Consider the following 144,179-nt stretch of genomic DNA (forward strand, 5'->3'; position numbering starts at 1 on the left):
GAGATGGATCGATGTGGGCGTCAGAAGCATCCGATTGGTGTTAAGATTATGACCAATTTGAACGCGCTTTCTTGCACAAATACTGGAATAAAGGTGTACAAGAAAGACTACGTAAGGAAGTTTTTGACCCACAACCTTTTTCTTTCAAAAATGGATCTTTAAGAAAGTATTTCGAGAAGTATATAAATAAAAGTAAATACTGGAATGAACCAATCCCGACGCAGGATATCATTCGAATATTAAAGGGCAAACTTCCACTTGAAGTTAAGGAAAAACTTTTACATGTGCCTGAACAACATGTGGAAGATTTTCTAGCCACATTGGATTCAATAGACATTCTGTTCGAAGAATCTCGTGTGCGCTATAACCAACCAAGTTACCAACCTAACAAATACAATAGTAACAACAAACAGTATGGAAACAAACCTTTTGCACACAATTCACCAAACCCACAGGTGAATTATTTCCAGAAAAACGTGAAATTTGGTAACGAAAATCCCGACCAGTGTAATCATGACCAACAATGTGAACAAACATATAAACGGAAATGGAGGAAGAATAATAAGAAGAGGAAAGGATACTATCAAGAAGGGAATTATCAGCAAAAACGCCGATATCAGCAACCAACCCATGAATATCACAACCAACCACAAACTTCAGGTTGGGTACCAAATGATAATGCAAATGAATGGAGAAATCAACCACCAATAATAACCGACGTAACGGAGCAGACATCTGCTAATAATGGACAATCGTCAAACTAAACTCGACTGTCAGAAGCCCCGACGGTGCAGTCAAGGAAGTTTTCAGGGGCGAAAATTCAAGCGTCAATTTCTTTCGGTACAATGGTGGCAAATTATTAATAGAAGAACTTCAGCAGGATATGATGCCTTGTCAAGAGGAACATATCACTGTACCTGTTGCGAAAATTCAGGCGGCGACTGAAGGCATTACTGTGCAAGTTACTTTAGATACAGGAGCAGCAGTAAATGTCATTTCTGAGAAGTTATTTCAAAGAATACTTCAGAAAGCAGATCCACCGATTTTTCCTGTTCAGTGTTGTAGAATTGTGGGTCCTACTGGTCATAAGTCTTCTCAGGTTAAAGTGCAGACTCAACTCCAGTTAGATATAGGAAATGTAGCTATAAATTGCACGTTCCTTGTAATAAAAAAATTGGTTGAGGACTGTATCCTGGGTATAGATGAATTTAGAGAGAGAAATTGGCATATCGATTTTTCTCTAGGCCGTGCCAGTTTTACAACAATGGATCAGAAACATCAAGTGAATCTTCTCAGGGAATATAGTACCCATGGAAAGTATTGTCATGGACAAAAGCTGCAAATAAAGTGGATACATAGCAAACCTGTAAGGTATTACAAAATTAATTACTTGCAACCAGTTTTAAACCCCGAAGATATGGTATATGAAAAGGTACAAGAACCTGAATATTTGCAACAACATCAAAGAAAGCAATTATATGATCTTCTACAGGAATATCATGAAGTCTTTCAAGAAAGACCTGGTGTAATCAAGGGATACACATGCCATTTAGATGTGATACCACACCAAGTTTTCTGCCGTATTTTTTATCCAGTACCGTGGCACCAACGAAAGGCAGTTGATGCGGAAATCCACCAGATGCTTGAATGGGATCTGATCGAACCTTCGACGAGTCCATACTGTAGTCCGCTTCATGTTGTCTCGAAAAAGGGAGGAAAAGTTCGTCTCGTGCTAGACGCATGGCAGATAAATAAGATTATCATGCCCGTGCGAACTCACCCGGAAAACATCGATGAGCTAATTCAAAGGTTCGAGGGGATGAAATACTTAACAAATATTGATTTGAGAAGTTCATTTTGGCAGGTGGCTCTAGACGAACCATCAAAAAAGTACACCGCATTTGTACATGCAGGTAGAAGCTATCAATTTAAGGTTTTACCTTTTGGGCTAAACGTGAGCTCAGGAGTTTTTATAAATGCTCTAGATCATGCATTGGGACCTGCACTTCGAAGCAATTTAACTTTATTTGTGGACGACATGCTCATAGCTACGAGCACATGGGAGGAGCACGTTGATTTATTGAGAAGAGTGTTAGAACGTTTCAAGGAAGCAGGCATAACCGCAAATATGCAAAAGTCCCATTTTGCTCGAGATAAAATCAAATTTTTGGGTCATCTTATAAATGAAAAAGGCATCTTACCGGACTCCGAGAAACTAAAGGCAATCAAAAACTTTGCAGTTCCAACAACAAAAAGACAGTTAAAGGGCTTCCTCGGAGTTGTCTCTTTTTTCAGGCGTTTCATTCACGACCACTCTATTAATGCTGAACCGTTGTACAGCTTGTTGCGCAAAAATACTCCGTGGGTGTGGACGCAACAATGTCAGAATGCATTTGAAGCAATAAAACATGCCTTAGTCAATTCACAAATATTATATCATCCGGATATGAGCCAAGAATTCGGTTTAATGGCAGATGCTTCGGAAATTGGAATAGGTTCATGCCTCTTCCAAGTAAAGATGATAGATAGGAAATCAACTTTCTGTCCAATAGCTTTTGCTAGCCGACTCTTAACTGCTTGTGAAAGAACATATACGACTACCGAAAGGGAAGCATTGGCCGTAGTCTGGTCATTTAAGAAATTTTACTATTACTTATATGGAGCGAAGACAACAGTATACTGTGACCACAAAGCGTTAAGTTTTTTGCAAACATGTAAATTATTACATCCAAGATTAGCAAGATGGACGCTCTCACTCCAAGAGTTTCAATTTGAAATGAAATACCTAAGCGGACAGGATAATTTCATCGCTGATGCACTGTCTAGAATGCCAGATGGAGATTTGTCAACTATCAACATCACCGGCAATCCGTCCGAATTTAATGTTCTTATAATGACTGATAGAATATATAGGAAACATTTTCTTGACATGTGTAAGAACATGGAAAAACTACAGAATGAAGATCCTCGTTGGCATTCAATAAAGGAAACTTTAGCAAAGCCTGAAAACGATGATCTGAAGAGACTGTACAAAGTTGAGGACGATGTCTTATTTTTCAAAGGGCATCTTGATTCAGATAATTGGAAGGTGTGTATTCCCGAGAAGAATGAGAATGACTTAATTTTGCACACGCACATCACTTGGGGACATTTTGGAGTATTAAGTGTGCTCGGAAGATTCAAGCATATTGCTACTTCCCAAACATTCACGGGAAAGTGCACAGACAGTTAAGGAAATGTAAAATTTGTCAGCTAGCCAAACCAGGAAATTTTTGTGTGAAAGATTTCCTACATCCTATTATACCCACTAAACCGCTGTCAATCATTTCGGTCGACGTCTGTGGTCCTCTACCATCATCAAGGGGAGGATGCAAATATATTGTAGCTTTTCTTGATATATTCACTAAGTATGTCAAACTTTATCCATTAAAATCAGCTACTGCTGCATCCATAGCCAAGAAGCTGGTCAAAGATTATATAGTCAAAGTAGGCAAACCAGAGGCTATTCTTTCTGACAATGGGTCAATGTTCACTGGATTTCGTTGGAGGCAAACATTAGCCAGTTGTGGTATAAAACAAATTCTAACATCAGTGTACCACCCTTCAGCGAATCCCGTGGAACGAATTTTTCGTGAATTAAACCGGTTCATGAGAACATATTGCCACAACCAGCAACCCAAATGGATCGATTATCTTCACGATTTTCAGGAAATTGTAAACAATATGCCACATACTACGACAGAATACACCCCATACAAACTGATGTTTGGAAAACAGGAACAGAATGACTGGATTCGACCAATTCCTAAAGTAGCTATTAACAAAATAGACCTACAAAATAAAGTACGACAATCCTTACTCAATATAATGGACAAGGCAAGAAAAAGGAAAATATATTTTGACAATCGACTTGGAAAAATAAAAACATATAAAGTGAAAGACCAAGTTTTAGTAAAAATTCATCCTAAGGCTTCACTTATACAGAGGAAGAACACAAAATGGCAATTATTGTATCAAGGACCATTTGTGATTACCAAAATACCCCATCCAGGAACTTATGTTTTGAAGGATGTGAAGAATGGAAAGGTGAAAGGAATGTATCCTCATCACTTGTTAAAGCAATTTCATGATGACTGAAGATTCTGAATATTGAAAATACTATTCTTATCAAATAATATTGATTAGAGAATTTTCATTAAACCTATGAATCATACTTAGGATAGTTTCTTTTTTTTTGCAATTTAGTAGTTAGTTTTCTTTTCAGGCATATTGTACGAGAGATATGCAGACATTATGTATAGGTTTTCCACTGTAAGGATAAGTTTTCTTTTCAGTATGCAGAGAATTTAGCTATAGTATGAATGATTTCTTTTAAAAAAATTTTTGTTTAGTAGATAGTAATTTCAATCAGGTTTCACAATGTATAATGACCATGGGTTAGTGACTCAAATGAATCTGGTGTATGGCAAGATATTTTTTCTTATGTCAATTTAACAATGTCAGTGTATGTTTGTATTTGCTTTTTTTTATTTGCTGAGCTGAAGTCATGCTGTTCGGAAGGGGTAACCCGTTCTCAGTTTTAAAAGGACGCCTATTACTTTGTTTCAATCTTTTGTGATGAACATTGTCTTTAGAATTGTACTATTGTTGTAACATACCTGTGTATGTAAATTATGTTATATCAATTGTTGCTCGCGAAGTTACCAACTGAGCGAATGCCTTTCAGTTATAAACCCATCAACAAGTGTTAAAGTCCATCTGAAAGATGACGAGCATAAGTTGACACGGCAGCTCCAGTTGGATTTGTGTATAGTGCATTCTAGGGTTGTTGATAGAAATGAAGAACACCTTACGACTTCCGAATATTTCGAATTCAGGACAGACAATTAGAAAGAACTTTAGATTAGATTCTATTTCAGCTCAGCATAGATCAAATACCTTTTCCACGGAACTTACACTGACTCTTATTTTCATGTTAACCATATGCGGAAAACCATAATACCCACGAGGAGACGGTGAAATGGGAATAGAATTCCATCAGTTACCAGGAGATGACAGATAGAAGGGAATCGTAGATGGACGTAAACCAACGCGTCGACGGTTCACCTCAAGACACAGAAGATTAACAGTGTTGTGTTTCTTTTGTGAACAGTGTTCAAATTCATTTTAAAAATATCCATATTGTAAATATTTTTTTTTATTTTCCATTGTAATTCAATTAATTTTCTTTGCAAATGAGAAATACGAGGATGGTAAATCTACCCCAAGGTTTTCCTTGGTTTTCCTTTGTGGGGCTTGGCCGAATGGCTAGATTATCCGTTTGAGACATCCCAAGGCGAGTGACAGAAGCTTTGAATGATGATAAAAAAGGTTTCTGATCACATCTCATGCCATCCTCGACAAATGAATAAAAGCAAGCATGTAAGCTATGCATATATGCTGCATCAGGAATTCAGCACAGCCTTTGTCAGCAGTATATGCACCCAAATCTATAATTTACATTTAGATAGTCATTCACTAATACCAAAATATCATAAGAAATACAGTGGACATTAATACTCTAGTGGACTTTAATACAGCGTCATAAACAATCACCGATATAGTGTTGTGTGAACGCTCGTGTTTGTTTTTGCCCAAAAACGTTCGTCCACAAGAGGGGCATATATGATGTATCATGCAGCGTAACTTGCTGTGACAGTGCGAGAGAGAGACAAAGATATTGTTTATTACTCTGTGGCGGTCAGCGCTCACATAATTATTCTTAGGATATAGTTTTTGTTTGTTCTGGTTAAGAGTAATTTTTTTAGGGGAAGAGAGCCATTCTGGTGATGTAAAAAATCGACGCCATTGCGAGTTTTTGATTCACATTGTAAAATATAAGTGCATATGGAAGGAAATCAGTTAATAGAACAACTGGTGTTTATTAGTAAATCACAATAGCAGTACATCGCTGGGTGTATAATAAGACGTACCTTCTTGAAATGAACAATATTTTATTGTTCTATTAACTGATTTCCTTCCATATGCACTTATATTTTACAATGTGAATCAAAAACTCGCAATGGCGTCAATTTTTTACATCACCAGAATGGCTCTCTTCCCCTAAAAAAATTACTCTTAACCAGAACAAACAAAAACTATATCCTAAGAATAATTATGTGAGCGCTGACCGCCACAGAGTAATAAACAATATCTTTGTCCCTCTCTCGCACTGTCACAGCAAGTTACGCTGCATGATACATCATAACGTATGTAAAGGCTACATCTAGTTACTCATGGGCAAGACAGGAACTAAAACTGAGAGTAGCGAAGCAAAAGAATATATGCTTAACTCTGTTTTCAAATGCTCCTTTACAAAGGAAAAACCAGGAGCATTCAACCAATTTAATTTGTGTACCACTGAAAACATGAGCCAAATAGGTATTATTGTCAGTAGTGTTGAGAAACAACTGAAATCATTAAAACTGAAGAAAGCCCTAGGGCCTGTATCAATCCCTATCAGATTCTACACAAGTTTTCAGCAGAGTTAGCCCCTCTGTTAACTACTGTTCATCAAATATACCTCAGATGAAAAATAGTGCCCAGTAGCTGAAAGAAACCACAGGTCACACCTGTCTGCACAAATGGCAGCTGAAGGGATCCACAAAACTATAATCCAGTATGCCTGACATCCATTTGCTGTAGAATCTTAGAACATATTCTGAGCTGAAACATAATGAGGTATCACAAACAGAATGACTTCCTTCATGCAGACCAGCACAGATTTCGAAAACATACACTCCTGGAAATGGAAAAAAGAACACATTGACACCGGTGTGTCAGACCCATCATACTTGCTCCGGACACTGCGAGAGGGTTGTACAAGCAATGATCACACGCACGGCACAGCGGACACACCAGGAACCGCGGTGTTGGCCGTCGAATGGCGCTAGCTGCGCAGCATTTGTGCACCGCCGCCGTCAGTGTCAGCCAGTTTGCCGTGGCATACGGAGCTTCATCGCAGTCTTTAACACTGGTAGCATGCCGCGACAGCGTGGACGTGAACCGTATGTGCAGTTGACGGAGTTTGAGCGAGGGCGTATAGTGGGCATGTGGGAGGCCGGGTGGACGTACCGCCGAATTGCTCAACACGTCGGGCTTGAGGTCTCCACAGTACATCGATGTTGTCGCCAGTGGTCGGCGGAAGGTGCACGTGCCCGTCGACCTGGGACCGGACCGCAGCGACGCACGGATGCACGCCAAGACCGTAGGATCCTACGCAGTGCCGTAGGGGACCGCACCGCCACTTCCCAGCAAATTAGGGACACTGTTGCTCCTGGGGTATCGGCGAGGACCATTCGCAACCGTCTCCATGAAGCTGGGCTACGGTCCCGCACACCATTAGGCCGTCTTCCGCTCACGCCCCAACATCGTGCAGCCCGCCTCCAGTGGTGTCGCGACAGGCGTGAATGGAGGGACGAATGGAGACGTGTCGTCTTCAGCGATGAGAGTCGCTTCTGCCTTGGTGCCAATGATGGTCGTATGCGTGTTTGGCGCCGTGCAGGTGAGCGCCACAATCAGGACTGCATACGACCGAGGCACACAGGGCCAACACCCGGCATCATGGTGTGGGGAGCGATCTCCTACACTGGCCGTACACCACTGGTGATCGTCGAGGGGACACTGAATAGTGCACGGTACATCCAAACCGTCATCGAACCCATCGTTCTACCATTCCTAGACCGGCAAGGGAACTTGCTGTTCCAACAGGACAATGCGCGTCCGCATGTATCCCGTGCCACCCAACGTGCTCTAGAAGGTGTAAGTCAACTACCCTGGCCAGCAAGATCTCCGGATCTGTCCCCCATTGAGCATGTTTGGAACTGGATGAAGCGTCGTCTCACGCAGTCTGCACGTCCAGCACGAACGCTGGTCCAACTGAGGCGCCAGGTGGAAATGGCATGGCAAGCCGTTCCACAGGACTACATCCAGCATCTCTACGATCGTCTCCATGGGAGAATAGCAGCCTGCATTGCTGCGAAAGGTGGATATACACTGTACTAGTGTTGACATTGTGCATGCTCTGTTGCCTGTGTCTATGTGCCTGTGGTTCTGTCAGTGTGATCATGTGATGTATCTGACCCCAGGAATGTGTCAATAAAGTTTCCCCTTCCTGGGACAATGAATTCACGGTGTTCTTATTTCAATTTCCAGGAGTGTATATCATGTGAAAACCAAGTCACACATGTAGATGCAGATGTTATCAGTTTCTGAAAATTATTTGCCCCACTACCACATTTTTGCTTATTATGAAAAGTACAATCATATGCGGTATCAGACAAAATTTGTGACTGGATTGTGGATTTCTTGACAGGTAGGACGCAGCATGTTATCTTGAATGGCGAGTTGTCGACAGATGTAGAAGTAACTTCTGGTCTACCAGTACTCTAACGTTCTGACAACTTAAAGTGTGAGTGTGGATCTGGGTTATATCGGCTCACTCCCCCAAACCACCTTCCAATTCTTTACGAGGTGACTTACTTGGAATTTGCAGCACTCTTCTTTACTGAATAGCCAGCTGCTGGAAACCCTCTTGACTTCTTCTCCATTGAATAATGCTAGGTACAGGAATTTTTTGACTCTTTCTACTTATGAAATAAGCAGACATACAAACTTCACTTTTCGTTAACTAATGACGTATTTGACCTCCGTACACAATAAAAATTTCACTTTCCACATGAATATGTAACTTCCTGCAAGTTTCTCATACAGTCAGATGTTAGAAACAAAATGAGTTACAGTTAAAAGAAAGTTGACTTGGATACCATGACCTTTCTTAACATGAATCATAAAAACGAGTCTTGCCTCTAACAAGGTTGCGTCAAGAGTCTACAAGAGTACTTTTTTCAACTGTTCTTATTTTAATAACAATAGTCAATGACACAATAAGCACAGAGCTGCATATAAACTCCATGGTTCTTCCTTACACATTCACTAAAACATCTATGGATTGCCCAACAGGTACTTGTTGGTGCCGTCCAACTGCCACGTCTACTTTCTTCCCGTGGCTGATTTTAAACCACCACACACAAACATGTGATGCACAGTAGGTAGGATTCTACCATCCCACAATCATATCCAGAGTATCATGTGTTCGAGATGATAGAAGGCTGAGTGGTTCTAGAATTTACACAGAAATTCTTGAATCACTACAGTACCCCAGGGAAGTGTGTTGGATCCCATGCTGTTCATGTTATATATTAACGATTTTGTGGACAATATTAAAAGTAACCTAAGACTTCCCACAGATAATGCAGTCTGAATGCAGCTACAGAAATATTCGGCCAGTGCTTGATAAGATTTCAAATTGGTGCAAAAGTTGGCAGCTTGCTTTAAATGTCCATAAATGTAAAATTGTGCACTTCAAAAAACGAAAAAACACAGTTTCCTCTGAATATATAAATGTGTATTGAGATGCAATGGTTCAAAAATTTTTATGTGAAAACTCTTCAAGCTTAAAACACACTTTATCAACATTCTACATCCTTATTCTCCATGTTTACACATTTATTTCTCAACCTAGACACACTGGCAGTGAACACACTTCTCCCAGCAAGAAACCAGTTTGTTGATACCATCACTGTAGGCTGTTTGACTTTGTTGATGGAGCCACAGCCTCTCCTCTGCTTGCAATGCTTCATCCCTATCAAAGTGAAATCCTCGGAGGTGTTCCTTAGGTTTTCGAAACAGATGAAAATTGGATGGGGCCAAGGAGGGTGGGGTGGGGCAGAGGGGTGGGAGGGGGGGCTGTATAGAAGAAGATGGCTGAAGACAGTGAACCCAAGGCGTCATGCAAATGTTGCAACGCTCATGTGTGGTCTGACATTGCCATGCTGAAGGAAAGGGTGCTCCATCTGTGAACAAAGTTTTCCATGGTTAAAAATGATTACAGCACACCATTACTCATGCAGCAACATAGTTATGTTACACACTGGCGTATTACCTGCACCAATACAAAACTTCAGGGACCACAAGACAAAGAAAGAAAAAGAGATCAGAATCAAAAGTAAATGACATTTTTGTTGTCTTTTATAAATCACCACAAGAAATAATCACATACAGTCAGGTCTGGTTGTGATGTTCTCCTGCTTTATTTCTTCATTGATAGTCCTCGGTGTTGACGTACTGCATTGTTGTACTGGCTGAAAACGGGGAGGGGGAGAGGAAGTTCAACACTGACTACTGTAAATGATGTAGTCAACAGTTGCACAGATGCATTTCACAATTCTTTACTTTCACTGTTCACAACCCCACAATATTACACAGTTATATGGCCAGTTCCCTATTTGTAAATTTTGATAAGCCTCATTAATAGGTTGCAGGCAAACATCAGCACACTGCTACAATAGTTTGCTGTTGAACATCTATGAGCAGTAAATACCTAACCACACAGTTCACAGTTCTTGCCCAATAATAAGGTACATGTGACACTATTTCTCAAATAAATTGAACAAACACTGTCATTGTTTTAATCCATGGCCTATTTGTGTTACACTAATTCCACTGTTAAGTTGATGCATTTTTGCTACTTGAAGCAGTACATAATCCCCCCTCTGAAAATTCACCGTGGACTGTCTGTCTTGGGACCAAAAATCAGGCCTTTATATATCCTCACAATAATAGGCACTGCAACTATACATCATTCATTGTTTAATGTACAAAAATTAAAATTAAAACATAACTCATTTAATTAACTGAAAACATCAAAAAATTCCCTCTTTTTAACAGTTTCTTCTACCTCAAAGGTTGGGTCAAATTATTTGTTTAAATAATAAAATTAACAGATATAGTTGCACAAACAATACTTTTGACAAACCTGGTGATTATATTGGAATTAATTAAGGGCTGGCTTTGCTAATATGTTTTAAAATAGAGCCAAATAAATACTTTAAGAATCCTTGCAGTTCTTCTTCCAAATGTTTATAATTATTACAGAATTTATGTTTGTTTATAAGTCAACAATAGCATTTAAGTCACGAAACAATTACTGATTTCACCCTATAACAAAAGATATTTACTAGGAATGGTCAAAATAAATTAAGAAATTGACTACATAAACAAAACTAAGCACATAATTAGATCTGGTGCCATATTTCTTAAGACTGAGGTGCCAACCTTTCTCTTTTATGAAAATCCAGATTATACACATGGATGTTAATGGAAATTAGGCAAAAATGAAAATAAAATTAATTTAAGGAGGTGGATGGCAAAACAAGAAAGGAAGTAAAGAGATCCCAACTTGCTTTGTCACACAGTGACCTTGGAGGCCAGTAATGTAAGGATGAACCATTTGGTCCAGTGTGACTGATCCATTGTTCAGTAATCCTTTAATTTAAAAATTTCCACACTTCCAGATGTACGGTTTCATGTGTAAACTTTGATGCAACACACACCAGATGGACTCTGGGGGAGCATGTTGAGATGTCAAGCTGCACAGTGAATGGATTTCTGCGGACTCCTTGTGAAACTGGCAGTTGCACTTGGGGATGGCCCGGCAATTTGCCTTTACACAAACAACCTGTTTCTTGGAATTGTTGATGCCATCATCTAATGCTCTGTGGTGCAGAAGGATCCACACCATACCTAGTACAAAAGTCACTCTGAATAGTTATTACCAACCTGCACTGCGCAAAATGCAGAACACAAAACACTTTCTGTTGTGTGGACACCTTTTTTACTAGAACTGAAATGGGCACACAGTGCTGCTACCTAGCAGGAACCATGGAAAACTCAAGAGTTTGCTCTTTCCAACAGTACATTGTTCGTGCACATATCTCAAATAACATAATAGTTATGATTTTTTAAAATCAGATGATTCTTTTTTATACACCCTGTATATCAGAAAGTATAATGGCAAGATTATAGAGGGAACAATTGAGAACATATGAAGCATGAAAAGAATGAAATATACAGTTATGCAGGGTGGACATCATACCACATCAGTCAGGGTGTCACATGCCACTGTTATGATGAACCCAGGAGACCGCACTAAGGGTATTCTCAGAGGTTTTCAAAATTCTACATAGCACACACAAGAAAATGTCCACTCAGAATGATTTTAGTGAGAATGAATGCATTTCTTCAGGAAAGAGAGACAGAGAGAGAGAGAGAGAGAGAGAGAGAGAGAGAGAGAGAGAGAGACAGGAGTTTCAGTCATACCAATTACATACTAGATTTGTAAAGAAATCCTTAGTAAGCATATATAAAATCTTTACACCTTAACCAAGAAGCAGAACAAACTGGCCTTGTAAGTTGTTATAGTGTCACAAACTATCTCCAGGTTGTCGTTTAAGTTACAGAAAGCAACAAAAGAATATCAGTTACCAATATGTAGGGGGTTTATGCACTACCATACAAAAATCTGTGACAGCAGTACTTCAGAGCCAAAGAATATAATCTACCTACAAGATTTTGTTAAAGAATATATACAATGCGGCTGCAGCTTCCATCCCATTCAAAAGAGTGTAAAGTTCAGATTTGATAAAGGAGTTAAGAAAATTGACTCCTTTATATCAAAACCATTTTCTGTAGCCTTGGAAATTTTTTAAACTGGGATGGAGAAGCAATGTACATCAATGATCCTTATCTGCATCAATTTAATTTGCAGATTCCACTGTTTTGTTTGCTTTTGACCCAGAAGTACTTTAGTAAATGAAGAACAGAACAGAGAAAGTATTACTCTAGGACAAAATTAATGTAAACTACGTACACCAACAGGTAAATAGTAAAGATTAATGATTAAATTACTGAAGTTGCACCCTGAATTTGTACCTGCAGGAAAAGCTAAAATGAATGGATCGATTTAAAAAAAATAATGATAAACAGGAGGATAAAAATGAGTTGAACTACAGTCAGTAGTAACATGGAAATAGTTCAGCAACTGAGGGTTGTACAAAAAGCAGTGGAAAAACTAAAATAAAAGACAGAGGTTAAGGATGTGATAGCGACTTATAAAACGGAAATGGGCATATAACAATACAAAAGGATGGCAAATAGACAAATGACGGCCTGTGTTGGATTCCTTGTGATAAGATAAGTATGAAAAGATCACCTACTGAAAAATGGAATGGTGACGTAAAGAAACAGGGAGCACAAACACAGATACAGAAAGCTGAAGCTCACAATGTTACGCAAATACCTGAGAGAGGTCTATATTCAGAAGTTGATGATAAATGACTAATGATGATAACAAAGATCACAATGGCTTTCAGTAAATAAATTCCAGTTGGGTGCTGTGAAAATAGCTATATATAAGTATCTTACTTTGCAGATAGTAAGCACGTTTACAAACGGCCCAAAGATTGTGGTCTCAAAAGTGATAAGAAGCTTTTACAGGAGTATAGAGAATGATGTTTTTCTGCACATCGGTCATAACTAAATAACTACTTTATCTCAGAAGCAAGTGACAAATCGAAAGATATCTGATCCATCAACAAAAATAAAGTTGTACCGGTCAGAAATAATTTAATTGAAACTAGTAGTAAAGGATGAAGCTAGTAAAAATCCCAATCAGATCTGTGAAATATTCAATAAACACATAATTGATTCCAATTGTATAAATTAATTCCTACATCAAACAACTGAATTCAGATTTAAACCTGTGTTCCTTCAAAATGTAGTTAATGTACAGATAAATCAACACAGGTCACATGTTATTTTATTTATTACTAGTTTCACTCACAAAATGTGGGCATCTTCAGATAGTCATGGTGCTGATCACGGCACTTTTAATGTGTTGCCTTCAAGGTAATGAAGACCTAAAGATGGTCATGCTTGATGAGCAAAACTAGTAATAAATTAAATAATACATGACCTGTGGTAGTTTATCTGCACTGTTCTGTCAAAAAATAATGCCCTTACCATAACCTGATAAAACTGAGATGCTGTCCCTGGCATCCCAAGAAGCCAAGGAAGAGGGTCAAGCCACAACAGCAAAGCAGAATTTCAACAAGGACTGCCCACTGATGTAGCAAGTGTTATGGATGCACCATCAAGGCAATTGCTTCACACTGCAACCAGGTTGACTGGCCAGAGGTGCAGAAGTACCGACACAACAGAAATACTGAGTATCTGGGGCACGGATGACACAACTACCTCATGCACAGGCTGAGGTTATGTTATGGACTGAGTGGAAGAAACCAGTACTATAGTAGAATAAGCATGGGCCATGCCTGTATAAGTATTCCAACTATACGAGTCTCGGTCTGCCGGAACCCTGCTACAAGGTGGGACCTACAATGGTCTGCAGTTTTTGAATCTACTAATCTACAAATTCCATGGGTCTACAGATCTTCTCCAGTGGACTTAGACACTACTAGGTGCAGCACTGTGTTCATGCAGTGTCTCCCACTGGGCACTTGACAGGTTGCAACTGGAGGCCCTTTGGTGGTCTCTAGTTCATGATGTGGGTTGAGGGGGAGGGAGGGGGTGGAAAGGGGGGGGGCATGCAGCTGCTAGATTGCTCCCACTTGTGAGGCAAACTACTTGCCATTCACAAGGGCAGTCTCCATCGCTGGGGGGTTCTCCTTCTGCAGGCAACCTACATTTTGGTGATACCCACCCTGGTTGCCTACTCCTGAGGCTGTTAGTGGCCACTGGGTCATGTGAGTGATGCAGCAAATCAGCTCTATGGGGTTGGCGGCCTTGCAGCTCGCTGGTGCCGACACTGCTGCTTCCTGGCTGCAGTCGTGAGCCACATGCTAGTCAGTGGCATTGGTAGAGCACACTGGCTAGCTGTCAGTTGTATCTAGTACTCTAAATCAATACATGTCAAAATCCAATTTGAAGACATGCGTGCTCTACCAATGCCCTGTGAATGCTGTGAGAGAGGAGCAATGCCTCAGCTACTATTGCACTCTGAATAATATATGTTTATATTCTAGATACTGTTTCACTGATGTATAACCAGGTATTAAACAGACATCCACTCACCTCAGCTCTGCGCACCTTTGCGCTGGGGTGCCAATACATTGACCTCCTGACCTAGATCTACAGTTCACCTATGACTATCCTTTGTGCTCCAAGAATACATCTGGGAGTGGGTGGCTGGTGTCACCTGGGCCCATGCAGACTGAATGCACGTGAAATCCACAGAGCAATAGTTCACTAAGTGTGCAGGGCTACCCGGAAAACCACAAGAAGAAATGGGGACCATACAATGCACCATGATCACTCTATGGGGAAACCGTTTGATGACACAGCTATAGCCGTACTTGAAGAGGGGCTTAACTTTGCACCAACACCTGCAACTCTCCCATTTACTGAAATATCTTCAGTAGAACAGGCAACCCGAGGGCTACCAGATGACAAGGCTGAAGAAATCAAGAGGGAAACGTGTCGGATTTCTTTCGAGAGTAACACTGGCCAGAAGCAATATCTCCAGAGTAGAAAGAATAGCACTATGCAACCTCAGAGAAAATACAGAGATAGTCATTCTCCATGCCAACAATGGGAATGCTACTGTCAATCTTGAGAGATGTGACTATGAACAGAAAATGCTGCAATTACTACATGATCCAGCATATCAGAAAATTAAAACAGATCCAACTAAGAAGATACAACAAAGCATCTCCAACTTGCTGAAAAATGGTACACTCAAGGATAAGGACATCAAGAGACTTCACCAATGCTCAGCAGTAGCACCGAGGATCTATGGCTTTCCAAAGACGCACAAAGATGGGATGCACCAATAGTTAGCAACATTGGGGCACCAACATACCCTGTGACACAGCTTCTGGCGGGCCTACTATGACCCCTCATGGGCAAGTATGCGCATCACATCCAGAATTCAACAAACTTCATTGGCTGTATAAAGGAGCTGACTTTACAATAATCTGACATCATCATTGCCAGCTTTGATGTCATGTCACTATTTACATGGGTCCCCCTGGAAGATTGTATCAACTTAATCAGTGAGACATTTGGGGCAGAAGTGGCACTGATTTTCAGGCATGTGTTAACATCGACCTACTTTGTCTTTAATGGCCAGTTCTATGAGCAGACTGATGGAGTGGCCATGGGGAGCCCTCTCTCTCCAGTGATAGCCAACCTATTCATGAAGAGTTTTGAAGAAGTAGCTGAAGTGAAGACTGTATGTTTCTTCTGATATGTGGACAACATTTTGTAATATGGTCTCATGGAAAGGATGAACTATATATCTTTCTACAACATCTAAACTCCATCCATAATAACATACAGTTCACTACGAAAATCCAGAAAGATGGGCAACTACCCTTTCTTGATTTCCTGGTGCAGCACAGGTCAGATGGCTTTGTGGGCCACAGTGTGTACTGCAAGGCCACACACACTGACCTGTATGTAGATGTTTCCCGATGACACCATCTGGCTCAGCTAAACGGAGTGCTTAACACCTTGGTACATAGAGCACACACAATCTTGGATGAACAGGACCTTCAATGGAATTCAAACACCTGGAGACTGTGTTCCACAAGAATAGATATAGCAACCGCCAAATCCAAAGGGTCTTCCTACAACAGAAGCACAGTAAGGACCAAGATGAAGAAGAAATAGAAGATGAGAAAAAGGGCCTGGCATTTCTACCTTTTGCAGGCAACATGCTATCCAAAATAGGGAGACTATTGAGGCAACACAAGATTGACACAGTCTTCCGACAATGGGCTAAGACGCCATTCCTTACTAGGAATGGTGAAAATTGATGTTGGCCTCAAGAAAGTGAGTGTATACAAAATTTTGTGCAGCTGTGGTAAGTCCTATATTGGCCAAACATTTTGTATGATGGAAGCTCGATGCAAAGAACACCAACACTACACCTGCCTAGGTCAACCAAGCCCACCTGCCATAGCAGAACATTGCATAAATACTGGACACACGGTGAATTATGATGAGATAATTTTCAAAGAGGTCAGAGAAATTTGCCTAACAGACAACCTCGTCAACAGGGATATTGGTTATCAACTCAGTAAGGCCTTGGAACCAATACTAAGCTCTATCATGGAGCAAACGTGCAAGTGGACATGAGATCATTCCACCATGTCAGCCAAAGAGATACTGCCCCCCCCCCACACACACACACACTACCACCACCTCCACCACCACCAACAGACACACCATGTACCATCAGCACATGGAATCGCACCTGGACCTGCAAAGGCGTTCGATACAGTTCTGCACTGTCCCCTGATAAACAAAGTAAGAGCCTACGGAGTATCAGACCAGCTGTGTGGCTGGATTGAAGAGTTTTTTAGCAAACAGAACACAGCATGCTGTTATCAATGGAGAGACGTCTATAGACGTTAAGGTAACCTCTGGCGTGCCACGGGGGAGTGTTATGGGACCATTGCTTTTCACAACATATATAAATGACCTAGTAGATAGTGTCGGAAGTTCCATGCGGCTTTTCGCGGATGATGCTGTAGTATACAGAGAAGTTGCAGCATTAGAAAATTGTAGCGAAATGCAGGAAGATCTGCAGTGGATAGGCACTTGGTGCAGGGAGTGGCAACTCACCCTTAACATAGACAAATGTAATGTATTGCAAATACATAGAAAGAAGGATCCTTTATTGTATGATTATGTGATAGCGGAACAAACACTGGTAGCAGTTACTTCTGTAAAATATCTGGGAGTATGCGTGCGGAACTATTTGAAGTGGAATGATCATATAAAATTAATTGTTGGTAAGGCGGGTACCAGGTTGAGGTTCATTGGGAGGGTCCTTAGAAAATGTAGTCCATCAACAAAGGAGGTGGCTTACAAAACACTCGTTTGACCTATACTTGAGTATTGCTCATCAGTGTGGGACCCGTACCAGATTGGGTTGATGGAGGAGATAGAGAAGATCCAAAGAAGAGTGGCGCGTTTCATCACAGGGTTATTTGGTAACCATGATAGCGTTACGGAGATGTTTAGCAAACTCAAGTGGCAGACTCTGCAAAAGAGGCGCTCTGCATCGCGGTGTAGCTTGCTCACCAGGTTTCGAGAGGGTGCGTTTCTGGATGAGGTATCGAATATATTGCTTCCCCCTACTTATACCTCCTGAGGAGATCACGAATGTAAAATTAGAGAGATTCGAGCGCACACAGAGGCTTTCCGGCAGTCGTTCTTCCCGCGAACCATACGCGACTGGAACAGAAAAGGAGGTAATGACAGTGGCACATAAAGTGCCCTCCGCCACACACCGTTGGGTGGCTTGCGGAGTATAAATGTAGATGTAGATAAATACTAGCAGCAGAGAGCAGACAGAGCAATGCACCAGCACCACCTGATCTGTTATCTGCTGAAATATCATGGGCATTCAATGATCATATTCAGCTGGACACCTGAGGACCTTTCAAACAGCATATACGTTGGGAAACTCTCTGATCACATAAGCATGAATTAAATTACACAGGTATTAAAAAGGAGTTGCTAGTGATTTTTTGGAATTTACTTAAGTTCCAGACTTTGCTTTGGGAATTTAAAATAATTATTTACACTAACTATCAAGCATTAGCATTCCTAATACAAAATAGGTTACTGTACAACGATTTAATGATGTGAGTTCTGTTACTGCAGGAAATTCAGATAGAAATCAATTATATAAAAGTTTCTCAGAATCAAGATCTGGATGTGTTGACAAGATAACCTTTAGGTATGAATGAAACAAAACAGACTGAGGAACCAACTGTTGTCTTTGCAATAAATTTATTGGAGTTAAGTGATAATAATAATGAAATGCAAAATTTAGCTTTAAGGATACAGCAGACACATTAGCAGATGAATATTTTAGTTCTAAGTCTGAGCAGTGCGAACAAGCATTGTTGCTATCAGAGCAAATGATGTTAAGGATGATAATGGATGGTACATTATTCTGGAAATGAAATGCTATGGCATCAAACTGCAAATTATGCTCACCACAAACTGTTGAAGAGGATACGGTCATTTTAAAGTCCTTAAGTGTGTAAGACACATGTGGTCAAATATTATTTTTTCAAAAGCTTAAGTTGCCAAAATAATAAAACTGCTTTGATAATGTGATGTATGTGGTAAGATTAAAGATGATAACAGTCATTTACAATATAATCTACATACAATAATATCAAAAGGATGACATGATTTGACTGCTGCTGATTTTTTTGCATGTTTAGCTACTGTTCAAGAAGGGGTAACTTAAATCTTTGTACTAATAGAATGTTGGTTAAAATATATAAAACTTTATCCTATTAAAAACCAACTTAGATACAGTAATAAGAGATTATTTTAAAGAGGCAAGCAAGCCTCGTCGTCTACTCGTGGATAATGGACCACAGTTGAACAGTAATAATTTTAAAGTGTTTTTAGTATGAGGAGGAGTGAGACACGTAGCCTTTCAAAATATATTATTATTTACAGAATATTCTGTGATTATGCAATGCTGTAATTAGTTAAGTATGTTGAGCTGCATGACAGCTTTTGTATAAGTGGTGAGATCTATAGTGTAACATGGGATTCCTTGGAATAATATGTTCCAATCTTATACACTTAGAGTGACGATAGATATTCATGAGAGCTGAAAATGTAGTTTAGGTAGTTTTGAAAGGAAAAAGTCCCACTGGGAGTGCTCTCATATTATGCCTGTGCAGATAAAGTGTAAGTCACTTCAGCTTCAGACATTGGCAAGGTGCTACATGAAATAAACCTCCCATCTGCTGTGGCGGAAGTCATGTTCTTTGGACCTCACAGGTTGGCAGAGCCTTGGAAGTCAAGGAACAGAGAGATATGCTCAATATAAATGAGCAGAACCAATGAAATAATATCTTGAGAACTTCACTTACTTGCTATCAGTTGCTAATGTCATAGAAAGATATGTGCCTGTTTCATACAGTCTGTCATGACTTACAAGATCTGTTTACCCATCATTGTAACTGAATCTACATATCAAAATCAGTGGGTACAAAACACAGAATACTTACCAATAACGTGTTTACATCACTTAGTAGCTTGGACAGATTACAGCTCTTGTCCAGCACCTGTACATTGCAACATCATGAAGAAGTTCATGAGAAAAGTCATGTTGCCCTGCATAGCAGAACCACGCAGTTAATAAATGCCAAGAATGATGACCAGAAATTACTTATGGGTAAACTGACATTCACATTTTGTGGCTGGCAGATAGTGCTTGAAGAGCACAACAACACGAGATAACACCATGAAACACTTCAATGGCAATGAAAATTTACATCAAAACTGGGATCAAATCTAAAGAATCATGCATATCACAACAGCACTATTTTACTGAAATATTAAAATATCAGAGAACTTATGACTGAAGAGTAGTCATAAATAAAATTGTACCTATTGATGAACTGATGCAATTATTGATGTGTAGTGCACATAAATTATTATAAATCCTACGGTATAAACTGATATTTCTTTTTTTTCTAGCATACATACTATTTAGCCACTAAAACTTAAAAAAGTGACAAATATATCAAGATAACCTTTAACGTTTGTCAGAGATACAATTCATAAATTTGTCTTCAAATTGGAATTGTGACATGTATTCATTTAGAGTACTAGATACAACTGACAGCTAACCATTTGCTTGCATAAAAACAGAAAGTTCATTTCATTAAGAAATATTGATGGCCACTATTCCTGTTAGATTTTTATGCCTTCCTGAGGAATAAATCTGGATGTGGGATCATATGTAGTTCTGGTAGCATTTCCAAGAACAAGTGGCTGGCAGCAACCAAGTCTTGAAAGCTCCTTCGAGAATTGGACTCTGGCTTTCTTATAGCAACCACACTGAAATATGATGTAATTTACATCACTAATTGAGATGTAATCTCACAATGGATGATATTATCTTCCTTCAATGTTTGGACTGTACAAGCCGTGGCTGTCTTGGTATGACAGGCTTCAGACTTCTACATCTACATCTATATGGATATTCTGCAAAATCACATGACAGTTCCTGGCAGAGGATTCATTGACTAACCCTCACAATAATTCTCTATTATTCCACTTTTGAACAGCATGGAAAAAACAAACATCTCTATCTTTCTGTGTGAGCTCTGATTTCCCTTATTTTAGTATGACGATAGTTTCTCCCTACGTAGGTTGGCATCAACAAAATATCTTTTGCATTTGGAGGAGAAAGTTTGTAATTGAAATTTCATGAGAAGATCCAACTGCAATAAGAAATGCCTTTGTTTTAATGAGGTCTACCCCAAATCACTTATCATGTCCATGACGCTCTCCCTCCTCCCCTTCCTCGATAATACAAAATGTGCTGCTCTCCTTTGAACTTTCTCGATATACTCCATTAATCCTATCTGGTAAGGATACCACACCATGCAGTAGTACTCTAAGAGAAGATGAACAATCATAGTACAGGCAGTCTCTTTAGTAGATCTTTTGTATCTCCTAAGTGGTCTGCCAATAAGATGCAGTCTTTGGTTTGCCTTTCCCGCAACATTTTCTGTGTGTTCTTCCCAAATTAAGTTGTTTGCAATTATAATTCCTAGGTGTTTAGTTAAATTTGCCACCTTTAGACGTGACTGATTTATTGTGTAATCAAAATTTAATGGATTCCTTTTAGCACTCATGTGGATAACCTCACACTTTTCATTGTTTATGGTCAACTGCCAATTTTCACACCATACAGATATCTTTTCCAAATCTTTTTGCAATTTGTTTTGATCTTCTGATGATTTTACTACATGATAAATGACATCATCATCTCCAAAAAAAACCTAGGATGGCTGCTCAGATAATCTCCTGAATTGTTTAGATAGATAAGGAACAGCAGAGGGCCTATAGCACTACCTTGGGGAATGCCAGAAATCATCTCTATTTTACTTGGTGACTTTCTGCCAGTTACCACAAATTGTGATGTTGCATAACTTTTACACTTTCTTTTTTGACTTTTGATCCATTCTTCCTGCCATGAATGAATTGCTTGTCATTTTATTTTCAGGAGCTAGTCTAAGTGTCTTAAGTGTGGGAGTTTTATGTTGACAGGTTCCAATTCCTGTAGTTAATACATTTCAGAATGCTTATTATTACTGCTTTGGCAATTTTTAGGGAGCTTGCACATTGTACTGCATGCAGAACTACAAATGTTTCAGCAAGACATATGGAAGCATCGCCTGGTAGTTGAAACTTCCTTTCTTCCACAGTTTGTGAACCAAAGAAGGTGCATCTTGTATGAGGGTTTGTATCTATTTTTGAGCCATCCATTTGCATTTGAGTAAATCCTGCCCACTTCTCTACTGGGTATGATGTAACTGATCACTGGCCATATCCTCTTCTGTTGCTGGAACAATTAACATGTTACAGGAAAGTATTGAGAAGATGATAAGAGCAACAGTACTGTAAAATGGGGTGAATAGAAACAGCAGGGTCAATAGAAACAAAATTCCATGTACACAATTGCTTTGAGTACTATAAGGTTGTACCGGAAATTAATTTTTACTATTATTGTCTTTGGGTTGGCAACACTTCGTACTAACACAGAAGTTATGTTTTGTTGGGTTGGCAGCATTGTAGGATGATCTTTATTCTTTTGTCTGTGTCAATAGTTTTTAAGTTGTTTTCCTACCTACTTTGAACTTCTCTGGTAAGTAAACATGTATTCTACATATGACAGTTAATGGCATTGTAACTACTAGGTATAACATCTATATAAAACAGTACGGGCCGGTTTTTGTTTCACTTTCAATGAAACCAGGTCTGTGAATTTTTCAGTTTTTTAGGTTATGTTTATAAACTTTGCGGTGTGAATAGAAACATATGAATTCTGGTGTTCTATACACCAAAAATTAACAAAATCTAAAAAAAATCTATTCGTATTCCATATTAATACTATCTAATTCTCTAGTTATGTTACATGCACAACTAACATATCTTCCTTGTTTCAGAGTTGCTTTTCAAATATGCCATGGAAATACAAACCCATCATAGGAGGTGGTTACAAAAAACACAGACCTAATCGTATAAACAATGCCCTCTCTGACATCAAATTGGGGGTTAGCTTATGGAAAGCAGTTGAAAAACATGGGATTCATTTTAACATACTATACAGACACCTAAAAAGAGGCGGCAACATTAAACCTCAGGGTGGACAAACTGCCTTATCTTTTGAAGAAGAGAAGCTGTTTTCGGACGGATTGAAAATATGCAGCCAATGGGAATGTCCTATTGTCTTCACAACCTTAAGAGTTCTAGTAAAGGATTCTCTGGACAGTGAGGGAAGGAAGTGAGAAGGTTTATGAATAATCTCCCTGGTCGTGATATTGTGGAGTCATTTATGAGGTGACACAAAGATCAATTAGCACTGTGAGTGTGCCAAAACATAAAATGCTCCAGAGCTGGCGTTACACCAGAAACTATCAACAGTTACTTCAATGAACTGTCAAAAGAATTGGAAAATGTGCTGCTGTTTAATATAATAAACTATGATGAGACAGACCTTACAGATGATCCAGGTAGTCACAGGGAGGAGAACTAAATATCCCAAAAGGGTCATGAACTCCTCAAAGGCTTCAATCTCCATTATGTTTGCAGCTGCTGCAGATGGAACTATACTGTCCCCTTATGTTGTGTATAAGGCTTTGTATTTGTATCGAAGCTGGACTGAAGGTGGGCCAAAATATGCAAGATACAATTGGACAAAATCTGGCTGGTTCGATTCATTCTGCTTCAACAATTGGGTTCTTACAGTTGCTGTCCCATACCTGAAAAAGCTGAAAGGTAAGAAATTTCTCATTGGAGACAATTTATCTTTGCATCTGTCCATAGAATCAGTTAAGTTGTGTCAGGACAATGGCATAAGATTTATATTCCTACCAGCAAATTCAACACACCTGACACAACCACTGGATGTAGCATTTTTTTGGCCTCTTAAAACCATTTGGCGCCAAATATTAGAAGAATGGAAGAAAGGTCCATGAAGAAATTAGGCTATGGTTCCTAAGGATAAATTTCCTCCACTTTTGAAAAACTTGTGTGACTCCTTGAAGGAAAAAATGTTACTGCAGGTGTTAGGAAGTGTGGGATTGTGCCTCTAGACTGTAATAAAGTGTTGTTAATGCTCCCACGTACTGGTACTGGTAGACCAGTAAATGAAAACCAGGATAAGAAAAATCTTGAAGAATCCACTAATGCTGTTGACAACAGTTTCAAAGAACTCTTCCAGAGTCTTAGACAAGACCAGACTCCTAAACAAAGGAGAAAAAGGACAAAAGTTAATGTCCAACCTGGCAGAAGTGCTAGTGTTGATGACTTTGAGACATGGATGGGGAAGATGTAACCCCAAATTCAACACTTTACAGTGATCCGAGCCCTTGTACATCCAAACAAGCCAAGACAACAACAAAAATACCAAGAAAAAAAGAAAACATCTTGATTCATCATCAGAGGGTGAAGATGCATACTCAGTGCAGGACAGTGATGAAGATTTGATTTTGCCCTCTTCAGATTTTTCAGATCGAGATGAAAATACTGGTCTCTACATAAGCCAAAGTGAGCATATGGTGGTCAAAGTATATAGTAAAACATCATCTTTTTGATGTTGTTTTTGCAAAGATAATTACCTTATTGACAATGGTTTTGTTGGAACATTTTTAAAGAGAGTTCCTCAAAACAAAAAGTTCACAATTCACTGATGAAGAATTTTTTGTCTCAAGAAACAATGTCGTCCTAAAATTGGCATTGCCGGTTCTCAGTTCAAGTGCTCGTTTCAAAGACATGCTATATTTTGAGAATGATCTGTCTGATTTAACAATTTATTAACAATACAGTACCAGACTCATGGTAAACAGCTGTATTCTGTTTGTTCACCTTAAGTTTGAATAGATTAGCCATGTGACACAAACATATTTGTATATTTTACTTACTTTAAAAATAAATAAACCATTATCTTTTGAAATAAATGTTTATCTGTTTATTTTATAATGGAAAAAATATAATTCATAGCTTTTATCAACCTCTCTTTGCTTTTAAAAGAAATGAAAATAGTTTTATAACACTGTTTCTATTCATTCTTATCTGCGGGGTGATTGGAAACACCACGATTAAATTTATTTAACTTATTGAAAGAAAATAATTTGATAATAATATCATAAGCTGATAAGAGCAATACAGATGCATATTTTGGGTAGTATTTTTTTTTTTTTTTTTTTGTTTAAACTTGAGAAACAATAAATAAATTTTTCAAACAAAGTTCAAATTTGTTGCTATTCACCCTATTTTACAGTAGTTATACAGCAACATTGTTAGTACCACTTGTAGAGAAGGAGCTGTGATCTAGTCAGATTTCTATTATTTGCGATTTGAGGCAGTGCATCAGATTTCCTAATCAGTGAATGGGTAGTATCTGCTATTCTTTGTAAAATATAATGATAACATAGTATTGTATGTATAAGGCATCTTAATTGCTTCCAAGAGAAAGTTGTTGGTGAGGAAGGAAAGCATAGCTCTGAGGCAGATGCCTACGAATTTTTTGTGTAGTCTGTCCAGCAGTACTAGAACTTTTTAGCAGCATTGTGATAGATAAACAAAACCGTATCAACGTACAGTATAAAGTAAGCAAAATGTTGGGGAGAGCCCTCCTATCACACTCTTCTCACCGAGCTGGTGAGGTTCATCGCTTTTTCACCCACACAGATGACAGTTTGTATACGAGATCTCCAATTTATTCTGGAATGAAAACGAATGCCAAAAATCTAGCCTTGGATTTTATTCATATTTCATGAGTGGGGAAGTCTTACAGCCAAACAGTCTGGTATAGCTCATTTTGTGAACAGGAAAAATTACAGATTTTTTTTGGAGAGATCTGCCCGAGATCTGCCTGGGTACACACACACACACACACACACACACACACACACACACACACAAAGACATAGGGAAAAACCAAACATACATTAATTTTCAAAGAAAACTTAGTCCTAGAGTGTATACTGTACATAATTATACAGTTGTATCACTCACTATGAAACATGTCCCTAATTTTTATCTGTCCCAATGACGATTACACGATGGTGGCATGCTTTATGACACAGCTGCTTTACAAGCATTACATCAGTACTACATGTATCTGGTTGTTGCATAATGTACTCCAGGAAGACCTTGGCAGCTTCAACACCATTAGTGTGAGAAATCTTTATGCTCTCTCCTCCTGTGTCCTCTTCTTCATCACTTCCATAATTATTTTCTTGCACACTTTTGATTATTTCTTCATCTGTTAAAAGTTTGGTGCTTGTCACAGTTTTCCTCATTCAGCCTCTTAGTAACATCTTCATCATCAACTTCTTCTCCTCCTGGAAGGTTGTGGAACACGTCACTGTACAAAGTATTTGATAAATCCGAATTGGCTGGCTCATTGCTATCACTCACTACTGGATCCAACTCAGCATCAATTGATGGCCAGCTCTTCATTGTGATAGTGCTCTCCACTTTATCCCATAGTTCGCTTTCAGCGTAGTCTCGATAGAGTTGTTTTCACTTTTGTTCAGCAAAGGAGACGAGAAGTGAATGTCAATAATGACATTTAATTTATTCCAAAAATCACTGGTCCATGGGCTGAATTAGGGCTGTCACCTTGGGTTGGAGAGAGTGCTTGAATACCATAGGACTTTAGAGAAAGATCTGAAGGATGACTGGGAGCATTGCCAATTAGAAGAATAGCTTTCAGTGGAAGCTTTCTCTTCTTTAGCTCTTTTCTCACTGCTGGTACAAACGTTTCATGTAACCACCGAAAGAATATTTGTCTGTCCATTCACGCTTTCTTCTGAGCGCAATACTGCACTGGTAGACTATTTGTCTGTGTGTTTAAAACAACGTGTATGTTGGGATTTTCAAATCAACGTAAGTGGTAGGTAATGATTTCCATTTGCATTAGAACACGCCACACTGTTTTTGCTTCTTGTAACCACGAGCTTCCTTCTCGTTCTTGGCAGCTAACGTTTTTGAAGGAATTCGTTAGCTCAGTGACTTTCCCCGATGACTGTCAGCTGCCGAATGCTATGTCGTTTTTTCCAGTTTGATAGCCAACCTTCGCTTGCAGCCAACAAGTTACTACCGCCAAGTTGTTTGCTAAATGCAGCTGCTTTTTCCTTTAAAATCGGGCCACTGACTGGAATTCCTTTACTGCGTTGTTGTATGAACCATCTATAAACAGCTACGTCCAGTTCTTCATTCTTATTCTTTCACATAACCTTTCGTTTTCCAAACTCACTATCCATTTGTGTTGAGTACTGTCGAATAACATGTTCTTACTTTTTGATGTTATTTATAGTTGCTCGTCCAACATTGAACTCAGCTGCAATGGCTTTCTGCGAAGAACCTCGATATAACTTATCTAAAATTTCGAGTCTCTGCTTGAGAACCATGCGAGGTGGCGCAGTGGTTAGCACACTGGATTCGCATCCGGGAGGACGACGGTTTAATCCCGCGTCCGGGCATCCTGGTTAAGGTTTTCCGTGATTTCCCTAAATCGCTCCAGACAAATGCCGGGCACGGTCGAGTTCCTTCCTCGTCCTTCCCTAATCCGATGAGATCGATGACCTCGCTGTTTGGTCTCTTCCCCTAAACAATCCAGTCCAATTTGCTTGAGATCTAGCGTAACGTGTTTCCTTTTAGAAGACATGATTCCGAACTGTTAAGAAAGCTACAATTTGAAATACAGTATATGAAGAACTGTTTAACTAAGCATTGTTGTGCACGATAATTCATTGTGTTCGTGTTTTGTGATGTGCGCCGTGTTATTGAGGGGGCGGATTACTGAGGACCAGATTAGCGACAACCTAGTGTAATTCCGTAATTCTTAAGTGAACTCCACTTAGTCAAAGATTGCGAGTAAAATGAATTTCACATTTAGTTTTACCATGCTACGAAACGCTTTTACACAATACCGTAATAGACAGACTAGTTAGCCCATTTATAGCTTGTGAAATGTTCTGTTGTCTATTTTCGCTCCATTCAAGTATTTACTTTTTTATGTTTGGTGTAGTCATTACCTCAAATTTTTGTATTATCTTTTTCACTTACATCTACACAATAATAAGAACTCTCTTGTTAAAAACAAGTACAATAATATTGCTTGATATAAGACATAATTGTGAAATTAACTGTCTGGAAGCTTAAAAAGGGTAGGGTCAATATCTCTGTGTGTGTTGACGGCGTGTACCACTGAACAACAGACACGTAGCTTTGGAAGTGTCAAGTTGGACGGTGTATCAGTGCGTAAGTTTGTTGAGTTCTAATAAATTACTTAGAGATAGTGTGTTCAACCGTGTACTTTTGCGACATGTGCACAAAATTAACTCATGAAACGTTGTTTAAAGAGTGTATTCATGTATTGACGTAAAGAGAGCTAAAAAATTGTTAATCTCTTATTAGCTATATTTTGTGCGTGTAATTATTTTGTCATGCTATTTTTACCTGCAAATTTGTTTATAGCACCGTGTGCAGAACTAATACACGAAGTCCAAAAGAACTGAACTGAAGCTTTGTCTCCGTCGCAATCTCACCGACATAATGTCGAAGAAAGTGCTCAGATTGTTTATATTTGTCTCTTTCGAAAATGCCGCATGAATAGTGTGAATATGCGATACAGGTGATGTCCGTTAATTAAAAAAACATACCGGTGTACGAGCGAATTTGCAAAAATGAAAGAAAATAGTTTGGGGGGACGATATTCGAACCAGCCAGCTGGCAACTGTATTTAGCATGATAAGCAGAATATTCCGCATCTATATAACATCTCGGTGTGACCAGAATAAGTGTTACTTGTGGACTTAGTGTTCAATATGAAAATGGGGTAACACACAAATCACCCACGAAATCCTATGAAGAGTCCTTGAAATACGTTTGTAGGTTGAGCCACCAAAATAATTACACTTCAACTGTCAGATATTGGCATAATGATAAATACTAAAGTATTTCAATATACAATGAATACCCTGACAATTATATTTTTATACTGTTATATTTTTGCACACAAAACTGTTGGAGATTTTGAGCGTCTTTATTTTTTTGTGTAAGGGCTTCGTAATTTACTTTAGATCTAGTGCTATGGGATTTACAATTCTATTCGCCAGACATTTTGGAGTGGTTTTGATAGAGTTAGTATATTCAGGGAACGATACTCATCCATGAGGAATGTCTATTTTATTGCGTACATTTTTCACATGTTATTGATCTAAAGAATATTGGTACGAAACAACCTATATGGAATATAACTGGAAAAGCCCAAATATGACAGCCTAAGATAACAGGCATAAACCATATTATAACATAGTCATGAACTACCAGAATTGTAGTAAGGTACTGTCATCCATAAGTTACATTTATTTCAAGTGTCTGTGAATTTCGCAAAGATTGCCCATATGTTATTCATAGACAGTGTATTGTTTCTGTTCTACAAAAGCAGAATAGGTTTCCTGTTGAGTAGTGAACTGAAATTTCTGAAGTTACCAAACTGCTGCCAAATATTGCGTATACATGTAGCAAGTGAGCTAGAGACGGAAGTACTTGTTTGATAGCAATAGTGAAACACCACATTGGCCTCACTGAGAATAAACTAGTATGAAAAACAGATGTTAACTGACTTCAACTGAAGGTCTGTGTTTGTGACAAAAATAATGAATTTGCTCAAATAAGTTATCATTTAAAATCCACTACTAAATTGATTTTCTATTTTTTTTTCCTCTCTATGTATGACCTTCCTTTTTTTAAGATGCTGGAATTGTTGCTTATTTTGCTCATATATCATATCTCCAAATCTAAAATAAAATTTCATGATCTGTATTTCTGTGCGTCTAATAAATCTGTTTCCTTCTAGCTTTCTTTATATTTTACTGCTACTCTTAAGGTCTATCGTTCTTGGCAATTCAAGAGAGATTTAGGTTTGTCATAAGCTGAATATTTTCATTATTGTTTGATAACTTTATCTGTTTCAGTTTGGCCCTTGTATGACTACAGTTTCTGTTTTAACTTTATTTTTATTTGTTTATTTTTCTTCTGAAACAATGTGTTCTTTCCATCTGCACTGTGTGGTGGCTTGCAGAGAGTGTGTGTTGTTCAAACTTTTTGTTGACATACTTGTTATTGTCAGCAACTTGTGCTAAATAACTACATCTGTCATTCCTGGTATTATAGGCAAATTTCACATAGAATTTTTTATTTAGATTTTATATTAATAAAATCCCCTATTACCATCTTTTCATGCAATGTGCTTTATCAGTTGTCAAGATTATAAATATCATTCACGTAGTTCATTAGTATTCAGCTGTTTTGGAAAACTGCCATGTTCAACACCAAGTAGGTGGGCTTTTTAATTCAAGTTTATTTTCAAGTATTGTCAGTCAACAGGATATGCATCTCCACTGAGGGTTTTTTTTATGGATGTAGACTAAATGATATCATTTTATATGTGCTGGTAGACATAATGGTCAAGAAGCTTAGGCTTTTGAAACAATTGAAATGGCCATTTTCATAAATGAATTAATTGCTTTTTTGTATAAACTACTTTTGTTTCTATAAGGTTTCTAATATACATTTTACAGAAGCTGTTTGTCTGCACAATGTAATAACTGCTTCATAACGAATATGCGTCAGCTTGGTTTTCAGCAGACTGTGTAAATACATTATTTCCATTTCATTTTTACTGTTGGTGCTTTGTAATCCAGTAGCTTGTACTTCCTTCAGCCTTGTGAAAAAAAGTGGGGTGGGGGTGTGGTAGGGACACACTATGTAACTCTTACTAGTAACCATAATTGCATTTAATGTATATTTCATGTTGTGCGGAAATAAATTATGTTGAGATGTTTAAAGACAGTCAGCAGGGGTCCCCACAACTCTCTCATGTGTACATGTGTTATAAATGTGGGGTACCAAGGTTAGTTTCTTGAACTTTATTTCCAGTCTTTCGGACTCTTATTTAGCCAGTGTTATGTCTATGCTGACCTGGCTGTTTTTTTTTAAAACTGTGATAGTAATAATGTGAGTCATTTGAAGAAAGATCCTTAGAAGGCACTATATCCTTGATGTATGATAACAAACTAGTAAAGTAAATTGACAATTACTCCTGCCAAACAGCCAAAGCAGTATCCAATCCATTGTGGTTCATCATGTATGCACTGCAATGGCAATTTAGAACTGACTGTACCAATGCTTGGAAGAAGGAAAAAAAGTTAATGCCAAGACTGATAATGTCTCAGCCACTCCTTGGCATAAGGGAAAGGCTGGGAAAGAAGGAATCAAACAATTTACCCAGTACTTAGTTTGCACTAGGACAGATAGTAGTTCCTTCACAAATATGAAACTTATATTTTTTGTTCTGCACTTTCAATTTAAGCGTAGCACCCTACCCTGAAAAAATATGAAATGAACTCTTATTAATTAAAGCAGTAGCTGAAACATGATCTCAAGCACTCTGAGCCTGTAACTAGCTAGGCAATATCCCAATCATTAATACCCCAAGCAAAAGCTTTAATATGAAACAGGGCATTATCTTTCACAGAGATGTAAAACTCCAATCTGAGAAAGATATCAGAGTGAATGTGGATGTTTTTGGCATTAATTTTGTATGAGGCATGCAGAAAGGGTCAAAGGAAAACAAAGGTGACAGGTGGCTTCATAATGACACTCGGAGCACATGTGTTACTGAAAAAAGTAAGTCGTGGTATATGAATGTGACATTAAACCTTACTTTCCCTGCACCCATAAACTGTATCCTATACATCCGCTTTGGTTGCATATCATCCTATCATATTTCAGTAGCCATCTGTGAAACTGTGATGGAACACCACTAAAAGATCACTCTTTTGAACAATCTACACTGAGCTTAAGCTGCTAGGACGATTGCCCTCTGTGGTGGCAAGATCCGCCAGTTAAAGAAATGAAAAGATGTCACTGATATAAGACATTCAATGAAGTACGATACTTCAAAACGTGAAAAAAAATTATGAATGACTCCGTGCAGTGGATGTGGCCACAAATTTTGCTAGGACCTCCTCTGTTCAAGGTTATTATCAACTTCCTAAATTAGTAAACAGTTAAAGTGCGAAGTTACACCTTCCCTTGAATGCCACCCGTATAGTGTCAGTGGATACCTTCCTGCTGATACAGCCAGAGGCACTCCATCCTTTTCTTGCATCCCTGGAGGGGAGGTTTGCTGCCCCCCCCCCCTCCCTTTCCCGCCCCCTTCCCCAAGGACATGCTCCTGTATTTTAACTGACCCACAGGCAAATAATGATCAGTGGGACAAAACAGTAAGAGCATCAGACTGTAGAATGGTCAGAGCATCCTCTTACCCTGATGTAGAACATGGAGAAACCCCAACAACATTAAAATCTTCTAAAAAAGGAACAAGAAAATATTTAAATAAAAAGCTCTTTGATGGTACTGCTTGATCCTGATTCTTCCGCTGCAGCATAACTACATACTGAAATGTATATTACACCATAGAGGAAGCTGGAAAGGACCAGTGACAAGCAGCCTTTAAGTTCTACTGCCCAGCACCTCCAATTTTAATGTGTGAACAACAGAATTTTATGATTATCGCCGACACCTGACTCAGTTCAAGCAGTTGATGTCCCTCTCCACCACAGTATGTGTTGCACTGCGGGACTCGTAGTTGCTGGGAGGTCACCTGCCCAGTCAGAAACTCCTACATTTTTAGGAACAGTCAAACCCAAGCAAGGCATTTGCACAGTGGTACAATTGTCCACATTTAGCAAACAAGTGATACCATATACAACACTCAAAGCTGTACCCATTAGCGTTCAGTTGTCCACACTGTTAATGAATTTTTTCAACCTATTCCTCCTCCTAGGTCAAGAGATATCCTATCAGGAAATGAAAGAACTATTATATAAGTCACCCCTCCCCTTCATCCCATTGGGCGATTTCAATTGTGTCAATTATCTGTGAGCTAGATAATGAACAAATAGTAGAGGTCAACTAGTCAGAGTTCCTTGTGGATTTTAATCTTTGTCTAATGAGTACAGGGACCCCAGTACACTTTATAACACCCAAAGTACCTTTTCTACAATCAGCTTAATGATCTGAAGTCCTAGTCCTGCATCTAGGATGTAATGACAATTCCACACTTGTTTATGAAACATAGATTGTTATCAGTTATTTTATTGGTAGCGCATTCGGGACCCATGACGATCTACCAAGATGCTCCATATGAAAAGCCAATTGGGAAGCATACTCCTCTGAGGCATATGACACACACACTTCCCAAGGAAAGGTCAGGGACAGGTTACTGCAAGAAACAACACATGAGACTGCCTACACAGCATGTAATGTGATTTCCTGCTCTTCCAGAAAATCTTGATGCAAGTCCGTACCATGACGATATCAAGAAATAGTGCAGGCCGTCAGGAAGCAGTGAAGGGCCTCACAGTGATATTCCTGTGCTAATAATCTACTTTTATATAAATGACTATGAGCAAAGTCATGTTGTTTAAACAAATAATGGAGAGGTATTGTTGGGAATAAAATTGCTTCCACAAATGCACTTACAACAGATGCCCAGGTGTGGGCAAAAGTTTGATATGTCAACAGATATGCATTCCTAGCTGGAATAACTGAAGTCTTTGACAATTACTTCATACCTATTCTTTTTACTTAGCCACATTACTGATTATACATTAAGCTGAAATATCAGCCACAAACACTTTTGACCCAGCCTGTCTCCCATGCGGGTCCAAGGGTAAGAATAGGCCCGAGGTATTCCTGCCTGTTGTAAGAGGCGACTAAAAGGAATCTCTCACGTTGTGGCCTTTATGTGATGGTCCCCTGTAGGGTTTGACCTCCATTTTTCAAAATTTTCCTGAAGAGCAAACCAGTTGGGGAAGGGTGCCTTACATGATGCATTGTGTCCATTGTGCATTGAGATCTTTAACCCACTTTCTCGTCGTCGTATTGCAGTCCCGCCCATTCTCCATCTCTTGGGCAAGGACACCTTCCTGGGTGCAATTTCCACCATGCACTATGCAGTGTCACTTTCTGTGCCGACGATGACCATGGACTTCTTTGTACCTTGTATCCAGCACAGTAGCCAGTCCGTTGTGGTGGGGCTGCCATGTACCCTGTTGGTTGTAGCACCCTGACAACACAGGGATCACTCTACTGATGCCTGCACCGTTAACTCCCCACTTGTGCCAAGGAGTAGATGCCCGTCTCCCTGGGGCATTGGGACTCCTGGCAATGGCCATCCTGCCAGGTGGCCTTTGCTGCGGTTGGGTGGTGCCCGCGGGGAGGGCCCCTGGTCGGAGTGGGTGGCATCAGGGTGGGTGACATGCCATGCAGCGTACTATGTCATTTCTTGCTGGTGGTCCACCGCCAGCATTCTCTAAGTGAGCAAAGTCTAACTTTAATGCTAAGAAATATGACCCCAAGTAGTTCCCCTCCCTGGCCACACCATGGGAGGAACGCCAGGCTAAGGATGACAGTGAAGCTTATTCGCCCCGGTACCTCGTATGTACAAGAGTTGATGGGATGCTTTCACATCCATGAAGCCTCAGTTTTTTGTGGAGAATTTGGAGGACGAGTTTGAGAAGGTGGAGGGCTTGTCCAAAATGCGCTCTGTGTCAGTTTTGATAAAAACAGCATCCTCTGCCCAGTCACAGGCATTACTTGCTTGTGGCAAGTTGGGGGATGTTTCTGTTCTCTTACCGTCACACCTCATAAGAGCTTAAATATGGTCCAGGATATTATATTCCACAGGGACCTTCTTCTGCAGTCTGACGACGAGCTGTGCACCAATTTAGAGCAACGAGGTGTTCATTTCATGTGGCGCGTCCATCAGGGATAACCAGGTTGCCACCGGTGCCTTCATCTTGGCCTTCGAGGGTGACACATTGCCCGAGAAGGTCAAGGTGATGGTCTACCGCTGTGACGTCAAGCCATATATCCCTCCCCTGGTGTGGTGCTTTAAGTGCTGGAAAATTGGCCATATGTCTTCCCACTGTTCTTCCAGTCACACCTGTCGAGATTGTGGACAACCATTGCATCCCAATACTCCATGCGCCCCACCTCCCATCTGTGTCAGCTGTGGAGAGCATCATCCACCTTGCTCGCCAGACTGCAGGATTTTACAGTAAGAGAGGAAAACCATAGAATATAAGACCCTGGACCGACTGATCTACACTGAGGCTAAGAGGAAATTTGAGTGCCTACACCCTCATACGCCACTGTTACAAGAACAGTTCTCGCACCCATCAGTTCCTCAAATTCCTTTTGCCTCTCAGAACTGGGAGACTAACCTGCCACCTTGATGGTGGGGGCCTCTTCCCTCTCTGTTGCTCCTGCACCACCTACTTTGGGAGCAACACCCCCCCCCCCCCCCTCCCTCCCCAACCATCAGGGATTTCAGTCCTCACTTCTGAGCCAGAGAAGCGTGAGGCTTCTTCAGTTCCTCTTGCTAGGAAGGGGTTCCTTGGATCACTCCCTTCCCAGGTTTCTGCTAGTGGAACAGCGCGAGAAATTGAAAAAGAAGACCCCCTAAGAACAAGGAACTTGTGGTGGCACCCACACCACTGCTACATAAAAGTTCTGCGTCTGAGGACGGGGTGAAGATTATGGCGTCCCCTGAGGATCTTCCTGGACCCTCAGACACAACAGATATAGACTGCTCAGGCAAAACGTCGGTGGCAGCAGGTGACTCTGAGGTGTAAAACTGCCTCATTGAATGTTCCGTCCCTTTCCAGTCTCACAATGTCATCCTCCAGTGGAATTGCGGCAGTTTATTCCACCATCTGGTTGAGCTACGGCAGCTGTTAAGCTTTACACCTGACTTCTCCATTGCCCTCCAGTAAACCTGGTTTTGGCAGTGCGGACCCCTGCCGTCCGCGGCTATAAGGGATATCACAGGAACCGTAGCGACTGTAATCGAGTGTCAGGTGGATTTTGTGTTTATGTGCTAAACTCAGTCTGTAGGGAACCTGTGCCCCTTCAAACCCCTCTTGAAGCTGTGGCTGTTAGAATACGAACGATGCAGGAAATAATTGTGTGCAGTGTATATCTTCCTCCAGGTGGTGCAGTACCCCTGAATGTATTAGCTGCACTGACTGATCAGCCCCCTAAACCTTTCCTACTTTTCAGAGATGTTAACGCACATAACCCCTTGTGGGGTGACGCTGTGTTTACTGGCCAAGGCAAAGGTGTCGAAACTTTACTGTCTCAGTTCGACCTCTACTTCTTAAATACTGGGGCCGCCACACATTTCAGTGTTGCCCGAGGTAGTTACTCGGCCATAGATTTATCAATTTGCAGCCAAGGATTTCTCCCATCTATCCACTGGAGATCACATGATGACCTGTGTGGTAGTGACCACTTCCCCATCTTCCTGTCACTGCCCCGGTGTCAGGCCCATGGAGGCCTGCCCAGATGGGCTTTAAACAAGGCAGACTGGAAAACTTTCACCTCTGATGTCACTGTTGACTCTGCCCCTCATGGTAACATCAATGTGATGGTTGAGCAGGTGACTACCACAATCGTTTCTGCAGCAGAAAGCACGATCCCTTGCTCTTTAGGGTGCCCCCGGCGAAAGACAGTTCCTTGGTGGTTGCGGAAGTCGCTGAGGCAATTACAGAGCGATGGCGAGCTCTACAGCAGCATAAGCGACACCTTTCCTAGAGCATCTGGTAGCCTTTAAGCGGCTCCGTGCCCGTGTAAGCCAGCTTATAAAACAACGGAAACGGGAGTGTTGGGAGAGGTACGTGTCGACCATTGGGTGCCATACGTCACCTTCCCAAGTCGGGATGAAGTTCAGACGTCTTTTTGGGTATCAGACCCCAACTGGTGTCCCTGGCATTTCCATCAATGGCGTGCTATGTACCGATGCAAACACGATTGCCGAGCACTGTGCTGAGCATTATGCTCTAGCCTCTGCGTTGGAGAAATACCCCCAAGACTTTCACGCCCACAGACGGGAGAAGGAAAGGAAATTCCTCTCGTTCACTACCCGCCACAGTGAACTCTATAACGTCCCATTTATGGAGTGGGAGCTCCTCAGCGCATTTGTACATTGCCCTGACACAGCTCCTGGGCCGGATCAGATCCACAGTCAGATGATTAAACATCTCTCGTCTGACTACAAGTGCCATCTCCTCGTCATCTTCAACCAGATTCGGTGCGATGACGTCTTTCCATCTCAATGGTGGGAGAGCACCATTGTTCTGGTGCTCAAACCTGGCAAAAACCCACTTGATGTGGATAGCTATTGGCCCATGAGCCTCACCAACGTTGTTTATAAGCTGCTGGAACATATGGTGTGCCGACGGAACATATGGTGTGCCGACGGTTGGGAGTCACGTGGCCTACTGGCTCCATGTCAGGGTGGCTTCTGCCAGGGGCGCTCTACCACTGTCCCTCGAGTCTGCCATCCGAACAGCCTTTTCCAGGTGCCAACACCTCGTTGCCGTCTTTTCTGATCCATGCAAAGCATATGACATGACCTGGTGACATCGTGTCCTTTCCACATTATACGGGTGGGGTCTCAGAGGCCTGCTCCAGATTTTGATACAGAATTTCCTGTTGCTCCGTACTTTCTGTGTCCAAGTTGGTGCTTCCCATTCCCATCCCTCCCCCCTCCCCCCCATATCCAGGAGAATGGGGTCCTGCACGGATCTGTATTGAGTGTATCACTATTTTTAGTGGCCATTAATGGTCTAGCAGCAGCTGTAGGGCTGTCCGTCTCACTCTCTACGTATGCAGACGACTTCTGCATTTCGTACTGCTCCACCAGCACTGGTGCTGCTGAGTGGCACATACAGGGAGCCATGCACAAGACACAGTTGTGGGCTGTCGCCAACAGCTCCCAGTATGCAGCCACTAAGTCACGTGTTGTGCACTTCTGTTGGAGTCATACCATTCATAGTTCTCCTCAGCACCTGAACTACTGTTGCCTTTTTCCAACTGCGACAGTTCATCTCTCGCATCAGTGGCCCAGGTCAGGGCTAACAAATGTGGTTCACGTGCAATCCCCTCTGTCTGCACTGGAGACCTTCTCTTTACCACCTCCCATCCAGGTCCATCCGCACACACTTCCATAGTGTACACCTAGGCCGCAGATTCGTCTGGACCTTTCGCATGACCCTAAGCAGCAGCTCAGTTACTCCTGCCACTCTCCACTGTCGCTTTCTCTCGATTCTTGATGTTTTCCGGAGCTCTGAAGTGGTTTTCACCGACGGCTCGATGGCTGATGGTCATGTTGGCTTTGCCTACATCCACAAAGACCATTTTGAACAACATTCCTTGCCCAATGGCTGCAGTGTATTCACTGCAGAGCTGGTGGCAATCTCTCATGCACTTCAGTATATCCATTCATGCCCCGGGAAATCGTTTCTTCTGTGTACTGAGCAGCTTACAAGCTATCGACCAGTGCTACCCTCACAATCCTTTGGGAGCTTCCATCCAGGTGTCCATCTGTGCCCTGGACCGGTTCCGTCATTCTGTAGTGTTTGTGTGGACCCCAGGACACATTGGCATCCCAGGCAATGAACTTGCTGACAGGCTTGCCAAACAGGCTACACGGAAACCTCTTCTGGAGATGGGCATCTCTGAACCTGACCTGCGTTCTGACTTACGCCATAGTGTTTTGCGGCTTTGGGAGATGGAATGGCATAAACAGTACCCTGTTAATTAAGGAGACTGTCCCACTTTGACTGCCCAGCGATGAAATCTTAGGTTACCGAACTCGTTGCCGCTAATTTTGTCTGACAACGCCTCATCAGCTGATTTAGATCTACATTTTATTTGTGAGGGTGGGTTTTATCATTTAATCTAAGTTTTAGCACGTGTCCTTTGTCCCTCTGTGTCCTCCACCCCCACATTTGTTGCCCTTCATCATTCTTGTGATTTTTCCTTTCATTCCGTTTTGAGTTGCCAGTCTCATTTGTTTTATTCTCACACTTGTGGCATTGTTTTATTCAGAACAAGGGACTGATGAGCTCATAGTTTGGTCCCTTTCCCTCTCTTTTACTGCAACCAACCAACCAACCCACCCTGAACATAACATCAAATTTTTACTTGCATACCTTTCAACATCTGACATACAGACACATGTAATGTTGCTTTTACAAACTGGAAATTCAACAGTGTACTAGAATAATGTAAAAACACCTCCCAAGATTCAGATGGCACCCTAGTAATTACAGCCAACGAAGTATACTGATGTTAGACGAAACTTTTGTGGGAACAAGTTTTTCCCATCCAGTGGACAGAAAGTATCATTTTACCATTATTGAAACCTGATAAAACTCCCACACTTTAGGCAGCTACAAACCAAGAACTTTAACAGTGATGCTATGCAAACTCCTGGAACAGATGGTAAGTTGCAGTCTCTGCTTGTGCCTGGAAACAATAAATTTGCTTTCACTGCTGATTTCAAAAGCCAGATCCACAACCAACCACCTGAATATGCTGACAAGGAGGCAGTCTAACTTCGGCACGTGGTCACAGTCGCCATGTACATACAGGAGGTATATGACACCAACAGCACATCTTAGCTACATTACATAGGTGAGGCTACTGAGGCTACCTACTAACTGTCATTAAAAATTTTTATCCCACCAGCATTTCTGAGTTAGAGTTGGTACGATCTGTAGTGAAGATTTTGTCGTGAGGGCTAGCCTGTTTGCAGTTGCCATAAGCAGAACTGCTGCTATTGTGAGAGCGAACATATTGTTTGTCTTGTATGTAGATGACTTCCACTCTGTGTCATCACCAGCAGAACATCACTTCAAATGACCATTTGGAAGACAAAATTATTGAGGCTTTCATGGCTACTTATTGACATGTTGCGTGATATTGCCTGTTGTCTTTAATCTTGGGATCTTTGGAATCTTCGTCCAACATGTGGTTAATGATTTGTTCTGGAATTTTGCAGCATTCCATTACGGTGGTGGTTCATACCAGTTTCTGTGCTATGTTCATTTCAGATAATAACAAGTACACATGGAAAGACAAAGTCGATTTTTATTCGATGATATACAGGGTGGTCCATTGATCATGACCGGGCCAAATATCTCACGAAATACGCATCAAACGAAAAAACTACAAAGAACGAAACTTGTCTAGCTTGGAGGGGGAAACCAGATGGTGCTATGGTTGGCCCGCTAGATGGCGCTGCCATAGGTCAAACAGATATCAACTGCATTTTTTTAAATAGGAACCCTCATTTTTATTACATATTCGTGTAGTACGTAAAGAAATATGAATGTTTTAGTTGGACCACTTTTTTCGCTTTGTGATAGGTGGCGCTGTAATAGTCACAAACATATGGCTCACAATTTTAGACGAACGGTTGGTAACAGGTAGGTTTTTTAAATTAAAATACAGAACGTAGGAATGTTTGAACATTTTATTTCGGTTGTTCCAATGTGAACATGCACCTTTGTGAACTTATTATATCTGAGAACGCATGCTGTTACAGCGTGATTACCCGTAAATACCACATTAATGCAATAAATGCTCAAATGATGTCCGTCAGCCTCAATGCATTTGGCAATACATGTAACAACATTCCTCTCAACAGCGAGTAGTTCGCCTTCTGTAATGTTCGCACATTGTCAGGCGTTGTCGGCGGATCACAATAGCAAATATCCTTCAACTTTCCCCTCAGAAAGAAATCTGGGGACGTCAGATCCGGTGAACGTGCGGGCCATGGTATGGTGCTTAAACGTCAATCCACCTGTCATGAAATATGCTATTCAGTACCACTTCAACCGCACGCGAGCTATGTGCCGGACATCCATCATATTGGAAGTACAACGCCATTCTGTCATGCAGTGAAACATCCTGTAGTAACATCGGTAGAACATTACAGAGGAAATCAGCATGCATTGCACCACTTAGATTGCCATCGATAAAATGGGGTCCAATTATCCTTCCTCCCATAATGCTGCACCATACATTAACCCGTCAAGGTCGCTGATGTTCCACTTGTCACAGCCATCGTGGATTTTCCGTTGCCCAGTAGTGCATATTATGCCGATTTACGTTACCGCTGTTGGTGAATGCCGCTTCGACGCTAAATAGAACGCGTGCAAAAAATCTGTCATTGTCTCGTAATTTCTCTTGTGCCTAGTGGCAGAACTGTACATGACGTTCAAAGTCTTCACCGTGCAATTCCTGGTGCATAGAAATACGGTACGGGAGCTATCGATGTTGATGTAGCATCCTCAATGCCGACGTTTTTGAAATTCCCGATTCTCGCGCAATTTTTCTGCTACTGATGTGCAGATTAGCCGCGACAGCAGCTAAAACACCTACGTGGGCATCATCATTTTTTTGCAAGTCGTGGTTGGCGTTTTCTTAAATAACATAACTATCCGGCGAACAGTCCGGACACTTGGTTGATGTCATCCAGGATACTGAGCAGCATACATAGCACACGCCTGTTGGGCATTTTGATCACAGTAGCCTCACATCAACATGATATCGACCTTTTCCGCAATTGGTAAACGGTCCATTTTAACACGGGTAATGTATCGCGAAGCAAATACCCTCTGCACTGGTGGAATGTTACGTGATACCACGTACTTATACGTTTGTGACTATTACAGCACCATCCATCACAAAACAAAAAAAGTGGTCCAATTTAAACATTCGTATTTCTTTATGTACTACACGAATATGTAATAAATTGGGGTTCATATTTAAAAAAAACGCAGTTGATTTCCGTTTGATCTGTGGCAGCGCCATCTAGCGGGCCAACCATAGTGCCATCTGGTTTCCCCCTTTAAACTAGACGAGTTTAGTTCTTTGTAGTTTTTTCGTTTGGCGCTTATTTCGTGAGTTATTTTACCCAGTCAGTATCAATGTACCACCCTGTATACCATCTGGGGGATAGTAGGTGTTGTCTGCCAACAGGGACCATGGTGACATAGCTTCCAGGGTGCCAACTGTGTCTACCCTTTAATAGGGAATGCTCACTTTCAGAAGAAAGCATGGTGCAAATGGGTGAAGCAATCAGGCAACCATGCCACAGAGACGCACTCGTGCTTCCTACAGCGAACTGAGCAAGTTTGAAAGGGGTCAAATTGTGGCCTTCTAAGTGGTGGTGGGAGGGTCCTTTTGGAGAGTTGCCTTGCAATTTGTATGTGCTGCATCAGTTGTGTAATATTGCTGGTATCAGTGGCCACTTGAACATTCTCACCCCTATAGACAAGGTTCTGGACTCCATGCAGCACAGATGCCAGGATCATTGTAAGGGCAATAGTGGAAAATCGTAACAACTACCACAGCGCACATGAGAGGGTGTGTGAGCCCAGATATGTCAACATGAATTCCTGCGAACTGGTTATTAGCAGTGAGACTACAGGCGCACACACACACCCCTAGTCCGTCTTCCAGTCCCACCACAGCATCAAAATGCATGGCTCGGCTGGTGCTGTCGGAGGATCACTTGGAAGCTGGAATGGTGCGCTGTGGTCTTCAGCGATGAAAGCAGATTCTGCCTGTGTGCAAGTGATGATTGTTTGCACATAAGACACAGACCTGGTGAGTGCTGCCTCATTGAGTGCATTGTCGCAAGTCACCCCAGGCCTTATGGGCTGCGGTGCGATAAGCTACAACTCTCATTCACCTTTGGTGTTTCTTCAGAGGATGCTAACCCGCTCTTGGTACATGCACAACATTGTTAGACCTGTCTCTTGCCGTTATTGCAACAGGGAGATGATGTGTTGTTCCAACAGGATTATGCTCATCTATAAATTGCCTGTGAAACTCATCATGCTTTTCAATACGTGCAGTTATTTCCCTGATCAGCACGATCTCTGGATTTGTCTCCAAATGAGCATGTGTGGGTTACGATGGGATGAGAAATGACTCGTGACTTGTCAACCAACAACTCACAGAACTATGTGAACACATCGAGCAGACATAGCATAACATATCCTAGGACAGGATTCACCATCTTTACAATCAACTGGATGTCAGTCAGCACCTGCATTGCTGTCCTTGGAGGTTACACCACATGCTAGTGTGGTATTTCAGCATGGGCCAATACCTAGTACCTCGGAACCAGTTGTGCTATTGATCTGCAAATGCAATCATCTAATACACTCCATATGCATTTGTTGCAGCAATAAATCTTGAGTGGATCGGAAACCTCTAAAAGGCTGTGCTAATTTTTTTTTTTTTTTTTTTTTTTTTTTTTTTTTTTTCTGGCAGTGTATTTTTTCCTGTCTTTCAACTATCACAAGTTCTTTTGCGTGATTAGGTATGTAATAAAATAAAAATTGACTGAGATGGAAATTATAGATTTCAGTCAGTCACTCAGTCCATGTCATTCAATGAACAGTATGTTATTTCCACAATATAAATGGTGAAAACTCAGCATTGAGAATAATTATTTTTTGGATGAGCAACTGGATTTCAAGGTACATAATCAAGATTTAAGATATTGACAAGGAAAAATAGCAATTACGCAGAAATTACTGAAACAGAAAAATCAAACACACAAGCAAGCACACCTAATTCGCACATGATAACTGTCACTGGCTGCTGTGGCCATAATACAACTGTCGCATTAAATGAAAATAGTAATCTGGAGTGGAGTGAGGAAGGGGCATGGATAGCAGTGTAAGGGTGGGAGGAGAGAAAAGTGCTGTCTACGTAGTGTGCACGGACTATATGGTGGGAGGACAAGGCTTCCCGGTGCAGCATTAGGAGGCAGTGAGAGAGGGTGGGGGTGGGGAATGGTAAAGAAGAAGAACAGAATAGGAGGAAAGACTGGTGTGTGCATTGGCACAGATGTACACATAATGAGGGTGAAGTTATGTATATAGGGAGGAGATGAATTCTCAGAGATGGTGGAAGGATGAGGGCGGGGAAATTTCGTGAGCAGGGATTGTGTTGTACAGACAACTCCCATCTGCTCAGTTCAGAAAAATCTGGTGGTGGATGGGAGGATCCTTATAGCTCAAGTTGTGAAGCAGCCACTGAAATCAAGCATGTTATGTTCAGCTGCATGTTGTACCACAGGATGGTCCACTTTGCTCGTGGCTGCAGTTTGGTGGTGGCTATTCTTCCTGATGGACAGCTAGTTGGTAGACACATAAATATAAAAAACTGTGCATTGACTGCAGCAGAGCTGGTATATGATAGGGCTGCTTTCACAGGTGGCTTGGATTCTGATGGGGTAGGATAAGCCTGTGACAGGACTGGAATAGGAAGTACTGGATGGGTGGACTAGGCAGGTATTGCACATGGGTTTTGTATAGGGATATGATTCCTGTGGCTTGGTTTGTTATTCTCAGAGGTGTAGGGATGAACTAGGATGTTGTGGAGGCCTTTAGGAGGCTCGGGTAGGATGTCTCTTGTTTCAGGGTATGATGATAGATAAACAAAGTCCTGAGGAAGGATGTGGTTCATTAGTTCCAGTCCAGGCTTTTATTGGGTGACATAGGGGCACTCCATTATAACTACTTCTTGGCAGTGGTGGGAGGATTGGGGCTGTGTGGGGATATGCCACAGGAAGTCTGTTTGTGGACTAGGTCTGGGGGATAGTGCCTGAATGTAAGACCTTTGTGAGGCCTTCGGCATAATGGACAAGGTAGTTCTTGACACTGCAGGTATGCTATTCCCAGGTGGGCAGGCTGTATGAGAGGGATTCTTTGGTGTAGAAATGATGGCAGCTATCGAAATGCATTAGAGAAGAGGTGGTCAACATCCAGGACGGTGGTGGCATGCTGGGTTCATGAGAACCAGGTGATGGAGATGGGAGAGAAGGTATTGAGGTTGTGAAGGAATGAGGATAGGATAGTATGTCTTGGCACTGAATCCAGATCATGCAAGATATCATCAGTGAACTTGACCTAGACCAGGGTTTGAGGTTTCGGGAGGCGAGGAATGTTTCCTTAAATAGCCCATAAACAGGTTGGCATAGGAGGGTGTCATGCAGGTGCCCACAGCTGTGATGTAAATTTGTGTGTATACTTTCCTTTCAGAAGAGAAGTAGTTATGAGTTAGGATAAAATTGGTAAGGTGTATGAGGAATGAGGTAGAGGGTTTTGAGCCTGAAGGACACTTGGGAAGATAATGTTATGGAATGGCAAGATGTTAGGCATGAGGAATGTTGCTGTATAGGGAAGTGGCTTCAACAGTGACAAGTAGGAATCCAGGAAGTAAAAGGGTGGGGATTGTGGAGAGTACTTCTATTTTGACAGCTACCATATCTTACACACTAAAAAGTTCTTCCATACAGCCTGGCAACGGCGTGTAGTCATCCAATACCATTCTGGACTGGAAAATCTGAACCACTTCTCGTTAGGGCTTTATCTATCACCATCGCTGAAATGGAGACATCCTACCCAAGATCTTTCCCATCCTTTCTAAAGTGGTGTTCATTGCCCACCCAACCTTCACAACATCCTAATCCATCCCTATGCCACTCACAATCTCAACTCCTTGCCACAGGCATCATACCCTGTGGAGACCTAGGTGCAAGACCCGCCCAATCCACCCACCCAGCACTTCCTATTCCAGTCCCATCACAGGCTTACCTAACTCCATAAGAAGCCATGCCACCTGCGAAAGCAGCCATCATGAGATGGTACCACATGCAGCTGAACGTAACATGCTTGATTTCACTTGTTTCACTACCCGGGGCGCCTGGATCCTCCCCTTCACCAGCAACTTGTCTGAACTGCACAGGTTGGAGTTATCCTTACAACACATTGTTCGCTCTCGAAATTATCCCAGTCTCAACCTACTGTCCCCACAGACTCCACCAGAGAGTTGCCACCCCCTCTGTCCTGTCACCTCTTCCCGATTCACATCCATTCATTCTCATTGTGTGCCACTCTCTGCCACTGTGTCTATTGGTCTTTCCCCCTCATTCTCTTCTCACCTTTCCCAATCATTCTCCCTCCCTTCACCGCCCCTCCCCCTCACTGCCCCCCCCCCCTCCCCCCCCCCCCAACCCCACTCCCCCACAGCCTCCTGACACTGCACATGGCAGCCTCGTCCTGCTGCCATCTAGTTTCTGCACACTCCTCCTGGCAGCGCTCTTCTCTCCCCTTGCCTGCACCCAGTAATCCGTCCCCCTTTCTCACCCCACTCCAGCTTTTTGCTTTTGTTCGATGCAACAGTTGCATTCTGGCTGTAGTGGCCAGAAATAGTGTCATGTATGCATGACATGTGCTTGCTTGCTTCTGTGTGTGTGTGTGTGTGTGTGTGTGTGTGTTTCTTTTCTGTAAAAGGCTTTGGCTGAAAGCTCATTGTTTAAGAGTCTTTGCATTGTGCCTGTCTGCACTTCAACGTATGAACATTAGGATGGTTTGTGCCGTGAAATGTAAAGGAACAGTTTCGTATTGTAGAATAGGCTTCTTTTTACAGTCAGGCATCTTGTTGCAATCACATTCCTAAATTCAAAGAAGAATAACTGTTGACACGATGACAGATCAATTCTTCATCAGTGCACAGGGCAGCTTTGCTATTGGCTGTGAGAGTAATAATGTGACACCGAGTGCCGTCAACAGCAACATTTCTAAATGACTGGCCTTAGTCTTCTGTTACATTTGTGGTGCGTGCAGTTTAACATCTAGATTTTTAATGTAAGTAGTAGCAGGGACATGTACATGGAGCTGCTTTCTTCACCTTACAGTTAGCTCACAGCTTGTGCTAAACATTGCTGACTATTTTTACAGGACGAGAACTATGGTACTCAAAGCCACCTTTTAGTTGTTACTTTCTTAATTTGGGACGCTATATTTTAACTCACATATAATAAAAATGGCTCTGAGCACTATGCGACTTAACTTCTGAGGTCATCAGTCGCCTAGAACTTAGAACTAATTAAACCTAACTAACCTAAGGACATCACACACATCCATGCCTGAGGCGGGATTCGAACCTGCGACCTTTGCGGTCGCTCGGTTCCAGACTGTAGCGCCCAGAACCGCATGGCCACTCCAGCCGGCTCACATATAATTTATTTTAGTATGTGTCTTGTGGTTAATGAAATAGTTTGTCCTTCAAAGTGTTCAGTGTAAGGTGCTTTGTTACATGCTATAGTTCTTGTAGATGAATGTGAATATAAAGTAACTGAAACATTATCCTAATTATTGACTGCTGTGAGATAAGGATATAATGATTAATGAGTAATATTGCTTGGTTTTTTATCAAATATTTGGCACCCTAACTTAAAGCTGTGCACTTACTGATTTTATCTAGTGGATTCTTAACAAAGCTAAAGCTCTGTGTGTTGCACTTTTTTTTCCTTCTACTGGTGTTAGTTGTTATATTATCTCATATAACAACACAGCTAGATTATTTTTTAAAAATATATTTTAAATATATTTGAACAGTTGAGTTTATATACATAATACAATTAATAACATTTCTTTGCAGATATCATCTTTTGCTGACTGTTTCTGCTGACAGGAAATTCTAGAATCTTTCTGAGGATTTCATTACTGTTCAGACTGATAAAATGCCTGGAAAAAAACTAAATCTGCGTGATCGGTTGGAAGATGACCAGTTGGACCTTAGTATGTCTGATTTAGACGAAGTACCAGTCCGTGAAATAGTAAGTGAGGGCAGTCTGTATAACCATTGACGACTTGTTAATAGCTTATTTTTAATTTGTAAATCCATTCATAGCTATTTGTATTTGCCCTGCGTAGTATATTACTGCTGCAGCAGTAGGTCACTCATTTTTAAATGAAACAATAAAACTTACATGATTTGTAGCCTCTCATGCCTACTAGATGATTTCAATGGTGCTCCCAGAAGTGGAAAAAATCGGCACTAGTTGAAAGTTATTCATTTGTCTCCAAGCACAGTCAAAGTCAGGCTGGCCCTAGATGCAAAGTATTACTGTAAACATTGTTAGTGGTGATGGTGCCAACATTGCGGGAAGCAGCTGATGCTACCCCTCCCCGCCAGAGGGTCCACAACTGTTTTGTGGATACGTGCGTGGCGTGCGCAGTATCCCGAGCTTGTGCAGCTGTTTTTCCTCCTGGGCTGCATACCTTCCTTTTCCACATTCCTCCCCATCCCCGATCCTTCCCTCCCCCCTTCCCCTTCTGTCTCCCTTTGGGAGTATGTTTTTGTGCCTACATCCAGAGACGGGCACTTGTGAATGAATGAAGTGGTTTCTATTCTTTTATCTCTACAGTTTAAATTATCTGTCCTTACTTTGTCCTTCTCTTTTCGTGATTTTTCTCTTTACCTTCTTCGCTGCGGTGTTTGAGAATTCTTCTTTTCTTTCCCTTCCTTTGTTCCTCCCTTTTTTCTTTCTTTCCTCTGTGTGTGTGTGTGTGTGTGTGTGTGTGTGTGTGTGTGTGTGTGTGTCTGAAGGCCGACCCGTGTGTTCCCACGTGTAACTCGTGACGGCGTAACACGTAATTCCCCATTTTGGGTAGTCAAGTAAGACACGTACGTACCCCCTGGTAAAGGCCAGGCCCAGGGAGAGGTGATTACCCGAGCTGGTACCTTCCAAACATGCCGATTGGTTCCTTCGTCCGTTTCTTGAGAGTTGTGATCTGAGGTGTGGACAGTCACCTAAGGTAGGAGTGCCCTCAGAGGTGGCACCCACTAGGAAGGAGTGCACCATCGGAGACGCCGGTAATCATGGGAGATACTTGCGCAATGGTTTCTTCTGCTTCTACAACTTCTGCCCACCAGAGAAAGCTAGACGACTCTCAGCCACAGAAAATTCTTCCATCAGTGACAAATTTCCTAGTTGTTCCTTGGTCTGACGAAGGTCAAGACTTCTCAACAGTAAACCCTTTCATTATTCAGAAAGGCATCAACGCAATTGCAGGTTCTGTAAAGTCTTGTTCTCGGTTACGGAATGGTATCTTGTTATTAGAAAGACATTGCCCTCCATGCACAGAAATGGCTTTGAACTACACTGCTACACACCTTCTTGTAGCGCACCATACTTTAAACTCATCGCGTATTTTATACAAGATCACTCGACGGAGTATCAAATGAGGACATTCAAATTACCTGTCTGATCAGGGAGTAATGGCCGTACATCGCATAATGAAAAGGATTGAAAAGGAATTGGTACCGACATGCATTCTCTCCTTGATGTTTGACAAAGTTCAACTTCCATAGAACATTAAAGTCGGATATGAGATAATTTCAGTTCGCCTTACATCCACAACTCTACGTGTTGCTATCAGTGTCAGAGGTTTAATCATACCAGCCAGTCACGTTCCAGTATGGCCAAATGCGTTACCTGTGGCACGCCTGTGAGGGTGATAGTTCACCCCCATCCCCCTGTTGCATCAACTGTAGGAGTGACCATGCTGCTTCCTCTAGAGATTGCTCTATTTTTAAAGATGAAGGAATTATTCAGGAAATCCTTTGCTGTTCGTAAGTTATTCGCCAGTAGAAAGCCCACTGTTTTCCCAGCAGGTAAATATAGCACTGTCCTCACCTCTCCTCGACCTACTAAGGAGGTATTCACACGGACTAGCTATCTCACCCTTAACACCATGGTCGTTAGATCACCAGTTCAGCCTCCGCACTATCACCCGCTCTCTCTAAGGCTCAACCTTCATCGGCTCCTGCGAAATCACGGGCCCCAAAATCGGACACCCGGATTTCCACAAAAGAGCCTACTCGTGAAGATTTCTTACGTACCCGGACCTCACAATCCTCAACTCCTGCATCTCAACATCCTGCTTCCAAGAAGGCTCTTAAAAAAAACACAGTTCCTCTCCTTCAACGCCACAGCATGCCTCTTCTACAGCGCCATCCAGTGGTAACCCCCCTCGGCTGTCTTCTGCGTCATCGAGACACGCCACTGGTGGCAGGAGCTGCCCCCGAACACACCACTGGTGGTAGGAGCTACCCCCGAACAACTGTTGGATCAGGATTTTCTGCCTTTGGCTGAATGCCATTCCTTGGCGCTGGCCACCGGCTTTCAGCGGTCGCTGAGTTGACGGCAACTGTGGTGAGATTTTTCCTTTTTTTGTCCACCTTAAGTCATTATCCATTAGAATATCTGCAGAATTTGCTCCAATCGGGATGAACTGTCGGTCCTCTTATGATTCTACTCCCCGGTCATCTTCTGTCTTCAGGAAACATAGCTACATCCCTGTGATCGCTTTGTCTTCCCTCATTTCCAATCAGTCTGGTTTTATCTCCCCTCTGTTGCTGGCACTCCGGCACATGGGGACTTATGATTCTTCTCCTTGATACTATCCATTATCACCCACTCCACTTACACAGTTCCTTCCAAGCTGTCGCTGTACATCTTTCCCTTTCCGGATTCACTTTCTCTCTTTGTACCATATACGTTCCATCGTCCACACCAATGGCAACAGCCGATCTCCTTCGTCTCCGTGGTCAGCTCTCGCTCCTCTATTTGTTGGTTGGGGACCTAAACGCCCACCACCTGCTTCGGGGACCTCCACGTCCTTGCCCAAGAGGCTCTCTATTGATTAACCTCTTCCATCAAGTGTACCTTGTTTGCCTCAACTCTGGGGAACCTACAATTTTGTATGCCTCCACGTCAACCTACTCTCATTTGCACCTTTCAGTCAGTACTGTTCGGTTAGCTTCGCGCTTTGAATGGTTTGCTCTTGCTGATATACACTTGAGTGACCATTTTCCATGTGTCCTTCGATTACAGCCACAACTGCCATCTGTGCGCCCAAGACACTGGAAATTTTCCTGAGCCAATTGGACACTTTTCTCCTCTCTAGCAACATTTGATGACCATCAATTTCCTCGCATTGACAATCGGATCACTCAAGCTACGGAAGATATTCTTACAGCCGTGGAACGTTCAATACCTTGTACCTTCCCTTTGCCCTGGTGCTCCCCCAGTTCCTTGGTGGAACGAGATGTGGCGTGACGCAATACGCGAGCGGAGACATGCTCTTCACATTTTCCGCCATCATCCTACGTTGGACAACTGTATTTTACGTGCGTGATGCCATCGCATCATATGTGATAGCAAGAAGGAAAACTGGGACTTCTTTACCAGTTCCTTTTATACCTTCACTCCCTCATTAGTTGTTTGGAGTCAAATCCGACAGATGTCCAGCACATTCAGTTTTTCCCCAACATTTGGGCTAACTGTCACGCAGGATACCTTAGTGGACCCAGTCACCATCTCTAACTCATTGGATCGACACGTTGCTGTGATTCCAAGCTCTTCAAGTTACCCACCCGCCTCTCTCCTGAAGAAACAGGAAGTGGAAGACCGACCTCTTGCTTTTTTGTCTCAAAATCCTGAAAGCTATAATGCCATTTTTTCTAAGCAGGAACTCAGACACGCATTCTCCTCCTCTCGCTCTTCTGCTCCGGGATCGGGTGGTATACATGTCCAAATGTGGCTGCATCTCTCATACCCTAGCCTGTGCTACCATCTTTGACTTTATAATTGACTGTGGGTCACCAGTACCTTCCCCAGAAGGTGTCGGGAAGCTAACGTCATTCCTGTTCCAAAACCTGGGAAGGACAAACATTTCCCCTGCAGCTATCATCCAATCTCTCTCACAAGTAGTGTTTGTAATGTTTTGGAGTATATGGTAAATTGCCGTTTAGGCTGGTGGCTGGAGTCCCGAAACCTTTTAACAACTACCCAATGCAGTTTCTAAAAGCATTGTTCTGCAGTTGACCATCTAGTTGCTCTCTCCACTTATATCATGGATAATTTTCTCAGGAAATGCCAAATGGTAACTATATTTTTTGCCCTGGAGAGGGCATATGATACCTGTTGGAGGACAGGCAGCCTCTGCTCTCTGTTCCCTTGGGGCTTTTGAGGTTGGCTACCCCTTTTTGTCCATGAATTTATGTGTGGGCGAACACTAGTCTATCCCGTACTTTCTCCCAAGGAAACGGGATGCCCCAGGTATCCGTGCTAAGTGTTGCACTGTTTGACATTGCCATAAATCCAGTTATGGATTATCTCCTTCCCGATGTCTCAGGCTCCCTTTTGTCGATGATTCTGCAATCTTCTACAGCTCTCAACGGACCAGCCTTCCTGAACATCGTCATCAAGGACGTCTCGATCGCCTCCACTCATAGAGCATCAAAACCGGCTTCTGATTTTCTCACAGTAAGACCATCTGTGTAAATTTTTACTGGTGTACAGAGTTTTTTCCACCTTCCCTACATCTAGGCCATTCGCGGATGTCGCCAAATTTTTGGGACTAATGTTTGACAAAAAACTGTGCTGGTCTTTCCACGTTTCATATCTTTTGGTTTGCTGTCTGCGATCCCTCAACACCCACCATGTTTTGAGTGGTACCTCCTGGAGAGTGGACCGAGTGGTCCTGCTCCACATATGTCACACCTTAGTGCGCTCGAAATTGGACTGTGGAAGCATAGTTCACTCCTCTGAACAACTGTCTATTCTTCAGTGTCTAGATTCTGTCCACCACCATGGATTGCGTTTAGCATCTGGAGCTTTTTACACTAGCCCTATGGAGAGCCTTTATGCTGAGACTGCTGAACCTGTGCTGTCCAATCGGTGAGCTGTCCTGAGTCCTTACCTAGTCATCTGTCTTCCATGCCTGCTCATCTGACCCAAGCCACCCAAGCCCCTTTTTTTTATGCCTCCTTTGATGTAGGGTATGCAGGGAGCCCTTCCTCTGTACAAACACTGGGAGTCCACTTCCATCAACGGCTACATTCACTTTCCTTCCAATTTCCTAATATAGTCTTGACAAATGGGGCTACAACGCCATCTTGGTTTCGCCATGGGACGTGCCTTCTCCGTGACCTTTGTCAGCTTCTCAAGGATAGTACCCTACCTCCCTGCCACTATAGTTTATCATCGGGCTTTTGCTGCTCTCTGCTCTATGTGCACAAATGGAGGATGCCACCTTTATTTACACTGACAGCTCCAAGACCGTCTTTGCTGTCAGGAGGGTCTGTATTATTGACAACACCCCTATTAGGTTTTGGCTTCCTGACCAGTGTTATGTTTATACTGCAGAGCTTTACGCTGTTCTCCAGGCTGTCCAATGCATCCATCACCATCAGCAGATGAAGTATGTTATATGCTCGGACTTGCTCAGCTCTCTTCTCAACCTCCAAGCTCTTTATCCTGTCCCACATCTGGTCCACTTGGAGGGCACCTCTGTGGCATTCCTCTGGATCCCAGGGCATATTGGTATACGCAGAAATGAGGCAGCCAATATAGCGGCAAAGGCTGCTGTCTCTCTTTTCTTGGCCCGCTGTTCGCATGGTTTCCTTTGTGATCTACAGAGTGTTTCATGTCGTTGTGTTGCTCTATTATGGCACACACATTAGTCTGCACTTCAGGATGATAAATTATGGAACATAAAACCGCTTCCTCCCAGCTTTGACTTCGGGAGGAGGTAATTTTAACTAGACTCCAGATCGGGCACTGTCTTTTTAGCCATTGACATCCTTTGACGATCCTCCCCTGCTTTGTCCCCGTCTGCTCTTAATCATGGATGGTGAGACACCTTTTACTTCAGTGGCCCTATTTTAATCCGCTACACTCTCATTTACAGCTGCCGCCTGATATATCTTTCCTTTTAGCAGATGATGTGCTCTCAGCCGATTGCGTCTTTGAATTTATAAGTGTTAGTGAGATGACATCGGTCATTTGAAGCTCTTTTTGGAGAAACAACCCCCCCTTCAATAGCACTTTTCTAAGATTTCCTTCTGTTTTTAGTTTCCCTCTTCCTGGAGTTTCAATCCCATTGCTACTGATTTAAATTCTTGTTTTTACCGTTCACTAAGTCACAGAATGGACACTTATAACCCCCCCCCCCCCCCCACTGCTCCTCTCCCCTTGGCAGTCCTGATGCAGGGGCATGGTACCCCTCCTGCCTTTCCCAACAACCACCACTTGAACTTGAATCATCAGCTTATTGTGGACAATCAGTACTGTTACACTAAGTGTAAGGGCTGTGGCTGCAAACAAACTGTTTCCGTTTAATTTACTAATTTTAAATGTCACACACATGACTTGTCACCTTGTGAAACAAATTTTGTCAAGATTCAATTGCTTTATGTGTTTCAAAGTTATTATTGTTTGTGTGGTTCCATTATTTATGAAAAGAGGTGTGTGCACCTCCTGTAGTGGTGATATTTAATGTAGGTTAATTGGCATTGAGGCCTGAACAGATGGTAGTATAGTAATTGTTTTTCTACATACAAACTGTTTTAAAATGTCCTCTTTTCCAGGCACAAATCAAGAAGGCAACATCATTGGACCTTTCCAATAATAGGATTACAACACTGGGAGTAAGTGCTTCATACATAGTGTAATATTAGATTAATAATCAGTACTTGAATGTGATTTACTGTTTTCTTGTAAATTGCGTTTATTTAAGAAGCTTTGCAATTATATAAGATGCCATGTTTCTGATACATTAATCATAATTTCATACACACTAATTACAGTGAAACATCTATTTTATGTTTTCACGGGATCCAGACTTAAAAATCGTAAAATTGAGGAAAATGTAGAATTGAGGAAAATGTCAAAACCCCCAAAACATGAGCAGAAACATATATAATTGACATATATGATTAAAAATTGTAATCCTCACCAATACATTGCATAAAACCTGTATAAGTGAAGGAAAGTAAATGCACAATACAACGTTTATACAATAATTTTTGGTAATGAATTTCATCAGTCCTTTAAAAAAAATGCAGATGTGTAACAGCAAGTAAAAACTCGTCAAAAAATTGAAACGGGTATCTGGGTACAGACATGCTATGACAGCAAATTATACATAAAAACATGCGTTTTTGCTCCTTTGTGTTAACCCAGAAAACAAGCAAAAATTGATGAACATGGTGAGTTAAACCGAAAGCTATGAAGTACAGCGAGAGGCTTCAAAATCTAACATGTACGGGTGTGTGTTTTCTTACTGCAGCCAGTAGCGGTTAAATAGCATCTTGCAGACTTAAAGCCGCATACACACTAAGCTTGAAACATGTTTTCAAAACATGTGTCCAGCTACTTGATGTGAACACTGTTTGGAAACATCTTTTGAAGCAAGGTGCAGTGTCATCAACAGTTAGTGGTAACTATAGCTGCTTGCAATCCATCAGAGGGCAGTGCAAAACCTGTTAATGGGTCATCTGCACTGGAGTTTTATTGCACACCGCTGCTTTATGCCCTTTCATAAACGACTCTGCATAAAACTGCAGCTACGTTTGGCAGAATATTGAGAAAGACTGCGTAGAAAAAGGAAATAAGGTTGTTTGTCGTAGCTCATTTCAAAATGTGAAATAATACTCAAGGTTCTGGAGTGAATCTCCTATTGACAAAAAATTAACATAATGTCTGGTTGTAATTGCTTTCCTGATTTTTTTTTTTTTTTTAAAGGTAATGACGATACCATATTTGCCAGAAATTCAAAATTGTTAGGTGATATCCAGGTGAAATTATGAAAACTAGAGCTGTCTTCCATATTTAGTTCGCATATGTAGCAAGTTTTTCCCACCAGTTGTTCTGTAATGTTTTTGCTAACCAAAGATGATGACTGTATGCAAACCAACAAACTGATTTCAAATGACAACTAATTTTATCTACCAACTGCTATACAAACTAATTTTATCTACCAACTACAGTACAAACTCTCCATCAAAATAATATCATAGTTAAAAACTAATTACAAAATTCTTTAATAAATGTAACCTTATTCTGTAAAACTATGTTACACTGAGAGATGCTTATCGTCTTCAGATCACAAGTCACAATAAATAAATAAATAAAAAAAGGATGAATGATGGTGATATCTTTCATTTTGTTTCCATGAACCTTCGAGTATTAATAATGCAGCAGCACATATTGAAGTTCCTTGTCTCTAGACATGACGTGGCAGACAACACGAAAACAATACAAGAAATAGCATTGCAGATGATGCGAATACACTGAGAAATCTTTGCTGCAAGTTTGAACACAAACAGAGACAAGAAACAAAGATGGAAACAGATGTGAAACAGTGTAGGAAATAATATTCTTAAGAGAAACATGTTTCCAGTGGAAGTGTGGACGCAGCTTTACACTACTTATTGCACTGGTGAGCTTTCAACTATCGGCTATTATGAGCACCTGTGAACAAACTGTCTGAACCGTGGGCATTTCGATTATTCATTTCCATCGAAGTGTTTGACGTATGTGTGCAGTATGCCTTCTCAAAGCAATGCTGTATTGAAAGTGCCATATTACAAATTCCTTGCACTTATCATTAAATGCCAGTTAATAAAGCATCAACGATTTAAGGCTTCAAAAAATTTTATAACAACTAATTGACAATACAAAATACAGATGAGCAAACTGTAGCATAATGGACAAAGTCACAGCTACCAGAATTAGAGGTTATAAGTTCACAACTCACTACATGCCAGTATTATTATTGTTTCTTTCTTGTCTCAGACGTTATGTCTGGTTAAAAATGGAAGGTGACGCGGACCTTGATCAAGCGTGACTTCCTTTTAACTGTACGGTATATGTTACATTGCATTTAGGAACTTTCGGGTAATTGAACAAGTGTCAATAATTACAGATTTCTGTAGTTGTATGTATAAGTTTGGATGTAGCTGTATTGCATTGATGTACTGGTGGATATTGTGTGGTATGACTCCTGTAGTTGATAGTATAATTGGTATAATGTCAACTTTATCCTGATGCCACATGTCCTTGACTTCCTCAGCCAGTTGGATGTATTTTTCAACTTCTTCTTCTTCTTCTTCTTCTTCTTCTTATTATTATTATTTTCTTTTTTTCAACTTAGCAATGTTATCACGTTCATTATGATTGTAATACAATATGTTCTGCAATATTTTGATGATGTTCAACATTTCTGTCTGGGTAGAGAACAAAGGATGAAATAAATATTTGCCTGTTTATTTGCGAATGTGTGATGATTTCAGAGTGTGTGGTTAGACAGGAGCCTAAGAGGATAGCTTAAATTGCTGCAAGTGAAACAATGAGCAGTAATATTCATATTCTTCCTTGTCACAAATATTTCACATGTTGCACAATCTCAAACATATTCTCCTAAAGAGTTCTTGCTACAACTGAGATTCTCCTGTTACTAACACATCCATAAACATGTGAAGCTAAACACTGCAAGTTGTGTTGTTAACGCTAATCGTGGATCACATCAGCATTTGCTCTCTCTCACATCTCCCTTCTCCGCAAGAGCCTAAAATTTTACCTAACTCCACCGCCACCCACAGTGTGAATCGTCTGTCTTTTGTGTCGCTTGTAAATCGTTCAGCTACATCAAATGTCAATAGGAAGAAAATTTGACGGAGTCTAATGAGAAGTTGAGCAAGAATGTAAATTTGAGTAAATTTTACCAGGAAGAAACATAAAAGTTGGAAATTTTTACCATTAATCTTACGGGTTTTGCACAGGGATGACAAATTTATGGCGTACAATCGCGAAAAAAGTGAAATCGGAGAACGTAAACTCAAAGTTCCACACTCTACTAGATTACAGTATAGAAAAGGGTTAAAAGATTGCTGTAAATGGTTAGACTTACCTTTAAGGTAGTAATAATTTACCTGTAGGTAATAAGTGTTGGTTTGTACAGTTATTACTCTACAACATTATACCTTTATTGTTAAAGGAGCAACTGCCTTTTGAAATCAAAATAGCATAGTGGGCAAGTTGTGAACAAAATTGTAGAATGAGTACAAAATACCTCTTTATTTGAAACTTGTGTATTTTGAAAAATTTGACTATGTTTCAACTAATTGCCCTTGGGAAATAGGTATTTATTTGTTGTATGTTGGAAGGAAGGAAGATTGTTTTAACCTCTCATTGAGAATGAGGTCCTTAGAGGTGGAACCCAAATTTGGGATTCAAGATTGGCAGGGAATGATATTGGCTGTGCCCTTTCAAAGTAACAATCCTGATATTTGCCTGTAGCAATTTAGGAAAATTACGGAAATATTAAATCTCACAGCTTCCATTACACTTCATCAGAGTAATGATAAATTCAGAGCTGAAAGAGATTGATTTCTCAGCAGTGCTAGTGGAAGTTTCCAGATCTTTAAAGTGGGAAAACAAGAGTACTAATGTGTGTTAATGGAATATATCAAGTCCACCTTCAGTTCTATTATTTGAAAATCAATTACTGTGGCAATTTTATATTTCATTAAGTTAGTGTGGCAGTACAACATGGAAATTTATTCAGCATTCTTTATCAGCCAAGCCAGTCTATGGTATGAGAAAGTTTTCCAGCACACTATGATGCACTAATTATTACTCATATACTTACATACATAGAAAGTATGGATAAACTGTAATCATTTCATAGTTCACAATTCCAGTCCACACCAAGCCATGGTAAATTGTAGAACACACCAAGAGAATAATCTGCATAGTCCATGGTTAAGCAAACCCATCAATAATTTGTAGAACAGCAATCCAAAATGTGGAAATCCAGTAACCAGCTAGGTCACAAAATTGCAGTGTGAGCAAGGAAGAGACCTAAAGACAGCACGATTTGAAGTTCCTTACAGTGGATTGACATCAATGGCCAGGCCCATGTGATAGCTCACTGGCTTCTCTTACAGGAGGCCAGAGGAGTTTCTGATGGGATATTGACATCTGCCAGATGACGTAGGTATAGCATCTCTCCACCCTTTAATCACTCTGTAGGATTGGAAGTGTCCTTGTCGATATTTTGGTTGCTGTGTGAGTTTGATTGTGTCTCGGCACACAATGTTTTTGTATCCTTTAATTTTGTTGATGACAGGATGCTGATGCCAGAGTTAGGTGGAGCTGGGGTAGGTTTGTCTGTCTGTTCTGGAAGTCAGTGGTACTGGAGTAGGAAAGGGTTCCATTCCATGGGGAACAGTTCTACAGTGCTGAACCTGGGGTTGTGAATCCACCAGAAATACGAAGTTGTATCGAGCTGGCTCCAAGGGGCCATTTGTCATCTCCAGATGGTTCTGATAAAACCTGGTACCTTCCCAAAAGTGAGAGTCCAAACCCCTGTGCCCAGCATGTAACAGGGGCAGTGGGTGGAATGGCATGGGTTTGTTGAAGGTCTCAGGAGTTCCCAGAGGGCCCAGTGTTGCAGCCATGCAACAGTGAGGCCGGCCGAAGTGGCCGTGCGGTTAAAGGCGCTGCAGTCTGGAACCGCAAGACCACTACGGTCGCAGGTTCGAATCCTGCCTCGGGCATGGATGTTTGTGATGTCCTTAGGTTAGTTAGGTTTAACTAGTTCTAAGTTCTAGGGGACTAATGACCTCAGCAGTTGAGTCCCATAGTGCTCAGAGCCATTTGAACCATTTTTTTGCAACAGTGATGCCAGAGTATGCCCCTGTATCAGTGTTGCTCTGTAGTGTCCAGGAAGTGGGTCCTGTTCCACATCTGTACCTTGCCATTGCAACAGTAGAGCACTTGCCCGCGAAAGGCAAAGGTCCCGAGTTCGAGTCTTGGTCCGGCACACAGTTTTAATCTGCCAGGAAGTTTCAAAGTCCTGGTTGCATTCCCATGGGTGTTGCGGCATTGGCAAAGCATGGAACTGTTACGGCCATGCTGACTGGGTTGATACGCCAGTCTCGCAGGAGCGGGCTGTCAACTTGATGTTCTGTGTGATGCCAGACCAATAGGCTTGCCGCAATGTGCATGCTTTCATATGTGCCATTCCCAAGTTTTCGACGTGCAGCAGATTTACTGCTTGCTGATACAGTGGGGCAAGATAATGACACGGCTATTGTCATTGTCCACTGTTAGCATCAGTACACCCAGTGACATCTGGACCCTGTTTATAGATGAAGACAAGTGCAAAACTCTGGAAGGGAATGGGTGTGTTGTGTTCTGGCCAACCTTGACGAATGTATTTTTGATCCTCAGATCTGTCCTTCACAATTACAGATGCAGTGACAGGGCCTAGTGTTGTAGATGTTGTGCTATTGTTTTCAGGAAGGTGTTTCTTAGTACCGAAAAAGGAGATTAATAGTGTGCGGTCTTTTATAAGATGGAATTTTCTGCTGTAAAGGAGAGCATGGAATTTTTAGATGCCAAATACGATAGCCAGTGCTTCTTTTTTGATGTGTGAGTAATTTATCTGGGGTGAAGTGAGTGTTTTAGATGCATGTGTGATGGTGCTAAGTTTGGCCAGGTCATTTACTACTCAGTTTTGGCCTAAGCACTCCACTTCCTCTGGAAATAATTTGCATTTTAGTCAATTTTGTTGTAGCATGTAAAGCAGTAAACATAAGTAGGCAAGATGTTGCTCTCTTGTTGCACCACTTACTAATATATCGTCCAGATAATTGACTGTACCCAGTATGTTTTGAGTTGGCTATTCCAAAAAGGTTTGGAAAATTTCTGGTGCTGTGGCAATTCTAAAAGCAGCCTGTTGTAGCTGTACAATCCAAATAGAGTGTTGGTGACTATGAATCCACCTAATAGTCTTGACGTGATCTCCTCTAGCCTTGGAACAGGATAGATGTCAATCTCTGATCGTCCTTTTATAGTTGATTTACAGTCACTACAAACATGGAGAGAGCCATTTGATTTTTGTAACACTATCAGTATTGTTGACTGGATGCAACAGGTGTGAGGATGTCTTGTTGCACTTGACAGTCTAATTTGGGCTTGAGGCCATCTTGCAGTGCTACTGGCATTGGTCTAGCTCTAAAGTAGCAAGGTACTGCAGAAGACTGGAAAATCCGCTCATGGTACTAAAGCTCCATAAAAGTTTATCAGTTTAGCCACAAGTTCACAGAAATTGTTATAGGTGACATACTTATCATCCCTTCCCACTTGAGACTGAAAAAGTAAAGTTAACTGTTTCCTCGATCAACTTACAAATTGACACACACAATTCCTCCCTAAATGTTCTGTGCCACTCTGTCTCTGACGTAGTCCCATGAAGTAGTTCTTATAATACTATTGGATTTATTTGGAGATACAGTCTACCTGTGTGGATGTAAGTGCAAATGGGGCAGCTGATTTACTTTAAATATATCTTGAGATGCATTAAGGCGAATGTATTGACAAACAACATGAAGCAGTGTAGAGGCACACATTTAGACACAAGTAATGTCAAAATTATGGAAAACTGAGAATGCCAAGAGGTTGGATCAGGATTGCATCTTTATGCCGACTGAAGAGATTGGACCCCAAAAGAAATACTTAGTAAACTCTGTATAACTTAGGAACAGACTAATAATTTTCATTCGTTTCCTGATGTAAATAGTTTACTGCACAATGATGTGGTAATAGCAAAGCTTTTTAATGACACAGGCTTCCTCTGTCATTTTTTTATGCTCAAGGTGGCATTTAATGATTAATATTTGATAAAGATAATTTCTTAGTTTCATGACGGATGTGGTGCAACAGTTAGCAATTGAAATCTTACTTTGCAATAACAGCAGTTGTTTATCAACCTTTGAACTGAATCAGTATAGCTGTAGAGAACCAATGTCCACACTTGCATAACTGAGAAGTCCATCTTGACAGTGTGTAGCAGGTACCCACTACGACAAAGTACACGATCACTGGAAGTGGTGATGAACTCTAAGTTATCGTGGATAATCAGCAGCACTGTATCATGAGGCTGTGAGCTCATGGGCTGTCAAGATGCAAGTCCAGGCATGGGAAAGGCTGACGGACATCTAGCGACTGATGTGATCCTGGCAAAAGTGTGGTGATATACAATGTCTCATAAATAGCAGCAGCGACACGCATTGTTGTCCGAAGCGTTGGCTCAAACACAACTGGCAGTCAGTCTGGAGCTTAACTATAGCAGCTGGTGGTCGGTCTGTAGTTTGGAGCATAACTCACTGTTGAGAGGCTGAGCGGCAATCTAAGTACCACGGGCACAATGTTGTGTGACCTTGCGGATGCAAATAGGTGCCTGCAAATGCAATGCTGTTTACCATGACCTGTGTGCCACATATTGGTGCGGCTTGTGCCCCCAGACGCTGTGGTAGCTGCAGGAGACTCCCAAAAGTACAGCAGGAGCCATACCTGGCCCATGAAGCACATCCATGAGTGTAGTATCACCATGTGTTACTATAGTTGGTAGATCCCTGTCATTAGAATTGCCAAGTAGGGTTCACTCTCACAACTTACTCATAGTTCCCAAAACCACTGGTGTACTTCAGTGCCATATTGCATTGACAGTCTCACTGCCTGTGTTCTGAATGTGGGGAAAACCTGTCACTCGTCTCTGAAGCATTCTGTACTGCTGCTCAAGAAGTGAGTTATGCTTCTTAACTGCAGTGTGCCAATACAGTTGTAAAATGAAAAATAACAAGTTGTCCAAAAATAAGAGGAACGTGACAAGACTTCATCTGAATGTGAGCTACATGATTTTCACACACTAAACACAGTGAAAAAGATCTCAAAATTTTAAGCGTAGTGAATTAAGATGATTAGATGGTACCACTACTGTTGATGTCGTTTGGTATTTTAAAACAGAAAGATGAAAAAAATGACCATCCCAAAAAGTTTTGTGCTTAACTTGATGACACAACAAAGAAAGTACTCAGAGGGCCGACTTTTTTATACAATGCTGTTATTGTGCAAAAGTACGTGGTGCTTTCCGTAGGATTGTAACCTTTGTGATATCAACTATAGAGACAAAGAATCAATAAGGGCATAGGTTTTTTCATTTACCACTGAATTGGTACCAGCAAGAAGTTTTATTGAATTGTTGTTTATCATTATTGGGGGAGAGAAGTTTTGTGGTTGCTGTGTGTAAGTCTTCAAATGTGGCTGTAACATCTGTACACTGCTGTACCATTGGTGGCATGACATTGTGCTGCTTTTGCAAACTTCTACTGCATGTCCTTGTTTACAGCTCTTTGCATTCTGCATTTCCTTATGCGGGCACTGAGTGGGCATATGCTTAGCGAACAATCTGATGTGGACATCCTGGATACCACTTCCTATTATTGTTGGTAGCAAGTTTGGGCAGCAGGGGGACTAATGAGAAGACAACGAGTCAGATACATGCAACTGCTGATTCGTTGTTTGGGCTTTTTAAATGGAGGTCACAGTTTCAATCTGTGGGATGCATACGTAATTATTGCATCACACACTAATGATTCAGTGCAACATTGTTTACAATTTTGATTTTCACACAATAATCAACTCTCAATATTCTGCTCTCTGAAATTAGTTTCCTATGCAGCATATAATTGAGGCCTGAACCAATGCTAGTCTAGCTGCTAAAATGTGTTCATTTATCATAATGCTGAGAGAACAAAGTATGGATTTCAGACTGTGGTCATGTTATTTACAGGAAAGTGGAGCTGCAGATGTCTTTAGTATGTCTCATCATTCTATGTGGATGAAATTGTGTGAATAATGGTAGTGAATGCTGTTCTGGCTTGATGAATTGCTCTTGCATAAGCTGTTGCTGCTCCAGAATGTGCTGCTGTTGTACCTGCTGTTGCATCTGAAGTTGCAGCAACAGCAACAATGTCATGAATTGATGAATTCCATATGCATGATCACTGAACTTAGTTTGTTGTGTTCGCACACACATGCATATGCCCACATGTGCACATGCGTAAAAACAAACACACACACACACACACACACACACACACACACACAGAAGTTGAGTCCTCATTGTCATGAAAGTACAGTGTAAGTAAGGTAGAGAAATAAGCACAGCATGATATGAAATGTCTTGCAGGAGCCGGGTTTTATCTCTGGCTTGGCATCAATGGCCAGCCTGTGTGACATCCCAGTGGCATCTCTTACCAGTTGCCAGAGGAATCAGTGATAGTGGACATTGCAGGGTATTGTCATTGCTGTTGAATGACTGAGATATAGCACAAATCTGTTTAGTTTTGATTAATAACAAAGGACACTGAAGTTAATAACCAAGGGCACTAAAGTTAGCACTTAAAGCACAAAGAACACTCAAAAATATTTGAAAAATGCCAATTTCAAAACTGCCAAAAGCTGCTGCTGAAATAATTAAATTCTTTATTTACTACATTTACTAGGATGGCATGTTTGGCTTAGCTGGGCAAATACCAAAATATTTTGTTTGGATGGTGCACCGTAACTCATAAGTATTTGATGAACCATGTTTAAGAATCCTCAAGAGTTGCTGATAAAATAATTATTTGCTAAAACTTCATATAATAAAGAATTACTTTAACAGCAGCTCTTGGCAGTTACGAAATATCTTTTTTTTTTCCAAGTACTTAGAAACCATAGGGCACCACTTACACAAAGTATATTGTCATAAATATAATAAAGGTTTCCATATACTTTTCACTCCTACAAATCTGACTTCTATGTACTCTTTTTTTCTGGTCAACTTCTTGTCCTAATCCAAATGGTTTAACACTTCATCATGAAACTCCATATGAAACATTTTACCCGTACTTCATTTTAATACTGTGTATATTAGCATGCAAACTTTTTCTCACTCACACCAGGCACTGCATCTGCTTGGTGGAGCTAAAGCAGAATCATATTGTAATCACTTGTAGTGACACCATGTAATGCTTGCCATTCTAAGACACATCAAACTGCACTATTATTGGTCAGTGTAACAAATGTGCCCATTTATAATTCTGCTTTTCCCTGAGTTTTATTTGTAAATCCAGGTCCATTCACTTTCTGTGAGCTTAGGTCTAGTATTAGATCTGCTAGTATGGTTTTCTGTTGGATATTTTGTCTACTATGTCACAGTAGACAAAATATCCAACAGAAAACCATACTAGCAGATCTAATACTAGACCTAAGCTCATAGAAAGTGAAAGTTTTTGTGTGGAGTGTAGCTATGTATGGAAGTGAAACATGGACAATAACTAGTTTGGACAAGAAGAGAATAGAAGCTTTCGAAATGTGGTGTTACAGAAGAATGCTGAAGATTAGATGGGTAGATCATATAACTAATGAGGAGGTATTGAATAGGATTGGGGAGAAGAGAACTTTGTGGCACAACTTGACTAGAAGAAGGGATCGGTTGGTAGGACATGTTCTGAGGCATGAAGGGATCACCAATTTAGTATTGGAGGGCAGCGTGGAGGGTAAAAATCGTAGAGGGAGACCAAGAGATGAATATACTAAACAGATTCAGAAGGATGTAGGTTGCAGTAGGTACTAGGAGATGAAGAAGCTTGCACAGGATAGAGTAGCATGGAGAGCTGCATCAACCCAGTCTCTGGACTGAAGATAACAACAACAACAACAACAACATGTCACAGTATGGATTTTGCATCTTCATTGTACTCGGAGAAAAGGCATGGCAACCGGTTATCCAAATAGCAGTAATTGTTTTCAGTCCATCTCAATATGAGGCTCTCTCATGACTGTTGAATGTATTGCTTGTCAGCAAACATCAGATACTAAAGTGTGTGTCTCCTAGGTTAATGTTTGCTCATTGCAAACCTCACTAAGTTCTGTATCTGTGACCTCTCTTTACCAAACAATGTCATCCATTGGCCTGGAGGTTGTCATTGTTAGACGGGTTGCTGCAAGAACCCCAAAGATTCATCATTTCCGTTGTACATTTCTTGGATGGATACTATAGCCATGTCCAACTATTTGACATATCACAGGCATCCATGACATATTACTAAATCCCAATACAATTCCTCGGAGTTCAGAGATTTCTTACAACAGTGTAGTTCACATAATTCTAACATTTGAGTGCACATTCTCTCTCTCTCTCTCTCTCTCTCTCTCTCTCTCTCTCTCTCTCTATCTATCTATCTATCTTGGCTGTTGCATTTTGTAAACTGGATCATTCTTAACTTGACAGAGCTGCCATGCAGAGTTGTTATGGATTTGGATCATAACTTCTGCTGTAGTTGCATTCTGGGACTCCATGAACATTTTCTGCCAAGCAGTGGTTCACTTATGGTTGTATGTTAAAATGGAAGGCAATTTATTCTTCCTTTGTATGTTGTCTGAAACACTCACTTCAATCTGGCATTCACTGGTCATAAAATTTTTGTTTTATTTCTGCCCTAAGAAGTGTTTAGTAGGTCAGACATCCTGTTTCTGAATTTTGTCAGGTCTTCCATCTGAATGCATATGGGATACATACTTGCTGACAATTAGATTTTGGACAGTTTTTTCGGGTGAATTTTGGACAGTTTTTTCGGATGATTGTGCACCTCACAGTGTGCTTATAGCACTTTTTCAATGCTGATCATTCCCTAATGTCTAAAATTCTGAGAGCTGAAAGATTTGAAAACCTTGACTTCGTCTTTTCTGAAATTATTTGAAAACTAGTACATATTCTTGTGACACTAAATATTCCCTTCTCAAAGAACTGACTTCTATCACAAAGTGAACAATTTCTTTATAGCATAGTCCCAATCTGTAATGCTGTTTTGACTTCAGTCTATCTATCTTGGGATCTAGTAAATAACGAAATAACAAAGATTTTCTGTGTAGCGTTTCCTTTATCATCACATTCCAATGTACTGAATATCGTATTCCAGATTTCAGTCAGTTATCCTTCTCTTTTGTTGCTGCCCTGCCAGGACTGTGCTGGTTAATCTCGGCTTATCCTATTTGGCAAGGGCACTTAAGTTTCTTGACATCTTTTTCTATTTCTTTGTTCTCAGGTAGAAAGTTTTCCTTTAACATTTTGGTCTTTTTGTAACTCTTTTTTGGTCTCTATATTTTCACTTGATACTTAAATTCAGAGAGAGAGAGAGAGAGAGAGAGAGAGAGAGAGAGAGAGAGAGAGATTTCTTTCCAATTCTGTGGCTTTTTGCACTGGAAGTTTCTGCGGCTAAGTTAAAAATAATCGAAGAATCTCTTCATGGCTGTTGAGTCCTCAACCTCACTAACCTGCCATTGCTTATTTGTGTTCCCTTATGCTTAGATGTTGATTTATTGTTTTCATCTTCTGTTGTCATTAGTAACATCGCCAGTGCTGCATCACTGGTATTGGATGCTGTGTGCTGCTTGTGCCACTCTGTCATTCACTGACACTGCCTCTGGGACCTTAACAGCGGCACCAGTTGACCATTGCCAGGGACCTGAGGATATCTCATTTTGAGTTATAAGGCATTGGTATCACTGATTGTTACTGTCAGGGGGAATTGCAGTTCCACGCAGAGTAAAATGTCTTATCAGGTGATGCAAAGCCAGTGGGTACCAAATTGCATCAGTAAGTGCCTTCTGATGTAAAATTTCTCTCTGGTCATTCCATGTTGCCAGATCAGTTCTGGTTGTAACAGTCCACTTGATCATTTATTTATCACAATTCAGTACATACACCAATACAGAACTTTTTACACACACACACACACACACACACACACACACGCATACGCACACGCACGCGCGCGCTAGTCGGTGAACCTTAATAACCAGTAAGTAAGTTGATGTTTGAAAATCATGTGCTCCCTCTGGTTACCTCTAGTACTACTGCTAGTGGCCATGCACAAGTTGGAGGGCAGCCAGAGGAAAATGTAGAAGCTGTCATTTGACCAGAGTTGAGCTGGGAAATGGATGCAAAGTTATCAAGTCGTTCATCCTGAACAAGTATTTCTGGTACTGTTACAAGCACTAATGAGGAAATGGAAGAGGCACTTTCTTGACAAAAAAGTGTGAAAGGACTTTCACTTTATAGTTCTGCCATATTTTATGTGCTACGTAAAGCACCATTAGCTCTGAAAACACAGTTACATTTGTAACCAGAAAATTAGTTATATACATTTCATCGGCATACATACTTCGCAGGCTACCATATGGTGCATAGCGGAAGGTACCTAGCACCACTACTAATCATTTCATTTCCTGTTCCACTTGCAAATAGAAAAACAACTGTCTACAGGCCCCTGTACGAGTCCTAATTTCTTTTATCTTTGTGACACTTATACACAGTTATGTTGGTGGCATTAGAATTTTTCTGTAGTTAACTTCAAATGACAGTTCTCTAAATTTTTTCAATAGTGTTTCTTGAAAAGAATGTTGCCTTCCCACCAAGGATTGCCATTTGTAGTATCTCTGTAGTACTTGCACATTGATTGAACCTACCAGTAACAAATCTAGCACCTCACCTCTGAATTGCTTCAATGGGTCCTTTAATGTGACATGATGGGGGTCGCCAAAGCTTGAATAGTACTCAAAAATGGGTCACATTAGTGGTCCATATGCAGTCTTCCTTACCAATGACCCACACTTTCCTAAAATTCTGGCAATAAACCAAAGTCAACCAATTGTATGCCTAGATATTTAATCAATGTGACTGTATCGAGCAGCACAGTACTAATATTATATTAAAATATTATGGGATTGTTTTTCCCGCTAATTTGCACTAAATTACTTTTTTCTGCATTTAGAGCTAACTGCCATTCATCAAACCAACTAGAAATTTTGTCTAAGTTTTCTTGTATCTTCCTACAACCACTCACTGCAAATGGCTGCCCACACTGTCTATCAGGCCAGTTATGTATATACAGAATGATAGCAGTCCTACGACACTTCCTTGGGGCATTCCTGATGATAAGGTTGTTGCTGATGAACACTCGCCATCAATGCCAATGTACTATGTTCTACTACTCAAGAAGTCTTCAAGACCCTCTCATATCTGGGAACCTACTCTGCATGCTCATGCTTTTGTCAACAGTCTGCAGTGGGGCACTGTGTCAGATGCTTTTTGGAAATTTAGAAATATGGAGTTTTCTTCTTGTCCTTCATCCATGGTTCACTGGATGTCGTGTAAGAAAAGAGCAAGCTGAGTTTCATAAGAGTGATGCTTTCTAAATCTGGGCTAATTTGTGGAAAGAAGCTCTTCTGTCCAAAGAAATTTGTTTTATTCGAATTGAGAATATGCTCAAGAATTCTGCAGCAAACTGACATTAAGGATATTGGTCTGTAATTTTGTGCGTCTGTTCTCTTAGCCTTCCTATATACAGGAGTCACCTGCCATTTTTCCCAGTCACTTGTGAATTTGTGCTGGGTGAGAGATTCACGATATGTGCAAGCTAAGTAAGGGACTGATGCCATAGAGCACTGTTTGTAAAACCGAATTGGGATTCCATCAGGACGTGGTGACTTATTTGCTTTCAGTTCTTTCATTTGTTTCTGTATGCCATGCTTATTACTGTGCCCTTTATACAGGAGTCTGTGTAATTGTGCAAACAACAGTACAAGGGCCGTGTGAAAAGTCCGTGCAAAAATAAAAACTACTTACGTGTTTGGGGTAAACGATTTTTATTTTTCGACATAGTCTCCTTTTAGACTTATATACTTCGTCCAATGCTGTTCTAATTTGTTGATCCCTTCCAAATAATACGAATTGTCCATTTCTGCAAAATAGCTATTAGTTGCTGCAACCACCTCCTCGTTTGAATAAAATCTTTGTCCCGCCAACCATTTCTTCAAATTGGGCAACAAATAGTAGTCCAAGGGAGCCAAGTCTGGAGAATAGGGGGGATGTGGAACGAGTTAGAATCCTATTTCCAATGATTTTGCGACCACATCTGCTGAGGTGTGTGCTGGTGCATTTTTGTAATGGAAAAGGACTTTTTTGCGGTCCAATTGTTGGCATTTTTCATGCAGCTCGATTTTCAAATGGTCTAATAACGATGAATAATATGCACCTGTAATAGTTTTACTCTTTTCCAGATAGTCGATGAGGATTATCCCTCATGAATCCCAAAAGACAGTTGCCATAACCTTTCCAGCCGAAGGAATGGTCTTCGCCTTTTTTGGTGCAAATTCTGCCTCGGTAACCCATTGTTTAGTTTGTTGTTTGGTCTCAGGAGTATAGTTATGTATCCATGTTTCATCCACAGTAAGGAAACGACACTTTAAGTCCTGCGGATTCTTCCTGAAGAGCTGCAAACCATCCTTGCAACACTTCACACGATTCCATTTTTGAACAAGCGTGGGCAAGCACAGAACCCATCTTGCGGATAGCTTTCTCATGTCCAAATGTTTATGCAAAATATTATGTACCCATTCATTCGAGATGCCCACAGCATTAGCAATCTCACGCACCTTAACTCTTGTCATCCATCACCATATCATGGATTTTATCAATGATTTCTGGAGTCGTAACCTCCACAGGGCGTCCAGAATGTTCAGCATCACTAGTGCCCATATGGCCGCTCCAAAAATTTTGAAACCACTAATAAACTGTTCTAATCGAAGGAGCAGAGTCACTGTAATGTTTATCAAGCTTCTCTTTAGTCTCCTGAGGCGTTTTGCCTTTCACAAAGTAATGTTTAATCACCACACGAAATTCTTTTTCGTCCATTTTTTGACAATCACTAGACTTCCTTGATTCACACCAATGCCAGACACAAAGAAAAGACCAATATGGCTGAAACTTGGTATGCGTTCATTCCGAAGATGCTACTAACTAAACATGACCTCGATATGCACCAGTGGTGCCATCTCTCGGACTTCGCACAGTCTTTTCAAACGCCCCTCGTATGTTTGTGCAATCCTCCTAAGTGAATGATTTCTTAAAACTGAAATTTGTAACTTCAACTTTCATTTTTCTGTCGTCTGTTGTCACACAAGACTAGTCAGTGAGCGACTGGATGGAAGCCTGTGAGCCACTTAGTGATTTTGCGTAAGACCAGAATTTCCTCAGGATCTCAGCAAGGTTGTTTTGTTAAGGTATGATGGTGGTAGTTGCTGTATGCTTTGTGCATCACTCTGTTTAAAGATGCACAGATCTCTAACAACTTTTGCCTGTCATCATTTGCACATTCTGAGAGTGCAACAGTATTTGCTGCCTCAGTATTTTCTTAATTTTGTTACTAAACCATGAAGGGTCTTTTTTGTCCTTAATCCACTTACTCGGCACATACGTAATTACTCTAGAACGCGATTTACAGGCTGTTTAAACTTTGCTCATAATTCCTTTATGTCCATCATACCAGAACTAAATTATGTTCATTCATTGTGTAAGTGGGACCCAAACAACTGCTTATCTGCTCTTTCGAGCGGAAATTCTCTCTTAGCCTCCTTGATTAATTTATTAACTTCAGTAGCTAAAGTCACTTTAATGACATTGTGGTCACTAATCCCAGTCTCTATACTGACAAAGTCGATAAGGTCTGGCATTTTTGTAGCTACAAGTGGTCTAAAATGTTTCCATTGTCTGTGAGTTGTCTAACTATCTGTTCAAGAGAGTTTTTCGAAAATATGTCCCAAACTACTTCACAAGACTGCCTTTCAGAAGCCCCTGCAATTGTATTCATAGACAACCCAGTCTGAAGCTCAGTAGGTTAAAGTTGACTCCAGCTAATATTGCACGATCTAGCTATTTCTGTGCGACTGAGCGTGGACTTTCTTTGAATGATTCTAAAGCAGTCACTGTGGAATCAGGTGGCCAATGATTAGCTTGATTTCACATAGACCTGTTACACACGTTCAGATAGCTTCACAGTCACATTCAAATTTGATCTCGGTAGAGATGGTTGAGACCATGAGGCTAGAAAAGTGAGAGACTACAAATGTAAAGATATGAGATGTCACTTTTCACTCCTTTAGTTAACGGTAAATACTTTTCAATGAACAAACTGCCAAGTTAACCCTTTCATTTCCTGTGGCTAATGTTGTGTACATTAAATTTACTTTGTCTTAGCTGCAACAGAAGTATTTTTCCCGATGGAGACCTGAGGTACACATTTGTGAATATTCAACATTTTCATCATGTGGATGTACCTCTGAACATTTGGTATCACTATGAAAATATCAGCAAGTCAATATAGCAATTCACAGAAGCTTGTGACCACCAGAATACACAGGTGTGGTTGGTTTGCGGTATTCCACTGTATAATTGAATATATTTATTACAGTAGTGAATATTTTGTAATAAGTTATTTTAGTCAATCAAATGAAACCACGTGTACAAAGTAATTTTAAAAACAGATACATATTTTTGTATAAATCTTGCATCCAAAATCATTAAAAAACCACATAAGCGCATTACCACGTAAAGAAAAATTTTCCTTTTTCCAGAAAAAATTTGGATCTGGAAGGGTTAAACTGCAATATGGAAATTATGTTAAACTGTAGTTCCTCCTATAAGTGGCTGAGTCAGTCCGTTTTAGAGGACCATACCTAGTAGTAAAGAATTGTGGTGTCCAGACTTTCAGGAGAGGGACAACTACATTTTTAAATGTCAAAAGAAAGGTCATTTATTTCGCAGTTGTTTTAAAAAGAAGAATCAAAAAGTGTTGATACTTCATAAGTCACTGAAAATTTCATCTCTGTAAAAGGAAAAATATATCTAAAAACAAAGATGATGTGACTTACCAAATGAAAGTGCTGGCAGGTCGACAGACACACAAACAAACACAAACATACACACAAAATTCAAGCTTTCGCAACAAACTGTTGCCTCATCAGGAAAGAAGGAAGGAGAGGGAAAGACGAAAGGATGTGGGTTTTAAGGGAGAGGGGAAGGAGTCATTCCAATCCCGGGAGCGGAAAGACTTACCTTAGGGGGAAAAAAGGACGGGTATACACTCGCGCGCGCGCGCACACACACACACACACACACACACACACACACACACACACACACACACACACACACATATCCATCCACAAATATACAGACACAAGCAGACATCTGTAAAATTAATTGTTATAGTCAAAGTTTTCCACTCCTTCAAACTGTTTCAAACTCATAGAAAATAAAATCTGCTTTTATGCTACTAAACACTATGCCAATTTTACACCCAATTTACTATTTTGAGTTTGAACATTCACGTGCATTCAAGAGGTAGTAGATTTCAGACAGTTTTCTTCTTCTAATTTCTGCATTTCTAATACCTGTGAAGTGCAAACATAAACACAATAATTCCTGAAGATTTTGATATTGTAGTGTATCAAAATCTTCTGACAGAAACAAATCCAACTAGATGAAGTTAAGGCACTCCATGAAATGGTGCAAAAGCTTCACTCTGAAAAACCAGTTACCTGACAAGTACAACTTACTTGCTGGTTACTAATGGCTGTAACCTATTCAGTGTAGACCCAGTGGATGTCAGTTTTTTCTTCCAATCAAACTACTATTTCCCCAGGGAGCTCTTATTATCTTCTTTATGCCAGAGCTCCCAATAGTGTAAATCCTTGATCCCTGTGCCAATTTAGGCATTCCAAGAACATTGAACTTAGCCTCAAGAAATGAGATGCCTTATGTTGGCTGAAACATATGCCCCAAAAGAGACAGCATTTCTTCTGTAGTTATATCATGAAATGACTGCTGTCCCTCTATCACACAAGAGCTTTTCCCTAGAATAACTTGATCTGGGAACAGTTGTCAAATCACCCTCAGGAGGTGATGAGCTGGTTTTGTGAGCTACATTAATGGTGTAGTAGCATCAAAAATCCCAGGGACATCAGGGTTACTTAGTATTAGAGTGATCATTCCAGATGTTTCCTGGTGCAGAGACTCAGGGAAATTGTTGACAGTAGTCATTGTATCTTCCCTCTGTATTCAGAGAGTGGCCAATTACTCCCTATCAATATAAATTCGAAAAGCTCTGAAGCTGATTAACCTGAGCTGAAAAAATATCAAGGAAGATTCAAAAACAAGAACCAAGTTAAAAGAAGTTCACTGCTGTTATCCCATAGAAAAACTGTAACTAAAGGAGACTTCAGAGCGTACTGTTGTGCAATGATTTATCTCTCATAATTCTGCAGTTTTTCATTTTCTTTTGATATTTCAGGGCATTCTTTGATGTTTTAGTTAATTTCCTGTAAAAAATACTCTTAAATGTGTGTCCCTATGGTGCTTCTTGTGGTAATTGTTAGCTTGATTAATAACTGATTTTTCTCTGTAAGCCCGTCCCTTTGTTTATCAGTGGTTTATCTTGCCCTGTTCTTGAGTGACTTTTCATTTCACTGTTTGCTTCCTAATTGTATTGTAATAGTTGTTAATAGAAAATATTTTTATTTGCAGAAGAATTTTGCTTCATTGGTTCATCTTGTTAAAATTGATTTGAGCAACAACTTTCTGACAGAGCTACCTGAAAACTTTGGTGAACTGGTACAATTAAAGCATCTGGATCTTTATAATAATAAAGTAAGTATATGATTTTTTCCTAAAAAATATTTGGCGTATAAAGTACTTTGCGGATGGATAAACATTTTGATTTTTACTTCTATTACAAGTCTTGACATACTAATTGAAATTGAGGTCATTGTTCTGAGCATTTTCATTTATGATGTGAATGTTAGATGTTGACTGTGATATGCAGTATGACTAATATGCTACAAAAGACACTTAAAAAAAAAAACCTTTATTTAGGTTTGATAACCAAGAGAGATTTTTGATGATATTGCTGTCTGCGGCGAAAGTGAAGAAGAATAACAGGATCTGTTGAATGGAATGGTCAGTCTAATGAGTACAGAATATGGATTGAGAGTAAACCAAAGAAAGATGGAAGTAATGAGATGTAGTAGAAATGAGAATAACGAGAAACGTGGATTTGTGATAATGAAGTTAAGGAATTCTGCTACATAGGTAGAAAAATAAATTGTGACGGACAGAACAAGGACGACATAAAAATCAGACTAGCACTGGCAAAAAGGGCATTCGTGACCACAAGAAGTCTACTGCTGTCAAAGATAGATTTTAATTTGAGGAAGAAATTTCTGAGAATGTACATTTGGAGCACAGCATTGTATGGCAGTGAAACACGGATTGTGGGAAAACTGGAGAAGAAGAGACTTGAAGCATTTGAGATGTGGTGCTACTGAAGAATGTTGAAAATTAGATGGACTGGTAAGGTAAAAAATGAGGAGGTTCTCTGCAGAATTGGCATGGAAAAGCATATATGGAGAATTCTGACAGGAAGAATGAACAGGATGGAAGGATATCTGTTAAGACATCACAAAATAACTTCCTTGTTACTAGAGAGAGCTGTAGAGAGTAAAAACTATAGATAATAAAAGATTGGAATACATCCACCAAATAATTGAGAATGTAGGTTGCATGTGCTACTCTGAGATGAGGAGGTTGCCTCAGGAGAGGAAGAATCATTCATTACCTCTATACTACTACTTTACAGGGTTTCTATTCAGAGTGAGAGCTAGATTTCATTATTGTGTTGCAATAAACACAAGAGCAGTTGGCTGCCTCGTAAATCAGTGAACAATCTGACATTATATCTCTGATTGCCATGAAACTCATATTTGGATGTATGGTTTTTTAACAGCTTATGTCCACTTCATCATATGGGCCTGTCTGGGGTTCATCAGTGAAATATATTTGGTATGCTATTATTTTTATGCCTGGAAATGTGTTTTTATTCCACTACATGAATGGCCATGTGCATATTTGTTATGGTGGTGGTTTATAATGTGTGACACATTACTGTTCCATGTTACCTGTTAGTGTACCTATATTTGATGTGTGCAAATGAAAGTTGTGATGTTGGCTATAATAATGTTAAAAATTTTACTCTATGGTAATTATAAAAGTAAATATATCTAAGCTCTGTAAAGAACATAGCACTCTTTCAGCTATTGTTTGGTTATAAAAGTTCTTTCTTTCAACATAGCTGCAACACCTCCCATTAAGCATTGGACAGTTGAGGAACCTGCGTTGGCTTGATCTGAAAAACAACCCACTTGTGCCAGCTCTTGCTGAAGTGGTTGGCCCATGCTTGGATGCAGCTCAGTGCCAGAAAGCTGCTCGCACAGTGGTGCCCTTTTTACAGATTATGCAGGTGCAGATTGCTGAAGAACGTGAGCGTAGGCAACAGCAGAGAAGGAGACAGCGTGGTAAGTTTTATTTATTTATAAACCTATTTATTTAATCAAAGGATCATCTCACAGTGATATAGAAGTTGTCACGGTAATACAATAAAAATCAATTGCTCAAAGTATATACACAGAATACTGAAGTATGCTCTGTAAGAGTAGGATGGCCTTGATGAAGGAATTGTCCCAGTATTTGCCTGAAGTTACCAAGGAAAACCACAGAAAACCCAAATCAGGATGGCTGGGCAGAGTGAACCCCACCCTCCAAAACATGAGGTCAGCGCCTTAACAGCTGCACCGCCTCTTTCAGTTGTTCCCTATTACACAACATTGTTTGATTCACTCACCAATATCTTCTAATAACTAATAATATAAACACACAGTTGTGCTGTTCATCACTGCACACACTAGGAACACCTGATGATGACTTCTGGACCATGACGATGGTGCTATGGCCCTTGCAGTAACTACAGCCTGTTCGAACAACCAATTCTTTGACCACCAGTGTTCAGGTATGCTCCATGTTTCCTTCCTGTCCTTCTCTCTGTCCACCTGAAAAAAACTGTGTCAGCAAGACATTACTGTCTTGTACTTTAGATCCTGATGCATTACTTTTTTGCAAAAGCAGTAAACTGTGATCATGAATTGAAATGCAACAGGGTGTCATAGTTAACCTATTATTATTACCTGCTACTCTGAATCCTCCAAGTAATCTCAATTGTGTGGTATGCATTAGTTATAATGAATGTTTTAGCTGCCTTTCTAAACAGATGTCTTTCATTTCATTGGTCAGTTTATTATAAAATTTTATTCGTGATAGAAAATACTGTTTTGAGATCTTTGCTTTTTTTTTTTCCTTGGTAAGTGTAGGACCATACTGGCACTTGTTCCATGAATATGTATAGAAATATTGTGATGCTGTCCCTTCTCCTCTGTGCATTAACTTTACTCGAGATATGTTGTTTTACCAACCAATCGGCGTGTAAGGAACCTGTGCGCACCTAGGTTATGTCATCGACCTAGGGATACTCCACATGAATCCGCAGCTTGTGTAACTACCCCCATAATTATCCACTATCTCATGATGGTATTCCATCCCTACTTTACTATGTGTGATTACACAGAGATGCTGAGGGCGAACTTGAATGTTCCAAATTTGGTGTAAAATAACTGCTTCCTGTGACTCTGATAAACAAAATGTTATTTATGAAAGTACAACACTTGTTCTCCAGCCAGAAATAACTCTAATCAATAAAATATTAAAATTCAGTGATAGGTCCTCACTATCATTCCATAGTATAAACCAGTAAAACGCAAAATGCTAAATCACTTGCAACAGCATTTAAAATGTACATCTCTGTATTTTGCTACAACATATAGTGACAAGTGCCATTTCATGTCACCGATGAGCCGTTATAGTGATTCAGTGCACTCACAAAAACTGATCTAGATTATTCAGCCTGGAATACATCTATAGCAATGCACATATATGTTATTACAGGACAGTAGTTTCATCTGCACCTGGGTTCTTTGTGGCTACACACTCCCACCTGACCATCGGCTGTCCACTGATACTGACCAACTACTCAGTTCTCTGATCATTTAGCTGCAGTGTCACCTCTTAACTTTTACTAATCTTTCTGTAACAGTTTACAGTTCCTATTAATGCAAGAACACCCCCTTGTTTCAGACAGTGATTTCCGCTACTCAGCTGTCCTTACAATTTCTTATTGCAACCTGCTGACTCCACATGAACTGACGGCTGATATAGCTTGACCTTCACGCTATTTGTGGAATAATTAACAATGTTATCCCTGATATGCACTACAGATTGGTAGACGTACTCACTTGCTGCAGTAAGGATACCCCATTTTCTGAGTAGCCCTTTACAGTGAGCCCAACTATGACTTATAGTTATTATTCTTATGGCCTTTTCTACAGTTGAAAAACTGTGTCCATGTTTCCTGCCTTCAGTTGACAAAAAAGAATCATGTATCTTAAGAACGGGATGTATGTAGGAATAGTATGTCACCACAAAGACATTTGCTGTTACAAATTGTAACAAAGAACCCTAAGAGCATAACATACTGATGGTGTTCTTCTTACAGGTATCTTTGTGTGCTCATTCCACATTAACTGATAATCAGTATTAAGCCATAAAAACTTTGTGCTTGTTACACAATCTATAGATTTATCATCTACACATAATGTGAAAAGTTGTTTTGTCTCTTTGTGCCAAAGTGCATACTGTTCATTTTTTTTTACTTCAGTATAAATTCATTATCTACTGCCCAACTGAAAACATTCCTGAGGGTTTCATTTGCTTTCTCTAATAGGAGCTCTGGTGTTTTATCAGTGACTATGTTGTTGTTATCATCAGCGTAGAGAACTTTTTCTCCATGTCTGATACTATCTGCAAATGATATAAAGAACATAACTGGACTCAATACACTACACTGAAGAACACACATGTTTATGTATTTCTTGTCTCACAGTTGTTTCACTTAAAAACTTATCAGCAGATTTTGTACCCTGTTTCCCAGAGAAGACTGGAACCACTTGTTCGCTGTTCCCCTTGCACCTCATGCTTATAACTTATTTGGCAGTATTTTATGGTCAACAGTGTCAAAAGCCTTGGACAAGTCTAAGAATGTGCCTGAAATACACTCATCCCTGTTGAGAGCTTGAAGTACACTTTTGTGAACTCGGTAATGGCCAATATTAAACTTTTTGCTATTTTGAAGCAAAACTGTGCTTTCCCTCTTAAAGAAGTTATATTTATTCATGTAACTCATTAGTCTATCGCTCATAATGCATTTGAGAAATATGGCAGTAATGAAACTGGCTAGTAGTTTTCAATACTTTCTGCATTACCATTCATTAGTAAGGGAGCAACTCATGGATGCTTTACGAACTCTGGAAAAATATCTGAACTGAAGGACTCATTTATCATTTGTTAATTGGGCATCAATGCTGTCTCTTTACTGATAGGGTTTTCCTGACTTTAAGCTCTGTTATGGAAAACATAACAACTGAGCTTGCTGTGTAGGATGTTGTGGGTGCTACAAGTGCTTCAGTAAGACTTAACTGCAACTCCTATGCAATACATCATCTGCAAAATTTGCCTGTTCTTGAGGATGTTCTGTTATTCTACCTCCATCTTTGATGTGTATGTTAACAACTTGTGCTTGCCTTTTCTATTTTCTTGTCTACAACATCCCACCCTACTTTGTATTTATTTTCCCTTGTAAATATTATTTTGTCATTGAAAGGTCTTTATGCGGTATATTTTTTATATTTGTGATACAAGGGTGCTCGTACAATAGTTTGCAGGAGGAGAGGACAAAGACCCTGGGGTATGGAGTATTTTTAATATTTTGGAATACGAATAGCAATTTGTAAGAAGCCATAAAAAAGTTTGTTCCAACCCTGTTAAAAACTTGCATAATACTAATGTTTCAGTCATTTTCTGGAAATAAAAACATTTGTCTACACTATATTTTTACCTTTCCCTGAGAGCTAGCGGGTGGCCAGTTCCCTGTTGCCCCTGGTATTGGTACCGTTGCTGTGGAGTAGTGCAGTGCTTTTTCAAAGAACTGAGGAATTTAAGTGCATGGAGGACATGTAGCTTAACTGTTTCTTCTGCTCAGTTAGCCTTTTTTTTAAAAAATGGCTGAAAAGTTTGTTGTGGGAATAATCTACTGCCAATAATGTAGTCTACACCAAAACTGCAGTTCACAAACATTTGTTGCAGTTAGGTGGTGCATAAACTGCTGTTTATGGCCAGTTCAGGTTCCATCCACTTCAGTTATGCACAGATAAATGAGTAACCACATATACACTTGGTTGATGTCCTACAGTATTGTTGTAATGCACTAAGTAATTTAACCCTAATGTAATAAATGACAACTGTTGATGTGTGGCAAGGAAATCATTAACACAGTCACTGTATTAATCATTCATATACTATCCTTCTGAGCAGATAATCATATCAGAATGAATAAAATATGCACAGTAAATATTAGTTTCGAAAACGGTACTTTTCATGACCTCACTCTGTTGTCACAGTTGGTGATATTGGTTGCAGAATTTTAAGATGAACTTCCAAATACAGTAATAATCTCGATAGAATTACATGGTTATCTTGTGTAAACTTGTGATTCTATTTCAGTAACAATGTTTTGCCCAAAGATGTTACTTACTTCAAAATTAAATGAGTGTAGATGTTGCTAACATATTTTTGTCATTGGTTGCTTGAATACTTTATTTCTGCAGATTTTTCTTTTGCTTTATTAGGAAGTCAATAATTGTGTATATGTTTGTGCATGACCAATGATAAAAAAAAACCTTAAAATTACTGGTATTTGGCAATTAACATGGTCTTCAGTCAAATTTATTATACCTGTGGATTCAGAATAACCAGAAGAATGCACTGAATAATTGATGTGAGTTGAATTGGGCTTAGTTACAGATATGCAGTTTTCATGTCCTTACCATGTATTATGCCCATACTTATCGGATATATAAGAAATTTGGAAAAAAATTGTTATTTTTGGGAGGAAGAAAACATAGTAGATGAGTACAGATGCCCCGCTTGCTAAGTCTCAGACTTTCTGATACCTGCAATTATCCATTTATTTTCTTTAGCTGCTACTGTATAAGTGGCTACTTTAGAAAATGTCTCCTCAAAAATTAGTTTAAGCAATGTGGAGACTCTAGAGAATTTAGCTTCTACATTGTTTTCCATATACACGTCATTCCAATGTCCTAGAAAAAGTATGTATTCTATGTATGTTCTGAGAAAATCCTTTTGTAGGTCTGCAGTTATGTAAACTTTACCAAGCCCATGTTAAGCATTATTATCTAACAGTATTGATCAGAAAGGCCAATGTCTCCTATAAAAAATTTAAAATGTTCCCCCTCAGAATCTTTAAGTACATGTTCTAAGACTGATGCTGAACTTGTTGATACCCTAGTAGCAATTTTATCATTTGTGCCACGCCGAAAGTGCTTACTTGACATCTTTGTGAATATTCACATCTCTAAATATTATGATGATAGTTTTGGGAGCTGAGACTCTTCCCAGGACTTCGTTTAATTTGTTAAAGAAAATGGCCACATAACCACACGATGAGCAGAAAACACAAATAATAATTAACTTCTTATAGGTGTCTAGCTTCATTAGTTTAACAGCTGCGATTCAAAGTGGCAATCTGCTCTAATTGCGATCAGATCCTATCTAAATTTAAAATATATGCCACCTGTGATTCAATAAGTGATCCACCTCCTGTTAATGTAGTGCTACAGTAGCAAGTAGCACATTCATGTGATGATAACACTGTATGTTGCAATTCATTATCTCTGCATCAGTGGTCTGTAACGCATACTACCACACTGTTCAAAGACTGTAATTCAACTTCAATTTGGTGTTTGTTATTTTTAATGGACTGTACATTTTGATGAAAACTAGATCATTCCAAGAAAATTTCTTTTGTGTTTGTGCACTCCAATGTGGAATGCTCTGTCTTCTGGGTACATGATGAAGAAACCTCTAAACTGGTAGATACAACAGAGGTGAAAAATTGGATTGTCCTCCTACTCATGGTAGCAGATATTTGACCATCTGTGGTCCCACACCCACTTGATACACTCTCACTAATTACCTCCACCAGCTTTCCTCTCCCAGTCTTGTTGAGATTACAGACCAAGTATGACAAAACACAAGTTGTTCGGTGCAATGCCATTGCTTTTTCAGAACTGGATATTAAAGGAAAAAAAATTAACTGCAGATGGTACTGTACTTACTATAATTTGTTTTTCTTTTCTTTTCTCTGTTTCCACCGAAAATTCCAAACAGAATTGAAGAGTTTATTGTTTGAATACAACAGGAATTTTTCTTATCGATATTCTGAGACTGAAGTGATAAAACCAACAAGTTGTTTTGGTTTTGTTGAGGTATGAGACCTTAAGAGGGGTAGGACGTCAAACAGGCCGATTCGGACAGGAGAGGCACTACAGGACATTTTAATTTCCACTGTCTATACTTTCACAAATAAATTCATAAAACTTTGTCAGCATGACCAGGAAGGTTTTAGGATTCACACTAATAGCAGTGGAAGTTCAAAAACATAACAAAATAATTTTTTTTACATGCGAAATTTCATCATTTTTCATTTACTGTTGGCTGCATTTGTTGCTATAGGTATACTTTTCTTCATAAGTAAGAGAGATTCTTCGATGAATTTTGCACAGCATACAAACCATACTTACAGGTGTATGCAACTCTAGAATTTTCCAAATCTTTCAAAAACTCTGATAAAACCTGAGATAAATAACTATAAAATTTTAGTTTTTTCTAAACATGAAGTTTAAGATGTGACAGGTGATTCATTTTTTTCATAAATTAAATAAATTGTAGTGTGTCATACACCTGTAAGGATGGTTTGTATACTTGCAAAATTCATTGAAGATTTTCGCTTACTTATGAAGAGAGCATAAGGGAACAACTGACAGGAATGGGGGAAAGAAGTACAGTAGAAGAAGAATGGGTAGCTCTGAGGGATGAAGTAGTGAAGGCAGCAGAGGATCAAGTAGGTATAAAGACAAGCACTACTAGAACTCCTTGGGTAACAGAAGAAATATTGAATTTAATTGATGAAAGGAGAAAATATAAAAATGCAGTAAATGAAGCAGGCAAGAAGGAATACAGACGTCTCAAAAATGAGATCGACAGGAAGTGCAGAATGGCTAAGCAGGGATGGCTAGAGGACAAATGTAAGGATGTAGAAGCATGTATCACTAGGGTAAGATAGATACTGCCTACAGGAAAATTAAAGAGACCTTTGGAGAAAAGAGAACCACTTGTATGAATATCAAGAGCTCAGATGGAAACCCAGTTCTAAGCAAAGAAGGGAAAGCAGAAAGGTGGAAGGAGTATATAGAGGGTCTATACGAGGGCATTGTACTTGAGGACAATATTATGGAAATGGAAGAGGATGTAGATGAAGATGAAATGGGAGATACGATACTGCGTGAAAAGTTTGACAGAGCACTGAAAGACCTGAGTCGAAACAAGGCCCCGGGAGTAGATAACATTCCATTAGAACTACTGACAGCCTTGGGAGAGCCAGTCCTGACAAAACTCTACCATCTGGTGAGCAAGATGTATGAGACAGGCGAAATACCCCCAGACTTCAAGAAGAATGTAATAATTCCAATCCCAAAGAAAGCAGGTGTTGACAGATGTGAAAATTACTGAACTATCAGTTTAATAAGCAACAGCTGCAAAATACTAATGCGAATTCTTTACAGATGAATGGAAAAACTGGTAGAATCTACCTCGGGGAAGATCAGTTTGGATTCCATAGAAATGTTGGAACACGTGAGGCAATACTGACCCTACGACTTATCTTAGAAGAAAGATTAAGGAAAGACAAACCTACGTTTCTAGCATTTGTAGACTTAGAGAAAGCTTTTGACAATGTTGACTGGAATATTCTCTTTCAAATTCTGAAGGTGGCAGGGGTAAAATACAGGGAGCGAAAGGCTATTTACAATTTGTACAGAAACCAGATGGCAGTTGTAAGAGTCGAGGGACATGAAAGGGAAGCAGTTGTTGGGAAGGGAGTAAGACAGGGTTGTAGCCTCTCCCCGATGTTATTCAATCTGTATGTTGAGCAAGCAGTAAAGGAAATAAAAGAGAAATTCGGAGTAGGTATTAAAATCCATGGAGAAGAAATAAAAACTTTGAGGTTCGCCGATGACATTGTAATTCTATCAGAGACAGCAAAGGACTTGGAAGAGCAGTTGAACGGAATGGACAGTGTCTTGAAAGGGGGATATAAGATGAACATCAACAAAGCAAAACGAGGATAATGGAATGTGGTCGAATTAAGTCTGGTGATGCTGAGGGAATTAGATTAGGAAATGAGACACTTAAAGTAGTAAAGGAGTTTTGCTATTTGGGGAGCAAAATAACTGATGATGGTCGAAGTAGAGAGGATATAAAATGTAGACTGGCAATGGCAAGGAAAGCGTTTCTGAAGAAGAGAAATTTGTTAACATCAAGTATAGATTTAAGTGTCAGGAAGTTGTTTCTGAAAGTATTTGTATGGAGTGTAGCCATGTATGGAAGTGAAACATGGATGATAAATAGTTTGGACAAGAAGAGAATAGAAGCTTTCGAAATGTGGTGCTACAGAAGACTGCTGAAGATTAGATGGGTAGATCACATAACTAATGATGAAGTATTGAATAGAATTGGGGAGAAGAGGAGTATGTGGCACAACTTGACAAAAAGAAGGGACCGGTTAGTAGGACATGTTCTGAGGCATCAAGGGATCACAAATTTAGCATTGGAGGGCAGCGTGGAGGGTAAAAATCGTAGAGGGAGACCAAGAGATGAATACACTAAGCAGATTCAGAAGGAGGTGGGTTGCAGTAAGTACTGGGAGATGAAGAAGTTTGCACAGGATAGGGTAGCATGGAGAGCTGCATCAAACCAGTCTCAGGACTGAAGACCACAACAACAATGAAGAAAAGTGTACCTATAGCAACAAATGCAGCCAATAGTAAGTGAATAAATGATGCCATTTCACATGTAAAAAAATTTATTTTGTTGTGTTTTTGAACTTCCACTGCTATGAGTGTGAATCCTGAATCCTTCCTGGTCATGCTGATAAAGTTTTACAAATTTATTTGTGAAAGTATATAGACAGCGGAAATTAAAATGTCCAGTGGTGCTTCTCCTGCTCAGTCGGCCCATTTGATTTCTTACACTTACAGCAGTTATCAATATATCTATTTCACTGTGACTTACCTTTCACAATAGTGTGTGTGTGTGTGTGGGGGGGGGGGGGGGGGGGTTACTTGCAAATGATGTGGACAATTTGCAACTGCTAAGTTAGTCATAGTGGACTCTCTTGTTACTAAAATATCTTGTAAAGCTAATATTCTAAACATTGGTACTTGTTATTGATTCCTCTTGCAAAAAGTAAAAGTAACAACACTGTTAAAAATCTGAATGTAATTTAGTATCAGATGCAACCTAAACAAAGCAAGGGACTTACTATTGCACAAGAAACTTCCTGTTGCTCAAGTAATGAATTCCCAGTAACAGTTCACTTCTTTCTGTTATTTAATTCAGCATCTCACATGTAAAACCAGATTGGAAAATATATCAGAATAAGTTTTATTTACTGTCTTGAATTTAATAAACAGTTAAAAGTCAAAGTACATATTTACAAATAACAGAAAAATGTATTAGAAAGTTTGTAACACAAATATCTCCAATTTTTTTTTTTTTTTTTTTTTTAAAAAAAATCGCAGACTGAATTAAATGACGGAACTAAGGATTGGAAAATACATTATAAATTGCAGACTAGTGATGTTACTAGATACAGATTTTTTTTTTCTTTTATTAAAAAAAATCGCAAATGACAATGTTTCTAGTTCATATGCATTTAACATGAATTTCTGTTGTACTGACAAAAGTGCAATTCCAAAAGTAGTTTCAAAACATTTTTTATTCAAAATGAGAAAATTTAAAGCAGGGCTGAAATTACAGCCATACCTTGTAAGTGAATATCAGTTATATACAACAAATATTTTTAACATTATATGATTTTGCACATCCATATCCTGTGCATATAACTATTGTCTAATTTGCAGAATTAGATGAACTAGCTGCGCAGGAGAAAAAGAAAGAGCTTCAACAGCAGCAGCAACAACAGAAGAAGAAAAAGAAAGCGTCTAAATCAGCTGAAAAAATACAGGCAAAAACAGAAAATGGAGTAAAACATAACTCACGTCCTAGCCAATCCATTGTAGATGAAGAAATATCACAGGATCCCTCCACTGTGCCAAGGGGTAAAATACAAAGCAAACATTCCAACACAAAAAAAGCTGGTAAGCGCTCTCTCTCTCTCTCTCTCTCTCTCTCTCTCTCTCTCTCTCTCTCTTGTGTGTGTGTGTGTGTGTGTGTGTGTGTGTGTGTGTGTGTGTGTGTGTGTGTGTGCTGAATCAATTAATGCATATAACTGCTACAGCTGCATTACAGTAGCATTGTTAACAGTTACCTAATCATTTGTGAAATTTACATTAATAAGTTGTGCATAACATTGTGTTATACACAACATTTCTAGTTATTAAGTCTTTGTAATGTAGTGGACATTTTCTCAAGTTACAAAGTTACGATCTTTGTTTGCTTGTCTTAATGTAATTGCTAAAACATGCTCTTACTATGATTACTGCACTGGAGGTTATATCGCATTGTAAGCAGTTACTTCTTTTTGTAGTTGCCCTTTTCAATCTGAAGATTTGATGCTGTTCTTCATACTAGTCTGTCATATGCAAGCATCTTTATTTCTGCACAACTACTGCAGCTAGATCCATTTAAACCTGTTTACTGTTGACAAGCCTTGCTTTCACTCTGCAATGTTTACCACACACACTTTCCTCCATTACCACATTGACTATTTTTAGATGTTTTATATCAGCCAATCTTTTCTATTAGTCAAATTGTGCCACAAATTTATTTTTTTCTCAATTCGATTCAGTACCTTTTCATTAGCTATTCAATCTAGCCATCTAATCTTCAGCATTCTTCTGTAGCATTATATTTCAAAAGCTTCTGAACTGTTTACTGTCCACATTTCACATCCGTACAGTACTACACTCAAGATGAGGCTGTTCCAGCACTGCTGCATGGGAGACGACATTCTTGGGTGCTTCTCTGTGTACCCTCAGAGAGATGCAGCCAGAATATGCTAACCATCAGGCAACTCAATTGCACACATTCTGCACATCCGAGAAGCACTTGGCCACCCCTTTCCACGTGTGCCTGGCCCATGCAGTAAGGTCACATAGACTACAAACTGGCTGCCTGATTACCCACACATCGGCTGTTTGGTCATCCTTGGCCACATTTGCCTCCAGCCTCCCAGCTGCTGCTGGCTAGTACACAAGATGGAACAGCCTGATCTAGAAAAATATTTTCAGAAAAGACCACCTAACACTAAATTTATATTCAGTGTTAACAAATTTCTCATTTTCACAGTTGCTTTTCTTGTTACTGTTCGTGTGTAATGTTGTCTGTATTTTACCCATCGTAAGTTGTTTTGTTGCCCAAACAGCAGAACTCATCTACAATCTTTAGTGTCTCATTTCTCTTTGTAAAAAATGAGATGCGTTCCACATCGCCTAATTTAATTTGATTACACTACATTATCTATGTTTTGCTTTTGTTGATGTTAATCTACTCATCTCATTTTTTGACACTTATCTGTTCTGTTCAGCTGACATAAGTCCTGTGCTGTCTCCGACAGAATTAAAACATAACAAGAAATCCCAGAGTTTTAATTTTGTCAACCTTAACTTTAATTACATTTCCAGATTTCTGTTAAATTCCCTTTACTGCTTGCAGATTGTACAGATTGCCCATTGGGAATGGGCTACAGTTCTCTCTGTGCCCCTTCTCAATTCCTGCATTCTTTTCATCTCCTTTAATTTTTGGCTGCAGGCTGGTCTCTGTACAATTTGTGGATAACATTGATACTGTATTTTTCCCTCCTACCATCATCCTTTCAAAGAGTGTAATTCAGACAACATTGCCCAAAGCTTTCTCTAAATCTACAAATGCTGTACACACAGGTTTATCTTCTGCAAGATCAGCTTCTACCAGTTCTTACATTATTCTGTAAATAATTTGTGTCACTGTTGTAACCTTGACTCATTAAATTTATGTTCTGCTAATATTCACATGTCAGCTCATGGCTTCTTTGGAACTGGAATTATTACAGATTCCTTGAAGTCTGAGGGTATTTCACTTCTTTCAAACATCTTGCATATCTGATGAAACAGTTTTGCCTCTGAGTTTTGCCACTGTTTTTCTTCCACTACTCTAGTTCTCCACGCAATGTCAAGACTCCCATCTTGTGTCTGCAGCTCGTGGTCTCGCGGTCACGTTCTCCCTTCCCAAGCACGGGGTCCTGGGTCGATTCCTGGCGGGGTCAGGGATTTTCACCTGCCTCGAGATGACTGGGTATTTGTGTTGTCCTCATCATTTCATCATCATTCATGAATGTGACGAGATTGGGATGAGAAAATTTGGGAATTTGTATGGGCACTGATAACCACAGTTGAGTACCCCACAATCCATCATCATCATCATCATCATCCCATCTTGTATTCATCTGCTTCCTGTTCTCTTTCCATAATATTGTCTGAAAGTTTACTTCCTTTTTATAGCCCTTCTATATACACTATCTGATCAAAAATATCCTGACAGCTGTTAGGGGACGTTAATATGGGGTGTATCTGCACTTCGCCTCTACGACAGCTTGAACTCGGCTGGGGACACTTTGAGTGATGTTTCTGAATGTCTGTGCAGGAATAGTAGCACATTCTTTCTCAAGTGCAAACAACTCTGTTGTTGTGCTATCTAGACTGCAGGTAGCAGTTTGGGAGTCGTGACTGATTTCTTATTCTGCGATTTCATGTAATTCTTTCCCCCACTCCATCCCCTCACCCCCTCCCTCACACCACAATGCTTGACTTTCCCTGTCCTTCAATACACAATGTCTGCCTGATCTCGGTTTAGCTGTGGTTGTTCCTTCGTATTTCTACTTCACAATCCTGTCACCAACAGTTGAGACTTGGGTACCTTTAGAAGGGTTGATGGCCTTGATGGATTTGTTATTCAGGTAATATCCAGTGACTAGTCCACATTCAAAGTCACTGAGCTCTCCTGACTGATGCATTCTGCTGTTACTGCTTCTGTGCAGACAGCACAGTACTCCCCACTTCATATTATAATGGCAGTCTGACTCTTGTAACATATAGTGGTAAGGTGTTATTTTTTATTTTTGACTTGGTCACTTTTTTTATACAATCATAACTGCTTTTGGCCTTCAGAAGCCATCTTCAGATGCTATGTGTGGCATTTGATGAATAAATGATTGTACGTCGACAGTGCGTGAACACTTGTTCATCAGATGTCGCCCGTAGCATCTGAAGATGGCTTTTGAAGGCTGAAACCAGTTATGATTGCATCAAAAAAAAGAAAAGAAAAGAAAAGTGACTGAGTCAAAAATCAAAAAATATCATCTTAACAATAAGTCAATCGCCTTCTCTGCTAGTGGAATGTCATTTTTTTCTAACATCTAGTGGTCAGTTCAGCATTACATAAAAGTGTCCACATACATTTGATCCGATAGTGTATTTATTCCACCTTTCATTCTGTGCAAAGCACTTGCTTGCTTTCTGAGCTCGTGTACATACGCTTCTCTTTTCTCCTAAGATTTATTTAATTCATGTGTACATGATACCTGCCTTTCCCATACTTTTACATGTTTCAACAACTCTGCATTTCTCCTTTAGCCTGTCCTGCATTGCACTTTCTGTCACTTGCATTTTTTGGATATTTGTACTCCCATTTTCCTGCTTAGTTTCCTCAATTTTTATATTTTCTTTTTTTGTGATTAAATTCAATTTTTAGGGTGTTACCAAGGATTTCTACTAGACATTGTGTTTTTGTCTGCTCAGTCCTGTACTTCCTTCAAAATTTAATCAGTCAAAGTTACTTATATGCCTTTGACGTCCACATGCACAAATGCAGACCACTGGGAAATGCATAGCACACGATGCTTAGCCGTAGTACAGTATGTTAGGCTTTCTTCCGATTCCAGTCGTTTATGGAGCATGGGAAGGAGGACTTGTTAAATGCCTCTGTACATGCTGTAATTAGTGTGTAATCTTGTCACGGACTGTACAGGAGTGGCATGGGAGGCTGAAGAATATTTCTAGATTCGTCACTTAATACTGGTTCTTGAGACTTTGGAAGTGGGATTTCACATAATTGATGTCTATTTTTAAGATTGGTATGTCTTTCATGTGGCACCCTGTACACGCTGAAAAGCCAAAATTGCAAATATCTTCTAAAACTCCAGAGAAAATGTGCCTGACTACTCTTAGGAGACACAATACGTGTACTTTTACTATTATGGTTCGTGTTGGCTTTGTATCTTTCTTGGTTATGATAATTGATGGTTATGCTGTTCATAATAGCTTATTCTCATTCCTGTTTTCCAATTTGTTGTTAGACCTAATCCTGTGTTACTTCTGTTTGAATTTGTGCTCATAATCCTGTACCCATTTTGTGTGACTACAAGAACACACAGATAATAAGACACAACACTTTATTATGACTAAAATGCTTATACAAGAAGACACTTGCCGTGGAATGGCTGCACTTCCAGTCCCACAAACGTAGGTCGAATGTCAACATATGATTGAGAATAAGGCTGCCTGGGCGCGCCTCTATAATCTTTCGGCTGGCCAGGAGAGTGCACTGTGGAGAGGCTGCATGTGCATCCAAGTGTGGTGGTCTCTGCTGACGTTAGCGTCTTCTGGCTTCTGTGGCACACTGTACAACTGTGTGCCTGGATTGTGGCCATGGAAACTATGCAGGTCACTCCACACCTTCCCCCCTTGGGGGCGGAGTGTCGCTGAATCCTCGGGCACGGGAATAGGGCATTAGTGGCTGGCATGTGAAGCACCCCAAAGCCCCATTGGCGGAGCAAGAGCTGATAAGGTGGGCAATGGGCAATCCAAGCAGGGAGCCTTGGCAATGACCAGTGACAGTTGAAAGCGGAGGCAACTCTGCTTCAGACAGAGGCTGTGCAGGAGCCATCGAACCGGCTAGGTGCATGTCCACTGACTGAAGGTTCACCAGAGCTGCTGCCAGAGGCTGTGAAGTTTCAAACTTATCAGACAGAGGCACTGATGCAAGCAGAAGAGGAGGCTAGAACACCAGCGGATAGGTGGCATCTAGTGATGGGGGCACCAGCAAAGACGGTGGTGTGGCTGTGGCTGCTCTGGTGGGGGCACTGACCAAAACCACTTGTCCAAACTGTCATCCCTGGTGGGAAACAGTACAGCGGAACACGACAGCAGGTGGGAGTAGGTGGAGCAGCGTCCACAGCTGGCACTCATGGAGAATCTTGACAGGGCTACGGGAGCCAGTATGAGTCATCCAGTAGTCTGTCAGAAAAATCTGTAACATCTCCTTGGTGGGAAAGTCCTGCAGATATTTTTTCATCTGGTTATATTAAGGGTGCAAATCATGCAGTTGGCCTCCACATCACATTGGGAGTGAAAGGAAGAGGAGCAAACATGGCGAATGCCTGACCACTTACAGAAATCATGAAATGCCTGAGCCAGGAACTGAGGTCCATTGTCAAACACGAGAGTGAGTTGGAGACTTTCCACAGAAAAAAATTTGAGTGAGCCTGCATAATGACTTTGGTAGTGGCCAAAGAGCAACAAAACATATATGGAAAAGGCAATAGTGTGTCAATGACAATCAGCCGAAACACAATCAGAAATGGACCTGCAGATTCTGCTTGGATGCGTCCCCAAAGCTGGGTTGCTGGAGGCTATGGGGAGAATGAAGTGTTGGGAGCAGCATGTTGACAAGCACATTTGGGACATGCAGCAGCTAAATGCTGCAGCTCCCAATCAATGCTGGGCCAGTACACACGTCAGCAAGCCAAGAAACAGCCAGGAAACACCCCAGTAACTCTCATGTAACAGCAAACTCCCAGGAACAACCACCCTGGGAGCTGCATTGTCCATGGAGAGGAGGATGACCCCATCTAAGACTGAGAGATGATGGTACCAGACAAAAGTAGTGTCAAAGCAGATCGGAAGTGTGGGCCAGAGGACTAGACAACGCTGGATGAGGCAGGTGAATCGGGAAACCTGTCTGCCACTTGGTGGGATATGATATCCAAATGAAAACAAACAAACTCCTCTCTATCAAACTTGAGGAAAATAGCTGTCATAGTGGTATTTGAAAAGGAACAAGGCTCAGTACTGCAATCGGTGGGCCATCTTATCTGGGACCTGGGCGGACAAACTGAGTAACAAAACTATTGGCCTGTGATCCATAATGGGTTGGAATTTGCTGCCATGCAAGAAAACATGAAATTTGGTGACTGCATACACAGTGGCCAAAGCTGCCTCCTCGACCTGAGTTTTGGATGCAAATGTCAGTGGCTGCTCAGAGTCGTCTGCATTCCGAAGGGCGAGGATTGCCCCCACACTGTACTGCAAGGTGGCAATAGCCAAAACCAGTGGTTCATTGGAATCAAAAGTAGTTAGTCACTGTGTTGACCTGAGTTGGTCATTCAGCAAGGTTAATGCCTTTTCACACGCTGGAGACCAGATACAGGAAGCACCCTTGTGAAGGAGGAGGCAGAGAGGGTGTACAATGTTGGACCCCCTGGGGATGAACCAGTGGTAATAGGAAATTTTACCCAGTAAAGCCTGCAGTTCTTGCAATGATGAGGGATGCGGGCAGATCTGTAATGGCCCTGACAAGACTTGTCAGGTGTTGGATGCCCTGAAACAATATAGTGTGGACCAGATACTCAAGAGATAGTTGGAAAAATTTGTACTTCTGTAAATAGTGACACAGACCCACAGCCCAGAGCTTTTCAAAAAGGATCCAGAGATTGTGCAGGTGGTTGCTCGTAGCACATCCAGTAATGACGTCATCCAGGTTGTTGAAACAGAGTGAAATAGTGGACATGACCTGTTCCAGATAGCACTGAAAAATTTGTGGGGGCACTTGCCAACCCAAACATCAACATCAGCATTGATACAGGCCGAAAGGTGAATTAAGAACCATGATTGGACTCCTCACACTAGGGTAACTAATGATATGCTTTGGAAAGATAAAGTTTGGAGAAAAATTAGCCCCCTTCTAAGCTCGTGAACAGCTGGTCTGGAGGTGGCACCTTGCATATTTGTTAGCCATGGACTTAAAACTGCTGCAAAATTACAATTTACCATATGGTTTCTTCATAGTGACAAAGGGTGTGACCCATTCATTGGAGGAAATGGGAACCACAACCCTGAGAGGTGCAAGCTGGTCCAATTCCTCCTTGAATCCTAGGGGTGTTGGAATCTGCCCAGCACGGAAAAATCTGGGTAGAGCTGACTGCTTCAAGTTTATGTGAGTTTGGAAGTCTCTGGCACACCTTAGGCCCTCTGCAAATATATCGTAAAATTCTGTGTACAGAGGTTCCAATTATTGATAGGGAACCTTGGCAGAAGGCATCAAACCCAAAGGGTTCCTGAACCAACGTTGTGGACAATGATAAAGATCATAGGCTGAATCACTGATCTATAGGTAACATCAGATTTGAATTGGCCAAACAAGGGGATTTACTGTTTACCATATCGCCATATGTGTCTGTTTACCGTTGAAAATTCTGGAGAGCCGAACTCTGGATATGTTTGGGGATGAAGCCAGGAAACTGCCACACCAGTGCCCCCCCCCCCCCCCCCCCCCCCCCCCCAAAAAAAAAAAAAAAAAATTGTTGGAATCCTGGTTGGCAACCAGTTCTGATGATGACCATTCCTGGACATCCGTATCCATGTTCTCTGATGTTGCATTCTGGGCTGTTAAGAAACAGACTACCTCAATGTGCTTTTCTTTTTTTCCCCCTCAACACTTACAACAACAGATAGCGAACGCTGGGGACACTCTGATCTGTCTGGTTGGGAGTAGCAAGCTGCACTTGATGGCAACAGGGAGCGGCAGCTGGTATGCTCTTTAAGTTCCGTGCGGAAGCAGCCACATCAACCGGTTTAAACCGCCACGATTTCATCCTACTCACATGCAGTGGAAGCAGCTGGACAATGCTGCGACATTACACCACGCTTCCAGCTGCTGGCCAGCAGCGTGAGACACCTCATACAACAGGTCAATGGACAAAACACCTGTGAGGGAGGGGTGTTACAATTGCAGGGCCCATTGCCAGACTCCCTTATCCGGGGCAGAGCGGATTATAACATCGCGAACCATGATGTCCACATACAATTCTTTTGACCCGGCCGTGACAAAATGGTGCTTGCAACTAAGGCTGTGGAGGGTTGGAGTCCACGCGCGATAAGACTGATGGGGCTGCTTGTTACATTAGTAGAATTCAACCTAGCGGCCATGATGTGCATGTGGCAGTGATAATAGGAAGACAACAAGCATAAATTGTCAGATGACAGTGAGGAGGGTTCCTGCAACACCGTCAACTGTTGCAATGCCTGATAAAAAGGTGGGAGAAATCCACAACAAAAACGGTGCACAACATACTTCTGCATCCGTAACATGGAATGCGTGGAAATGTTGCTGTCGGTGGTGTTCTTATGTTTTCCAATCTTCTGCCGTCTCATCAAACGGTGGGAATGGAGGAGGAATCTTTGCCAGAGACAAATTTTTGGAGAGCAATATTGACACAGCCTGTTGCATGACCATAAGAAGTTCTGTCTGTTGTTGCACCAACATTTGAAACAGATACTCCATGTCACAACAAAGTGCAAAAAGCAGCTGCACAACAAAACACATGAAAAGCTTACCCTACTTGTTGCCAATGTATTCTGATCACAAGAACACACAGATAGAAACAGACACAATGCTTTATTACATCTAGAATGCTTGTACAAGAAGACAGAAGACACTTGTCATGGAGTGCCTGCACTACTAGTCCAATAAACAGAGGCTGAATATCAACATGTGACTGAGAGCGAGGCTGGCCAGGACCAACTCTGTAAGCCATCGGCCAGTGAGTGGAGTGCACTGCAAAGAGGCTGTGTGCACATCCAAGTGTGGTGGCTTCTGCCAACGCTAGAGTGTTTTCCAACTTCTGTGGCACGCCATACAACTGCGCACCTGGATCGCGGGCATGGAATCTACGTGGGTCTCTACACACTTGGTCAGAAATCCAGTTCTTCTTGCCACCTCAGTTCTCTAACCCCCATGAAACAGTCAGCAATGTAGCTATTGAAAAGGTTGCTGCCCCTCAACAGAAACAATATGTTAGTGTGGCCTCTCCATAGATACTTCTCTGAAGTGTTATGACCATCTGTGCAGGAAATGGCTAGTTAATTGGCATGGGGTGGATCCTCATTCGTAGCAGACACAATTTTGTCTGTTGTGAGTGGAAAATCTTCCAAGCAATTTTGGAAGAAATTGTCAGTGTTGAAGCACACTATTTCGTGAAAGAGAAATATCGAGTCCGAACCCATAAGAAGTAGGGCAAGGCATAGACATTCTCAAGTTAATTGCCATGAATTGACATGGCTGTTCATCTAGCGAGAAGTGCAGATATGTTCTGACTATGTCCATCTTGGCCACCAGATAGTTTTTATGTTATTTCTTGTGACCATTGATGGACAGACATCAATTTCCAATTGTTCATTTATGATTGCTTTGAAATTACCACAAGCTATCTTTTTTTACTAAGCAGTTTAACACACTGTTGATATCCTCTCTAATTGCAGTTAGGATGAGTCAGGCTCAGAAGTAAGAAGGTGTAGCTGAAGATCTTAATCAAATATGAGCTACACAATTGTTGGCACACAGTAATTCCAGAGAAAGGCAGTTAGAAGTCTTTTATTTTAAATCCAAAACCTGTGGAAATGTCCACCCCAGAAATGTTTTGTGCATTTCGTAAGGGTACAGCAAAAAATGTAAGTGAATGTCTGCCTTTTTTGTATGATGCTGTTACACTTACTGCACAATGAGATGGAAGTGTTTGCTACAGAATTTTAATCTTTCATGTGCGAGTTGAAACTGCTGTGAACCAATCTGGTCATAGGTCACCTCATTTGTAGTAGAGGTTGGTGCTTCGGTATTGACAAGAAAATTAATGGAAGATAAAGCTGTTGCGGTCATACCATTAAAGGATTCAGCTGTCTTTTAAGTGCATTCATGCTGCTTTGGTGTTGTCATGACTTAGCTTGCAGGGCTGACTCAGTGCAGCTGCAGGAGACTACTGCCAGATGTCCCAGTATATAACACCATGAACAGAGTGTGTCCTAAGATGGATACTCAGCATGAGGGTCCTTTTAAAAGTAGTCTGGACAACCAAGATACTGATCCTTTCTGTTATAGTGAGGATGACCAGGAGAGGGTTTCATGAAGGCTTCGATGCTTGGCACAATGTACGGGTGCTGCGGATTTTTAAAATTATTTTGACAGCAGAGTTTGAACCTCAAATCCAGTGATGATGATGTACTTGACATGTTCCAATCATGCTTAGTGTTGCTTGAATGGGAAGGCTGTTTTATAGTCAGGTTCGTCAAAATATTTCTGTAATACAGCTGACATTTTGAAAGTTTTTGCAATTTGTAACACTTCCTCAATAGTAGGATTTGCTAGATTCTCTGCACAAACTTTTTTGTGTGCATTTCTAATGATCATGTTTCATACTAACAGTTTACCATATGATTGTTTACAAGTTCCACTTTTACATGTGAATTGATACGTGTGAATGAAACCTTGAGCTCAGCTGCCTATGATTTAATTTCTTACAACAATGAAGGAATGTGAACCTGGATGCTAAAACATAAGTTTACAACTTATAATGGTAAGAGAGCATTTTACGGATTTCCGATAATTCTATATACTCACAGCTACTGAAAGAGCACAATCCCGTTGGAAGTCACATTAACAGTGGGTTATTAGATAACAAAAATTTATGACACAGAAACGTGTGTGTCACTACTAGCCTGGAAGTGAATCTTGAACATTTGTAGTCGTAGTTGCAGTCTTCATGTTCTGGATAAAGTGATGTTAACTGTGGTGGCGTGTACTGTACTGGCATTTTCAGTAACTGCAACATGAGCTGCTGTTGTGCAGCTTGGTTGCCTTGTTGTCCAAGGATGGCCTCTTGAGCTTATTGTGAAGTGTACTGCTCAGCCTGCTGTTGCACTTCTTTTGCTTCCTTTTGTGCTTACTGTCACAGCTAATGTGCTTGTTGTGCCTGTTGTTGTGTTTGAAGATGCAGCTGTTAAGAGTGACATTTTTATGAATTTCGGATCCTTATCAAATGAAACATCCTCTGCTGTGCTAACACATGCACTAAACTCAAGACCTCATCATCAGTGTGACATCTGATATTGGTGTAATCTATACGTGCATTGACATTGTAAACGTGATTGATAGCCAGCCTAAGGTGTGGCTGAGTGGTTCTAGGTGCTTCAGTCTGGAACCGTGCGACTGCTACGGTCGCAAGTTCGATTCCTGCCTCAGGCATGGATGTGTGTGATGTCCTTAGGTTTGTTAGGTTTAAGTAGTTCTAAGTTCTAGGGGACTGATCACCTCAGATGTCAAGTCCCATAGTGCTCAGAACCATTTGAACCATTTTGATAGCCAGGCCTAAAGTTTACCAGCAATCCCCATAGTTATGCCAGAGTCCAAAGAGTTGCCAACCGGAACAGTACAGAATAATAACACAGAGTCATGGCACAGTAGAATGGACTATAATGTTAATGATAGTTGTCAGCATAGCATAGCATTATTCAAAGTGCGTGTTTTCTGTTGGGATGGTGAGTTAAATTAGCTGTGTAACGTCAGTGGTTCCATCCATGCGATAGTCTTCTTTCACCATCTTGCAGTGCTTGGTGCAGCCTGTGGCAGTGATAATCTTAACTTGTCAACCCAAGTGTCCTAAAAATAGAAGTTAGTGGACACTACTTAAAACTTCTTCGAACATAGTTGTATTTTCCCCTTTGTCCTATGGTACTGTTTTGTGCGATTTAAGTAAAGCTACATTCTTGATATTTCTGTGCCAAGAGTATTGTGCTTAAAGTTGTGGCCAATAGTAGATTTGACAATTTTCTGATCACATTTCCTGAATGACAATGCTGCCATTGATGTGCTTAAAAAGCTTTCTGACTGATACTCATTGATACTTTTACAACAGTGTGTTTATTTGCTCTAGCCTGGAGTTGAGATTAGCAGTTGCTACTTGTTTATGGTTTGCTAGTTGTTGCTGGTATGCTTTGAGGAACTATCACAAAGTGCCAGTCTGATGCGAGCAAAATTTTCTGTTTGATCTTTTCCCGAATTTCACTTTGCATCCATTAAACATTAATATACCAAAAGATCTGTTCTTACCAGCATAATATCTGATAAGTCTTGCGACACATATTGTTTAGGAAATCACCGTTAGCTCATGCTGGCCTCCTGACAATAATACCTCTCATACCGGCCTGGTGCCACATCTGTCTCCTGTCATCACAAATATATTAATGGAAACCATATCAAAATCCATATAGTAGTTCCTAAGATTAGTTCAAATACATAGGCAGAAACTGCAGTGGGGGACTTCAAATTAGCTCAGTGGATGTAGGGCAAGTATTAAATGTGAATGCTACAGAAAAGGCCTTATAATAGGTGTATAACATGAATTTTTGACATCACATAGCATTGTGTTTAGCAGACTGATGTGGGGCCATACGTACACATAATAGAAGACTGTATTAATTAGCATTTGAACCCTCACTCTTCTTCTGGTACAGATTTCACATGTTCATGCACACTATTGTGTCTGTGATGACACTGATTATTAGAGAGCTATTGCTTGGGATGATGGCTGCAGAGGGGGGGGGGGGGGGGGTAGGAAAAGATGTGCAAGGGAAAGAGAGGATAGGGGGATAGGGTGAGGTAAGACAGGTGGACTCAGTAGCTGCACTACAAGACGAAAGGAGTTCTCTGAGGGGACAGAGTGTTTGGATGTAGAAAGAGGGAGGGGAGAAAGAGAGGAAGGTGGACAGAGACCGGGGGAGAGAAGGGGGAAGGGGAGATGGATAGAAAATGGTTGAGGAGTGGGGGGGGGGGGGGGGGGAGAGACCACATGGGGTGGGGGAGTGGTGGGAAAAGGCATTAAACATCCAAATGGAAAGAAGCTGTGTGTACAGTGATAGAAGAGGAAACAGAAATGGTAAGGTGAGGCAGTGGGAAACAGGATTTAGTAGCAGAGGCTTAGGCCAGGGGGATCGCAAGAATGCAAGATATGCTGGAAAGGCAATTCCCACCTTTGTAGTTCAGGTAGACTTGTGACGGAAGGGAGTATCGAAATGGCTTGCGCAGTGAAGCAGCTGTTGGTCATTTGTGTTGTGGTGCACAGCATGTTGAGCATTTGGATGGTGAAGTTTGTGGTTTGCCATAGTGTGGTGATGACCATTCATTCAAGTAGGTAGTTTTTTACTTATCATGCCCACCTAGACTGCTTTCACACATAGCTCTGCCTTTCAGTGGGTAGAAAATGCCTGTGACTCGACTGTGGTAGGAGACAGAGGGTGGATGTAGGTCTTGCTTCTGGGTTGTCCACAAGGGGATGATCCATGGATTGCAGGATTGAAATACGGATGGACAGGTATACTGCGTAGGTTAGGTCGGTGCCAGAATACAACTTTGAGTGATTTGGGTAGTATTTTGGGTAGGATATCCCTCATTCAAGATGTGAAGAGATTATCCCTCATTCAAGATGTGAAGAGAGGTAGTCAAAGCCCTGGTGAAGGATGTGGTTGAGCTTTTCGAAGGCTATTGGTGGGTGGCTGGTTAACTTATTTACTGGTGTCAGAGGATGGATGAGTTGGATATTGTCTGTCAGTAAATGCTCTGGTAAGGTTACTTGCATATTTCGCCAACTTCTTTTCACTGCCTGTGTGGCATCCACAGGTGGCAAGGCTGTAAGGAAGAGTTCTTGACACAGAATAGGTTTGACACATAATAGGTGACAGTTGTGAAAGTGGAGGTACAATGGAGCCATCTGAGAGGTGGATGTCGAATCCTTTGAAGGTGGCTCAGTGAGTTGAGGAAAGACCAGGTGAAGTGGATTTAGGAGGAAAGATCAAAAGTTATACTTGCCAAGTGTTCTGACCATGAAATGTTATCAGTGACTCTGAATCAGGCAAGGGGTTTTAAATGCTAACCGGATAAAAAAGATTTCTTCAGATGGTCCATAAATAAGTTACCATGTGATGGTGTCATATACCAATGATTTGTTTATAGATTTGGCTTTCAAAAGTGGAATAATTGTGGGTCAAGATATAGTTGGCCAGGGGAACTGGGAAAGAGGTGGTGTGTTTGGTATCAGGACAACACTGGCATGTTGGTGTATGAGAGTGTTGCATACACAGTGATTGACAAGAAGTCTGTTGGTAACAGGACAGGAACTTTGGAAAGGAAGTGAGCTGTACCTTGGGTGTAGGATGGGAGGCTGCAGACAGTAGTTTGGAGGTGGTGTTCAAAAGGGGCAGTTGTTCTGTAGAAGCATTGTAATCAGTCACAACAGGACAACCAGTAGGGAAACGTGTGGAGGAGGGGGGTTGTAGAGCTTGGGGAATATATACAAGGTAGGAGGGTGGGGGATCGTCAGTTTGAAGGAGGGACACGGGTTTAAGTTTCAGGTTTTGGGTTGGCCTTAAGGAGCTGCTGGAGATCTTATTGGACTTGTGCTATTATTGTTATACAAAGCATTGTTTGCAGTTTGATTGCTTTTGTACACTTACTCCACATATTGGCTTGTAATCATACATCGCTTGATGTTTCTTTTGCAGTGTTTTGATTCAAATGTTGGTCTGTCATGGAAACATGATTCTGGATAAAGTCACTAGCATTCAATTTCAGAAAGTACACTTGTTCAAATGTGCAGTGTTTCTTATTAAATTTTTCACAGCTTTTATTATTGTACCCAACATAGAAACTACCCCTGCTTCAGCTGTAATGTACTAATGTGTATTCTACTGAGACTAGATCTTCAGATAACAGGAAGCTAAAATATTGTATTTATTTCTTGTGTGTTTTTAAACTGTTTCAGGTAATGGGTATGTTCGTCTCATTTGGACCCCTATCCTGTTGGTTGTGAGCTGCTTGTTAGGACTCAGTCTGGTTTCTCTGCTGAGCCCTGAACGATATTTGTTGTTTCAACAGTCTGTAAAGAACATCTTACATCCACCAGCAGCAGAGTTGCTTTGGCAGTTAACTGACTACATCAGTCATGGAATTTTGCAGTGCAGTACTTATGTCATGGAATTTTGGGTATGGCTGAAGGAGGAAGAAAAGATCCAGGAGGCAGCTGCATACTTAATCAGTGTCTGGCATTTGTTGTGTCTTAAGGTGGAAGTAGTATACAGGACGCTCAGTGATCAGTTGCCTTTGTACATAGATATGGTCAAGAAAAAAATATCATAGTTTTCCTTTGAAAAATTGTACATCAAAATTTTTTGATACCTTTATTCATTGTGAGAATACAGTGTGAATCTATTTCCTTTAATTTTTATTGTGTTCACTCATTTGTAATTTATAGAACACAACACACATCTCAAGTACATTTTCTCTTTGGTAACTGTGCAATGCATTTACATAGTTCATATATATTCTAGTTCATCTATTCAAACAAAATACTGATATTAGAACTTTGTAAAAAGAACACTGTATAGCGGAAATTTTGATACATTCCATTCTACCTGTATGTTACAACATATTTGAGTTGAATGGGGTTTTGAGTAAGTTTGACACACGTTTTGCACAACCTCTCTCCTATTCTGCGCTGTTATGGAGACATATAAGCATAAACACAGGCATGCATGTGTGTTTTGCATACATTCATATGAAATGATGGGTAAAGTTTAAAACATTTTTTGTGCTGTTTGTCCCCAGGGCAGCAACATTGAGATTTTCATGTAGACCCATTTCGTAATGTTTTTACGAAGAGAAACTGCATATTACTTCACTGTCCTGTGCATTGAATTTCTGTGACTTGGCCTGTGGGAATTATAGCTGTAAAATAAAGTGTGATATTTGCAAGAAATATTTTAGGAGACACTTTAATTACAGTTCAGAAATTGGCTTCCATGCACAAAGTGAGTGGACAGTGCACATACTGCAATTTGATAATCTGTAATGAATTTATAGATGTTTTGAGGAATAACACTGTTCTTCATACCAAAGAATAAATGCACTGATTTTTACTAAGACGTTTTTCATGTTTATTAATGCCAGCTATTACCTGCATAATAATAATATATTTTAGGATTTAATACATAATTCAGGACTTTAGAATAAACATTAAATCGTGCTTCATTCCTATAGCCAAATGAAGTTGCTCAGTGGTTGTAGTGCTTCAAGAGTTTCCGCATAAATTGTAGAGCCACTCGTCCTTCTACCATCTCGAACACACAATATTTTAAAAACAAGTGTGAGAGAACGTACATACTGCGCGACACAGGTTTGTGTGTGCAGGCGGGAAAGGAGTCACAAGCACAAGGCAGATGCGATGGTCAAACTGCATCGACAAGTATTTGCCGCTCGCACCACAGAAGTTGTATTGTAAGAACTAGGAGTGTTCATGTATCTTATGGTGTTTTATGTCATTGATTATTGTAACGAGAAAAAAGAAGAACAGTTGAAAAATTATTAATGATACTTTATGCGTTGGACTTGCTAGAAGCAAGACATGTTCATAAATTATGTTGCTGTAAAAACTACACTATTGCAAATGTACTTAATTGGGTCTGATGTGAGACAAGTCAGCTGACTTGTATGAGTATGAATATTTATGTGGGAAATATTGAATTTGTTCTCTGTGAAAGCTGAAATTTACTATGACTGAGTTAAAAGTATTCTTAAAGTACTAAATTATTTCAAAACTAGAGAGAGAGTCTTACAAATCCCCATAACAAGCATTATTCTTCAGAGAAGAAGGTTTTGGAGATCGACTGAGCCGGCAATCCAGAGAAGAAGATCGGCTGTGCTTACCATGTGGTCAACTGATTGGAGAGAGGTGTGAATTTTGCAATCCAACTTCACATCGCTTCAGGTCATCTAAAGTGTTCGATGGTTAAGACTTGAAAGTAGCAGAGCTCAAATCCATGACACTTATTAAAAGTAGTAGTTGTAAATCCTGAAGATCTTCAACTTCACCAGGGTATGACATTGTTGGGGCACAAATTTGCACTTTTTTGACTGAGCATATTGTATTTATTATAAATATTATTACAGTTCTGTTTGAAATTTCTTCAACATCATCAGTTTAGTTCGGAATTTTTTTATTTATTTTATTAAACCTATTTCCAAATACGAGCCTAGGTCTCTACATCAGTAGTAAAAGACATTCCTTGACTGCAGCTCTATATGACAAACTTCCTTTCTTCACATCTCTGACACCCCAGTGCTGTCCCATTTAATATTATTTAGTTCCACATTATTTCATTAGTCTGTCTTATAAGTTACATGCAGTTTTGGTCCCTACATGTAAAGTAATAGAAGCAGCTAAGTCTTTGAATCAGTATATTTTGTTTTAACTAAACTATGAGGTTATATGAATAGTGCAAAGGTTACAAGTAATGCCTTGTGTTATGAAATCACTGTCCAAGTTAACTGAATTCGCTACTTCCAATACACTTTAAGCTGAACTGAGAGACTGACATACCAGGAACTCCACTTAGCAATAAGGCCACCAACAATCCTGTCTGTGGGGTACAAGCCTGCCAGCCCCAACAAGAGACAAGCCAGTGGTGAACTGTCATCAGAGCAGGGCTCACAGAAGTATCAGCTCATCTCGAATTGCTTATATGTATGCTGAGGATGGAGAAATACATACCATGAGATCATACGTTGAAAATATGCTACCAAAGCATCATCTTGCTTTGGTTGGTCAGTGCCAATCAGTAGTTTTCTACTGCAGAAAATAATGTGCTTCATCTGGAAGATTGTTTCATATATTGGCAGATATGCACACTGATCCCAACAAAGAGAATTCTTGTAGTTGGCAGATAGATAATTTATTGATGCCAGAACCAGGGAATGTCAGTTTCCATGTCTTTGTTCCTTGTAAACCTTTCCAACAGTTTTTCACCTCTTCTGTCACCTGGAAGATAGTCAACAACCCTTACTTTTTTCTACAAATGTTACGTCCAGCACATTGAGTTCATCCATAAAGTCAGAACGAAGTTTGAAATTCCAATGGTAGCTTGGCCAGTTCATTGTTTACCAATTTTTCTGCCTTATAAATCTGCCAGTTCTTTGTCACTGACTGATGATATTTCTGCCACAAGTTCCAGTGTATCATTTGCACCATCACATTGTGTCTATGATTATAATTTTCCCTGTGATCTTTTTACAGCAGCACAGCATGTTGTTGGCTGTCTTATCAGATTGTATGCAAAGTCAGGTCTTCTGATGATTTATCAATCCTGGCTTAGACAGTATCTGTTTGATGCCTGTCCCCTTTGCTGCCAAAATCAGTTCTTCTGTTTCCTGGTTCAGTGTTCCATTGGTCAGCCGTAACTATTTCTGTTACCAACAAAAAGTTTTCAGTTTTGTTCTCAGCTAGCAAGTCTTACTTCTTCTACAACTCACTTTTTATTTATTTATTTTAGAATTATGAATGGTTCTAGGAAGTATTATTGGATGTAGAAGAAGGCAGAAATAGCTATAGGTACAAAAGCAAAATTACCCTGTGACAGGGAACATAGATGTTTCCTGACAAATAAAGAAGAAAGCAATGTGTTAACAGGAAAGTAACATCTACAGTGAGGTTGAGAGAACTTCTGCGTGTGCATTAAAATATTGCTTGCGCATACAGATGTAGGGATCATTCCATGTAGGCATCATTCCTTCACAGAACCTCTAAATCTACCCATTGTGCTGTCCCACATGCAAGGTTATGTTGTAGTCTTCAGTCCAGAGACTAGTTTGACGCAGCTCTCCATGCTACTCTATCCTGTGCAAGCTTCATCATCTCCCAGTACCTACTGCAACCTACATCCTTCTGAATCTGTTTAGTGTATTCATCTCTTCGTCTCCCTCTATGATGTTTACCCTCCACACTGCCCTCCAATACTAAATTGGCGATCCCTTGATGCCTCAGAACATGCCCTACCAACCGATCCCTTCTTCTAGTCAAGTTGTGCCACAAATTTCTCTTCTCCCCAATTCTATTCATTTCCTCCTCATTAGTTATGTGATCTACCCATCTAATCTTCAGCATTTTTCTGCGGTACAACATTTCAAAAGCTTCTATTCTCTTCTTGTCTAAACTATTTGTCGTCCACGTTTCACTTCCATACGTGGCTACACTCCATACAAATACTTAAAGAAACAACTTCCTGACACTTAAATCTGTACTCGATGTTAACAAATTTCTCTTCTTCAGAAACGCTTTCCTTGCCATTGCCAGTCTACATTTTATATCCTCTCTACTTCGACCATCATCAGTTATTTTGCTCCCCAAATAGCAAAACTCCTTTACTACTTTAAGTGTCTCATTTCCTAATCTAATTCCCTCAGCATCGCCCAACTTAATTAGACTACATTCCATTATCCTTGTTTTGCTTTTGTTGACGTTCATCTTATATCCTCCTTTCAAGACACTGTCCATTCCATTCAACTGCTCTTCCAAGTCCTTTGCTGTCTCTGACAGAATTACAATGTCATCGGCGAACCTCAACGTTTTTATTTCTTCTCCATGTATTTTAATTCCTACTCTGAATTTTTCATTTGTTTCCTTTACTGCTTGCTCAATATACAGATTGAATAACATCGGGGATAGGCTAAAACCCCGTCTCACTCCCTTCCCAACCACTGCTTCCCTTTCATGCCCCTCGACTCTTGTAACTGCCATCTGCGTTCTGTACAAATTCTAAATAGCCATTCGCTCCCTGTATTTTACCCCTGCCACCTTCAGAATTTGAAAGAGAGTGTTCCAATCAACATTGTCAAAAGCTTTCTCTAAGTCTACAAATGCTAGAAACGTAGGTTTGCCTTTCCTTAATCTATTCTCTAAGATAAGTCGTAGGGTCAGTATTGCCTCACATCTTTCAACATTTCTACGGAATCCAAACTGATCTTCCCTGAGGTCGTTTTCTACAAATTTTTCCATTTGTCTGTAAAGAATTTGTGTTAGTATTTTGCAGCCGTGGCTTATTAAACTGATAGTTCGGTAATTTTCAAGTCTGTCAACACCTGCTTTATTTGGTATTGGAATTATTATATTCTTCTTGAAGTCTGTGGGTATTTCGCCCGTCTCATACATCTTGCTCACCAGATGGTAGAGTTTTGTTAGGCCTGGCTCTCCCAAGGCTATCAGTAGTTCTAATGGAATGTTGTCTACTCCTGGGGCCTTGTTTCGACTTAGGTCTTTCAGTGCTCTGTCAAACCCTTTACGCAGTATCATATCTCCCATTTCATCCTCTTCTACCGCTTCCATTTCCATAATATTGTTCTTAAAAACATTGCCCTTGTATAGACCCTCTATATACTCCTTCCACCTTTCTGCTTTCCCTTCTTTGCTTAGAACTGGGTTTCCATCTGAGCTCTTGATATTCATGCAAGTGGTTCTCTTTTCTCCAAAGGTCTCTTTAATTTTCCTGTGGGCAGTATCTATCTTACCCCTAGTGATACATGCTTCTACATCCTTACATTTGTCCTCTATCCTACCCTGCTTAGCCATTTTGCACTTCCTGTCGCTCTCATTTTTGAGACGTTTGTATTCCTTTTTACCTGCTCCATTTACTGCATTTGCAATGCAAGGTTATTGCATACCAAAATAAGCTAATAAACTGTTGGGTCAAGTACTTTTTCATATAGTACTGCATGCCGTTTATAATGAGGTGACCACGAATACCCTTGATGCCTTGCCAGCTCTGAAAGATGTAGACTCAGTTTCTTCTGGCTACAAACAGTAAAGGCACAGACTCCCTAGCTAGTAGCAAGACTCCAGTAGAACATGAATATCTGCTAAAATTATAAAAATTGTAAAACCTGCACTATTTCAGCATGTGTGCAGTCCGTGGGCGCTGCTGGGAAGAGGATCACATTCCACAGAACATGCATGTTTCCAAAATTGTAAGCTTTTATAAGCAGGAGTGGATTTAAGCACCCCCTTCAGCTGCTGGGAAATTTTGTTCATTATTATTATTTGTAAAGTGTTTATGCATGTCATTCTATGTCATGTTCCTACGTTTGCTTTCTGCATGTATTCAGAAGCACAGTGTGACTGCATAGTTGGCCAAAAGGGAACAATGAGGAGCTCCTTCAGAGCAGTTGTTTCATTATCTTAACACATTTTATGTGAAAGATGTTTTAACATAGTCTTGTCGGGCTTCTGAAGTCAGAAAGTTGCATAACTGCCCCAATATGGATTTAGAAAATACCGCCCCACTCGGAATAATCTGAACCTGCTGGAGGTGGCAGCACAAGAAGCTTTTGTCCACAAACACCACCTTGTGCTAGTCGTCTTCAATATCGAGAAAGCCTACACTGGCACTTGCTTGCATATATTGTTGAACAACTTCATGAATGGGGAACTACTGAACACATTCCTCTTCTTATGATGTTTTTCTGTGCAAATCCTGTTTTCTTTATAGAGTCAGAGGCAACTATCCAATCTCTTCCTTCAAGACAATGGTATATTGCAAGGAAATTGACCCAGCAAGTCCATTCTTGCCATGTGCTTCTTATTCACGAACAATTTCTCAATTTTCTAATCCTCCTCTAATCTTGGCTTGAAGCGCACTAGCTCCAGCTGACATTTGAGAGATTGGAACAACAGTTATGAAAGAGCATTTATAACTTTTTGTTAGTGGAAAAACCATTTGCATAGATTTTAGTTGTTCATGTCGTCTTTTTAACTTACCTGAATTCTACATGAACATTACTCTTTTAAATTTTTACAACTTTTGTGTCAAGTTTTGATGCCATATATCTCTCTTAGCTGCCAATCAATTTGCAAACTGGATTACTTGAGTATGATATATATATTTGGATCAGCAAGCAGACGTTCAGAGGGTATTGTACTAGTGACCAGTGTGCACAGAGGTTATTGGACGATGACTCAGTAAGATGGTGTCTTCTCAAGTTCAGACGTTCTCTGAAGGTCCTATAACTGCCACAATTGTTGATATGCAACAATCAATAATCCATTTTTTGAAGGCCAGGTAAAAGAGGTTGGCATGTAACACTATGTACCGAGATTTGATCATTGTGGGATGTTTAAGCTTATGATCAGAATTGGAGCAGACACTGCCCTGGCTTATTAAAAGGCTCAGTCATGATTTAGAAATGATAAAACACAAGAAACCGTATTTTTCATTAAGTATTTAACTGTATTTGGAAGGGAAAATGATGGTTTTACTGTTTTGTGTACTGAAGGGTTCAAGTACATTAATCCTGTGTGGCTGCTCTGCCATTCTTGTTCACTAGATCTTCAAGTTCAGTGCTTAACGTGTACGATGTATATGGTGTAGAACACAGTGTTGTTGAAAAGGCACTTGAGTGGATGAAGAGTCACCATAGTAGGAAATTTATTATCTCAAAGTCAGTACCGAGCTATACCAAAAAGAGTAATTGTAGATCATCTGAAATCTGTGTCCATCTCAATCCCACCACACACGTTGCTTATAACCACTGATGCCATCTCCCTTTATACAAACATCGTCCATGTACATTGTCTACTGCTGAAAATTTCCTCAATCAACAGCCACCTGATTCCAAACCTATGATATCCTTCCTGCTCACATTAATCATCTTGATACTTTTCCTTTGAGGGCTGGTCTCACAAAGAGATCAGGGGCACAGCCATGAGAACCAGTATGGCTCCGTTCTGTGCCAACCTTTTCACGGCTTGCTTGGCTGGTGTTTCCTAGGATCCATATAAGACTTCAGCCCATGGTTTGGCTTAGATGGATTAACGACATCTTTGTCATATGGCATTATGGTGGGTTAATCTGTTAAAATTTTTGGAATCTCTAAGTACATTCTCCCAGTTAAAATTCACGTGGTCCAATTCTGAATCCCATGCCACTTTCCTTGACACTGACCTCGTCATCACTGAACGTCAGCTATGCGCTCCTGTTCACATTAAACGTAATAGCAAACAGTGGTACTTAATTGTGACAGCTGCCGTCCTTTCCATGTCAAATGTTCCCTCCCATACAGCCTTGGCATTTGGGGCAAGCATATTTGTTCAGAAGCAGACTCTTTACAGCAATGCACCACAGTTCTCACCTCACCTCAGCCTTCACTAATGTAATTACCCCACCAGAATAGTTCAAAAGCAGATTTCCCAGGCCTTCACATCCAGTCTTGGGACTGCTGATCCCTCCAAAATCTGGCTTTAGGTGTACACCTTTCATCACTGAGTATTGCCTGGGTCATGAATGTATTAATTAGCTACTCCGACAGGGCTATGACTTCCTAAAATCAAGCCCTCAAATGAGATCCATTCTGTCTGTCATTTTGCCCACTGCACGTAGAATAGCTTTTTGTCACCCTCCCAATATCTGTAATATCCTTGCCAGATGTAGGCTCCTTCTGCACCAATTTCCATACCCTATGGCTCCTACCTCTGTGACCACCTCCACTGTCAGACTTGCCCTATGCACCCTCTTACCACTACCTATACCAGCATTGTAACTCGCAAAACATGCTCTCAAAGGGAGAGCCACATATGAAACCACACATGTTGTGTACCAGCTGTTATGTAAACTTTGACCTTTTACATTGGCATGACTATCACCAAGTTATCAGTTATGATGAATGGGCATAGGCAAGGGGTGTATTCTGACAACCCACAATATCCTGTTGCAGAGCATGCTCTACAACATAACAGTCGTGACCTTGGTATCTGTTTCACCGCATATACCATCTGGATTATTCCCTCAGACATCGGTTTCTCAGAACTCTGCAGATTAGAACTTGTGTTACAACATAAACATGGTTCTCGCCACTCACCTGGCGTGCATTCACATTAATTTCTTTGGTATCAGCACTTCTTCACAGTAACTATTCCTTTCTTCACTTCCTTTTAGTTTTCTATGTATTTCATTTTCTGACCTGTCTATATTTCCCTGCTCGCTTCTCACCTCTATCACATGCAATGTACTTATCTTTCTGCTCTTATTAACTCATGCACAATGTTTAGGCAGTAATCTCTGTCTTGCATATCACCCTATCTTCCATTTTTAAGCTCTCAGGACTTTAAATTTCATCCGGTGCAGTTCCCAACCATCAGGCTTTCTTTCTCATTCCATTTGATAAGCCTCCATGGACCTGGAGTTCTGAGGGACATTTCCAAACTCTCGCCATTTCTTAAACCTCACCAGTCCTTTTCCTCCATACCTCTTCCCTCCTCTTCAACTCTTCTGCCGGTGGGAGCCACTGTCTCTGAAAGCTTGCACATTTAAATACCTTTATATATGTATTCTCGTACTTTTGCTTCATGAGCAGACCTTTTATCTGTCCAGTTACATTATATTTTCAGAAGAGTGATTCAGTACATTCAAGCTACTCACCTGAAAATTCAGAGCAAAAGAAAAGGAGTAACTTAAGGTTTAGTCCAATAATAAGTGAGCAAGTGGTGGAAATAGTGTATTGGATACAGGAACCAATATTGCCCTATCCCTATACACACTCTGTATCCACCTGACAGGAACAAAAAGAAAAAAAGTCAGTGGGAAGAAGGGTGGCAAAAATAAAGAACAGGAAGCTGTAGCCAGTAAAGTCCAAGGTTTGGGTACGGTTGTGGCCTCTAAAACACAGAGGTTAAGGAAGCTCACTAGACTAGAAATAAGTAGAGCACTAACCCATGACCCACAGCCCCTCTTTTGTTTCACTGGAGAACACCATTAAAAGAATGCTTTCACAACACCTTATGGCTTCTGTGAATTCAAAGTTACCCATATGCCATTTGATGTGTGTAAAGCCTCAGCAACCTTTGAATATATTATGATAACCTGTTTCAACAACTTAAATGGGTGATGTAAGTTATCTACTTGCAACAATTGTTTTCTTTAAGACATTGGTGCAGAATTTCGAAACCGTTAATAAATGTACTGAAGTGAATTCAGGCCACCGTCTTCAAATGGAATCCTGAAAAGTACCTCTTCATTGCCCAAGAAATGAAAATCTTGAGGTACGCAGTTAAGATACTCTGTCTGTTGTGATACAGGAAAAGTAGGAGCTACAACGTATAACAGATTTTCCTGCTCTTGGCACATTTGTAATGTGTTCCTATTTCCTATTATAGATGCTTACAAAATATTTCAGTTTTGACACATGGCCACTACAAGAACTGTTGCAGTTAGATGCCAAATTTTTTTGCAGTGAGGATCAAGAGACCTTTCAGTATTGTTATGGAAGTGCTGACATTTTAACTAGTCCTGGCCATTTTCAACAAGAAAATCAAAATGGAAATATGCAGCTAATGGCTATCATATGGGGGCATGAAAACCCAGGAAGGCACTGAGAGAGTGATTACTTATGTCTCCAGGGAACTCTTCATGTCTGAGAAGTGCTTTTTGACTGAGAAAGAGGACCTTGCAGTTTTCTCGATAAAGTGTGCTCTGACATGTAATGTAGGATATATACTGTCTTTATTGCCTGTAATGAAAATCTCGTGTTTAGACCACTCATGTTTTGTTCTATTTTAAAGCATCTTCTGTTGTGTTGGTTAGTGTGGCAGTCAGCACTGACACAAACAAGAAAGGAGAGAAGTTGTGATGGCTGTAGCAGGAATACAGAATGATCTGTACAAAACATTTCAAATTAATAGAACTCTCTATTTCTAAAAAGAAAAGAAACATGAGTTAACTTCTTGTTATGACATGGCTTGATGTGCTTCTGGTGCCCCCTACATGCAATTACTTTACGCACTATTACTGCTTGCAGAACACAGGCCAAGTGTCGTCTTGATATTACTTGGTACTGATGTTCTTGTAGTCTGTGACCAAACTGCACTGACCAACAATGGGCAGCTGGTTAAGTGAGTGGTGACAGCGGATGCTGAGCTGTCACTTCATGGAGGTATGGCCCTGCTCGCTCTTTCCATTGGCACGCAGGTCAGTGCCGTCTTAATGCTATTTTGTGGCATTGTGCTGGTGATGCTTTAGGACTGCACATCTTCATTGGACATAATGTTGTTTTTCTTACAAATCTGTCCGGTGAGATTGTAAACTGTTCTTCTTGTTTAAATTACCATTATTAGTCACATTTTCTTGCCTCTTACTTTATTCCTAACACTCTTTTACACATAGATATTCAACTTTGGTACACTGTACTTCACTGACACACAACATATTTTCAATTTTATGTTGTGTAGATTTATTTTCACCTCACTTCACCAGAAAAAAAAATACACGAAATGAAAGTTGATTTACATAACATGACGGCCGTGGTAGGCAAGTGCACAAGAAGAGTATGTGCAACAGCCAAGCAGTTTAATGGTGACATAAATCCTCAGAATACAGCTGAGGTACAATTGCACAGCTGAAAGCAGAGCCCAAGATTATGGTCTCTGCTCTGGGTTACATTTCAGTGGTTGGCGTCTTTGTGATCCATGGCGATGCTGGTAGGAACGAGTGCGTGCTGGCCTTTGTGAGCCCTAGGTCTATGGTTCTAGCCCCGTACCAAGCCCTAGTGAAGGTGCGGGTGAGCTGGTAGCAGTGGTCTACATGAGTGTGCTGCAGAGGTGGAGGTGGTGTCCGATGCTGGTCTGCCAGCTCCCAGACCATTGATGATGACTTGGTTGGCCCTCACTCCATAGGGGAGGAAAGACCAACTGATTTAATGGTCGTTGGAGATGATGCCGGTCAGCGAAAGCAATAATATGGGCGTGTTACCACATTTCTTCTCCCTTTGAGAGGTAGTGATTAGACAGTGTCTGCAAGGTCCTAATGCTGCGCACTGCAAAGTTTTCCACAGAAAGATGATGTCTGGAGAGTCAGGCTCTGTGAGACTAGTGTTGCCACGAGCTCCTGTAGGGAACCAGGGAGTAGGGCTGGAAGTGCTGTGGCTTGGTGGTGATGGCTTTGGTTGCTCCAGCTCCAGAAAATGGGGGAGGGGTTGTGAATGTCCTGATATGGCTCCTGTGGACACTGGTTGCACTTCCTGCGGTAGCCCCTCTCTTGGCTTTGGCTGAGATAGACCCTATAAAGGGCTGTAAAACTCAGCTAATGATTTCTCTGTATGGGTGGGTAAGTCTGGATCAGTACAAAGGCTCAGGGGGGTTTATTGGGCAATTATTGGAGAGGTTGGAATGCTTGGATCTGACTGCTGGTGAGATGCAGGTGCATATGGAGGTGGTGGTAGTTGATTCTCCATATAATCACAGCCAATTTTGGTGGAACGGGGGGGGGGGGGGGGCGGGCGGGGGATGCACCTGCCTGTCACCCACCAGTATCATGAAGATACGTCATCCCTGCTGTGGATGACTGCAGGGATCCAAAACTTTTTGGCTGAAGCTGCAGGCCCAGACGTGGGTCCCTGATTTGAATCTTGGCTGTGGCACTGCTTGAGTGCATGTGGGACTGGCATCATAAGATGTAGCTGGTGGCCGTGTAACAATTCTGCTGGGCTCTTCTCACCATTAGGCATGGTTCTGTAACTTCTAAGAAGTGTGTTAGTACATTCTCCACTGGAGTGTCTTATGTCTTTTCATTCGAGTTTTGAATGTTCGTACTAGGTGTTCTGCTTCTCTATTTGGCACTGATGGTAAATCGTTAGTTCTCTTGTGTAGTGAACCGTATTCATAGCAAAAGGTCCTTAATAGTTTAAGATAGGACCCATTATCTGTTACTAAGATATTCATAGTGTTCTGTGGCATCATGGAACAGCCGTTGACGACGTATGAATATTGTGAATATACATCAGTAACAACCAACCAATTTATATTGAAAAAGGGTCCCTGCAAAATTTGGGTGGACAGTTTCCCATGGCTGCATCAGCATTGGCCATAATGAAATACATTGCCACAGAGTGACTTGTTGTCCTGCACATTTGGTACATGCTTGACTTAATTGCTTGATTTGCCTGTCTATGCCCTGTCAGTGAACATGGCAATGGGCAAGCATTTTAGTTCTTGACATCCCACAGTAGATGAAGTATGTCATTTCCTAGAGATGCAGGGATTACTACTTTGGGGAGAGTGGAGGTATATTATCTTAACAGTACTACACCATGTACCAGAATAAAGTAGTGATTTGTAGGGTCTACGTTCTCTCTTGGTGGTTGTTCGGCCCACCTCCACAAGATATGAAGCCAAATTTATTGTAAAACATGGTTTGCACTGATGGTGTTGATGATATGTGAACCTGTAATTGGGAAGGGACCTACTTCTAGTTGAGCCCCATCATCGACATAAAAACAGAGAATTTCTGATTGGTCAAAACTTGGATCTGGGCCCATTTGAAGACAAGACAGGATGTTTTTGTTGGCTATTGTGCTGTTTTTAAAAAAGGAATTTTGTAGTTGTAGTGGCTACAAAATTCACTTTTGAAGAACAGCACAGGATCCACTGTTGTAACCTGTGGTCATTTTGTCTGGTAAGTGTGCAGAAGGGCTAAATAATGAGAGTAGCAATTTGTGGTCAGTGATGGGGTGAAATTTCACACCATATAACAAGCCATGAAATTTGTTATTGCATTTGGGCCTCTTTCTATTTGTGAATAGTTTTTCTGTGTTATGTGCAATAATTTAGGGACAACTACTATCGGCTGCTTCAAACTGTCTGAATTTTGGTGGGTGTGTACAGTTCTGAATTATTCACACTGTGCTGCATCGGCAGCTGCTGCCCGCTGTTTTCCCAGCTGAAAGGTGGCCAGGTATGGCACTGGGCAAAGAGTGTTGTTATATGTTTGGAATGCATGTTCACACTCAGCTGACTAAATAAATGGCCCACCTTCTTTATGTAACTGATTTAATGGCTATGCAATTTTAGATGTGGATGGAATGAATCTTTAAAGCAAGTAGTTTTGCCCATAAGAGACTGGAGTTCCTTTATGTTCATGGGCCATCATACATCATTGATAGTTGCAATGTGGTTGTCCATTTTCTAGTTCCTCGCTGTGAAATAATGCCCTAGCTGCTCAGTAGAGGGTTAACAAAATTTGGTTTTTCTACATTGCACTTTAGACCTGCTTCCTGGAAGGTCTGAAAGATTTCTTAGATTTTGGAGGTGATTGTTTGTGGTTGACCACATGATAACAATATCATCGAGGTAGTTGATGCAACATGGAATGTTTTGTGTGAACTGCTCATAAGAGAACTGGAAAAGAGCACGGGTACTTGACGTACTGAAAACTAATTGTTTGTATGTGTACAGTTCGTAGGGCACGCTGACCATGAGCAGCTGTTGAGATATTTCATCGATTGGAAGTTGCAAATATGTGTCTGAAAGGTCTAATTTAGAAGAATACTGACCTCTGCCAGCTTTGGTACTAATTCTTCCAGATGAGGAATAAGGTATGTGCCAATTACTGCTCGATCATTTACTGTTGCTTTGAAATTGCTCAGAAGTGTATTTTGCTGGACAGTTTATATTTTATCATCACAATTTGTATTGCCCATTGGCAAGATATAATTGTTCTACCACTCCCGGTTATATTAATCTGTCTAATCTGTCTAGTTCCTGCTTGATTTGTTCACATAGTAGTAATGGCGTGTGTCGTGTCCAAAACAAACATGACTGTGCTGTCAGTTTGAAGGTAATGTGAGCAGTGAATTCCTTAGCTTTGCCTACATCTGGTGAAAATTGTTCTCGTCATTCTGCTAGCTTCTGGAATGGCTCTTGTTCTGATACCACGTATACTGAATGTGAAATCATAACTGTGAAAGCTGTGGATACATCTAATCCAAACAAATTTTCAGGACATGAACAGCTTACTGCCAGGAAGTTCAACTGACATACCATGTTTTTGTAAGTAGTTTCTGAAGTATCCGTTGACTCAGGATACTCCCAAAAAAAGAAGCCCAGGTAGCGTTCAACAAAAACTTGAAAATTTATTTGCAGTTCACAAAGTACTGGAACAAATAACTTTGTTGACAAAAGTTCAAGCTTCTTGTGCTTTTATATGAAATACCAACTGAATAGAACTCCCAACCTTAATAACAGAAACACTATTATAAGTCTTTACTTGTTAGGTCTCATGCCTGGAGAACCACACTTGTTAAGGGGAAAAAAATCAAAAATTAAAACACTGCCAAGGTGAATATGACTGAAGTCATTGAATCACAATCACCAATCAGTCTAATAAGAAAACAGTCAGTTACATAATATCATCTAACAAAGTCAAAGTCCTGGAGAGAGTGACGTGATGATCCTATCCTACAGCTGATGGCATGTCAAGAGCAAGCCCATGATTGAAGAAGTACTCGTGTACTCAGCACCTGGCTCAGTCCACTTGCTTCAACAGAACTGACTCACTGTGGCTAGTGTGTTAGCCTAAACAGTCTCTGGGTGACAGGACACGGTGAAATATTTTCAGCATGTGATCTGGTGGAAGGAAGTAGTACTGTGTGGCTAGCAACCTCTCTAGCCATTGCTAGCGCCACCTACTGACCTGCCACTGGTGATGCAACTGCCACCTGGAAGCTTGACACAGGAGGTAATCTTCCATGGGACTTTGCTGTGTACTTAAGTTCTTCTGGCAGAAGATGAGCTGTAGCCCGTGTTGTGCGGTGATTGTGCTGGTAGCTGATGGTGCTAGTGTTCCTTAGCAACACAGTAGTCCTTCCCCCACGAAAAAAGAAGTCGGTTTCCTCGGTAATCTTATGGGGGGGGGGGGGGGGGTAGGAAGTCATCGACATCCATCAGGATTTGGGTGGGTGGGGGAGGGGGGGGCGGCATTGGACATTCAGGGAGGATGACCCTGGAATGAATCAGGGGCTGCTGGAGGAACCACAGATCATTATGAGTCTGGAACAGAGAATGATGTTAGCGGCTCCTGTGGTGTTGTGAGTCCCTGTCGTGGTCAGACCTGGTCAATGTATTTATAGCAACTACCACCACTCAGCAACTGCACTTCTAGCATTGCACGACCAGTCAGGGTTAGGACAGTGGCATGCTGCCACCATGGATGACCTCTGGCAAATGTGAGGGCTCTGACCGGATCCCATGGAGAGAGGAGGTGTGTAGTTGGGAGCTCTGGAGATGGAGCAGACCACTGATGGATGGATAAGAGACAGATGGCGACAGCCGAGCAGTCTTTCAACTGGAGTCAAACCACTTTCAGGAGAAGCCTGATAAAATGACCCTTGCAAACATCATCATATTGACTTATCAACCTCGTGTCAGTTTTCAGCAAAATCTTTGAAACCATTTTTACCCAATGGATCCATTATTACCTTGCAATCCACCTACCCATTCCCAGTGTCCAATGTGGCTTTCAACCCAACTATCCCATCAACAACCAACTTCCTTACCTGACCCACCTAATCTCTCATCAACTGAATATATGGAAGTCTGCCATATTTGCCTCCCCTGATATCCAGAAAACTTTTTACAGTGTATGGCATTCTGGACTGTTCTTCAAGCTGCAAACAAGTGGACTCCCACTTAACTATGTCCACTTTTTAGCATCCTTCCTTCAATAACATTCTACACGTCACTATATACCATGCCTGCTCTCACATTTTTCACCCCGCTGCAGGTGTGTCTCAAGGCTCTGTTCTCTCACCCCTCCTTTATATCCTGTATACTGCAGAAATTCCCAAACTGCAACCCCCATGGACCACCTGCATTATGCTGAGGACACCGCCTATGTAACCACTCATCTCTCCCATGCTTCCCTCCAATGTCACCTGAATCTCCTAGTCGAGTGGTGTAATACATGGAAACTTCAAGTAAATCCACAGAAAAGCCAAGCCACCATCTTTGGTCGCACCACTTAGTGTTTCCGTCATCCAGATTTCCTTCTCTCCATCTACCATCATCCCATTTCTCTAATAAACACAGTAAAGTATTTACATCTAACTCTTGACAGAAAACTAACATGGAATGCACATCTGTCTGACATCCAACTCGAAGCCCGAAACCAACTAAAACCACTAATGGGCCACACCTGTTTTCTATATCCTTCCGCCTATAAATCTCTCATCTGCCTCATTCTAACCTATGCCAACATGGGCTGGATCTCTTCCTCACCTAAATTGAAATCCTGTACCAACTGCTCCACTTCCCACACCTTCTCTTCATAAAGCACCCTCAGATCTGATATGTTAACTCAAAAATCCAGTCTCAGCACCTCATTTCCCATCCACTAATAACCAATCCAGGTGGCTACTGTACCACTACATCCATACTCCGCCCTCCCACACCTTCATGCCTCATCCATCTTCTCCTGCTGGAATTTTAAGCAACTCCCACTCCCCAATGATGAAATCTGTCCTGAGATGTGTTCCTTTTTCCAGCCCTAATCACAACACTCCACCTCACATCCTCCCATTTTTTCTTTCATCTTCATCCACCTGCCGATTTCTAGTCACTACCTGCTGTTCTATAAAGCCCTGTAGTCTTATCATCACGACAATTTTTTCGTATGTCACCTAGCATCACCATTACACCATGGCATCATTCACATTCATCAGTGCTGTATTTTAACTAAAACAAAATCATCTAATGTTTAGTAACAACCATCAATATTTCCCATCTATGTATTGTAGGAAGTCCCTGTTTACTGTCATCTTTTCTATGTTAATATCATCAACCTACATATTTTTTTTGCAAAATCTTCTGTTATTGTCACTCTATATATATTTTAACAATCTTTAAATACAGTTTATGTGACCAATGTGTGAAGAACAGATTTTATCCAATGCCAGCCCACCCCGGTGGTGGGGAACTGAAAAAAAGACAGCGAGTCAGTTCCATTAAAGCAAGCACATTGGGTCAGACACAGAGTGCATTAGTACTTCTTTAATCAACCATACAAGAGGATTTTCACACTGCTCACTCCAAGACTTTGACTTTTCTAGCTGATGTGATGCTTAGGGCACTGTTGTTATTTTACTCATTGTTTTCTCATTACATTGTCAGGTGACTGTGATTCAATGACTTTAGCCAATCACTCCGTAGCAGTGTTGTCATTTCCCAAATCTTTCTCTGAACTAGTGTGGTACTAAAGGCATTAGCCCTCATGAGTAGTTTGTTATAATTTTTTCCACTATTAAGGATGAGAGTTCTGTTTAGCTAGCACTTCACAGAAAAATGTGAGAAGCATGAACCTTTGTTAACACAGTTATTTGTTCTGGAACTTTGCAAGCTGTGAAAAATTTCCATGTTTTGTTAAATGCAACATGGGCTTCTTTTGTGAGAGTATCTTCGCTTGATGGATACTTCAGTTGAGCGATGTGGACTCCAGAATCAGTTTTTTCATGCGTTTGTCTTATTCCAGGTAGCCAGAGTTGTGGACCCACCATTCTGCCTGCACAAATCCTTGAGACACAGCCTCGGGGCATCAATTCTTCTTGGTTTAGACCTTCTTAACGCCATTGGGTTGGAAAAACATAATACTGAAGCAGCTGTTTGTTCTTAAGTACCCTGCCCTTATGCCGCAAAATTTCTCTCCAAATTTCAATCAGATTTTCACCAATCATCCATTGGAGCCAAGATTTTTGAGGCTTGCTTCACCCTGCTACTGATGGCAATTCCAAAATTCTGTGAAGTCCAAAACATGCCAGTTGTGCTCAGAAGTAAGCTTTGACAAGAACTGCAGCAGTACCAATGAAGGAATTCTGATACTGGTGACACAGCCAATGGCCCACACCTGTAGTGATTGTGGAAAAACGATCAGGGGTTCTGCACAGCTGTGGTGATTTTAAAGATTTAATTAGATGAGACCTTCTCAAGTCTCAAATCCCGGCTTCAGTACAAATTTTCATTCGTCACTACAGTCTGCATGTTTGCATCACACATTTTAAAGCTACTGTTAACAGTCTGTCAGTGATGGATGCTAATCCAATACCAAAGATAGAAGATATTGTGATGTGCCTGGTGGAGGGCAACATGTTTGCCAACTTAGATCTGCATGACATGTACTTACTACTTCCAGTGGATGCAGACTCAGATCATTCATGTGATCAATCCCCCACTTGGATTATTCTGATATAACTTCCTTCTGTTTGGCATGAAAAGCGCTCGAGCGATTTTTCAAAGATACCTTTAGCACCTCATCCATGACATCCCAGGGGCAGCGAACTATTTGGATGATATCATGGGAGGCAAAGACATTCAGACCTAGGAAGGAATTAAGATACATTATTCACCACCTTCACCAAGGACAACCTCTGATGTAACCCAGGGGGGCCTACAGTACTGGACTGCCATGAGCTGTCAACCCTTCGGGATGTTCTGCTTCTACAAGGAGACCGAAGCCTGCATGGTGATACCCAGCTCCATCCACTACTCTACCCTGGATTCCTCCCTGAGGGCCATTGGTGTGTCATTCTCACAAAATATTAGGCAAGACAACGTGTTTACTGGCATATGGTGGGTGCCGCCATCTCAAAGATGGTCACCTCCTGCTCCACATGTCAAAGCAAACAGGTGTTCCAAGCCTGACTTCACCTCAATTTTGCTGACCCCTTTCCTGGTTTTTCCTAGCTGACTACATTTGATGCTGGTAGCAGTTTTCTTTTCATCTTTCATATGCCATGTATGACGTCTTAGCAAACAATCCAAGTCTTAGCATGATTGCCCTCGAGGGCCTTCTAGACACAACAGTGACAGAAAACAGGCACAAATTTAGTTGTTCAGAATGTACTTCCTTTTGCACTTCCAAAAGCATGCACTATTCCACAAGGACCCCATTCATCTGGTCTTCAATGGCCTTGCCGAGCCCTTCATTTGTTCTTTGAAACCCAAATGATCAGGCTGAGACAATACCACTCAGTGGATGATGCCCTCACTTTATTACTGTAATAAAGTGAGGGCTCGACTAGGAGATTCAGGTGACATTGGAGGGAAGCATGGGATGCAGTTTGGGAATTTCTGCAGTATACAGGATATAAAGGAGGGGTGAGAGAACAGAGCCTTGAGACACACCTGCAGCGGGGTGAAAGATGTGAGAGCAGGCATGGTATATAGTGACGTGTAGAATGTTATTGAAGGAAGGATGCTAAAAAGTGGACATAGTTAAGTGGGAGTCCACTTGTTTGCAGCTTGAAGAACAGTCCAGAATGCCATACACTGTAAAAAGTTTTCTGGATATCAGGGGAGGCAAATATGGCAGACTTCCATATATTCAGTTGATGAGAGATTAGGTGGGTCAGGTAAGGAAGTTGGTTGTTGATGGAATAGTTGGGTTGAAAGCCACATTGGACACTGGGAGGGGACTTATGACCACAGCAGTTGAGTCCCATAGTGCTCAGAGCCATTTTTTTGACACTGGGAATGGGTAGGTGGATTGCAAGGTAATAATGGATCCATTGGGTAAAAATGGTTTCAAAGATTTTGCTGAAAACTGACATGAGGCTGATAAGTCAATATGATGATGTTTGCAAGGGTCATTTTATCAGGTTTCAGGAAGAAGAGGACTTTTGATGTTTTCCACTGCTCTGGATAATAACCTGTGTACAAGACGGCATTGCAAAGGATGACAGGGGTTTTGTGGTAGACTCTGGGACATTCCTTGAGGTGACAGTAGGTAATTGTATCATGACCAGGTGGAGTGTTTTGTTTTTTAACTACTGTTTGTGTGATGTCATCAGCTGTTATTGTCGTATTTCGTACTGTTCATGAAGTGCTGTGTAAGCACTGGAAATCTGGAGTGAGTGATGAGACAGTTGTGTTGGTATGTTCATACACATGACGGTACATTGTGTAATCAAAGTTGGGATCATGGGGGTGGTGAATGGGTCGTCATGTAGGATACAAAGTGATGAGGTTGTCTGGAAGTAATCTGTTGTTGTGTAGGATGGGATAGGTGGGAGTAGAGTTGTTTCTGGAGAGTCTCTGGAATGCTTTCCAATACTTTGTAAAGTTTATAGGTGTTTCGTTTGGTTTAGTGCATGTAATGCACCAATCCTGACATCATTTGGCTTGTAAGAAACTGTGACCATGTCATTGGAGCTGTTGGTGATGTGTGAGCATGTCCCAGTCGTGAGTACAGAGGAATTCTCTGTATGCACGACAGGCTTCTTGGAGCAGGGAAAGAGCATGTGAAGGAAGAGTACGATGATTGTAGTACAGTTTACAGTGTGGGATGTGATGGAAAATGGCATCTGAGATGGTGTGTTGCAGCACTTCCTCCAAAAGAGGGGAAAATTCAGAGGAGGGATTAACGGGAATGAGGATCATTAGTTTTGAAGATGATGATGGTAGGGATGAGTGCTGAACTTGCGTTGTTGGTATGTAGCATTGAATGTGAGTTAGGAGTGTCTTTGGATGGGAAATTTGGTGTCATATCTGCTGAGCAAAAAGGAAAAGGAATGTATTAGGTGTTGTCATTCTGGGATGATTTCAACCTGCATGTGTTCAGTATCTTGGAGAGTTAGCTGGGTCCCTCCACAGCTGGTGGTGCTGCAGCTGGTGGTGCCGCAGCTGATGGTGCCGCTGACGATGATGTGACTGATGCTGGTGGTGACGGTAATGGTGCTGTGTCCTCAGCAGTCGCCAGCACTGGTATCACCATACGGGCTTGTCCATTGTCTCTTTGTAAAAGCAGGGCATCGCAAAGGGTTGACAGCTCATGGCAGTGATATCAGGGGCGTGTGAGATGTGTCGGATCTGGTGGCCACCTATGCTGGATGAGACAGACGGCCTCCAGAACACTGGGGTTCAGTAGAGTGCTGGTTGATAAGCTGTGCACCCAATGGCAAACTGGCAATGGCATGTAAAGCATCATAGTCAGTATGAAAACAGACTTCAGGATCATTGTCGCACTCCAGATCCTGGCCTACAGGAAAATGAGAAAGCAGGTCAGCGTCTGATTGGTGTGCACTGGAGCTTTACTCTACACTGATACAACCCATGGGATAGTGACATGCACATATACTGATGGCAGTAGCATCATATACACAAGGTATAAAATGGCAGAGTGTTGGTGGAGCTGTCATTTGTGCCCAGATGATCCATATGAAAAGGTTTCCAATGTGATTATGGCCACATAAGGGGAATCAACAGACTCTGAATGCGGAATGGTAGTTGGAGCTAGACGCATGGGGCATTCCATGTTGGAAATATGCCATGAAGATTCCGAGATCCACTGTGTCAAAATGTGCCGAGAATACCAAATGTCAGGCTTTACCTCTCACGAGTGACAACACAGTAGCTGACAACCTTCACTTAAAGTCTGAGATCACCGGAGTTTGCGTAGAGTTGTCAGTGCTAACAGACAAGCAACACTATATGAAATAACCATAGAAATCAATGTGGAACATATGACAAATGTATCCATTAGGACAGTGTGGCGAAATTTGGCATTAATGGGCTATGGCAGCAGATGACTGACATGAGTGCCTTTGCTAGCAGCAGCACATCACCTGCAACGCCTCTCCTGATCTAATGATCATACCAGTATAACCCCAGATGATTGGCCTGGTCAGATGAGTCCCAATTTCCATTGCTAAGAGGTGAAGGTAGGGTCTGAATGTGGCACAGACCCCAGGAAGCCATGACCCAATTTGTCAACAAAGGATTGTGAAAGCTGGAGTTGGCTCAGTAATGGTGTGGGCTGTGTTTACATGGATTGGCCTGGGTCTTCTGGTCCAATTGTGCCAATCAGTGACAGGAAATAGTTATGTTTGGCTAGTTGGAGACAAGTTGCAGCCATTCATAGACTTCATGTTCCCAAACAATGATGTGTCATCTCACTGGCCACAGCTGTTCACAATTCATTTGAAGAACATTCTGGACAGTGTGATCGAATTATGTGGATACCCAGACTGCCCAACATGAATCCCATTGAACATTTATGGGACGTACTTGAGAAGTCAGTTCATGTGCAAAATGCTGCACCAGCAACACTTTCGCACTTACGGATGGCTCAATATTTGACATGGACACATGCATGCACTTGTGTGCAGATGTTATTGAGAAATTCCAGAGTTTGTGCATGACTATGTATTCTCTGGACCCCGCCTTTTATTACATGGCACCTGGGTTGTCTTGAGCAGTTCTCAAGAAAATGAAGTACACCATTGAATTATTGACCAATGCTGACATGCTTCTTTCCTTTGAGCAAGGGATCCTTGGGGACTTTGTCAAAGAATCCATAGGCATATCAAGGCAAATAACCCACGGATGGGTGACAGATTCAATGTACCCTTTGATTCATGTTACATCATGTACTTAGATGTAAATAACTTATACGGGCATGCCGTGCAATGATCACTGCCTATTGGTGTGTATTGATGGGTGCCAGAAGATGAATGTAAAGTGACTAGTTAGAAAAATCAAGAGGAGTATGGCAGCTGGTTCTACTGTAGGGTATGTGGCAGAGGCAGAATTCACGTACCCTATTAGTTTGCATGATGTACACACCCATTTGCCACTGTGTCCAGAGCAACTAGTTCCATGAGGAGGCTCCACAGCAAAACTGAAGACAGTGCTGGGGAGTAAGCGGAGATACGTTATTCATTACTGTAATCACCAGTAGTGTCTCAGCTTGGGGATGGAGCTGATTATAATCATCTGAGCTATCTCCTTCAAGCAGTATATTGATTTGAATATGAGTCAGAGAACTTCCATGATGTATGTCTTTGAGAAAGGTTTTTATAGAATAATGAATAATTCAGTTTTTGGCAAAATAATGGAGAATTTGATGGAATGGCATGAAATTTTGATTAGAACCAGATGGGATAAGAAAATGCATTGCCAGACCAAATTTTAAGAGGGGCACCATATTCAATAAGAACTTTGTTGCTGTGGAGGGGACAAAGATGGCAGTAGAGCTTACGAAACCTATTTATGTGGGGATGCGCATATTATCCCTATCCAGACTCCAAAGGTACCAGTTTCATTATGAGTTTGTGAAAACTCATTTCATAGATTCTAAATTACTTTATATCGATACAGATAGCTTCATCTATTGAGTGAAGAATTGTGATCCATATGAAGTAATGAGGTACCATGATAATGAATTTGACATGTCCTCATACATGGCTGATAATCCTTATGGTATTGTTCCATGGAACAAGAAGGTTATCAGCCTTCTGAGAGACGAGGAGAATGGATTGCCATTTGTGCAGTATGTAGGTCTGCGATCAAAAATGTATGCATATCACACATTGGAATGTGCCAACCAGAGATGGGCTAAGGGTGTATGTCTTATGGTACCAAGAGCCCCCTCTATTGAAGACTATGGTGCATGTACAGCAGTGTTCGTGATGCTGCAACGCAGCCACTGCGTGTGATATGGCAGACTAGTATTCGATGAAAAGGACACGAGGTGTACACTGTGCTACAGTCTAAAATTGACCTGTCCCTTCATGACACTAAAAGGGTCATTTGTGATGACAGGACTGAAACTCACACTACTCACTTGTAGTGAGAGAAGGGGTGGGGGACTCTGAGTGAGAGGTACAGAAGGAGTGTGTGTGTGTGTGTGTGTGTGTGTGTGTGTGTGTGTGACAGAGAGAGAGAGAGAGAGAGAGACAGAGAGTGTCGCATAAATATTATATGTACTATGTACGTGTGCATGTACACATACCGTGTGTGGAAAAGAAGCATAAAGCAAAAAAAAAAAAAAAAGTATATTAGTGTGTGTTTATATATAGGTTGGAACTTAAATAGTGGCAACACTGCTGTGGACACTCTATGCAATGGAATCTACTATCGTCGCTGATAGCACACGTTGAAATATCTACCTTACCTCCGAGCAAATGGACTCACCCGTCCCATGTCACCGGCATGCGCACAATCGAGGGAAACACAGTCACTTGTGAGCAAGCGGTCTAATGTAGTGGTGTCACTATGTTTTCGAAACAGGAACAACGGAGTTGGATCAAGATTGAATGTACCAAAGGTTGTACAGCATGGCAGTGTCATCAAGGTCTTCAAGAGGCATGTGGTGAATTGGCATTGCTGTACAGAACAGTGGCACATTGGGTAAAATGCCTTCAACATAGGTTGGCAAAGTGTGGCAGACATGCATCAGGCAGGTCATCCTAGCATCTCTGAAGTAGTAGTGAGTGCTGTTGCTGCATTAGTGGAGAGTAATCAACGCCATACGATTCATGAGCTCGCTCATGAAACCAGATTAGTGCATACGACTGTGCTTCGCATCCTGAAGGAACGCCTGAGCATGCGAAAAATTGCATCACAATGGGTTCCGCAAGACTTGACGGAAATGCAGAAATGGGTGCGTTACGACGCTGCTCAGATGCACTTGGAGCACTATAAACATGAAGGAGAGGCTTTCTTACACCACATCATAACACTGAATGAGACATGGGCCACATCATACAAGCCAAAAGTGAAATGCCAGTCCAACGAATGGCATCATTATGGGTCGCCACGAAAGTCGAAAGTGCATCAGAGCCCCAGTATGGCGAAAGTTATGGTGATATTCTTGTATGACTGTGATGGTGTTATCCTAACACATTATGTTCCTCCACAGCAGACCGTCAGTGCACAGATTTACCATTCATTTTTGGAGCAACATCTGCGACCAGCTTTGCGAAAGAAGCAGCGATACTTTCTGTGCAACCCATCTGTCATTTTGCCGACAATGTGCGGGCGCATACAGCGCAAGCTGTGACTGCTCTATTTGGTCGATGGGACTGGCAAGGACTGTACCATCCACCATACAACCCGGACTTAAGTCCTTGTGACTTTGATTTGATTCCAAAGCTCAAGGAACCACTTTGTGGCATTCGCTTCAGAACTGTTCCAGAGATTCGACAGGCAGTAGACTGCTCCATTCGCACCATCAACAGAACAGGTTCTGCTAACTGTATACTACTAGTGTTAAAAAATGTAAACAAAAGCATAAACGAAAGAGGTTTTTACTGTAGACTTATATACCTGGAAAAATTGTAAACGTTCTCATGCAGTGTTACTGCAAAAAAAATTGTAAAAAATATTCTCAACCAGTGGTACTGTTGTAGCGTGTAAGTTAGAAGTGTATCTGCGTTGAAATATTGTAGAATTCCAAGTCTTGAATAGCAGCATACTTGAAGATTCGATGCATCCCTGAGGTCATCTACTTTCCCTTCATGAAGATGATGGTAGCTGTGTGGTCAAATAATCGAAGCGATGTAACCATACCTTTAAAGGGTATGCCAGGATCATCACAGTGAAATCCATAGTAGAAATATGTTAACCGCTCTACACTCTTCCGTGTTCTAGCACACTTCACATCCTTGGAAAGACTTCGGTGACGCAATTTTTGCTGAGAATATCTGTATTATTCGGGCATCTTCTGTGTACGCTACAAATGCAACATCTTTAAATATGAACTGTCTATGCCCATCGCCATAGAAATCGTGAGCCTCTGCAATGATACTCACACTTTGAGATACTATTGTGGAATGTTCCGGGTATGGCACAGCACCTGTTCATTTATACAGCTCACTGCACAACACCAGTGAGCAGGCAGTAGTTAATCACATTATCATGTAGAACTAGAGCATACACTGCAGTGTGCTCTGGGCTGAGGATTCAGATTCAATTAGTACATATATATGTCCAGATTTTACTATCTCATTCTGTTTTGAGCAGTCTATTATGATGATTAGTGATAGCTCCTTGAATTTCCATGGACTGAGTAGTCATCCTCCTCCTTCTTCTTCAGCACTTTCATAGTAAGAAGCACAGAACCTCGCATACATGTCATATGCTACATTGTAAACATTTTCATCCCACTGCAGGTGTAAATTGTCATATGGGTAAGACTCTGGCATTAGTTAACTTGCAGTTGTTGAACACAGTGGAATTATGTGCTACATTCCCTCTTCTATCAGTCTGAAATGCAAGTACAATGAATCTAGGCAGCTCTAGATGTGAAGAGGTTTTGATAGCACATGTTTGTCTGCTTGCAGTCGGTAGCACTGTATACTCGAAAACCACCAAGAGCAGAATGTTAGTGATAGATATGTACCAGAATTCAGAACTTTTAAAAGCTTTAAACACTCCTCTTGTTGATTGTGATCATATTCTCATATTGAGCTCCTTCAATGTAAGCGTTATTACCCTTCACACTCTGTACCAGAATGAGTTCCCATTTAGCTTTCATAATAATCTTCTTCATGTCCTCAAAGTAGTACAGGTGCATGTTTACAGGTATGCTTGCAGTACATCATTTGTGCTCTGCAACTGCTCTATCCACTGGGTCATCAATGAATCATCCTGCATTTTCTAAACCACTTAAGTCCATTGATGATGCAGAGATGTATGTTTTAAGGGTTGACGTTATGCCAACACTGCTTGTCAGTCAATCTCAGATACATTGAGTTCAGAGGGTATCCTTGAAGCAGGAATGCCAAGGCTTTATGTGTAAGCTTGGACCCCATTCTAGCACTGCCATCGGTTTTCTTGAATGATCACTCCAAATACATTGAAACTGTTGCATAGAAGGGTCTTGCTGCTGGATGACCATCCTAATTTTATCATTCTTGATAAATGTGAATGAAGCATAAGGTTTATGCAAGAAGTATTCCTGATGTATAATTTGCTCATCATACTCTACTGGACTGGTTATATTGAGTGAGGATGTCATTGTGAAGTTTCAAGCCAAATGATGTAAGAAACTCATAGTTCACACGTGTTATCACTTTGCAGTTCGGCACTGAAGTGACGTGCTGTGGGTTGCGTGCACTGGTTTTATTCCATGAGCTCGTCCTGCGTTAGATATAATTGTACTATGATTTTCGCATCATGAAAGTCAGCAAGTTGATTATTCTGGTCAACAGCACACAACTTCAAATAGTCTTGTATCTGAACTGTCACTGGAAGGGATGTTGCATTGGTGGGAGTCTCAACAATCTTAGATCCTGTTGCAACTGAGAAGAATAATCCATATATAGAATGAATCAGAGTGTCACTGAAATAGGAGTTTGTTGCAGTGTTACACTCGACTCGGATTATGCTGAAAGGCAGTATGACAGCAGTCTGATCTGACTTGTAAAATTTACTAGGATCCTGCTTCAAAACCTGTCTTTTTGTAAAACCCGGTATGCACCCTATTGAACCTTTCTAGTTAAAGTCAATCATTGCACTCACAGTCCTTATTTCAGATTTAAGTGTATTGATGGTTTTAAATGGCTCAATACTTTTCCCAGACTGTTTTAGGACTGTGTTTAAATCATCGATATCATATGTACCAGGTTCAATTTCCACAATGTCTTTTTTCACCATTAATATCCAATGCAGATTGTTAGCTTCGGTGATATTTGGGATGCTGTTGTATGTCTCCAGTCCAATAAACACACTACTCCATTCATCAATGCTCAAATCAATTGGCGGGAAATAATTTGCATGTAATACAGATGAACATTCTTTTAAAGTCACAGTGTGTGACACTGCTTCTGAATCTCAACTTATGAAGAAATGTTTATAGCTCTCCCTTATATATTCTTCTTCTTCTTCTTCTTCTTCTTCTTCTTCGTAAATGTCAAGAGAAACATGATGCATAGATGTCCTCAGAGATATGTATTAAAGTCCTGATAGAGCCAAAAATTGTAGAACACGTCTTCTGCGAGTGAAGTATCATTATAATTCTTCTAGTTGTTGCAGGTCACCAAATGAGTTGAAACAGCAGATGGTATTCACATGTTTCATAACATATGACGCCCAGTGGATGCTAGAACCTTAAGCAACATCTAAATTTCCACATTGTCTTTGGTGGTGTACCTCACATAAACAAACCACAGAATCTTGGTATTTTGAAATTTTTTCCAACAAACTTACGTAGATCAGTGTCTGTGAGTGCTCAGTCTGGTAGGACTGCTAATGGGCTTTTTTTTTTATTTATGAACAGACCAAGCCCTTTCCTGCATGGTTTCAAGTACAGTTCTTTCCCGATGGCTGCGGCTTCCATCATGCAGTTATGTCTTCTTGCTTCTTCTAACTGCACTTGGGAGTTTGCACATTCTTCACAGTTCAAGGAATTGTTGCAGCACCACCAGCAAGGGACCCCACCACTGAGAGAGCAGAGGTTCGAATCCAGCTAGAATGGGGAATGGAAGAAAACACCAGACATCTCGGGTACTGGTAGAACTCAAGGTGCTTTAACCGATCATCTTCTTCTTCCCAACTCCTCCTCCTTCAGAGCATTTTTAGCTGTGAGGATACAGTTTTTTCAAACAACTTTGCTTTCCACTCCTCCTCCTCCTCCTCCTCCTCCTTCTTCTTCTTCTTCTTCTTCTTCTTCTTCTTCTTTAGTGCACTATGTGCAGCATTCATAACTCATTTGAAAGTCGTCGCTCCTAAGCCGAAATTAACATTTCTGTGCATGGTTAACATGCTGGAATGCATTGACCAATATGAGTATGCTTTCTTGTGCATATCACCTGAGCCATATCAGCAAAAAGCCTGTCTGCGATGCGATGACTTGGGAAATCTTTATTTGCAGCATATGCAGTGTTGTGTTCCATACACACTTCATCAAGCAGAGTAATATCCTTATCACCTCATGCTAAGTGTTTATTAAGCTTTGCTGGCCGGAGTGGCCGAGCGGTTCTAGGCGCTACAGTCTGGAACCGCGCGACCGCTACGGTCACAGGTTCGAATCCAGCTTTGGGCATGGATGTTTGTGATGTCCTTAGGTTAGTTAGGTTTAAGTAGTTCTAAGTTCTAGGGGACTGATGACCATAGCAGTTAAGTCCCATAGTGCTCAGAGCCATTTGCACCATTTGAACCATTTTCTCAATCTTTGTTCCAGGTCCACAGTAGTTATATCCTGGGATGTGTACTTCGCCTGTGTGGAGTTGCTAGTCTCCCATCGGGTGCGTCTCCAGGTGGTGAATGGGGAGTGGTCACTAGATATAGTGGGAACCAAATAAAATACCCCAGGGTGGACCAAAATTAGCTGCCTCGTAATTACAGGCCAAAAGAAGACAACTTTGGAAAAAAATTACCTGGTCCACAAAGTTGGAGGTTGATGCAATAGGCCAACTCCTCATTCACTGGGGGAAAAAAATACAATGTTAAAAGACCCAAGGTGATACAGCTGGATGGATTAAATGGCAAACAGATAAAGCTATGGAAATGAACTATGAAAATTGTAACATGGAACATTAGAGGATTAAGGAATAAAGAAGGGAAATAATAAGAGAGTGAGAAAACATAAAACAGGACATTATTGTGTCATCAGAAACAAAAAAGAAGAGAAATGGTGTAGAAAATAAGGGATCCTATGTACACTGATGGGCAAAAACGTCAAAGTGCAAAGTAAGGAGTGTCAATATTGACAAAGAAACAATTACAGAAACATATTACAAGTTGGGAACCTATTGATAAAAATCTGATTAAAGTAAACATGACTTTATGTGGACACAAAACTACTGTAATAGGGGTGTATGCAGTAAGTGAGGATGAACCAGATCATACCAAAGAAACATTCTTCAATAAATTAAATGACTTGGTAGAAGGGATAAGAAATACAAGAGAAACAATAATTGCTGGGGATTTCAATAGGAGAAAAGGGTGACAAGTAAGAAATAACATGGTAGGACCAAGTGGAGAAAATATAGTAAATGATAATGGGCTAAGATTAATTAATATATGTGAACAAAATTCACTACAGATTTTGGATGTTTTCTATCCACATAAAGAAATCAATAAATTTACATGGCATCAAGAAACACACTAATTAAAATCAATAATTGATTACATAAAAATTCAGCAAAAAAACAGTTTTAAAAACACAAGGCATTAGAGCACCCAGAGGAGTAACCCAGAGTGACCATCATCTGGTTAAATTTAAAATTGTGTTTCCATATGTAGATATAAATAGTAAAGAAGAAATTGTTTATGAGGAGGAAGATTTTAAAACTGATATAAAATCCCAAAGTATAATTACATAGCCTACAAAATGAAAGTACGGTGTATCTATTCAAAAAAAGGTTTAGTGAAAAGTTAACTGAAACAGAATTTGACAATACAGATATACAATATAAATATATGATTAATGATCTATACGAGGCAGCCAAAGGAGCCCTGGATAAAGAAATTAACTATAAGAAAAAAATCTTTAGGCTATTTTGATACAGAAACAATGGGAGAGGTACTAATAAAGAAAGAAAAAATATTTAAAATGGCTAAATACACACAGTATCCAGGACAAGATAGACTTAAAAGCACAACAAGCCGAAATTTGGAAAATGGTGATGGAAGCAAAACAGAAGAATCAGGAAAATACTTGTAATAAAGTGGACAATCTAATTGAAGATAAAAGAAACTTGGAGGCATGGAAGGTATTGAAAACACTGCATTCATACCCAGACTTGGGAAAAATACACTCCTGGAAATGGAAAAAAGAACACATTGACACCGGTGTGTCAGACCCACCATACTTGCTCCGGACACTGCGAGAGGGCTGTACAAGCAATGATCACACGCACGGCACAGCGGACACACCAGGAACCACGGTGTTGGCCGTCGAATGGCGCTAGCTGCGCAGCATTTGTGCACCGCCGCCGTCAGTGTCAGCCAGTTTACCATGGCATACGGAGCTCCATCGCAGTCTTTAACACTGGTAGCATGCCGCGACAGCGTGGACGTGAACCGTATGTGCAGTTGACGGAGTTTGAGCGAGGGCGTATAGTGGGCATGCGGGAGGCCGGGTGGACGTACCGCCGAATTGCTCAACACGTGGGGCGTGAGGTCTCCACAGTACATCGATGTTGTCGCCAGTGGTCGGCGGAAGGTGCACGTGCCCGTCGACCTGGGACCGGACCGCAGCGACGCACGGATGCATGCCAAGACCGTAGGATCCTACGCAGTGCCGTAGGGGACCGCACTGCCACTTCCCAGCAAATTAGGGACACTGTTGCTCCTGGGGTATCAGCGAGGACCATTCGCAACCGTCTCCATGAAGCTGGGCTACGGTCTCGCACACTGTTAGGCCGTCTTCCGCTCACGCCCCAACATCGTGCAGCCCGCCTCCAGTGGTGTCGCGACAGGCGTGAATGGAGGGACGAATGGAGACGTGTCGTCTTCAGCGATGAGAGTCGCTTCTGCCTTGGTGCCAATGATGGTCGTATGCGTGTTTGGCGCCGTGCAGGTGAGCGCCACAATCAGGACTGCATACGACCGAGGCACACAGGGCCAACACCTGGCATCATGGTGTGGGGAGCGATCTCCTACACTGGCCGTACACCACTGGTGATCGTCGAGGGGACACTGAATAGTGCACGGTACATCCAAACCGTCATCGAACCCATCGTTCTACTATTCCTAGACCGGCAAGGGAACTTGCTGTTCCAACAGGACAATGCGCGTCCGCATGTATCCCGTGCCACCCAACGTGCTCTAGAAGGTGTAAGTCAACTACCCTGGCCAGCAAGATCTCCGTATCTGTCCCCCATTGAGCATGTTTGGAACTGGATGAAGCGTCGTCTCACGCAGTCTGCACGTCCAGCACGAACGTTGGTCCAACTGAGGCGCCAGGTGGAAATGGCATGGCAAGCCGTTCCACAGGACTACATCCAGCATCTCTACGATCATCTCCATGGGAGAATAGCAGCCTGCATTGCTGCGAAAGGTGGATATACACTGTACTAGTGCCGACATTGTGCATGCTCTGTTGCCTGTGTCTATGTGCCTGTGGTTCTGTCAGTGTGATCATGTGATGTATATGACCCCAGGAATGTGTCAATAAAGTTTCCCCTTCCTGGGACAATGAATTCACGGTGTTCTTATTTCAATTTCCAGGAGTGTAGTTCAAAGAGTTATTGACTGCAAACAGAGGAGAATTTCTGGATACAATTAATAATGATATAGAAGAAACAGAAAATAATGGCAGCATTTCACTGGACATAGAAGTAGTAAAAAATTAATTAAAACTTTAAAAAAAAGGAAGTGCTATTGGAATTAGGGGAGTACCAATAGAACTGGTGAAATATGGTACAGATAAATTACATTAACTTTTGAGAAGCCTTTTTGAAAAATGCTTAAATGGCAAGGCCGTAACAGAAGACTGGAAAGTGAGATTTATATCAACAATCCACAAGAAAGGGAAAAAAGAAGAGTGGACAACTACAGAGAAATAACTGTAACTTATGTATTTAATAGACTTTGTGGAAGGATTATCAAACATTTTTTTGGAAACAGAATTTAAGGAAACAGAGGCCGAGGAACAGGCTGGCTTCAGAGCAGGGAGATATTCTACAGATCATATATTTTGCTTGCAACAGATATTGAAAAGAAAAAGGTGATAAATCATTTAGTATTTGTAGACACAGAAAAAGTGTATGATAATATACCCATATGTAACTTGTGGAAAGCTTTAAAAGGGTTTAATATTAGTTCCGCCATAATTAAAGCAATTCAGAACCTTTACAAAAACTCTGTAACAATAATAAAAGTACAAAATTATCTTTCACCTGGATTTAAAGTTACAAAAAGAGTATGTCAATGGTGCAGTCTGTCACCAAAATACTTTATAAAATACATACAGAAAAAGTAATGGAAACTGGAAAAGAAAATGTAAAAACATGGGGCACCATTCATTACAATTTGCTGATGAACAACTAATTTTGATACAAGGTAAAGAAGACATACAGTACATTACAAGGAAATTAATGGACTAGTACAAAAGATTTGGACTTCAGGTCAACGGGGATAAAACAAAATATATGGTAATAGGAGAAACAAATCAAGATTTGACATTGGAAGAAGGGATGGGAACTATAAACACACTGAAGAGTGTAAATACCACACAAGATGGAAAACAAGACACAGAAATTAATTCAAGAATAACTACTGGAACAGTAAATGGTATTTTATGGGACCAACACATTAGAAAGGAAACAAACAGAAGATTCTTCAACACAATTATGAGAACCATCATGACATATGGATCAGAAACATGGACAGTTAAATTTCAAATAGTAAAAAGGTTTATGGCAATGGAGATGGACTTTTGGAGGTGGACCACAGGGATATCTCGGCAAGAAAGAACCAGAAATGAAGTCATTGGGAAGAAAGTGGATGTTAACAAATTCAATTTCAGATTTTATAGGAGAAAAACAACTGTTATGGTATGGACATACAAAAAGGGTGTCAAAGGAGAGCTTACTACAGAGAATTATGGAATGGGAGCCACAAGGAAGAAAGAAAAGGGGAGAGTGCTGACCACATGGATTCAAGGAATTCAGACCTCGATCAGAACAAGAAAAACTAAAGAAAAATTATGGACAGATAGACAAAATTGGATGATGAAAATCATGTTTGACGTGTAATCTTGGGGTACCAGAAAATGTAAAGTGTTACATTGTGAAACCAGATAATAATAGTAAAAAAAAGTGTACTTCCACTGGCAGTTTGTCTATAATACCACCACCTCCTCTAATGTGTCTTCTAGAATGCATTTTATATTACTGCAGTGGTTGTGGAGTGTGCACCCCAAAATATAGCAAATTGTTAGCATCAATCCAATAGTTTTGTACTGCAGGAAAACCAAGCCATTTGACTTGAGCTCTATTTCTTTGACATCTTATGACTCTCTCCATGAGAAACATATCCAGTTCTGAGCTTTTCTGCAACTCTTAAGTGTGGAAGCAACCCACAATTTCTTCACGTTTACCATCCTTCAAGATATAAGTTCTAGGATTCATTCTTTGCACCTTTGAAACTGTAAATATTTATTTTGACCAGTTTGGCAGGTATGATTTCTCTTCTTGTTTTTTGAGATTCATGGAAAATCTCCTACATTAAATTTCTGTTTATGTCGATCCAGCATCTTAATGTAATAGTACACCATATCCATGAGTCTATCATTGCAAACATCAAATGGTTTCATTTTTATTGTTCTACATTTGGTTTGATTATACTGAGCAGATATTTTTGGGAGGATATCTGTCCATTTGTATGAGCTGTGAAGGTAAAAATGCATCCACATTTGACGTTTCATTGTTTTGTTCAGACATTCCACGATACTCGCTCTGGTGGGTGAATTTTGAGTAGTGGTGTATTCTGTGCCACTGCATTGCAATCTTGAAATACCTATGGTAAAACTCTCCACTGTGATTGGTTTGGTGGTTATCCGGGCATCAATTCATCCCTGTCTGCAACAAACGCTGCTCACACACATCTGCCACATTTCTCCCCATTTTTATTTTAACAGGTAATACTCAGACAGATTTGGTGTATGTATCAATAATCATTAAAACATATTTGAATCCATTATCCTCATGTGAATATTCCCTCTTATGTACAAGGTCAACCTGCGATAAATCAGCCAAACCTTTAAACATAACATGCCTACAAGGGTATGCTTTGAGTGCTGGTTTGTGCATTTTTCAAACAACTGTTGCCATACTTATTTGATGATAACTCTCTCTCTCTCTCAGCCTGGAGATTATTCATTACTTGCAGCAGCTGATGCCATGAACAAATGTAGTTAATCTATTAGCTTGTTGGGATCATCGTAATATATATACTGCAGGATTCGATTGTTCTCTGCTGTATGCTCAATGTCAATACCATCACCACTGCTGTTGTTGTTGTTTTCACCATCGAGTATTGGTTTTATATTTCCTGTTGCTCTGGTTTTTTGTGATCTAATGTGCATCAGTCAAATGCAGTATTTCACGGTACATTTCTCCTATCATTAACTGAATAATTTATGGGTTTTTTCATGGGTCTCACGAAAATAAGATCCATTTAGCCAGGTGTCCTCTCAGATTGTATCTGTATTGTGTCATCAGTTACATCTATAGGCTGCATATCCAGCATGTACAATCTACGCCTGCTGACACCGAATGTTCTATCTATCTGGCCAGGGGTATGATTGATAATGAATTCATCATCATTAGCATGTGGTTTTGTTTTTGTTGAGAGCTGCCTGAGAGATTCAGTAACTGGGCTTAAAGGTCTCTCTTAGTGTTTGCTGTTGATCCATATGACCTAACCTTAGCAACCATAATATCTCTCTAACGGTGTTTTGTGCCTGAATGACTTTCTGCTTCATTGACATCTCAATGTATACTAAACAGACTTCTCTGCTATGTGAGGCTTTATATATCAGCTCTTCTTCGTCTTATTATGTGGCTGCTCCTCCTCCTCAATAACAAGGGCCTCAACAAATATTTTCCCCTCAATAGCCTCAACCTTTTCAGTTAAGTCGGTTACTTTCTTACCAGTTTCATTAACTAACTCATTTAATGCATTGTTCAAAAAAATGGTTCAAATGGCTCTGAGCACTATGGGACTTAACAGCTATGGTCATCAGTCCCCTAGAACTTAGAACTACTTAAACCTAACTAACCTAAGGACATCACACAACACCCAGTCATCATGAGGCAGAGAAAATCCCTGGCCCCACTGGGAATCGAACCCGGGAATGCATTGATCATTCTCAGAAGAGTTCAGTAATACATATGTAGCTCCCTGCTCATACCTCCAACTTCATGCACAATATTCTGGATTCTTGCATCCATGTACAAGCAAATTTTCTGTCTATGTGCACCCAAAGCCAGACATGTGCGCGAATTTGTCCATGGTGCACATATACTGATGTACTGACCTCTCTTACCAAGTTATATATAGGGTGATTTCTTCCAACCTGCACAAATTCTAGGGGCTGATTAATAAGAGGATATGGAACAAAAAAGGTCTAATGAACTTATGTCCGGAAATGCACAGTTTCCATGCTAGAGACCATTTATTCAATCATACTTTGTTACAGAGACTGCAGTCTTATATGTGTTGTACCATGCAGCCACAGTTACAGTATGTGTTGACAATGGTTTCCATGTGCCTCAATGCATGCGTGAATGCACCATAGTATATTATGTCTCTCACATTCACTACTCAAGGGGACGTCGTTATCAGGAGAAAGAAAACTGGCGTTCTACGGATCGGAGCGTGGAATGTCAGATCCCTTAATCGGGCAGGTAGGTTAGAAAATTTAAAAAGGGAAATGGATAAGTTAAAGTTAGATTTAGTGGGAATTAGTGAAGTTCGGTGGCAGGAGGAACAAGACTTTTGGTCAGGTGATTACAGGGTTATAAATACAAAATCAAATAGGGGTAATGCAGGAGTAGGTATAATAATGAATAAAAAAATAGGAGTGCAGGTTAGCTACTACAAACAGCATAGTGAACGCATTATTGTGGCCAAGATAGACACAAAGCCCATGCCTACTACAGTAGTACAAGTTTATATGCCAACTACCTCTGCAGATGATGAAGAAATAGATGAAATGTATGACGAGATAAAAGAAATTATTCAGGTAGTGAAGGGAGACGAAAATTTAATAGTCATGGGTGACTGGAATTCGTCAGTAGGAAAATGGAGAGAAGGAAACATAGTAGGTGAATATGGGTTGGGGGGAAGAAATGAAAGAGGAAGCCGCCTTGTAGAATTTTGCACAGAGCATAACTTAATCATAGCTAACACTTAGTTCAAGAATCATAAAAGAAGGTTCTATACCTGAAAGAATCCTGGAGATACTAAAAGGTATCAGATAGATTATATAATGGTGAGACAGAGATTTAGGAACCAGGTTTTAAATTGTAAGACATTTCCAGGGGCAGATGTGGATTCTGGCCACAATCTATTGGTTATGAACTGCAGATTGAAACTGAAGAAACTGCAAAAAGGTGGGAATCTAAGGAGATGAGACCTGGATAAACTGAAAGAACCAGAGGTTGTAGAGAGTTTCAGGGAGAGCATAAGGGAACAATTGACAGGAATGGGGGAAAGAAATACAGTAGAAGAAGAATAGGTAGCTCTGAGAGATGAAGTAGTGAAGGCAGCAGACGATCAAGTAGGTAAAAAGGCGAGGGCTAATAGAAATCCTTGGGTAACAGAAGAAATATTGAATTTCATTGATGAAAGGAGAAAATATAAAAATGCAGTAAATGAAGCAGGCAAAAAGGAATACAAACGTCTCAAAAATGAGATCGACAGGAACTGCAAAATGGCTAAGCAGGGATGGCTAGAGGACATGGAAATGGAAGAGGATGTAGATGAAGACGAAATGGGAGATATGATACTGCGTGAAGAGTTTGACAGAGCACTGAAAGACCTGAGTCGAAACAAGGTCTCGGGAGTAGACAACATTCCATTAGAACTACTGATGGCCTTGGGAGAGCCAGTCATGGCAGAACTCTACCATCTGGTGAGCAAGATGTATGAGACAGGTGAAATACCCTCAGACTTCAAGAAGAATATAATAATTCCAATCCCAAAGAAAGCAGGTGTTGACAGATGTGAAAATTACCGAACTATCAGTTTAATAAGTCACAGCTGCAAAATACTAACGCGAATTCTTTACAGATGAATGGAAAAACTGGTAGAAGCGGACCTCGGGGAAGATCAGTTTGGATTCCGTAGAAATGTTGGAACACGTGAGGCAACACTAACCTTACGACTTATCTTAGAAGAAAGATTAAGAAAAGGCAAACCTACGTTTCTAGCATTTGTAGACTTAGAGAAAGCTTTTGACAATGTTAACTGGAATACTCTCTTTCAAATTCTGAAGGTGGCAGGTATAAAATACAGGGAGCGAAAGGCTATTTACAATTTGTACAGAAATCAGATGGCAGTTATAAGAGTCGAGGGGCATGAAAGGGAAGCAGTGGTTGGGAAAGGAGTGAGACAGGGTTGTAGCCTCTCCCCGATGTTATTCAATCTGTATATTGAGCAAGCAGTAAAGGAAACAAAAGAAAAATTCGGAGTAGGTATTAAAATTCATGGAGAAGAAGTAAAAACTTTGAAGTTCGCCGATGACATTGTAATTCTGTCAGAGACAGCAAAGGACTTGGAAGAGCAGTTGAACGGAATGGACAGTGTCTTGAAAGGAGGATATAAGATGAACATCAACAAAAGCAAAACAAAGATAATGGAATGTAGCCGAATTAAGTCGGGTGATGCTGAGGAAATAAGATTAGGAAATGAGACACTTAAAGTAGTAAAGGAGTTTTGCTATTTAGGGAGTAAAATAACTCATGATGGTCGAAGTAGAGAGGATATAAAATGTAGACTGGCAATGGCAAGGAAATCGTTTCTGAAGAAGAGAAATTTGTTAACATCGAGTATAGATTTAAGTGTCAGGAAGTCGTTTCTGAAAGTATTTGTATGGAGTGTAGCCATGTATGGAAGTGAAACATGGATGATAACCAGTTTGGACAAGAAGAGAATAGAAGCTTTCGAAATGTGGTGCTACAGAAGAATGCTGAAGATAAGGTGGGTAGATCACGTAACTAATGAGGAGGTATTGAATAGGATTGGGGAGAAGAGAAGTTTGTGGCACAACTTGAGTAGAAGAAGGGATCGGTTGGTAGGACATGTTCTGAGGCATCAAGGGATCACCAATTTAGTATTGGAGGGCAGCATGGAGGGTAAAAATCGTAGAGGGAGACCGAGAGATGAATACACTAAACAGATTCAGAAGGATGTAGGTTGCAGTAGGTACTGGGATATGAAGAAGCTTGCACAGGATAGAGTAGCATGGAGAGCTGCATCAAACCAGTCTCAGGACCGAAGACCACAACAACAACAACATTCACGTCAGTCAAGCTGCCCCTGCACTACTGCAGTGACCAGTAATGACCTCCATCTTGCTGTTTAGAACCACCACCAGCATTCGAGGTGTCAGGAACAGACTGGGCATCCTCATCACCCGAACTGATGAGCGGGACAGGTAATAACAGCTCCTTGTCCTGCTCCAGTATGTGGGCAATGTGTGCTACAGGATCCCACACGGTTGCTACAGGTTCGGACACACTGAAGGTTGTTGCTGCTGCAGGTCCAAACGCTGATGCAGATGGTGGCTGAGGTTGTTACAGGTCCAGATGTCCCCAAGGGGGTCCACAACTCTTTTGTGGATATGTGTGTGGCGAGTGTGGAACCTCGAGCTAATGCAGCTCTCTTTCTTTTCTGGGCTGAATACATCCTTTTCCACATCCCTCCCCGTCCTCGATCCTTCCCCCCCCCCCCCCCCCCTCCCACCGCCCCTTCCCTTCCCCGTCTCCCTCTCTTTGCAGACTGGTGCTTATGACTGTGAGACATAATTTCTCTTCTTTGCTCTCTATGCTGCAAAGTCTCTGTCCTCCCTTTGTCCTTCTCTTTTCTTTGCCTCTTCTCTTTACCCTCTTCTCCACTGCGGCGTTTGAGACATCTCTTCTTTCCTTTTCTTTGTTCCCCCCTTTCTCTTTCTTTCCTCCCTGTGCATGTCTGAAGGCCGACCCACGCATTCCCACGCATAGCTGGTGATGGGGTAATGCGTAATTCCCGACCCCAGGTAGACAAGTAGGACATGTACATACCCCCTGGTAAAGGCCAGGCCCAGGGAGGGGTGATTACACGAGCTGGTACCTTCCGAATGTGCTGATTGGTCCCTCCATCTGTTTCTCAGGAGGTGTGACCTGAGGTGTGGATAATCACCTAAGGTGGGAGTGCCCTCAGAGGGGACCCCCCACGAGGTAGGAATGCACCATCAGAGATGCTGGTAATCATGGGGGATACTTTCGCAATGGTTTCCTCTACTTCTACGACTTCTGCCCACAAGAGAAAGCTAGGTGAGTCTCAGCCACAGACACTTCTTCCATCAATGCCAAAGTTCCTAATTGTTTCTTGGTCTGACAAAGGTCAAGACTTCTCTACAGTCGACCCTTTCAATATTCAGAAAAGTTGTCAACGCAATTGCAGGTCCTGTAAAGTCTTTTTCCTGATTACGAAATGGCACCTTGTTGATTGTAACAATCAGTGCCCTCCAAGCACAAAAATTGCTGTGAATTACACTGCTACACACCTTCCATCTCCATCTCCAAGTGGAAGCGCATTGTACTTTAAATTCATCATGTGGGGTGGTTTATACCCACTCACTCGACGGATTATCCAACGAGGACATACAAAATTACATGTCTGACCAGGGCATAACAGCCGTACGTTGAGTCATGAAAAGGCTTGACAAGGACTTGGTACTGACCCGTACTCTCTTCTTGACATTTGATAGAGTTCAACTTCCATCGAACATTAAAGCAGAATATGAGATCATTTCAGTTCACCCTTATATCCCCAACTCTACGTGTTGCTATCGGTGTCAGTGGTTTAATCATACCAGCCAGTCATGTTCCAACCTGGCCAAATGCGTTACATGTGGCAGGGATGCCCATGAGGGTGATTGTCCATCTCCACCCCCTCGTTGCATCAACTGTATTGGCGACCATGCTGCTTCCTCTAGAGATTGCCTATTTTCAAAGATGAACGAATTATTCGCAAAATCCAAGTGAAGGAAGAGATGCCCACATTTGCTGCTCATAAGTTATTCGCCAGTAGAACGCCCACTGTGCTCCCTGCCGGTAAATATAGCACTGTCCTTGCATCTCCTCAGACTGCTAAAGAGGTAGCCACATGGACTTGCGATCTCACCTTTAGCGCCACGGTCGTCATATTGGCAAGCCAAAATATCACCCATTCAACCTCCCCACTATCACCTGCTCACTCTAAGGCTCACCCTTCATTAGCACCTGCTAAATCACGGGCCCCAAAATCGGACACCCAGGCTTCCAAAAAAAGAGCCTACTCATGAAGATTTTTTACATAGCTCGACCTCCCAACCATCGATTCCTCCCTCCTCTCAACATCCTGCTTCCAAGAAGGCTCAAAAGAAACAAAGTTCCTCTCCTTCTCCGCCATGGCGAATCTCATCTACACTGCCACCCAGCTGATCAACCAGCCAATCACTGATGGCACGAGCTGCCCCCGAGCAACCTAAGGATCAGGATCTTCTACCTTTGGCTGAATGCCATTCCACGCCATTGGCTGCCAGCTCTCAGCGGCCATTGAGTTGACAGCAACTGTGGTGAGATTTTTTCCTTTTTCTGTCCACCCTATGTGAATTATCCATTGGAATATCTGCGGAATTTGCTCCAATCGGGATGAATTGTCGATCCTCCTATGATCCTCTTACGATCCTATTCCCCGGTCATCTTCTGTCTTCAGGAAACAAAGCTATGTCCCCATGATTGCTTGGACTTCCATTGTTTCCAATCGGTGTGGTTTGATCTCCCCTCTGCTGATGGCACTCCAGCACATGGAGGACTTATGATTCTTGTCCATTATACTGTCCATTATCACCCAATCCCCTTAAACAGTTCTTTCCAAGCTTTCGTTGTACGTCTTTCCCTTTCTAGATACACATTCTCTCTTTGTACTGTATAAATTCAACCGTCGACACCAATGGCAACAGCCGATCTCCTCCATGTCCTTGGTCAGCTCGACCCCCCCCCCCCCCCCCACCCACCCATTTGCTGATTGGGGACTTCAATGCTCACCATCCGCTTTGGGGATCTCTGTGTCCTTGTCCGCAGGGCTCCCTATTGATTGACCTCTCCCACCACCAAGCAGATCTTGTTTGCTTTAACCCTGGGGAACCTACATTTTTGTTTGCCTCAACGTCAAACTTCTCGCATTTGGACCTTTTGGTTGGCACTGTTCAGCTAGCTCGGCACTTTGAATGGTTCGCTCTTGCTGATACACACTCGAGTGACCATTTCCTTCGTTAACAGCCACAACTGCCATTTATGCACCCAAGACACTGGAAGTTTTCCCAAGCCAATTGGACAGTTTTCTCCTCTCTGGCAACATTCGATGACCGTCAATTTCCTGGCATCAATAATCAGATCACTCACGGTACAGAAGTTATTCATACGGCCGCAGAACGTTCAACACCTCATACCTCCCCTTTGCCCCTGCTCCCCGCCAGTTCCTTGGTGGAACGAGACGTGCCGTGATGCAATACACGAAAGGAGACATGCACTTCACGCTTTCTGCCACCACCTGATGTTGGTCAACTGTATCCACTATAAGCAATTATGTGTGTGATGCCATTGCATTATCTGTGATAGCAAGAAGGCAAGCTGGGACTTATTTACCAGCTCCTTTAACGCCTTCTCTTCCGCTTCTATAGTTCGGAGCCGAATTCGACGGTTATCCGGCATGTCTGGTTTCTCCCCAATCTCTGGGCTCACTGTCGCACATAATACCTTAGTAGACCCAGTCGTAATTTCTAACTCATTGGGTCAACACTTTGCTGAGATTCCGAGCTCTTCAAATTACCTGCCAGCCTTTCTCTCGAAGAAACGAGCAGCGGAAGTGTGACCTCTTGCTTTCTCCTCTCAAGATCGTGAAAGCTATAATACTGTTTTCTCTATGCGGGAACTCCAACACGCACTCTCTTCCTCTCGCTCTTCCAGCCCAGGACGAGATGGCATCCACGTCCAAATGTTGCTGCATTTATCACACCGAAGCCTGCGTTACCTCCTTCACCTTTATAATTGAATTTGGACCGATAATACCTTTTCCAGGAGATGGCAGGAAGCTATCGTCATTCCTGTTCCAAAACCTGGAAAGGACAAACATCTCCCCTCTAGCTATCGCCCCATATCTCTCACGAGGAGTGTGTGTAAGGTTTTGGAGCGTATGGTGAATTGCCATTTAGGCTGGTGGCTAGAGTCACGAAACCTTTTTACACCTGCACAATGCGGTTTCTGAAAGCATCGTTCTGCAGTTGACCATCTTGTTGTTCTCTCCACTTATATCATGAATAATTTCCTCAGGAAATGCCAAACGGTAGCAATATTTTTTGATCTGGAGAGAGCATACGATACCTGTTGGAGGACAAGTATCCTCCGCACACTATTCTCTTGGGCTTTCCAGGTCGGCTAAGCCTTTTCATATGTGAATTTATGACATAGCGCATCTTTAAGGTGCAGGTGAACACTGCTCTCTCCTGTACTTTCTCCCAAGAAAACGGAGTGCCCCAGGGCTCCATGCTAAGTGTTTTACTGTTTGCCATCGCCATAAATCCAATTATAGATTGTCTCCTT

At 41.0% G+C, this 144,179-nt stretch overlaps 1 protein-coding gene and 1 long non-coding RNA gene across 4 annotated transcripts; one reads left to right on the forward strand and one right to left on the reverse strand.

The window, feature by feature from the left end:
• Positions 1-9,814: 9,814 nt before the first annotated feature.
• LOC126480966 (uncharacterized) lies at positions 9,815-28,467 on the reverse strand. The gene is made up of 3 exons (XR_007587490.1): positions 28,426-28,467; positions 19,950-20,055; positions 9,815-9,893 (listed from the first exon to the last, which is right to left on the reverse strand). It is a non-coding gene; the product is annotated as an uncharacterized LOC126480966 (long non-coding RNA).
• On the forward strand, positions 28,073-101,441 carry LOC126480964 (leucine-rich repeat-containing protein 59). 3 transcript variants are annotated; one of them, XM_050104392.1, is made up of 7 exons: positions 28,073-28,227; positions 47,359-47,536; positions 54,139-54,198; positions 73,812-73,934; positions 75,415-75,637; positions 85,286-85,522; positions 100,285-101,441. In XM_050104392.1, the coding sequence occupies exons 2-7, from the start codon at positions 47,441-47,443 to the stop codon at positions 100,656-100,658; spliced, it is 1,113 nt and encodes a 370-aa protein (XP_049960349.1). In that variant the 5' UTR covers positions 28,073-28,227; positions 47,359-47,440; the 3' UTR covers positions 100,659-101,441. The 3 variants fall into 3 exon arrangements, with proteins under 3 accessions (XP_049960349.1, XP_049960350.1, XP_049960351.1); XM_050104393.1 differs by lacking the exon at positions 28,073-28,227 and adding an exon at positions 28,447-28,600; XM_050104394.1 differs by lacking the exon at positions 28,073-28,227 and adding an exon at positions 29,440-29,605.
• Positions 101,442-144,179: the final 42,738 nt, after the last annotated feature.

This window comes from Schistocerca serialis, chromosome 5 (genome assembly GCF_023864345.2).
Source record: "Schistocerca serialis cubense isolate TAMUIC-IGC-003099 chromosome 5, iqSchSeri2.2, whole genome shotgun sequence".
NCBI lineage: Eukaryota > Metazoa > Arthropoda > Insecta > Orthoptera > Acrididae > Schistocerca > Schistocerca serialis.

What these genes read in the sequence shown, in the direction of transcription:
- LOC126480964 (XM_050104392.1), top strand. Translation starts at nt 47,441, where the DNA reads ATGCCTGGAAAAAAACTAAATCTGCGTGATCGGTTGGAAGATGACCAG. An exon ending in AAGTACCAGTCCGTGAAATA is followed by an intron (nt 47,537 to 54,138) that starts GTAAGTGAGGGC and finishes CCTCTTTTCCAG; the next exon opens with GCACAAATCAAGAAGGCAAC. An exon ending in TGGATCTTTATAATAATAAA is followed by an intron (nt 73,935 to 75,414) that starts GTAAGTATATGA and finishes CTTTCAACATAG; the next exon opens with CTGCAACACCTCCCATTAAG.